General features: G+C 39.3%; 8 protein-coding genes across 16 annotated transcripts; 4 read left to right on the forward strand and 4 right to left on the reverse strand.

The window, feature by feature from the left end:
- Positions 1–5,582: 5,582 nt before the first annotated feature.
- LOC116326501 (leucine-rich repeat neuronal protein 2-like) lies at positions 5,583–15,324 on the forward strand. The gene is made up of 2 exons (XM_031747831.2): positions 5,583–5,911; positions 11,834–15,324. Exon 2 carries the CDS (start codon positions 12,256–12,258, stop codon positions 14,629–14,631), a length of 2,376 nt encoding a protein of 791 aa, XP_031603691.2. The 5' UTR covers positions 5,583–5,911; positions 11,834–12,255; the 3' UTR covers positions 14,632–15,324.
- A 1,168-nt stretch (positions 15,325–16,492) lies between these two features.
- On the reverse strand, positions 16,493–45,318 carry elmo2 (engulfment and cell motility 2). 8 transcript variants are annotated; one of them, XM_039612784.1, is made up of 23 exons: positions 45,224–45,318; positions 40,502–40,571; positions 40,226–40,324; positions 37,936–37,976; positions 37,102–37,174; positions 36,972–37,022; positions 36,200–36,369; positions 35,307–35,406; positions 34,712–34,857; positions 33,058–33,136; positions 30,910–30,945; positions 30,503–30,553; positions 27,271–27,393; positions 26,766–26,885; positions 26,545–26,649; positions 26,345–26,453; positions 26,026–26,162; positions 23,772–23,935; positions 22,457–22,569; positions 22,262–22,369; positions 22,027–22,109; positions 21,837–21,914; positions 16,493–21,051 (listed from the first exon to the last, which is right to left on the reverse strand). In XM_039612784.1, the coding sequence occupies exons 3-23, from the start codon at positions 40,301–40,303 to the stop codon at positions 20,851–20,853; spliced, it is 2,166 nt and encodes a 721-aa protein (XP_039468718.1). In that variant the 5' UTR covers positions 40,304–40,324; positions 40,502–40,571; positions 45,224–45,318; the 3' UTR covers positions 16,493–20,850. The 8 variants fall into 8 exon arrangements, with proteins under 8 accessions (XP_039468718.1, XP_039468716.1, XP_031603671.1 ...); XM_039612782.1 differs by having other exon boundaries at positions 34,706–34,857; XM_031747811.2 differs by lacking the exon at positions 45,224–45,318 and adding an exon at positions 44,129–44,544 and having other exon boundaries at positions 34,706–34,857.
- A 1,248-nt stretch (positions 45,319–46,566) lies between these two features.
- Positions 46,567–59,951, reverse strand: arfgap1 (ADP-ribosylation factor GTPase activating protein 1). Of its 2 annotated transcripts, XM_031747678.2 has the most exons (13): positions 59,748–59,951; positions 56,355–56,425; positions 55,895–56,004; positions 55,419–55,590; positions 55,065–55,165; positions 54,872–54,958; positions 54,568–54,682; positions 54,384–54,440; positions 53,130–53,162; positions 52,208–52,264; positions 50,812–50,871; positions 50,295–50,350; positions 46,567–50,180 (listed from the first exon to the last, which is right to left on the reverse strand). In XM_031747678.2, the coding sequence occupies exons 2-13, from the start codon at positions 56,412–56,414 to the stop codon at positions 49,841–49,843; spliced, it is 1,248 nt and encodes a 415-aa protein (XP_031603538.1). In that variant the 5' UTR covers positions 56,415–56,425; positions 59,748–59,951; the 3' UTR covers positions 46,567–49,840. The 2 variants fall into 2 exon arrangements, with proteins under 2 accessions (XP_031603538.1, XP_031603539.1); XM_031747679.2 differs by lacking the exon at positions 52,208–52,264.
- Positions 59,952–60,478: 527 nt separating this feature from the next.
- LOC116326463 (ammonium transporter Rh type B-like) lies at positions 60,479–61,934 on the forward strand. Its single transcript, XM_031747784.2, has one exon. The coding sequence runs from the start codon at positions 60,498–60,500 to the stop codon at positions 61,932–61,934; it is 1,437 nt and encodes a 478-aa protein (XP_031603644.1). The 5' UTR covers positions 60,479–60,497.
- A 5,925-nt stretch (positions 61,935–67,859) lies between these two features.
- LOC116326492 (signaling threshold-regulating transmembrane adapter 1) lies at positions 67,860–72,531 on the reverse strand. The gene is made up of 6 exons (XM_031747822.2): positions 72,372–72,531; positions 70,167–70,283; positions 69,786–69,819; positions 69,628–69,689; positions 69,451–69,542; positions 67,860–68,668 (listed from the first exon to the last, which is right to left on the reverse strand). Exons 1-6 carry the CDS (start codon positions 72,403–72,405, stop codon positions 68,420–68,422), a joined length of 588 nt encoding a protein of 195 aa, XP_031603682.1. The 5' UTR covers positions 72,406–72,531; the 3' UTR covers positions 67,860–68,419.
- A 3,504-nt stretch (positions 72,532–76,035) lies between these two features.
- Positions 76,036–81,456, forward strand: LOC116326513 (translocon-associated protein subunit alpha-like). The gene is made up of 9 exons (XM_031747846.2): positions 76,036–76,192; positions 77,059–77,177; positions 77,254–77,347; positions 77,521–77,648; positions 79,043–79,177; positions 79,585–79,661; positions 80,089–80,167; positions 80,364–80,457; positions 80,576–81,456. The coding sequence occupies exons 1-9, from the start codon at positions 76,123–76,125 to the stop codon at positions 80,638–80,640; spliced, it is 861 nt and encodes a 286-aa protein (XP_031603706.1). The 5' UTR covers positions 76,036–76,122; the 3' UTR covers positions 80,641–81,456.
- A 1,073-nt stretch (positions 81,457–82,529) lies between these two features.
- LOC116326409 (neuritin-like) lies at positions 82,530–85,171 on the forward strand. The gene is made up of 3 exons (XM_031747671.2): positions 82,530–82,711; positions 83,610–83,763; positions 84,511–85,171. Exons 1-3 carry the CDS (start codon positions 82,660–82,662, stop codon positions 84,737–84,739), a joined length of 435 nt encoding a protein of 144 aa, XP_031603531.1. The 5' UTR covers positions 82,530–82,659; the 3' UTR covers positions 84,740–85,171.
- Positions 85,172–89,860: 4,689 nt separating this feature from the next.
- sys1 (SYS1 golgi trafficking protein) lies at positions 89,861–95,493 on the reverse strand. The gene is made up of 4 exons (XM_031747785.2): positions 95,330–95,493; positions 92,934–93,190; positions 92,772–92,839; positions 89,861–92,499 (listed from the first exon to the last, which is right to left on the reverse strand). Exons 2-4 carry the CDS (start codon positions 93,093–93,095, stop codon positions 92,259–92,261), a joined length of 471 nt encoding a protein of 156 aa, XP_031603645.1. The 5' UTR covers positions 93,096–93,190; positions 95,330–95,493; the 3' UTR covers positions 89,861–92,258.
- Positions 95,494–105,184: the final 9,691 nt, after the last annotated feature.

The following is a 105,184-nucleotide window of genomic DNA, read 5'->3' on the forward strand; positions in this document are numbered from 1 at the left end:
CAATACACACAGCTGCATAAAGCGCACACACATACACAGACGGGCACACAGTGCTAGTTGACAGTAGAGTGACATGTGAAAATAGTGATTAATCCTGGTGATGTTAATGTCGCTGTGCTGCACCTTCTGTTGGAGAGCAAGGGCAGAGATGCTGAGCAGCTCCCATCTTCACTGGGGTTTAAATGAAATAGCTGTTAAGGTTATATTTGTATCTTCATGCCTTTGCAGCAGAGGAACTTATCAGATCATGTGAGCTTCTCAGATATGTGAGAGTGCATATTTAAAGCAGAGGGAACAAATGGCGAGAACATGACTTTTTCTTCTCAGTTTGAGTCTGGATGAATGGGAAAAATGAGCAGCGACCTCCGGGGGATGTAAAAACGGAGCCAGCGTGAAAGCTGCCAAAAACTGCAGTTCTTCTGATGGCCACTTGAGGCTGGCTCCAAAAGCAACTCAGTCCCATGCTAAAATGTGCAGCTTTGCAGTAGAAATAATCACAATTACATCCAGGGGACACATTTTGTGCCTTCTCCTTTTTTACCCTTCTTGTTACTGCTGCAAATGGGATGCTTTTTGTTCAGTTTTTCATAGCTCACCCGTTTACATTTTAGTAAGAGTTAAATACAGGGGCAGGGCCACTTTGAGTGAATGGTGGATGATGGCACAGGAAGCTGTAAACCATAGCTAGTTCAAGGTCAGGCCAATGGACTCAGCCTCTTAACTGCGTCTTTGCTTTTGGTGTCTTCTGGAGTGTTTTTAAGGAAATCTAATAAATAATATGACCTGATGTGTGGTTACATGTCACGCTCAACCAAGAACCATGTTTCTTAAAGCAGTTTATCAGGGCCGCAGCCACCTTTTATTATACAGCGAGTGGTTAAAACTATCAAACGTGTACTAAAGGAAAAAAAAGAAGATGAAAATGTAAATACTGTAAAAAGTGTAAACACTGCTCTCTGTTCAGTTCTCAGAACTGATCTCATTCTCCACCCTCACCGCCTCCCCACCCACATAATTCAGGCTTTTCAACAGCCCGTTGCTATTAGATACTGCTGGGCCTATCACCATGGCAGCAAATGCTCAATAATTTTCCCTCAACTATGTTTCCGTGTGCAAGCTCTCGCACATACACAACCCTCCCACATCACATTTAGCTGTGCAGAAACGTCCTTGAGTTTTTGAGTGTTCCCAGGTCCAGTTGGGGAACAGCCCACCTCCAAACAGAATTCAGATGCTGTGACAGGATCGAGATTATCTGCCGCACATTAGAAGATGACTTGTTTTAAAATCATTTTTCACATGCAGGCTGTTACAGCATGACATAACATGTTGCTGAATTTTTTTGTGCCACCATGCGCCCTGTGCATGTGTGGTTTTTCTGACGAATCGATCTCATTTCTTCCTGAAGTTCACAGAGCGCTTGCTTCTGCTCAGATGTGCTGAGAACAAAGAGCCTGTTTTCTTAAAAATGTAAATGATGTGACTCAGGATTTTGGCTCACTGACAGCTGAAGGCATACAGTACTTTCAAAATATTTGCAAGGTTGTGTCAAAACACTGTCACTACTGCTGCAGCAATGAGCCACATTTGTATATATGCTGCCATACTTCTGTCTTTAGTGTGTGCGTGAGGCAAATATATTAATTTCCCTGCACACATTTACACTTCGTCCTTGCACCTGATCTATCAAAACCATTTTACCTCCAGTGTGCTAATAAGAAACAACTGTAACAACGGACGTGACTTGAATGTCCACATCATGTGTCCATGTCTCAGGAAGCTGATGTCAGCTCAGAGAAGATGAAATGAACAAACAGAGAAAAAGAAAGGTGAAGCAGGGAAAGGAGAATTGGGAGAGTGAGAGGAGAGTTGGTGGTGGTGGTTTGGGGTGGGGGGTTTAGGCAGAGCTGATTTTCTTTCTCCAATAAAAGCGACAACCCCTCCTTGTTGCTATGGCGACCCCCTCTCTCTCCCTTCCTTTCAGCGAGCTACCACTTATCCTTGCTGCCTTTCAGTCAGCAGGGCATGTGGGTGTGCGTGCTTTTGTGTGTTGGCTCTTGAATGAATCAAGCAAATGAAGGGGAGAGCCATTAGAGACCCAAGTCAGACTATGTGACATGCACACACGCATGCATGAATACACACACCTGCGCGCACACACACACACACACACACACACACACACACATGCATGAATACACACGCACACACACATGCATGCATTATTACACATTAGTAATCCATCATTTTGCAAAAAAAAAAGCTTCATACTTGCTGACTTCTCAGTTCTTATCTTTTTCTCACTCTTTTTTGGCACTTTCCTTATCACAGCATATTCTGCAGGAGCGACTCGCTATCATTTACTTTCTTACACAACCATCTGGCTGACTTTCAACCACAACGCACCCACTCAAATTATAATGATAAACACAGCACTATATAAATGTATTTAACTTTGACTTCTTCTTCTTCTTTTTTTTAAACAAGCAAATTATAAGTGATTGGAGGATATCTTCAAATCCAACTTTCATGTCACCACTGGCTGTGTTAAAATGTACTTAGAGGTCTAATATCAGATTACAACACAGAGAAAAGCTTTGTGACTACTGTTCTAATCTTGTTACTCTTCGCTTCCCACCTTTAATAACCTCTCTAAGTGCTAAAATAAAAAATGCATGTCCTCATGTAAGTTTTTAACAGCTCCCAGCAACATTTGACCCAGCGCAGACTCAGGATGTCATGTCACTTTAGACTGTCTGAACTTTTAATATTTAAAGCATGCATCTAAAAACTGATGGATTTTGGTGGTGGTGGTGGTGGTAATTCTTCATTATATTTTCTGTAATATATATATTAAGTAGCTGTGCTATCTAATATATTTCTTGTAATATAATACTGTATATGGGGACTGCTATTAATCTGTGGTCTCCCAAAAGCATGATCTGACAGTAGAAGTAGTCTAAGAATCCACTAATGGATTGCCATAAATATGGATGATCCTTGCAGGATGACATGGGTGTTCTGATCGTGCTGGTGTAATATTTGCATGTATCAGTATTGACTTTTTATTAAGTCGTGCATTTCTATTAGAAGCCACTGTGGTTTGTACTGTGCGTTAACACTAGCTGCTAAAGATATACATTAAAACTGATCTAAGTCACCCTATGTTTGGCTATGTTTTCGGGTTTTTTGTCTCAGTTCTTGAAGAAACTTGTCTTTAGAAGCTAAATGCTGCAACATGTTCACCAGTTAGTCGCTAATTATGTCTGTCTGCTATTTGGTGCTTGTTAGGAAGGAAACTGGGAGCTCTTTTATTTTTTCAGTGAAAACAGCTCCTGACAGAGACAGGAAACAAAGAAAAATAGTCATGGTCTGGAAAGAAATTGAAAAAGAGATGTCAAGAAATGTAATCTGCAAAGCTTCCAGTTTACAAAGTCTAAAATGGTTTGTCCACAATCTGGAAAAAGAGGGGTTTTCTGATTCCCTAGCTTCACTAGGCGACTTTTGTTGTGATTTGGCGCTATATAAATAAAATTGAATTGAATTGAATTGAATTATTCTTAAAAATAGAAAACTCTTGAAATTTAATGTGGAAACATTGTTTGTCTGTGAGCTGGAAACGGGAAATAAGAAGTCTTTTATTGAAAAATGTTTTTGATGACCTATCCATGCACCCTGACCTCCTTGCTGTTTGGACTTGGTGTTTGTCTCACCTCAGTTCTTTAATCATGTCATATTCACCCTAAAAGGTGCCCCATCAAACCCGTTTTACATCATGTGCTGCTTAAATCCCAATTTCAGCTCAAGCGGGCCAGACCAGTTAAGCTAAAGTCCAGTAAACGATTTTTTTAAAAGCACCTCCAAATCTGATTTTACAGAAGGTTTACTAAAATTTGTTTACTTGAATTTCCTGCAGTGCACTTTCAAAAATATGTTTCAGTTTTTTCACATTATGAAGACATGCTGCTGTAGTAACTTAAAGAAACTCATTAGCACGCTCCATTGGGCTTTCACTGTAAGAAATAAAGAAATTAATCCACTAATTAAAAAGTTTTTTATGTCTTTTACTGTTAAATTTAAAAAACTGGAACTTAATTGTTATTTAATGGAATATCAACGCTAAGAAAACAGTTAATTTTCTGGTGTATGACCATGGTTTGTGTCTTAATAAGAAAGATGACAGAAAAACTAAAAAACAAATGGTAAAAATAAAAAATCTGTCCCCTCTCTCTTTGAAATGCTCAAATTTTTTAAAGCCATACCGTGGGCCAGACTGGATTCTCTGACAGGCTGGTTCTGGCTCCTGGGCCTTATGTTTAACACTCCTGCTCTAGACGGTGCAACACATTAATTCTTCAGTGTCATCAGGGGGTGACCTGCCTCACTAAAGTATAGCAACATTTTTGACAGGTACAAGTACACAGTCCAGGTGCTTATAGTGCACAGCATGCATTTATACTTGTCACTCAAAACAGCAAGTGTGTGTATATGAGTTTAGACAAAGCATCTGGCTGGATAATGAAAACTGCTCTCATTTTTAATGTTATAGCTCCTTCCATAATGAAATCTTATACTTAAATGCAGTCCTGTTATGCCTGTGACTGTTTGCTGATACTCACGCGCACCAGTGAAACCACGAATCCTGTTTACAGATTAATCCCAGTTTGACTCCTGAGGATGAGCTTTCACCTTTCCTGTTGTCGCTGGAGCCCGTGTTAATTTAAAATACATATTCTATGCCGAGATGTGATTAGGGACCAATATTAGACTCGCTTAAGTCATGCTGTTTGAGCTGCATACCTCTCTCCTCATCAGCACACTCCATTAATATGAAAGGCAGGTTTTGGTTTTCAAGTCACATTTACTGTCAGCACTCAAATGCATCTCACTGCTGTAACTGAGGGTGCTATATGCAAAAAAAACCCCGCCACTTCAGTCTCTGTCTGCTTTAATTTTACACCATTTATATATGATATACTATACACTGCATGCCTAATTTGTATTGCTGAAGCCTGGAACATGCTACAGAGTAAACATTTATAATCCACCCTCTTTTTTTAGTCTATAGCCATGTCAAGTATTAACATATATTAATATTATACATATATATATATATATATATATATGTTATACTGCAGTAAGTCTGAGAGCCTCTCAGTGTCTGCATCCCTACTGGACTAAATTATTGTTCTTTCAGACATAAATTACCACTGTAGCCACCCCCTGTCAATGTGACATTATACAGAAGCTGTTTACAGAGCCAGTTCAGAATCAGCCGTGTAAAGATCTGATACCAGAGCCATAAACACAGTAAATGATGCTTTTCTTTTCTGTTTGAAGTAAAGATTTGTCCCCCCTGGTGTTTTATAACCTCCTGTGCATGACCTGACATTATAAACAGGTCTTTAATGCACATATGATGGCAGAAAACTAAAATGCCACCAGGGGCCAAAGAAAACTTCTCATCCAGAAAAAAATTACACGTTGTATCGAGCACATGTGGCTTTCTATCAGCTTGTGGAAAGAAAATGAGAACGAGAAAGAGTGAGGCAGGCAACAGAAAGAGAGGTGGAGAAATGAGAGGGGCAGAAGCACTGCTGCAGAACACCTCATCTCCTCTCTAGCTGGAGGGAGAGAGAGCGAGAGAGAGAGAGCGAGAGAGAGAAGAGGAGAAAGGTAGAAAAAGAGAGAGAGACTGAGTCTATGCCAATTTTCTCTTCAGCTCTTGTGATAGAGAGGGAGCTGGGGAAGTGATATTTCAGGAATCTTAAGAGATCAACAAACGTGCGAGAGGGGGAAGGACAGAAAACTCGGCATGTGAAGAATCTGCAGAAACAACGACTGAAAGCGAATGGAGAAGGGAAGAAACGACAGAGAATGAGAGAGAGATGTAGTCTGTGCTTCTGCTGCGGTAAGATAAAATATGCTGGTAGTATTTTCTGAGCAAACTGGACACTGTAGCACTCGCAGAAGCATGTAGTTGCTCTTGCACACATGCAGCTGTGGTGGATGCATGCATATTCACTCTGAATGAAAGCGGGATTGATTCAGTAGTCATGGGAGCAGGTGTGTGTGTGTGTGTGTGTGTGTGTGTGTGTGTGTGTGTGTGTGTGTGTGTGTGTGTGTGTGTGTGTGTGTGTGTGTGTGTGTGTGTGTGTGTGTAATGAAAAAGCTTGAGTGTCTCTGCAGGCAGAGAAGGAAAATAAATGATGAGTTTGTGTATATGGGTGTCTTAGTGCTGGAAGAGATTCAGCTGCAGAGCAATGCATCTGTATGTGTGTGTGTGTGTGTGTGTGTGTGTGTGTGTGTGTGTGTGTGTGTGTGTGTGTGTGTGTTTAAAGTATCTGCATCCAGCACCTCTATCGCTGTCATACCACCCCTCTTTCCTGCTCTCTAAATCCTCTCTGTCTCTATTCCGCCCTGTTGCAGTGTCCCTGTGTCATATCTGCACTCACCAAGCAAGACCTATATGCAAAGACTATTTGACATGAGCATGTGTCTTTTCTTCATACAAATCACTCTTTGTCTTGCAGCTTCATTCAGTCTCTGCCTGGCTTCTCTCAAACTGGAGAGTCCAAAGGAGCCCAAAGGAGAGACATGTTTGACTTTAACTCCTGGAGAAGCTTGAATGTGACTGATCTGATTTATCCCGTCCTTTTAATCCCTATGTTCCTCTCCGTGAAGACTTTCAAAACACTGATTTTTTGACAGTACCCTTAAAAGGAAAGGCAGCCCCTTGTAATTCAGTACCCCACATGCAAAAATTAGTTTTGTGATATGCTAAATTTTAGTCTAGAATACCTCACTTTCTTTCATTGAGTTTGTGTGAACGAGTATGTCTACGCACGTCTGCTTTTACATGTTCTTTTGCTAATTCTGCATTAGATTTAATAAAAGTCTTGTTATTCAGGTAGACAAGTAAGAACTTAATTGCATGCAGATACTTGGGTGCAGAGTTTATTGCCTGTGCATCAAGCACAACAAATACATGTGCTAACACATTTTTCTTCAAAACTGTCGATACAAAACATTTTGTTTGCTTTTTGTGTGTCTGTGCGGGTTTTGTGAGTGCAACCATTTGTAGGAAGAATGGTAATGTGTACCATTAATCTGTTTTGGTGGGACATGGACAGGTGTCATGCCAAGCTCCAAGCACATAAGCTTTATCCAACAATCCTGGAAAATACGCATCATTTTGTATTCTTTGAAGACTGGTATGATTTGAAAGGTAGATTTTGAAAACTGTTGCAATAAAACTCATAAATACATGAATGGACAAATCCATAAGAGCTTCTACTGAGCCTGAGTCAATGCTTTTATTTCTATTAGGAGCACATTTCGTAGAAAGCACTGATACAAAGTAATAACTGCACTGGCATTTAAGTAATGATACAGCCAGAACAGACGACACATCAGACAATGAACTCCAACCCCTTTTTTTTGTTTTTGGCAATGTCTACTCATGACAAATGGTTATTAAAAGTAATCAGTGGGTTTTATTGTTTTGATTTTGCATCCCATCATCCTGAGCCAAGAACATAGTGTGCTCGTAGTCCCAAAAGGCAACCAGTAGCATAAGATATTCTTTGCAGGCGTGGTTAAAGGGAAACTCCTCTGATTTTACAAATCGAAGTGTGTTTACAGGCCTCCAGGTGTTACACACCAGCAGTTTCACACATAAAGTCCAAATAGGCTGTACGCAACCTTTTGTGCATTCAAGAAAAGCCAATCGTGTGTAGCTGGAAGAAAAAGCCTGATCATTATCTTGAAACTAGCAACTCGAAGCTACAATAAATAGCTTTTGCACTTAAATGTTGAAGAAGAAGAAATTATGGATTAAAAGTATGTATCTCTTCATCTGTGGTATTGATTGTGAGCTTTTTTTTCACTGTCCAATTAAACTGGAGGAGCACTACTAATATTCTTTATGAATTAGTAGTGAGACAGCTTATGGTAAGGTGGTGCATGTACACATGTACACAGATTTTAATTAGTGTCAGTGCAGCTTTTTTTTTGCGTTTTGTTTTTATTGCCCTTGTATAGTCAGGATACAGTTATATGTGGGGCTTAAATGTGAATCAGAAGAGTGTACAGACCAATAATGAGCACTAAGAGAGAAAGAGAGAAAGAAATGCCCACAGAATAGCGATGAACTACAGATGAAAAGCTTTTAGCACATATCGGTCCCTTTTGTTTGTTACGATACATGTATTGTGCAAGTCCCCGATAAATAAACAAAAAATAGTGATTAAAAATTATTTATCCATAGTCAGAATTACATGTCCTCACATCACGAGCCCTTTGTATACACCTATCAGCACATTGTTCTGCTCTCCTGAAACTGCCAAAATTGCTATGAGCTTTTGAGAGCAAATGATAAAAAATGGAGGACATCAAAATTAAATGACAAATCCATTATTGAGCAGGTTGCTTGTAAAAAGATGAGAGAGTGGAGATGAAAGCGAATGGCTGATAGAAGCGTAAAAAGAGCCCCGGGAGGTGGGAACTGCTCCCGTGTTGTTAGCGTCTCAGCTCAGACACTGACTTACACTTTGCACCCACAACGATTGTTTCACAAATCTTGCATACATTTCAATAATATGGTGTTTGGATGCTTATAGCTTTCACTGTCGTCGTAACTGCTCTAAACAGAGGCAGATAATTAATTGTATTGCTTGATAGTAATTTGGCCGACAGACATCAGCTGTACATGATCTTCTGTTAAGTCAAGAGACTGAAGCCTGTAGCGGTTTGGATAGGAAAACTCTGCAGCCGTGATGAAGGGGTATAGATTCATCTAAATATAAACAGTTTTTATTATCATGCAGAACAGAAGTTCTTGTGTAGAACACCTTTAAGGCAGACGTAGCAGTGCTTTCATCTTTTTTAAAGTTTACTTTATGTGGCAAAGTTATAATGGCATCGTCTGGGTTTAGACTGGTAATCTGTGAGAATTGCTTCACTTCAGTTTGGCAGTGGATATGAAATCTTCTGGGACAATGAAGGCATGATTGTACGACCAGAACAGGAGAAGAATAGTGCTTTTGTTTTCCCCAGCAGCTATTTGTAATTTTCCCTAGGTAGCTGAAATGGTGGAAGGTGGATAAAATTGTGGAAACTCTGCTCATCAGAAGACAAAGAGCTGAGAGAAATAAGAGAAGGGGAAGAGGGCGAGTGACAGAAACGGAAAGCAAAGCCTTGGACAGGCAATCACTTGACGGATTCACTCTGGGATTTAAGAGGGTTCAACAGTAGTAGTCCAACCTGTTGAATATGTTGTGCTCAATAGGACTTGGAACTAGTGATTGAGCCCACAAACCTATCAGGAAAGTGTTCACCGAGGTCAAGTGAGCTCAGGACAATTTTACCAGAGATTTCGACACAAGTCCCCCCCTGCTGGCCAATAGAAAGATCGCAGGTTCAGGGTACTTTTGCACTGAATGTGTGGTTATCCGTTTCATAAAACACTGGGTAGCCTTTTCTGGAGTACAGTAATTTAGGAGACAGGACTCGACATTCAGCTGATGTTACTTTCACTGGATCAGTAAAAGTAACATCAGTGGCCGACTTAGAGGTCAGTTTTGGTGATGTTGGAGAAAAGGTTATCCAGTGACATCTCAATTCAAAGAACTTACATCAAATCAATTTCTGCTGTGACCACCTCTGCTTTTTCAAAGCGCTCCATCACTCCATGGCGCTGAGATCTGCCACAGGTCTCAACCAGAACTCTCTGACTCTATGTTTGAGGTTCCTGCCATGATGTAGATTAAAGCAATGAATAAAAATCAAACATCTCCCTGATGGTGTTGCAAGCTGGACTAAAACTGCACATTGCCTCATTCCAGTTATTGTTGTCGATATACAGTGTATCCAAAGTAGTCCTCACAACACAGAGTCTACATGGGAGATTTGCAAAAATAAATCAACTATGTGGCTAGCCTTGGCTATTATAACTTAAAGGTTACTCCAGCGGATCCAAAAGAATATTTTGTTCTGGTGAAAATAAAAATGTGAAATACCAGCTAGAGGGCGAAGTACACTGTGACGAGATATGCTTAGATCGGTATATAATATATAATATGCATATAAGAATATGTAGTAGTGTATTGATTAAAATGTTTGTAGCTTCCTACAACAAATCAGTGTAGTTGTTGTCTCTGCTAGAATAATAAATAACTGAACCCATAAAATAAAACACTTTTCCAACAAAGTCCAGAATTCTGTGACTCTGAAGTTTAGTGTCTAAAGGTCAGACTTGTCAAAGTAATTCTGTACATTTAAAATATAAATATAATGACTTTTGCTGGCTATTTTTATGCACACTGAAAGTAATTTTTCTGCGTTTTTTTCATCTATTTGTTTTGGTTTTTTTGTTGTTCTTGCATGTCTGCAGCTTTTTTAAGATTGTTAATATTGTTTGTTTCATGGCGTACAACTGGCTACTTATTTTTACTGGTTCATTTATCACAGTGGGCAGTCACACTGTGTCAGTCAGGCAAAGCTAGTGATTAATGAAGCAATTTAAAGCTTAAGTTTGGGAGCTGATGTAGTCGTCCTCCATCAGTTGTAACAATGTTACCGACAGCAGAAAAATATTTTAGCTATACCTTGTCACCAAGGTTGTTATAAATAGTTAACTAAGGAGATATGAAAAACATTTTACCTGAAATAAAATGTAAAAATACAAAGGAAATTTCCTCGCTCTCAGTTGCTGTCACATTTAACAACACAACCTGCCTGAAGAGGTTTTGTTTATTTACACTCGGGTTGTGTTTGTTTTGCAACATCTGTACCAAACTCCTCAGCTCTTGCCTTTGGCACATATCCTCCACGTTATAATAATTAAAGAGATTAAACCACTAAAACTAATGAAACCTAAAAACACACATATAAACACACATCCACTCTGGAAAGTAATTACATCTAAAGTGAATTAAAAAACAAAAAGGGAAAAGAAATAATAATTCTAATAATATGCATTTGAGCTTATCACTTAGGCCTACAGCTTAGGTCATACTTTGCCTGGTTTAAAAAAATGTCTTTGGTGATTTTCAAATTAAAATCAGATTTCTAGAAGCTGATATTTCTAAGGACAGCACATAATTTTTCCCACCGTAGGGTGCCTGCAGTTTTGGTCAGCTAATTACCGGCATGATGCTCTAAATGTTTGATGTGTTAGTGTGATGATTTTGCACCATGAATACTGAGCAGTAAGTCTCTTTGGTGTGTGTGTGTGTGTGTGTGTGTGTGTGTGTGTGTGTGTGTGTTACATTCACTGAGTCTTTCCCTTTATAATCTTAAGTACAGAACACTGATATGAACATAAAAGAACCTTGGGGTCTTTTTAACTGTTACATAATGAATAACATTTGTGGGACGCTATGCTCTGACGGGCTCTGAATGTGAAGTACCAGTGTGAAATATTTATGTACATGCTACGTGATTTCATCATTCCTGCATATTTAGCCATTCTCCTACCAGCTGAGATACGATTACAACAGAGCACAATCTTCTCCCTGCTTCGTCTCTTAGTTTTTAATCATCATTCTGTCCGTGTCTAACGGTAGAGTCAAGGCTAAATCTCACACTGAAAACAGACATTCTCATCTCAGACTTTTTACCCGTTCTCGTCCATCTTCTTTTCTTTAGCTCTTCCCTATTCTGCTTTTAAACCTCTGCCTGATTCTACCATGACCTTGCTATCACACATGAGCAAAACTGTGCTGTTTTTAAAGTCTCACATGCAGCATTAACAGACTGTACGAAACAGTTTTTATGCTCCCTTTTCTCTGAATCCCCTTTTTCTCTCTTTTGTTCTGTTTCTGACAAACAGAGATCCGCCGCACCCCGAGCTATGAGTCCTCCGCTTGTGGTCAGGATGTGAGACTGATGATGTGAAAGCAAAGGCCGTCATCAAGCTACAGCCGCTGTGCAGTCCCACTTCTACCACTGCAATCAAAGACGCACAATAACACTCTTGTTACAGTAGGGCCTCTGCAAGCTCAGCAATGGGAAGAAACACATTTCAGCTTTTTAATTCTGTGTGAAACCACCGTTGATGTCTGTCAACATTATAGTCCCTCTTTAATTGGGTGCCACTTTGTGAATGATGACACTAAACCATCTGTCTGATATATACAAATAGCTTGCGTGCCTGTTCACACTACAGATTTACAGAAATTGCTGTCCAAATGATTAAATGCACATCTCCATAACAATCTCCTCTCCATCTCGTCTAAATCACCTGTAAGGATTATGAGGCCGGCTTTAGTGCTTCTACAGTCACATTGTCTCTTGTGTGTGTTCGGTGGTATGTGTGTGCCCATTGTTATGGGCTCCCAACCTCCCGCACTACCATGGCATGTCTCCTGTCCCGCGAGGTGCGTGTGTCAGATCAAGCCATGGTTCTCCCCCGATTCTGTTTACCACGAAGCCCCCACTGTGGACTGCAATGATCTGCTGCTGACTAACCTCCCATCACCAATACCCTTGGACACGCACACCTTGCACCTGCAGAGCAATCTCTTGTCAGTTCTGGACACTGCAGTGCTCCATGGACTCCCCAACCTCACCGACCTCGACCTCTCTCAGAACCGCTTCAGTCACGTCAGGACTATAACCGACCGTTTCTCCCTTCCCTCCCTTCTGTCTCTACACCTGGAGGAAAACCATCTCACTCACCTACCTGAGGCTTCTTTTGCATCACTGCCAGCTTTGCAGGAGCTTTTTCTCAGTCACAACTACTTACATTCAATAGCACCTGGGGCCTTCGTTGGTCTGGACTCGCTATTCCGTCTTCATATCAACAACAACAGACTCACCACTGTTAACCCTCAATGGTTCAAGGCTTTGCCTCGCTTGGAGGTTCTCATGCTTGGGGGTAATCCTGTTGAGTCGCTTCCTGAGCGTGGCTTTATTGCCCTGAAATCCCTCCGGAGTCTTGTCCTTGGCGGTATGGGTCTAAAAGGTTTGGCTGAAAAAGCACTAGAAGGCCTGGACAGCCTAGAGAGCCTCTCCTTCTATGATAATCTTCTGACTAAAGTTCCAACTCAGGCCCTCAGGAGAGTACCAGGATTGAAGTTTCTTGACCTCAACAAGAACCGCATCAAACTGATTGGGACAGGAGACTTCCAAGACATGGTTCACCTGAAGGAGCTCGGTTTAAACAACATGGAGGAGCTGGTGTCCATTGATAGGGCCGCCCTGCAGAACCTTCCAGAGCTCACCAAGCTTGAGATCACAAACAACCCGCGTCTGTCCTACATTCATCCACAGGCTTTCCTCAAGCTGAGCAGGCTTGAGAGTCTAATGCTCAACTCCAACTCACTGAGTGCTCTGCACCAGCACATCATGCTCTCCCTGCCAAATCTTCAAGAGGTCAGCTTACACTCCAACCCTCTGCGATGTGACTGCCTGTTTCACTGGGCAGCCAAGGAGGTTTCTCATCCCCGCCTCGAGAAAGACACCGAAGCAGATGCACAAACTCCCCGAGTAGTGCGTTTTATTCAACCCCAGGCGACCTTATGCTCAGAACCTCCAGAACTCAGAGCTCGCAGGGTGAGAGAGGTGTCCTCAGGAGAGATGTCAGCCTTGTGTCTTCCCATGATTCCTGCCAGCTCCCTGCCTTCCTTCGTAGGGGTCCGTGAAGGTGGCAAACTGGTTTTGCACTGTCGAGCTCTTGCAGATCCACAGCCTGAATTGTACTGGGTGACCCCCTCTGGTCTGAAACTTCATCCGGAACCGATGCACGCATCCAAAGCTTCTTCAACTCCTCTCCCCTGCAAGAGCCGGAGGACTTCTGAAGAATTCAACCTCACATCTGAAGCCAATACCCCTCGCCAGCAGAATGAAGACAATATTCCCTGTCAGCTCCTCAAACACTACCGGGTACTGCCGGAAGGAACTCTGGAGATCAGCAAGATCAGCGCCAGAGAGGCAGGAATGTATACATGTGTGGCTGAGAATGCAATAGGAGCAGATACACGCAGCGTTAATGTAGGTGTCCATAACAGAGAAAAGAGAAGAAACCGGGGGGCAGCTGCTAACCTGAAGAAATTTCAATTACTGAGAGCAGATGCCAGGTTCGAGGTGAGAGAGATCAGAGAACATTATGCTATCCTCTCTTGGCAGAGTGGACACAACCTCCCCTCAACCCGCCTGTCCTGGCAAGCCATGTTCTCCAAGGCCCACTCGCCCACATACACCACACGCATCCTTGCTGGTACACAGAGCTTCAACCTGACTCACCTGCAGGCAGGGACATATTACAGAGTCTGTATGCATTTAGGAATCAGTGAGGGCACAAAGCATGCCAGCAGGAGATTAAGAGAGAGCAGAAAGCCTCAGTGCGTTTCATTCAGGACAAAGGATGCCCCTGAACCCCAGCCCAGCCTGCAGCTGAACCCACAGCTGACCTCCACAGCAGTCACACTACTGCTCCTCGCGATCATACTGCTGCTCGCAGGTCAGGGTTGGGACAGTGAGACAGGTGAGGGGACGGGAAAGAACCATAATACCTCCCATCATGACATAAGGGGTTACAAAGCTCTGATCGTCAATCAAAAGGCAAAAGGAAGTGACGACCCTCAGCCAAAGCAGAACGACAAACTGCTACTACATCGGAACTGCTGAGATAATTGTACACACTTAAATGCAGTAACACTGACACACACGCACGCACACAAAATGTCAGATACACACTTTGTTATTAAGAAGAGGGGAGTCATAGATGAAAGCCGTAAAGAGAGAGAGATTTGTATTTATTTTATATACCGTATAAAGTATATATTGACATTGTTTCTGTGTTAAGATGTGTTGTAAATGTCTAACCCCTAACCAGGGAAATAAAACTGGACAATCAAACTCCTGCTGTACAGTGAGTGAGCACAGGAGAAACAAATGAGCCAGAGCTGCCGATGACCACCGGCCCGAAAATAAACAGAGACTGATTCAAGCCAGAGACTTATATTTACCGACGGGAGCAGCTCAGACCTCCAGGGTTTTGTCATGTTTGCCGTCTATGTGTTCCACAGACTGAACCATGAGTTTCTCAAAGCAGATGAAAGTCTGCCTTAAGACTGACACTGAACAAAATCCCTGCTTGTTTGGACTCTGTAAGTCAAAGTGATTGATGTAACAACCCTTCTGCTTAGCTTTCAAAATCTTGGACTGGGTTGTCCATCTTGCAGTACGCTACATGTACAGCATACTCATCCGGATTCCTCACCTAACATCCTACATTCTGCTTCAAAATAAAAGTGATCTGAAAGTGATTGTGTTAAATTCTATTTTGAGCTACACACAATAAAATCTCTTTTCCATTTACTCGGTTTTACTCTTTCTTTCCATTTTCCTGACCTCAAAACAATTTCAAAAATACTGAAAATACACTATTTGATTAGGGCTCGAGGAAATACAGAAAAGTTCCTGGATCAAAATCTTCTTACTGATTCATCTACAGCTACAGCCCCTTCCTCATCTGCATGCAATTATCATTTCTCCACGGTAGAAATAGGTATAATAGCTCAGGATAGATGGAACCTACCAAATTAACACAAGATGCAGTGTGTCCCCTGCTGGATAACAAGTGGAACTGAGCTAGGGTTTGCAGTATCAGTCCCAAAAAGCCAGTCTCATTGTAAAAGTCACAATCCTACATTTACATGTCTGTCCCTAGACTCGGGTTCTCTTTGAGTATTTTAAGTATCCCCTGCTCCAGTGACTCCAGTGTAAGAGACTGGGCTCAGTTGTCAGCAGCATGAATCAGATCAAGTGTTTATCTTGCAAATTTACAGTTACTTCAGTGTGATAAAGTATGAGAAGTCTGCTGATTTTGATTGGATCTTGCAATGAACAGAGTATGTTGTCACTAATTTTTTTACAGCGGAATCCCTGCAGGAATATCTTTGAAGTCAAAGCATCCAATAACTCCACCAATACATTTTCACTGCACGTAATCACATAACCTCACCAAGAGACAAACATCACCAATGAGTTGATGCAAGGTGAGGTGGAAGAGAGAGAGAGTTCACCTGGGGCAACTTTTACAACTTCTAATGACAATGACACCTTTAACTTGGTTTTTCCCCCCTGAGGATGCTGTGTCAAACAATTTGCAGTGACATGTCCTGTTTTATGATAGTAATAACATTGCTTCTCTGACTTGGCGGAGCACCTTTAGGTTTATATAGGTTGGAGTATCTACTGATCATAACTGCTTGTTGTTTCTTAGCTTACTTTGACTGGATGTTGCAGTGAACAAAGAGTTCAAACAAGAAAATCTTTAAAGCTAAAAAAACAAAACAATAAATCAACCAATATCATTTTCCATGAATGTTACAGCCAGTCTTGCATTTTGAGAGATATTAATATGTGAATCTCAGACTACTTTTTATTATATGCTCTAATAAACTGCCCAATATTTTAATTTAGTCATCTTTTATAAGCACATACCCCAGTTTCCCACCTAAAATTAAAAAAAAAAACACTTTAATCAGTAGTTAGTTTGCATTTATTCACACAAAACATAATACATTTCTTCAATAAGGCAACACAATACTGTATATACATACAATGACTTATATGTATACCATGTTTAAAATTTATGTTACTTTGTCATTCTTTACTGTCACTACCAAGTGTAAATAAATAGTTTAGCAAGTCATGTAAAAGAGAGCCAGATGCAAAAACCTCAAAGTCAAACTGTACATCCAAAGCAACGCTCCTTTACTTCCTGTAATATGTTGTCGTTGCCAACCTGTTTGAGCTGATTTCTGAACACAGCTTAATGGTCCATTTACTTTCTGAAATAAAAAAAAGTGTACGGAAGCCCAGAGAGCTCAAAATACTGCAACTTACTTTGGAGCAACTTAGGAAAATATTCATCAAATATTCAAATCTGACAACAGATTTAGCAAAAATAATAAAAATGATAGCAATTATTCATGCATTAGCATACACAGAAGCCGCTGCAAATACAATGAAAATCTTTTTAAGGGTCATTAAATATTGATGAGCATACTGTAGCTTGTTGCTTTTGAAGGTGAAAGATGATGTTAGTGTCATTTAAGTTGTGTCACAGTTTAGTATTCTGTTTATATCCAGGTTTCTCCGTTTATTCTGGCGGCATTTCAGCATATGGTTGTTTTCTCACATTGGTAAATGCTGAAAAATCTTTTAGTAGTTTGCTTGTGTTCTTGTGTTTTTATAAGTTGCCTCGAATTGAACTCTTTGGCTCACCGTAACACTAACCAGTGAAATTAACCCGTTAATCCTTCAGCATCAGTCGAAACCCAACGAACAAAAAACAACAAGAAAAAATCTCAAGCTGACATCATAAGAAGTTGCTGGAGTTGGTGTCCTAAATTATGTGAGGTGCTCTCAGTGTGACGTGAGCATGCTGAATGTACCCCACCCACTGACGTGAAGTGAAAATGCCACTGTTAGTTCCCATTCTCTTCAAGACTCACAAAATCGTACGATCAGTTACAAAAATATAACTCTACTCTGCATTAACAAATGACACAAGTAATTAGTTCTGGTTTAGAAGACGAAGTTTTGAACCAGAAACTATGTGGAAATTAGAAAATGACATCAAGCAACAATACTGTAATTATTACCACTGTGTACAAAGCACACACAATGCTGCATACTTCACTATGATATATGAGCAGTACTAGATGCCACTCTGTTTTAGTCTCCTTCTGTGCATCTGATTGTGTTTTCTATCCTTTTGTTTTTCCTGCTTGCCTTTGCACTACTTGATAAAAAGTTGGAAATCAAAGCTCCAAATGCTGATTAATTCATGACTTATATGTTCACACTTTTTTACAACTCTGTAGGATGAACTTTCCAAATAGTTTAGAAATAGTTCTTAATAACTGTATGTATTTACTGTATTAACAGTATATCAATAAATTATTTATAACAAATTATAATGGAGCTGTAGCTGATTTAAGTCAATATGCAAGTGTTGACTAAAGTCTTTGTCACCAACTAGGAAACTGAAAACATTTTAGCAACACAGTATAACATAAGTGTTAGCTTAGATAATCTGATAGTTTCAATATAATACACACTAAATGTAAACAGTAATTGGAGGATTTATAATCCACTATGTACAATACTGTTTGAAAGTCTTAGAGCACTGATTTTTTTATATCGCAATATGGGAAACAAATGATTTAAAACCTGTGCAAACATACATGGAAATACATCATGTAAGGCAAAAACAGGGTTTGTACAATTCTAACAAGCTTTAAAGTCAATATTTGGTATGATCACCTTTATTCTTCAACACTAGATGAAATCTCTTAGAAATTCTTACTGGTAATTTCTTTAAGTAGTCTTCAGTAATAGTTCTCCAGGCTTCATGAAGGTAATTCAAAGTTCTGGTTGGATGTTGGCTGGTTTTTGCTTCATTATCTTTCACAATGATCCCACAGGGCTTTAGTAATGTTGAGGTCCAGACTCTGGGTAGGCCAATCCATGACTGATAGTGTTTCACAGGGGTTTTTTTCCATCAAAGTTTTTACTGCATTGGCAGTGAGTTTGGGATCAATGTAATAATGAAAAATGAGTCAAATCAGGTACTTTCCAGATGGTAATGCATGGTGGATCAAAATCTGATGGTACTTTTCTCCACTCATGTTTCAGAATGTTTGGATAAGATCCCCAACACCTCACCCATACTCACTGTTGTGTCTTTGTTCTGACCTCAACCATATATAGTGACAAATATTTGAACTACCACTGATTTTCAGTCTGGATTTTCAGTCCAGTTCTTTGGTAATTCGGCATACCTCAACCTTTTCTCAGCTGCCGTTAAGTTGCTATTGAGGCTTCAGTGAACAGTAGATGGATCAATAGATGTGTCCGGTCTTTGCAGGGATGGCTTTTTAAAAAAAAAATCTTTATGTCATAAGGGCATGAGTTTCAGACGCTGTTGATCTGCTGTAGACAGTTTTTGGTTTTTATAGGCCTGCCCCTGCTGTTATCCAGTGTCCTTTTAAGGACGCACACTGTACCATGCTGACATATGCCAATTTTTTGGGCGAATAGCTTTTTGAGAATAAACATGTTTTTGATTTTTTTTTGTTAAGCTGTCTGTTATATGTAGACACAATACTGGTTTATCCCTTGAGTTAGGACTTCGTTTATGTTTATGCGTAAATGATTCAAAAGTTGGTGTTAAGTGGCTTCACAAACAACAAGAAAACATTACTTTGAAAATGTTCAGGTGCAAGAACTGGACTGAAAATTAAAGAAAAGACAAAGATAGAAAGGATGGAGAACTATTGCTCAAGACCAGTTTAAAAATGACTAGCAAGTCTGGGTCCATGGAAACAAAATATATAGAAGTGAGGGATGGCTCAAGACTTTTGCACAGTATTGTAACTATTAACATATGTGGACATGAAATAGCATTAGAAGTGTGTTATACTGTGTCTATAAATAATTATCTGCTTATACAACACTTATGAACTCTTCATATGAGTAGATATAGATATATAAGCATATCTTAGTGTGTTGTAGTGTTTCATTATCAACATTTGAGTGTATGATAAGGCAATGCAGTGACTATGATTGAAAAAAAGTTCACATGATTTATGTCTTTTAATTGTGTTTGATGTCAGGGCTTTGACCCCGAATTTAACGAGCAGCGTGACCTTTAAATATAGAGATTTTGCCCTCAGTCTCTCAACATTAAAAACACACACAGACTTTAAAAATCTGCACACACAGACACACACTTACAGACACCTACATTTGGCAAGAAACACTTAAACGGTTTCATTAATCCTTTATATGGTAGAGTACGCTCACACTGTGTAACAGGCCTATGAAAAGACTGTAGTGGTGTGAAGAAAGAAGCAGCATCAATGCTACTCAGTTAACTGAAGCCGCAACAGATATATGACTGTATCATCATGTGTGGAGCTGAAATGGCTGGTCTAATAATTAATCACCTGACACCCTTAAGAAAAAGAAAATGCTTAAATCTAAATGTTCCAACTTCCCAAATGTAACCACACGTCAGTTTCCTGGTCTTTTATAATCGCATTTTTTAAATTTAGTTACACCTCACCATCCTTTTTAATATTATCATTTGGACTCTGGAAAGCTATAATTCCTACTGATAAACGTTTTGTCCCATGTATGACAAACAAAACAAAGTGAATAAGGGAACATAGTTCCACATTACCTGCTTCTGCTCTATACATCTTACATCTCAAGCTTTCTCACATGTCTAATCCTTTTTAAATTAATCAATTGCATATGAGATATATTAGTATTAATAAGACCACGATGAGGAGCAGGGTGTAGAAGTGATTACACTGTACTGTACATCTGTACACATGGAGGAGCAGGCAGTATCGGAGTGAACACAGTATTTAAAACTGGCTACTTCGTTCTTAGTTGCCATGGAAACGGCAAGTGTCTCATGCTTCAAGTTGGACTAAAATGTAAACATTCATTTGTAGATTTTGATCTTTTCATCTGTGTTCATGTCCACCTTTATATGGCAAACAACAAGAAGAGCAAATCTTCAGTCTGCTTGAAACGCTCCGATAGATGAGATTCTCTCATTTCATCTCTTTCAGCTCTTCCAGGAGAGCATTTCTCTACCAAACCCTGACTTCTGACCTCTCTATCAGGCGATAAAACACATCTTTCCTATCCAGCGTCACAAACAAGTAAAAGCCTCCAAGGTTCTGAAATGTTTAAAAAAAAAAAAAAATTCAAAGTAGCCTTTTCCACATTTTCAGCTAAATTCATCAAAAGCATACTCGTCCTTGACAAACACATGCATGCATTGCAAACACACATACACACACGCACGCACACATCTCAGCTGTAGTTGTAGGTGAAGTTATATGAGCTAGGCTCCTTTGGCACAGGAGGCGGCGCTTCCGGGATCGTGATGTTCTCAAGGTCGAGGAGGCGGAGCTTCATCTCCATGCTGATGAGAGTATCTAGGTCACTGCGTGTCAGGTCACTGCCCATCTCTCTGCCCAGCAGCGCACACAGCCCATCAGTCCAGATACAATACTGCACATATGCACACACACACAGAAACATGAAGGTGAACCACAGCCAGGCCTATATGAGGGAAAATATCCAAGAAGGTTTTTTGTGTGTTTTTTATGTTAGCTGATTTCTGAGAGCAGCTTTTAGACCTTTAGCTGAAGGTTCTACAACAAACACCCGGACCAGGCTCTTAAGCTATTTTTGAAATATTTGATTGTTTTACAATAATAAAAAAAAACAGCATTAACATTTTATCACCTTTTAAAGTCAATATAGAGAATGTATTAGCAAACAGCTGATAGTTTACATAAGTGGCAAACACTGAACAACTTGGACTTCATTTGGAAGTGTTTCCATCCACCTGGCAAATGTAAGTGCAATATTAACTCACATTCTGCTTTTCACCAATTGCCAAGGGAAATATCTGGCTCTTTAGCTGCTGTGTTCACCAGCTGGTTGCTAACTTTATCTGTCTGCCATTTAGTGCTGGGAAGGTAACATACAGCAAATCTGTCAGAGCTTATTCAGCTGCCTGCTGTCGCTGGAAATGAGGATGATGAGAGCTGTGAGACTAAGGCAAATCAGTAGATTTGCTGACTGTAAAACAAAGTAAAGAAGTTAATGATGCTAAAGTGTTCCACAAGGATGTGCAATTTAGGGGGAGTTAAAGCTAATTCTTTCCAAGCCCGCCACACAAATAACCACGTTTTAATAATAGAAATACTAATCAGTGCGGATTTAAGTTTTCACATGTGCCAAACAAAAGGAAGAACAGCTGTCGTGTTATCGTGCACACATGAGCTTACCTCGTATTTGTTGGGTGCAACAAAATTAAGTGTTTCATCGGGATCATAGAGGACAGAGAAGGCCAACTCCAGCACCTCCTGAGGGAATCAGCAGGTCAAACAACTGAGTTTCTACACCGAGCGGCAGCACAGAATTAAAGGGCAGCTATGAGACTAGAATGGCAATTAAAAAGAAAGAAAATGACACTACCTTGTTTTGTTTTAGAGCACTTTTCTCCTTCATATGAGGGCAGTCCTTCCCTGTCACCACAGACTTGATATCGGAGACGGGGACTGGGGAAAAACAGAAGAAACAAACACATAATCATATTCATCTATTAAGGTCAGCCTTGTGACAGACGCGGCGTGCTCTGCTGGTGACAGTGTCATTGTCTGTGTTATGAAAGACTTATTATCAGGCAGATGGAACCACTATAGTGTCTTACTCTTGTCACTGAGTAGCTCAAAAGGCACTTCACCCTGAGGTGACTCATCCAAGTCCCCGTAGTGCAGCACTTTGTGATTCAGAGAGAGTCTGCAGAACCAAAACTTTTCTAGATAAAAGAAGGGGACAAGGTGCATAGTTTACAATCAGCAATCATTCATAAGAGCAAAGCGATTGCTCTGATGCTGTACTGTACCTTGCCTTCGGCGGTTGCCCAGTTTACGGAAGCAGCTTCCCTCGCACAGCCGGTTGAGTCGCTGTTGCTTGATGAGCTCTAAGATCTCGGGCTGAATTCTCTCCCGCAACTCACTGCAGCACAAAAACGCACAGTTCGGATATGATTAAAAACTCCTCAAATGCAAGAGACCACAGCCGAGACACAAGCATCGTGGGAAAGTCCATGCTGTCGTGGGCCCAGTGGCACCTACTGTGACAAACATGGGTTTTAGGATGGAGAATGACTTAAGATCGGACAGTCAGAGCAGTGCAGCTGTATGGGTCATGGGTCACTCTAAAACAGTGATCCAGGCCTTTATCAGAGCTCTGTCAGATTCCTGTAACTCTTTGTACATTGGTGAGTGCTCCCTGTCTCGTTTCAAGCTGGTGCAACTGCTGGCTTTTAACTGGAACACAGAAGAGACAGCACATTACTTCTCTTTTATCTTCACTGCTCTGAGTTCATTTTAAAATGAAGCCTGTGCTTCCTTATTGAAGTTCAATAAGGAAGATCTGTAATCACTCATCTGCCTGCTTTCCTGGGTGTTCAGCTGCTAGTCTGTTCTTCACATCACTACCACTTTCCCACGCTATCAATCTCAATAAAGACACCATTACTGCAGTCCAATCCTCTTCTTGCCTGCCTTCTTTCAGCCAATCAGCCTCCACTCCGTGCGTGGAGGTGTCGAGGGAATAAGCCTTTTGCAGGTGCAGCTCTCAAACTGTGGAGTTTGTTGCCACTACACATCGGACCGCCCTCTTCACTGGCCATTTTTAAATTTGCTGCTAAGACGCACCTCCTCTGCTTGGCTTCGAGCCAATTTTTTTCTTCATTTATTAAATATTTTATTATAATGTATTTTTATTCTTATGTTTAGCACTTCAGACAGTGGTGGCTGTTTTTAAAGTGCTTTATAGACAAAGTTGGCTTGTCAACCAGATAAAGACGAAAGAGTGTTTCCTCTTCTGGGAAACACTATGCGAGTGAAGTTTACTTCCAGCACCCGCCTATTCTTGACCGTCATTTTGATCTCAGCAACAACAATGTAAAGCTTCATGGTCATATCCTTAATGCTATCATGTTGACATGTGTCCTAAAATGTCCAAACATATACACACAACCCAAAGAAACTGCCTTCGCCGTAACTTTGCAGTAACGCCAAGTGCAGCAGGTGTTTCTAGGACCAGACACCACAACAGTCTGACAGATTTGCGAAGCAAAGGGAAAAAAAACATTACAGCCACATTCTCAAGGCTGGCAATGAGAAAGAAAAGTAGTGTGGACACAAACTGACATGATGGGTGGAGACTGGAAATCATCCTGGCTCATTCGTTCTGACTGCCGCAGACGCAGAATCTCTGAATAGTTGAGGCCTCGCAGTTTAGTCTTCAGCTGGTCTATAGACGACGGTTTCATGGCCAGAGCTCTGGTGATCTGCTCACGGACCACCTGCATCACCTGGTGAGGGTTTAACCAAACATACACACAAAAGACGAGTAAGAAAAGATGACACACTCTCCTGAATGCTAACATGGGTACAGTACACTGTAGAGTAGTAACACTGGCTTTTAATGAACCCTCATTCCCCGGAGAAGAAGCTAAAACTGCTGACTGAAATATGTTTAAAAGGTATTAATATTTAAACCACTCTATACGCAAACCAGCTTTGTGTATCCCTGTTCATTTCATTAAATGTCTTTCGAGGTAGTAACTGTCATGCATTATTTAATAAACCGAAAACCTTTCAACTGTTTGCTCCAGTGAGCTGCTCAGTCACACATTGCAGAACACAGCAGCTACAGTAATGTGTGTCAGTGTTACGCCTGATATTCCTCACAGTGATACCTGTCAAACACAGTCTGCTCTGGATGGTGTGTATTTGGTAATGATGAGCACCTACTGTACTCAACATCACTGCACTTGGTATGACATTTGAGGCGATTTGTTAAATCATCATTTTAGTTAGGTTATGTCAGTGTGGTGACTTTTCCATAATTAGCACTTAATTATTTCAGATTACCACTCGAAAATTAGCTAATGAAGGAAAGTGCAGCTGTGGCTCATAGACAAACATTTTTAGCCGACATATTGTACAAAGTAAAGTTCTTGACCTAATGATGCAGAGAAAAAAAACTGAGTTAAGGAACTGCCAAAATGATTGGCCGACAGAGAGGAATTAATGTGTTCTTCTGAAAAAAGAGAACGTCGTCGACCAAAGTCAAAAATATTCACTGTTTGGGTGAATCTGATTACAAAAATCAAAGCACACATTTCTGAACAATTTCTGTTTTTGAGACAAACCAAGTAGTTAGCATCCACACCAACCGCATGGATGAGAGCAGCATCAGCAGCCGAAACCCGTGATCGACTGGTGGCCTGTATGAAAATGACCTGCTCTAACACTTTCCCATCTACCTCTACTGATACTATCAAATGAAGACAAAACACACAGATATTCTGCTTCTTCTTTATTTCCCTCCATTGCTGAGCATTTCCAGCTTGAATGCAGTGCACCAGCACTTTGAAGTGACATTGTTCAAAACACAAACTCACTCAGTAGGGTTGACAACCAACACAATATTAATTGTATTATATAACAAGACTGTGGTCAAGCTACAACATTTTTATTATCGTAGAGAGCAATACAAAAAACACATTAATATTCTTATCTAACAACTTAATTTATTTGAATACGCATGACTGAATTAATCCAGTATTGTAACTTGAAGCTGTGTCGTGTAGAGCAGTGTAGAGTAACAGTGCAGAGCCCAAGGTGCATGATTACAGGTGAGGACGAGAGAGTGTGGAGTTAATCTACTTCAAAGAAAGTTTTACCATGAAAATAATCAGTCTAAAGGGACTGGAAAGAGATCATATTTCTCCCATATTAGTTTGCCTTCATTTTCACATGATCAGATCAAATGATCAGACACCGTAATGTCTTAAAGACTTTACAATAACATATTAGCCAAAAGAAAGCACTCTGCTCTTAGAGCTCAGATTTAGTTGTGTCGCTTTGAGTTTCTAGCAGTAGAATGGGAAAGAAATAGAATGGGAGGCAGAGCCTTCACCTTCACAGTGGAACCAGCTCCCAGTTTGGGCTCAGGGGTCACACACTCTCTCTACTCCACAATATAGATAAATAAAGTTACGTAAATATAATTAAACATGTATTTTAAACTAAACCCAGAGAATTCCATTTCCAATTATTCCCAGGAACTTCAAACAATCCGACTATATTATCTGTGTTTAATTAGTACTATACAAATTAAACACAGTTTAATTACACACAATTAACTATACTAATAGTACTTTTACTTCACAGAGTTAGTATTTTTTAAGGTAGTATTTTGGGTTTGTAATGGCTGTCATATAAGTCATGGCTCTACGAAGAGGCTTGCACCATTGCACCATCCATCTATAAACCAATCAATCAATCACATGGTCTAACATGTGGCAGTATGGTTTATACTATTTCAAATGATATAAAAGCTTGTCTAGGGTGGAAATGTTGACATGTAGATGTGTTGTGTATGTTCATATCTGACCTTGTTGAAGTCCTCAGCTGTGGCTCTCATCTCCTTCCAGGTTTTATTAAGCAGCTGGATGCAGACACAGAAGAACTCCTCCCATGCCCGGTCATGGGTGAAGAACATGGGGTGATAATCGTTGCAGCCCTCATTAGCTACACAAAAGAAAAGATTTCTAAATGAAAAACATGAAGCATGAGACAGACACGCTTCTTCCATCTCACACCATTTTGCAATCGAGGAGTAAGTTCAATATCAAATTTAACAAAAATGTAAAAAAACATTAAGGGATAGAGTGACACTGAAATACAACAGCAACATATGCAAAGCTGCTTACGCAGTTCTCCAACTTGGAGTATCTCGCAGAGCATTCGAGTAAGTTCGATGGCACATCGGCCAAAAGGACACTCGTGTTTATCCTCTCGGCTGCTGTTCTCCAGAACAATCTGTCATGAGTAGGGAAACGTGTTAACGTGTTGTGGAAGACTTTGCTGGCTCTGTAAACTCGGCAAAGTCATGCATGAGACCAGCGCTGACCCTGATGTACGTGTCCTGGTGAACTTTGGCTAGATACAGCATGTTGTCCAGAGCCAGCATCCCTGGTGGCGTCTGGGTAAAGTCCATAGCTGGGTTCACGTGGTTCTGCATTTTAAATAGAGATAATGTGAGTGAAGAGACAGAAAGAATCTCACCAAACTGGATCGATTTCAACCTCCAAATTATTCCAGAAGAAACTGAAATCTCGAGCAGAGACTCACAGTGAAGCCCAGCATCTTATAGTCCTTGGTGTACATGGCCTTTCTTTTCTCTGTGCCAGTGGGGTCGTTTTCTCCATCGAAGGCAATTCTGCGTAGCTCAAAAATGATGTCTCTCTGAGCCTGTGAGAGAAAAACCAACATGTTTGGAGCATATTAGCATAAACAGGAACACACAGCTGCAAAGGACTGAAATGAAAAAGGCAAAAAGGTTAGGTCAATCGGCAGAGAGCGAATGGCTGTAAACAAGCAGTGGGAAAAAAAATACAGGAAAACTTTAATTTTCTGGTGCACTTGTTACACTTAAAGCAGCTCTGACAGTGTAAACGTCACTGGTAGCAGGCTGTCTCTAATTACACTTTTTCAGGATCCAGCTATTTCCATTCAGCTGAACATGTTGCTTCTTTAAACATGCTCCAGACGATTAGATTACTTTACATTCAAATCACACAAACCACTGCATAGCAACATGGAAATAAGCACAAAATTCATTATTCCACTTTTTTACCTGGTCATTAGGATCCATTTTTGTCATCATTCGTTCTTCCAAAAGGTTAAAAGTCAACACCTGCAGCACATATAACTGATGTGCCATTTCTGCTTTGATTGGTCGATTTCCTCTGATGACGTGCTGGAAAAGAGGAGCACAGGGATTTGAGCTGAGCCTTTATGATGGCTGAAAATTTGTGAACAAGCAGCATATAATATGAATCAGTACAAACCAAAGCTACTGATGGAATATAACAAAAAGGACCAAATGAATTGTATTATTTTTCTAATTAGAAGCAAGATAAGCATTTTTCTGACATACACCATGATTACAATTTGTCTGAAATAACAATAAAAAATAAAATAGCACAGACATTTATCTCGTAGATAACCAGGTCACACTAACAGTGCATGAAAGAGCACAATGGTGGAGCTCTAGGACATTTCCTTATTCCAGGAGGCTTGAGTGCAGCACTTCCTAACTTGCAGCCATTTGCAGCCAGTTCAGCCAAATGCCAAAAGGAATCATTTTCAGAGGAGATTTTGTTCCACTTCATAGACTTGGCCCCATATCACATTTGCTGGTTCTGTGTCACAGCCCTGCAAGTGAGTAAAGCTTTCCATTTTCCAAATTGTGACCAGCTCTTTGTTCAAGGGTCGAAACCATCACCAAACGCCAACACAGGAAAGTCTCAAAGGAGGATATCGGCCCAGTTCATTGCAGAGACATTTTTATTAGTGATCATAAATATCTTTTATTTGATCTCTCTTTTACCTGTGACACTCTACCCTCTGTTTATATGAAGCATTCACGATTAATTAACGACTCTGTGGTAGAAGAATTTATGGAATTGTTTGATAACAATTTATCTGAAACAGACGATATAGGTGGCCTCCTTCAACTCGCAAAGTGGCTCCTCTTAAAATCAGGAAAGGCAGCACTGCTAAATGCCCGCGCTGGTTCACAGAAGGTATCCGCAGCTTTAGGCGAATGTGCCGTAAAACTGAGCGCCTGTGGAAAATCACAAAACTTGAGGTTCATAAGCTCCACTTAAAAGAACTATTATCTACCTTTAATGACATGGTGAAAGACTCAAGAGCCACTTATTTCTCCCAACTACTTGCAGTAGGAAAAAGAAATCCTAAAGTTGTCTTTGATACAGTGAGTAGCATCGTCTCCCCCCAATGCCATGTACACCTGTCTTTTCAGATAAGGACTGTAGTGAATTTTTAAAATTTTTTCAAGATAAGATCAGTTGCCTAAGAGGTAACATAACTCCCTTAGGTAACCCCACCAACCATGATCTTCCACACTCCATAATTATGGAATCTTTCCTCCCAGTTTCTTTAAAAGATCTATCGGAAATACTGACCCAATTGAAACCCTCAACGAGTTCAGCTGATGTCTTACCTACTCATTTATTTTGTAAAGTTTTTGATACCATCGGGCCCTCTGTAGTCACGCTGATAAACTGTTCCTTGCTATCTGGCTTTGTCCCCAGGTGCTTTAAACAGGGGGTTAATCAACCTTTGCTGAAAAAGCCTAACCTGGATCCAACACTTCAGTCAAGCTTCAGGCCCATCTCAAAACTTCCTTTTATCTCTAAAATCTTAGAAAAAGTCGTTTGGCTACAAGTAAAGAAAGCGCTGGAGAAGCATAATATTCTTGCTAAATTTCAGTCGGGTTTTAGAAAGTTACACTCTACAGAAACTGCTCTCCTGAAAGTCACAAATGACCTTTTGATGGCTGCAGACAGGGGTGATTGCTCAGTCCTAGTTCTTCTGGACCTTAGCTCAGCCTTTGATACCGTTGACCATCAGATCTTAATCCATCGCTTAAATCTCATGGTAGAGATATCTGGATCTGTCCTAAAGTGGTTCACCTCATTTCTGGAGGATAGAACGCTTTTAGTTTCAGTGGGAAACTTCCGATCAGATGCGGCTAAGTTTCTATGTGGAGTCCCACAAGGTTCGGTTTTAAGCCCCCTGTTATTTTCACTATATATTCTTCCTTTAGGCCGGATCATTAGCGGTTTCAAAAATATTTCCTACCATCTGTATGCAGACGACATCCAATTATACATCTCCTTTAAACCTTGGGAATTAGACAAGCTATCCACTCTTAGGGACTGTCTTAAGGAAATTAATGTTTGGATGTCAAACAACTTTTTGCAGCTGAACGCAGACAAGACTGAGTGCTTAATCCTTGCTCCAGAGAATATCAAGCCCCAAATTAGTCAACATCTGGGTGCCTTTTCATCCTCGATAAAAACTACTGCTCGGAATCTTGGGATAATTTTCGATCAATCTTTGTCTTTTGACGCTCATATTAAATCTGTGACCCGCTCTTGCTTTTTTCATTTAAGAAATATTGCCAAACTCAGGACTATTGTCTCCACAACTGAACTGGAGATGCTTGTCCACACCTTCATTTCCTCCCGGCTAGACTATTGTAATGCACTCTTCTCCTGTGTATCTAAGGCTTCACTGAATCGGCTCCAAGCGGTTCAAAATGCTGCAGCAAGGCTTTTAACCCACAGTTATAAATTTTCCCACATCACTCCTATACTAAAATCCTTGCACTGGCTTCCAGTTGGGTATAGATATAAGTTTAAAATCCTCACCTTTACGTTTATGTCTCTACAAGGTGATGCCCCCACCTATATCACGGAGCTTCTCCAACCCTACTCTCCAAAGCGGACTCTTAGATTCACTGATAGTGGTCTTCTATCTATACCACGGACCCGTTTGAAAACGAAGGGGGATCACGCTTTTCAAACCCTGGCTCCAATACTGTGGAACGGTTTACCCCCCTGCTACGCACCATCGACACTGTGGCTTCTTTTAAAAAACAGCTTAAAACACATCTGTTTAGACAGGCATTTGGGTAATGTTCGTGTGTAATATGTTGTTTTATACTACATTTATACTGTACTATTGCTTTGTTTGATATGCTTTTATACTTCCTTTATATTGCTATATTGTTGTTTGACATGCCTTCATTCCCATGTGAAGCACTTTGTAACAGCTTCTTGTCTTAAAAAGTTCTATATAAATAAATTTTACTTACTTACTTACTTACTTACTAGATGAACGCAAGTATTGTATATCACCAAGGTTTTTGGGAGTTTTATTGGAAGTAGTTCCTGACACTTTCAATGGGAATTGTTTAAAGTACTTGGAAAGCTTAACAGCCATCAAATGAAAGCTCTGCTACGTTTTAGTGTCTGAGTTTCAGACTTGATACTCACATTGAGGATGATGGAGCGCAGGTGTTTCTGAGCCAAAGAGCTTGCCATTTCCTGAGGGTAAAGACACACATTACTCCAATCCACAAAAATCAATTTAGGAAAGATGATTTACTCCAAACTAAAATCGCACCCAATGATAATTTTACTGACATCGACCTACGGATATATGAGAATTTTGAAGAAATAATCTAAAGCTAGATTTTGATCTATGGTTTAAACTATTTGCCTTTCACGCCTTCTGTAAAATATGTCTCACAGTCGGTGACGAGTCTGTCTACTGGTGCAGCAAGCTATGGTTCTGGCTTGATTTGAAAGTTTATGCAGCGGCTTTCCATGACACAGAAAGGATCAGACAGTGAAAGAGAGGTGGAAAAGATGATATGAGCTAAAGAGGGATGTGTACTCACAGTGAGGTGCTGCTCCAGCGGGTTAGTATACTCCTCCTACGGGTTGAAGAGTGGGAGGAGCAGTGTGGGTGTAACAGTAATGGAAATAAAACGTGCACGCACATGGACCATGAGATACATCACCGGCACAGCATGCAACAAAATAAGAACATGAAACAGCATCAAATAAAAATCAGCAGTCACACATCACCTAATGCACCCGACGTAAACTACATTTATAAACCATCACCCACGGCTGGATTTATCAACCCACAGAGTAGCAGGATGATGCTTAGAACTACCATTAAACATGCAAATCACTGAGGCTTACTGGCTGCTCTCATGTGTGTACTGTAAACATGTTAGTCTCTTCTGATTCCTCCCTGCCTCTCTTCTTTTATAAGAAAAAAGAAAAACATCGAGCTGATGTGGAGAGATCTATAAATCTAAAAGTTGAGGTGCTACTTTATGCCTATTTGCTAAATGAGGTGAAAACTGGCATTTAGATCGTAATTACTGTGATGCCACAGTGCGAGCTAAACACAGGATGCATTTCTGCTGTGTTTCTCTAAGTAAAATTGACTCACTTCGCCCTCCAGTGGTCAACAACAGCAACTGGAGATAAATGTCATTAAAAGCCCTGCATACCGTTTACTGTTACGGTAAAAACGAAACTGGTGCATTGCACAGTAAATTAAGGAAAATACTTTATCTTGAGATTAAATATAATTGAGTGTACACTTGAATTTTTTAGAACTTTAAAGCTGAATGAGGACAGATGATTTCAGCACCTTTGCATTTGGGAAATGTTAAGTATAAACCAGGTGTTGCAAATCTGCAGCTGCACAGCCTTAGTAACAATTAAAATAACTAAAACTAAAACTAACTAAAAACGTAATATTAAATGTCATAGATGTCATATTTTGCTGTTGAAAAATCCTTTAAAAAAATGTAAACAGATATCGTCAATTTGTGTAAATGGAGGGTTTGTACTAACAGAGAACAGCAACAAGTAATAATATTTTTTTAGTTTTATGTAAATTCTTTGGCTTAGTTAAAACATTTTAATTGAGAGTTGTAACTCAGAAAGTAAAGCAAGTTGTTTAACTAATTGGAAGGCCGGTGGTGTGATTCCCAGCTCCTCTAGTATGCATCTCAAAGTATCCTTTGCCAACATACTGAACCCCAAATTGCCCTCGATGAATCTAACAGAGTTTGAGTGTGTGACTGTTAGGTTAAAATCATGAATGCGTGTCTGTGAATGCGTGAATGAGGCCTGTAGTTAGAAAGCGTTTTGCTCAAACGGAGTAGAAAAGTTCTATATACTGTAAGTACTACTCCATTTATTATAAGACATTATTTCAAGAAATGTTGTGTTTTCTATGTTACAATACAATTTCTGGCATAAACTGCAAAGTTTACATGGAGAACAATAATTTAGAAAAGCACACAACTACATGTAAGGTGTATTAAACAAGGTTAAACTCTGAAGCATGCTGGAGTTAGGAGAGAGAGGACAGATGGCGCTGACAGGTGGGACAGAAACACTTCCACCTTTGGTATTTGTACATTTATCTGAACAACAAAAATACTCGAGATTCAATTTGTTTTTGTTCGAATCTCCTTAAATCAACTTAAAAACTGAAAATAAAAATAGAAATGTAATGTAATGTGATGTGATATATTACACATGAATAACATCGAGTACAGTCCTTAAATGGAAAGAAGCTGCTTTCTTAAAACTCATTGTTTTCTGTTTTCCGGCTTCTTTTTCTAAAAGACGCAAACAACCATCAGTCACTTGCAGATGGGTGGCCAGTTAACGTCACTGAGCTGCTCTGAAAAAACTGCAGCAAAACAAATGTACAAACCTCAAAGGAAAGTATCTGGAGTGAGTGTGTCATTGCAGTGATGGCTGAATCCACAGCGTGACAGCTGGCAGACAGACGTCTGTTCATGAGATTAGCTTTAATTGGCCTACTGGTGCGCACATTAGAAACCACGGCAAGCCACTGTCTGCAGCTCTCTGACACCACAAATGTTATGAATCAATGTCTATTATGTATAAGTGGATTTCTTTAGGATGAAATATGAAGATTTAATATTAGTATTTCAGTTAGGTCTGTTAGGTCTGTCCTTGTCTCTGTGCTGTTAGTGCAGTGCACCGACCTGCCGTCTGTCCTCTGGTGCCTTCAGGAAGAGAGCATTGATGAGAGCGATGGCGTACGTCTGGATCTCCTGGTTTGACCTGAAGGAATATCCAGCAGCGTAACAACCAGTTAGAAGCAGCATGCTCTGCAAATCTCCACACAGGAACAAAACTACAGGCTAACAGCATAAAAAAATAGTCTAATTACCATCAAAATAAACACCTGGGATGGGTGCAGGATTTTTAGAAGGGTCTTATTTGCATCAGTCTTTAGTTTTTCTATGTGACATTTTTCTAAACTTTACTCCGATAAAAAGACCAAAACCAACTTCGAGTTTATCGTAACAGAAAACGCTTTTTGATCTTATACCTAGTATCATTAGTAAGGCATATATGATGTGGACATGTACATAGGAGGGATAATGGGTATACTGGACCAAGTATGATGACTATGGAGCTGCCAGGCAGGAGGAAAAGAGAAAGAGCACAGAGAAGATTCATGGAAGAAGTGAAGGAGGACATGCAGAGGGTTGGTGTGAGAGAGGAGGATGAGACAGGGGTGACATGGAGGCAGATGATGCGCCCCCTAAAGGCAGTATCCAAAAGAAGAAGATTCATTTTCATCATTTCATAGGGCTCCACTGTTGTTCATAATACAAAATGTATCATCGTTATAACTAGCACAGAGATTTGATTTGATTTTGCGAGTGACTCATATGCAGTCGTGCTGCTGTGAAAACTCACCAGAGCAGGCATGTCAAACTCATTTTACATCGTGGGCCACATACAGCCCACTTTGATCCTAAATGGGCCAGAACAGTGAAATTCCCCATTCTGTCAGTGTAAATAAGTTTATCTACACATTTAATCCCTGAGATATATGTAAGAAACAGAATTAAGACCAAGTATTTGGGGTTAAATTGTGAGAACAGTAATAGTAGCCATGGAGCAGGTTTTTATCAGTAGGAAAAGCTGTAAAACATATGAAAATTTATGCTCTCTTTGCCTTGTTCTTAAGTGAAAGGCCCCATCCAGTGGGCTGAGAGTCTGCATCGGGACAATTCTGGGTCCCGGGCCTTATGTTTGACACTTGTACACTTGAGCAAACAGAGCAGATTAACTACTTAAAGTCACCACTAACATTCACACCTGGCCCGCCTTCATCTGATTATAACGAAACTGGCAGCCTGATACATGCAGTAAAAGTAGTTTCCATCACCACCATGCGTCAGGTTCTTGGTTAGGAGTTCTTTGAGGTTTGGTTAGTTTGGTTGGTTCATGGTGTTTTCAGCATTACTTACCACGTGATTCTTCAGCTGTTTTCCTTCCTCTATGTTCCCAGACACCCCCCTGATTAGTCACCCTGCCCACCCTGTGTATTCAGGTTGTATGCTTTCTCCATGTCCTGTGTTCGACTCCCTTTTTGGGGGTTTTGTGTCCTCCTAACTTGTTGGTTTTGGTCTTTTCATGGGAGCTCTCAGCAACAACAAAAGTCTTATAACAGCATTGCTGTTTGATCGGGATCATTTGTGCACCCATACCCATCCACATAAACAGAAACAAAACTCACAGCAACTTTTTCTATCCAGTCATCCCACACACTTCTACACCCTCCACTTTCCCCCATTTCAGAGTGCAGGAAGCCCCTGTGCGTGTGTGTGTGCTCACACTTGCAGGTGCCCGATGAGTTGTCCCACGGTGATCTCCTGTGCCACCCGATGGTAGAGGCTATGGCTGTTCAGAACCATGCTCTCGAGGATGGCCAAGGAGCGCTGCAGGATGGACACGTCCACCATCGGCTGGTTGACGTAGCCCGCAATCTAAGTGAGCATGGAGAAGACCGGTTAACACAGAGAAACCAATTTTGTTTCTTTCATTTCTTGGTTTATTTGGTTCATTTCAACAAAAATCGAGTAGAATATTTTTTTCCAGTACAAAGAAAACAAAATCAAGAGTTCTGCAAAATTCTCCCAAGTGACTGCCAAGGCTAGGATGAAGTTTTCCAGAGAAAACTATTTACATAAACACAGAATGAGCTCCAAATTATGTGAGTAGTTGCTCAGCAACAGTACCCACACATTTCCGGCATTTGTGTAGAAAAAGAGGTCAAAGAAAAAGTGCAATTAAAGAAAAGTGGAAGGATAAAAAGGCATAAAAATGACCGACCTTGAAGTTTTGTTTTGTTTTCTTAAAGTGGAAAGTTGTACAGTGGTGTTTCACTGAAATGAAAAATGTGTCCTATGAATTGTTCTGTTGTTGGAAGAAGTACCTGCTTGATGAAGGACAATGAGATAAGGTCCCAGGACACAATGCCATGATCCATTAGTTCCAGGAAGGCAGTGAGAGTGAAGGCCAACATTTCACCAAAGCTGAAGGGAGTGAAGTACAGTCAGCGCAGGCCTTTCAGATCACACGTTAACATTTAGATTAACTTTACAGAAATCCTGATACGAGGGCAGACTTTAAAAAGCCAAAACTTATCTTTTTGACTAAGTGGATTTATTTGACCTCCACAAGCAATTCAACTGTAACATATAAATAAAATCACTAAATGAATGTGAACTGAGCTTAAAAATGCAAGTAGTGGATTTGGAAGGAAGCAGCAAAAGTAAAGGAAACTGATGTTCTTTAAAAATTGCTAATAGCCTTAGCAGTTTACAGCACTGCAAGCTTTGCAAATTCAACAAAGACGATACAACAAACAGTCATCGATCACCTCTGTCAGCTGTAAAAAAAACAAAAACATTACAGCTCAGCCTCCTAGAACAGCGGTCCCCAACCTTTTTTGCGCCACGGATCGGTTTATGTCTGACAGTATTTTCACCGACGGGCCTTTAAGGTGTCGCAGATAAATACAACAAAATAAAACCAATACTGGTACCAAAAAAAAGAAGATTTATTCATGACACACGGGAAAAGACCCAGGGAAACAGAGTTCACAAGTACACCTCCTTCACAAGTATCAAGTAGTATAAGTTTTTCAGAAAACTTGACCTCTGACCTTGAGAACAAGGTCAACTATGGTATCAATTTGAAAATCCTACATCGCCTTGTTCTCGAGTCATCGCATTCACAAATGTAGGTGTCCATGCCTCCTGCCCACCTGACGGTTGACAACAAGATCCCAACAGACTTGCATGGCTGAGGGGTAAAAAAACTCACTGAGTGCCGCTCTCCACAAGTCGAGCCAGTGTCCCAATGCCTTCCATATTGATGAATTCTGCAGCAAAGGTTGGATCTGCAGAGAGCTTGGCGAGCTCCTTCAGAGCCTCGAGGCGAGCATCGATGCCATGGGACTGGATCCTCTCCAGGAGCTGGCGAGCAGCACGAGTCTGTCAGAGACAAACACGATCAATCAGTGTCATGATACCTTCATCAGCTTGTCCAGGTCACTGAATTTACTGTAAACATATATGGAGAAACTTATAGCCCATGTGGAATAATACATTTTAATAATTTTCTATTAGCTACAATAGCAAATGTTAATGTGATCTTTTATAAGACCAGTGTCTTATAAACTGCAAGATATATACACTCGCCTTTTTTTAGGTACACCTTGCTTTTATTATATAACTAAAGATCAGCAGTTTCTGAAGTGCTCAAAACAGGCCTGTCGAGCACCAACAACCACGCCTCATCCAAAGTCACTTAAATCATTTTTCTTCCCCATGCTGATGCTTCATTTGAACTTCAGCAGGTCATCTTCACCATGTGTAGACATCTGTGCATGAATGCACAGAGTTGCTGCCATGTGATTGGCTGATTTAATGTTTGTAGTAATGGCTATTATTGTTAACAGTGAGTGCATCTTATAAGACATGCAACACATAAGCATTTAATATATTTTTTTATTTATTTTGTCATACAAGAGAGCACTTCTCCAGCAAATGTATTGCTATGGCACTTTCAAATCAATGCCACATTTTTCACTTACAGGAGAAATTGCTAATCGAAGAATGGTCCCGTTCTTGATGTCGCCACGACTCTGAAAGGATTACAACAGAGTTCAGTATCGATTCATGAAGTCCTCGTCTCAAGGTTAGGAAGAAAACAATGAAGCTCACCTGCTCAGTGATATAAAGCTGAGGACCATCAGCATAACGCAGGGCAAACTGCTCTGAGCCAGACAAAGACCAGCTGGAGAAAAAAGCAGAGAGAAAATGTTTGCTAAAGAATTAATATTCAATATCAGTTTTGAATACTGGGGGAAAAAAAGAAGAAAATTAGTATAACACACTGTAGAAATGTAATGCAATGCAGCATACTCTGGTATGCATGAACAAAAGGTTGCTCGAAGTCAGATTGTTGCCTTCAGCAGTTGTATTTACACGAGCAGCAAACAGAGAGGCTGTGGAGGAGAATCACTCAGTGGGTGTTAACAGTAAAGTGCAAAGAATTTTCTGTTTCAGATGGTAAAGGGAGGCAGTGGGTAGATGGAGCCAGGCTAAGAGCTGGATGGGTGGGATAAAATCTGCAATAGCCATCACTTAGGTGCAAAAAAGTCCAAACACAACAATGGGGGTTAGAAAGAGGTGAGTAGGGTTATGTATGGTGTTACAGCAGTAAGTGTGGTCATCATAAGCATTTTCTCATGTCAGTTTAGCTTTTCCACATAAGACTTTCACGACGCAGATCTAATAGAATGACATTTCTCATCTTTTTTCTGGGCTTTCACTGCTTCTTGCTGTTTAGTTAGTTAACTAATGTGCTCCTTAGATCTACCATTTGATTGAGTTATCTGTAATAAAGCTTTCAGTATTATAATTACATTCTACTAATCACCAAAGTCAAGTTCATTATAGCTAACACTTTAGAAACTAAATAAATCTCAAATATTTTAAGTAATCCTACAGAACATACCTTTGGAAACAATTAAAACATACAGGAGTAATACTTACCCATCACACACTTCCCGAATTATTGAGGACAAAGGTCTTTTCTGCAAAGAGGGGAAAGAAACTCATTACAGACTTGAAAAATTCAACATTAAAGGACTTAAAGGAATCATGAATGATCACTCCTCACATGGCACTACAGGGAGTGCAGAATTATTAGGCAAGTTGTATTTTTGAGGAATAATTTTATTATTGAACAACAACCATGTTCTCAATGAACCCAAAAAACTCATTAATATCAAAGCTGAATGTTTTTGGAAGTAGTTTTTAGTTTGTTTTTAGTTTTAGCTATTTTAGGGGGATATCTGTGTGTGCAGGTGACTATTCCTGTGCATAATTATTAGGCAACTTAAAAAAAAAAACAAATATATACCCATTTCAATTATTTATTTTTACCAGTGAAACCAATATAACATCTCCACATTCACAAATATACATTTCTGACATTCAAAAACAAAACAAAAACAAATCAGCGACCAATATAGCCACCTTTCTTTGCAAGGACACTCAAAAGCCTGCCATCCATGGATTCTGTCAGTGTTTTGATCTGTTCACCATCAACATTGCGTGCAGCAGCAACCACAGCCTCCCAGACACTGTTCAGAGAGGTGTACTGTTTTCCCTCCTTGTAAATCTCACATTTGATGATGGACCACAGGTTCTCAACGGGGTTCAGATCAGGTGAACAAGGAGGCCATGTCATTAGTTTTTCTTCTTTTATACCCTTTCTTGCCAGCCACGCTGTGGAGTACTTGGACGCTGTGTGATGGAGCATTGTCTTGCATGAAAATCATGTTTTTCTTGAAGGATGCAGACTTCTTCCTGTACCACTGCTTGAAGAAGGTGTCTTCCAGAAACTGGCAGTAGGACTGGGAGTTGAGCTTGACTCCATCCTCAACCCGAAAAAGGCCCCACAAGCTCATCTTTGATGATACCAGCCCAAACCAGTACTCCACCTCCACCTTGCTGGCGTCTGAGTCGGACTGGAGCTCTCTGCCCTTACCAATCCAGCCACGGGCCCATCCATCTGGCCCATCAAGACTCACTCTCATTTCATCAGTCCATAAAACCTTAGAAAAATCAGTCTTGAGATATTTCTTGGCCCAGTCTTGATGTTTCAGCTTGTGTGTCTTGTTCAGTGGTGGTCGTCTTTCAGCCTTTCTTACCTTGGCCATGTCTCTGAGTATTGCACACCTTGTGCTTTTGGGCACTCCAGTGATGTTGCAGCTCTGAAATATGGCCAAACTGGTGGCCAGTGGCACCAGTTTGGCAGCTGCACGCTTGACTTTTCTCAGTTCATGGGCAGTTATTTTGCGCCTTGGTTTTTCCACACGCTTCTTGCGACCCTGTTGACTATTTTGAATGAAACGCTTGATTGTTCGATGATCACGCTTCAGAAGCTTTGCAATTTTAAGACTGCTGCATCCCTCTGCAAGATATCTCACTATTTTTGACTTTTCTGAGCCTGTCAAGTCCTTCTTTTGACCCATTTTGCCAAAGGAAAGGAAGTTGCCTAATAATTATGCACACCTGATATAGGGTGTTGATGTCATTAGACCACACCCCTTCTCATTACAGAGATGCACATCACCTAATATGCTTAATTGGTAGTAGGCTTTCGAGCCTATACAGCTTGGAGTAAGACAACATGCATGAAGAGGATGATGTGGACAAAATACTCATTTGCCTAATAATTCTGCACTCCCTGTATCTTTCTTGAAGCTAAAACTAATCTATCAAATCTGCCAGTTGGGGTACTTTCGTATTTTGCATACATGAAATTTTCACATTAAAGCCGCACATAATTTCCGCCCCTTTAATTGTTATTCCCATTCCTGTTATGCATTTTGTTTATTCTTCACTCAACTCTTTACAGCCCACATGTGTTTATACACCTCTCTGCGTTTAATCATTAGTTATTATAAATCTCTGGCTCTCTCCCACAGCGTGTCTTTTGGCCTGTCTTCCTCCCCTCACCTCCCAACCACTCATGACACATGGCCACCCCTCCATGAGCCCAGTTCTGCTGGAAGTTTCTTCCTGTTAAAAAGGATTTTTTCCTTCCCACTATCGCCAAGTGCTTTCTCATAGGGAGTCATCTGATTGTTGGGATTCTCTCTCTGTTACTGTAGGGTTTTTACATTATAACATAAAGAGCCTTGAGGCGACCCATTGTTGTGGCACTACATAAATAAAACTGAACTGAATTGAATAATTCACTGTAATAGCTAGAGGAAGAAAAGTTCTTAGAGGCATCGTGAGGATTTATTTCATTTGTCGTACTCATGCATACCTGGTCCATCTCTATTAGCTGAGCATTGGCACCAGGCCATTCAATAGCCACCTTCACGATGTCAGATGGGGGAGGCATGGCCGTGTTTTAGTTAGCACCCTGTAGAAAAAAAAGGAAAATAAATAACACCAGTCATTCGGAGACTTTCTGAAACACTACATTTAAATGTTACTCTTCAAATAAATGATTAAAAATACAAAGAACTGCCTTATTGAGCTATGTGGCTCAAGAGTCAGACAATGAGAATATTAGTATGAATCTGGGGTTGTACAGCACCTAATTGATAACTGTTGAAAGCGTCAGTCGCTGTCACAGCTCTGCTGCATAAACCCCTTCGTCAGCTCCCCTGTGAACACAGAAAAACACAGCCTGGTCATGCAGGCCCAAAAGCTCAGTTCGCTCAGTCGCCACATTTTCTCTTCAGTGAACTGAATCTGTCAGAGAACAGATCAATAAGCATGACTGTTTCACAAAACCACCCACACAAACACACACACACACAGTCACATAAATATCTTGGCTGGGTCAAGCTTTCTGCCAGCTGAGTCTGGTCTGCTGAATTATGTTGCCCTTGACATATCTGCATATTATTTGCAAAGCATAACCTAATTACCTTCATTTCCAGCTCGCTCTGCACCCTCTATGCAAAAACATTATTACACCAGTAAATTATTGCAGTTTAGTTATTACTGAAAACGTCTCTTTTATTTCCTTTTCACATTTTGCACTTTGGCAATGAAGAAGTAAAGATAAATAGAGCTTGTACGAATCCAAAAACTGTGTGGAAAATGGTTATTAATTAGAACAATATGGGATGTTACCTTCTGGCCATCTGCTCCGTTTGAACTCAAATTCCTTTATAACGCTCACTCTCGTGTAGCCTGCGTGTTTGCAGTAACTCAGTTTTTATAACTGTTCTAACTTTTATTTGCACTCTTGTTTAGTCAGGCCTCACCTTTAACACCTAATTTCAGCAGACCACTGGCTCTTATTAAACATATTTTTCACGATCTGCAACAAAAAAAGCTTGACGATACAAAAGCAGGAAGAGCACAGCAGGGACCAGTCTTTGGCAACACACCGATATCCCCCTCTGCTCAGACACGAGGCGAGCAGGAAAAGCCGTCTGATTGGGAGACAGCTGTAAAGAAAAGAAACACTGCTGTTTCCCAAATGGCTCTTTGCATTCAGGGTGCTTTCAGGATACAAAGCGCTTTGTAAAGCTCAGCTACTCATTTGCAGAGTGAAGCACTGCCCTACTGTTACACGAAAGACAAATCTTTGTGAAACAGACTCAACCAACAACTGTATTCCCTAGAGATTTATCAGCATAGTGATATTTCCAGCACTGCGGCACAGTCTTTCTGAAGAGTTTGAATGTTTGTTCTCTAAATACGTTTGCCTGCCATTTTATATGATCAGTGGATGTGATGTCTGACAGCGTGATCCTTTGATCAGTCACGAAATAAAGCACAGTTTGTTCTTTAGTGTAAGTTCATTCTTTAGAGAATGCAGCATGAGCTGTCAGTATATCATTGCACCGCAGATGCCAGCTTCTCCTGATCAAAGTTGGGATAAAGATTTAAGCTCTTGTACTTTAAATAATTAGCATGCACAAATCCTTTCATCTTTGGACCAGGGGATCACTCAACTGTGATAGTGTCAGAACACAGCTTAACAGACTGATATACAGCATTAAGATTTACATCAAGTAAACAAGTTATCAGTGGAGTCTGAAAATACCACCAAGTGAATTCTGCCTAAAATAAATTTGGATTATGATGAAGAAAGAGGAAAAATTAATAATACATGACAGAATACTGGTTTTGCAAACTGTCCATTATATAATCTCTGATCTCTAATATCTGCTAAAAGGTCTGTTCTCTTACAAAGAAAATATAGTAAAAACATTTTCCACATGTTCTTGTACTGATGTACAGCACTACAATTGGACCGGTGCTCGGGCATACCGGGCATTTTCCCGGTGGGCCGACGCACTTTTGGGATGCGCCGACAGCAGCCCATTTGTTCATTTTTATTACTGACACTGGATCTCCCAGTCAAATCTCTTAACACGACCAGCTCTTCCCCTACAGTCGCTGTGTGCTCACGCAGCTTGTAGAAAAAGTTTTGTGTGGAAGAAGTGGCGATGGTGGAGCTGAGAGAAAACAATAAAAAGAAACTAATAATAGATACAGCAAATTAACTGCTGCTAGCACCAGCTGTGGAGAAGTGAGGAAGAGACAAGGAAGATGAAATTAACGTGGTAAGAAAATACATAGAGGGACATATTTAGAAAGGGAGAGATTCAAGGATTCAGGTAAAATGAATGGCTACTTTGACCATAAGCCACTACTAATAGCTAAAGTGTAGCTTTTAATTATTGTCACATGCTGCAATACGACTGCTTCAATATCCATAATCAAACTTATGGCATCGGCCAGGGACGATTTTTCTTCCCAGTCCAGCCTCCAGCCCTGTTCAGCAATGACATGTGGCTAAATATCTGCACAAACAAAAAGTATCTGTTACTATAAACCAGGGGTCTCAAACTTGCGGCCCGCATATTGATATGATCTATGACCACATCTCAAAAGTGCTCTATTGGACTGAGACTGTGGAGGCTATTTGAGTACAGTGAACTCATTCTCATGTTCAAGAAACCGGTTTCTTGAACTGCTTCCAGTTGATCCTGCTTGAAGCAGTCATCAGTATGTGGATACACTGTGGTGATAAAGTGATGGACATGGTCACCAACAATTCTCAGGTAGGCAAAAAATATCTCCCATTCTATTACACCAGCTTGAACTGTTGATACAAAGCAGGATGGATTCCGGCTTTCATGTTGTTTATGCCATTTCTGACCCTACGACCTGAATGTTGCAACAGAAATTATCAGACCAGGCGATGTTTTTCCCATCTTCAATTGTTCAATTTTCGTGTGAATTGTATCGTTAGTTTTCTGTCCTCAGCTGACTGAAGGGGCACTCAGTGTGGTCTTCTGCTGCCAGAACCCATCTGCTTGAAAGTTTGACATGTTGTGTTGACGTTCAAAGACGTTCTTCTGCATCTTTACTGTACTTTTAACGAGTTGTAATTAAGTTGCTATTACCTTCCTATCAGCTCAAAACAGTCTGGCCATTCTCCTCTCACCTCTAAACTTAATAAGGCATTTTTACCCAGAGAACTGCCATTCTTTGTAAGCCCTAGAGATTTTTGTGTAGGACACTTCCAGTATGTTAGCAATTTCTGAAAGACCAGCCCGTCTGACACCAACAACGCTCAAAGTTGTTCACATGTCAGTCATTCAAGCGAACCAGAGGTGCACAAGAGGTAGGCAGATTGGTCCAAATAGCAATAGTATCAATACCAACACTGGTATTGGTATTGAATTGATAATGACACAATAGCATCAATACTTTGTTTTTATCCTCTATGTTCAGTATTTCACCCACTGAACTGTGTTAAATACATTATTTTGGGGGATTATAAAAGATGTCACAGTTTTTGTGTTGAATGTCACATCTATTTTATTTAGGTCATTTAGACATCAGAAGTTGAACCAAGTCCTTTAGAAACAGACACATTTACATCACAGGTCTTCACAAAAATGAAAATAAAGTGTGTTTTATTTTGTTTACTAATTATTGCAGAAAGTAAAAATCACAGTGATTTAGTGCTGTTTAAAAACTGTTCAGAATTTGCAAACTGATGGTGATTCACCTCATAAGTGATGACACATTGCTCTCCCCTACATAAGCTGCATTTCTAAGTTAAAAGTATCGGTACTGGTGTCGGTAGTACTGGCACTGTATTTACTTGTGATCGATACCATTTACTTTATCCCATAGGACTATGCAGTGACTACACCTGTGTTTCTCCTGCCTCGCCATTTCAAAATACCTGCTGGTGTTGTCCTTTTCTGGTGTCTGTGAACAGGGCAGACATATTGATGAAAAGCGATGGGAACTGTTTTCTCTCCACTTTCTGCGGGCCTGTCATCTGGCTGGTATATGACTGGATTCGCGGCTGCCGCGCGCACTAGGAGCTTTTTATTTGGCTGCACGCGCTGTGATGGTAGCTTAGCAACTACTGCTAAGAAGCTCAAGCCTGAAAAGAAACCCAACAGTGTGGTCGGAGCCTAAATTCAAAAGACTCCCAACTTTTTGTGTCCCCCCCGGCGCCACCAGCTACTTCTCACCGCGACCCGGATGTTTCTGACGCCATTTTACTGTGCTTTTAAATGTGGTTCGGGACTCCCATCCAGGCCGGTGGGCATTAAAAAACGGGTTCACAGATGAAAAACTGAGAAGCGCCTAACTTTGATGACAGCTAGTTGGCTACTTGATCATGCGCAGTGGCGCCCCTTCTGGTTATACGATAGCTGCTGTCTGAGGAGAGAAAACAGCCTTGGTAATTTTTCTTAAAAAATAAAAAAGAATTTAAGGCAAATTTATCTTCTGGCAGCCCAGAGTGCGATGACAGTCATCCTCTGGCATTTAAGAAGGCTGATGTCTTCTTAGCAGCTCATTCTCAGCCATCATTAATACGACCAATCACGCTTGTTTAACCAGAAACTTTGACTTAAAATGGTTAAGGCGTAATTGCTGGTGATCGATTAGTCAGGATCAAAGCTGTGGTTAACAGAAGCCCACCGACTGGTGCATTGAAAGGCTGCATTTGCAACCTTGTGATGTTTAGCGTAATCAATCACAACTCATGATCGTGTCGTTTCTTGAATTAAACAGTGGCTAACGTCTCTTGCTGTTCTCTGCCTCTGATTAATAGCAAACTCACTCGCTATTACAGTGAACACCACCGTTATTCCTCAGCAGGCGGCTAGTGTTATTCAATCATCCAGCCCAGCCTGTCCCCGTCTTCTCCTCCATTGCAGTCAGGATACAGCCCGTCACCCGAGCAGAAGATGCTCACCGGCTTCGCCGGAAGGTTTTAACGAAGGGTACTTATCTGCTAATGTCAGTACTTGGTGCTACTCACCCCGTGTCCTGGCCATCGATGGTGCTCTCGGTATCCCCCTCTGTCCCCAGTGAAATCCTCGTGAAAAGGAGACGCGGTTCCACGCCTTGTAGGCGGGACACCATGTCACCGTCTGCAAATGAGGCAGGCTCCTCATCATTTGTGCACTCTCAATCTGGCATCTCACTTTAACCCATACATACTGTTCATATTTCGCTGTGTGGTCCGGATAGCTACCGAATGGTGAATTACAGATCAATTTAGAAAAGGATAAACGGTCTGGATTTATTAAATACATTATTATTCTTTATTAAATACATTATTAATCTTTAATAATAGTTTCGGAGAGCGGGGAGAATGGATCTGGATTTTTAAGGTTTTAAACCAATTATTCTTGGAGAAGACCATCTGTTTTCACACAACGTCATGCCCTGTTTTACCTAAGACACGGAAAAAACAGCCATAATGATTTAAATGGATTTCATTAAAAGTGAAAATAGGAGGAACTTTTTGGAATTGTTGGGATATTTAGTTTATACAAGCACTACAACCTTTAAATGCCATCCTCACTGCTATATCATCAAATCATTTTTAATTCAACATTAACCCCACACTTGGAAGACAAAAAAAAAAAAAAAATGCCTATTGCAAACTCAATAGCAGTGGTAGGAAAGTGGCAGGATTTGCACATTTCATCACACTCACTGAAGGCACCTCAGATGCTTTAACAATCTTATGACCTCACCAACTCCTTTTTCCATCTGTTTTGACCTTAGCAGTCAGCAGTCAGAGTAAATGTGTCCTAATTTCTTTAAACTATCGGTTTATTTTTACATTGATTTCAGTTATATTGCACGTGCAAATGTAATGTTTGCTTTCATATAGCACTTCTGATCTTACCAGAAAACTTTATACATTCACACATTTACTTCAAGGATTTATACACCTCACCTTCAGCTAATTTAGAATCACAAATTAACCTTAAAATCTGTCTCTGGAGGAATGGAGGAAGCTGGAAGAAGCTGGAAAACCTCAAATAACCCACCTAGGCAAAGGTGAGAACATGCAAACACCACACAGACAAGGAGTTGAACTCTCTTGTTGCAGTCTTTCTACCGGTGTAGAGGAATCCTAGATCTCTGTTCCTCTTGTGTGCCATGTATGTTCACGCTTCTGCTGTTTCACGGTTTTGAATGTCTCCCATGACCGTTCAAAGCACATCTGTGTCTGCAGGAACCTGGACAAATGTGATGGTAACAGATAGTTGTCATGACAGTGCCAAGATCCTCCTTGAACTCTGTTACCACCACTACCTAACTATCCATCTATCCACACAATCAACAGAAGACTGCACCACAAAAGCATTCACAACACATTTTTTTCTTTAATTTTACACAGAAACATGTGTACAGGAGAAATATCCAGAGCCTTGGGGGAGTGGGTACGGTAACACTGGCTCACCTCAGGATGGCTGCTGGTGAAACTTGAAGGGTCAAGCAGACGACTGCACTTAAATTCACTTAGGAAACAACTGAATGTTTTTAGCATCACATAACATCTCATGCATGACATCAATTTCTGACATAATTATTAGTTTAGTCAACAAACACAGACATACCCATTCTCAGGTGATCCACAGGCACAGAAAATGAGCAGAACTGCTGCTCTGGAAAGTTCAGAATTTGATTCACTTTGTGTGGAAAAAAAAATACAATCAGTTCTTTTAAAAAAAAAAAGAAAAAAAAAGAAAAAAAATGATTTTAAGTCATTTAAATGCATTTCAATAACTATCAAATTCTGCTAATCATCCAAAAATCAATTACTAGTAACCCCAGCAAGAGATTCACTAAAAGAAAAACTATGGTATATCAGGACTAAACAGTTTAGATACAATGAGAGCAGATCAAAAAGAATTTATCCATTTACTGGCAGTCAGTTTTACGCCATAATAAAGTTAAAAAAATAATAATAAAACAGTTGACATACTTCAGTAATACAGGGAAAAGTTGAAGGTAACAGTGAATCATTTGACGTTATCTGACATATACACAAGTAAAGTGGCACCAGTATCAACAGAAAGCAAACACAGCTGTTTAAGGCTTTGATCACATGACCAGACATGAACACGACTGCAGAGGTTTAGCAACACAAATCTTCCAGGAGTGATTATTAATATTTTTTTTTCTTTACAGCACCGCATCATCACTGAAAACAGACTGACACTGTAGACTCATATTTGCTGCTTTACTGTTACACTACCAGTGGTGATAAGGTCTATATTAAAACAGTTCTAAATAATGTAGAAAAATAAAATAAAACATGTTCACTAAATTAACCCAGGCAGTAAAGTAAAGCCTTCTTAGAGGTAGGAAAATGGTAATGGAGCATTTATTCTTCAATAATCAATCAGCTAAGCGTTCGTGTCCAATGAGGACTGTCTGCAGGAGTGCACTATTTGCCAATAAAAGCACCAGGAAATTCAAATCAATCACGTTACTTTTGATATTAGCAAAACCTGAAGTTGTAATTGGTTCAGTGACATTAAACTAGTGTTGTATGAGGGGATTTTTGCATCAAAAGCAACAAATTTACAGGGTTACAGGAAATGAAAGGCCACATAAGAAATTAGCTGATGCAAAATTGCTCTATACTTCAACCCAGACACCTTACTAGAGCCCAATTTTACACTGATTACATTCCCGCTTGTAACCATGAACTTTTCAAAAAATGCATTTGCATCTCTGATGAACAATGTGAGCACAGCTGCCATTTAATCTGACCGAGGGATGCACTAGGTTGATTAAATTAATTCATAACAAGCATTTGAGAGCTATGACCATCAAAGCATCCAGCGTATAATGAGCCTCATTAGCATTACCCCACAATTCAGATGTTAATACAGTGTAGAGATATCGGTGACACAGAATCTTCGTAATATAAACAACGACCACGGTGCAATAACACTCGACACAGAGATGCTTCGTATGAGATAACATTTACAATGACCTGTCACCAGCTATGGTCACGAGCTGCTAATAAAACAGTCTAAAAATCCACACTTGTGTCCAATTAATGACACACAACCATCACACCCTTGCATACAGTACACCGAGTATAACCAGCAAAGAGGACCTCTCGTGTGAAATTATCTACAATAAACTGTATATCATCTTTAGACATGACTTATTAAAAATTTCACAATATGTCTCTTGAAAACAAAACTAGAAATCTTTAAATACATTTTATTTTGTTTAATAATATGAGTGATTACTCTTATTTATTCATTCATTAATAAGAGAACTTGATCAAAACACCTGGTCCAACCTGAGCCCGGTCTAAACCACATTGCAAGTGAATGCAGCCAGATCTGATTGCATGAACTCTAATGGGAAAGTTCATTCTGTTTCAAGTCACTTCAAACAGCTCTGAGGTCAGAATGAGAGGAAAACACACAACACAATATTGCAATACCTCCCCACTCCATTCTAGCATTGGCAGGTATTCCGGGCATATTTAATTAGCAGTTTAATTTAAGCAGTGAAGCAAACAAAAAAACAATGTTGCAACATAAAGCAACACTACTTGAAAGGATGTGTAACAAAAAAATAAAAAATGATGTTGGATGTGATTAAAAGAACATTTTAGTGTGAATTGGACCTACAGACAGGTTGTGCTGACTGAAAGTTAACTCATCCAACCAATCAAAGAGCTTAAAAAGCTCACAAATGCATAAGGGGGGTCAAATTCAATGACAATTTGATTTCAAGTTGGATTTACCCTAAAGCAGCTGTTTTAGCAGAATGGCAGTTACTAACTTTTAGACATGCCAAACTTCAAAGCATTCTGTTGCCTTTGCCTATCTGCACTATTGCTGGTGCAGATACATGACAGTGTTGTATCTGCAGGTCTCTAGTGTGAAGATAGAAAGAAAGGGGAAAAAAAACTACTTGCTCATTAAAATAAAAAAAAAGTGTAAAAAGCAATTCATACCATGAAGGAGATTTAGTCTCAACTCATTATACATCAGATCATTTTATTTAAATTGTACATGACCAAAGAGATTTTGATTAATGGTAAACACAGGGTGGAATGAACTTTTTTTGAAACTATTTTTGATCTATTTTACAAAACAGAAATGAAAATGTTTAAGGGGCCAAATTTGATTAAACACAGAACAGAAAGTTGTTAGTGTTTAGATGGTGATACTGTATTTACAAGGGTTCAAATGTACAACATCAGATTTTCTCCTTCATGCTTTGTTTTTTTAATAAGGAAATTAAACCTGCGATCCAGTACGAACACTGGCTTCTTAACCTTTAAGAGTATTATACTTGGGGAGGTCCAGGCAGTACATTATGGTCTGATTTAGCTCAATTCCCTTTAATAAGGACAATTTACAATAATATACAGGACTGATATTCAGTAAAGTAGTATTTTTATGAATAGTCATCTCATGATGAGCTCAACTCATCCCTGGGCTTCATTCTTTTGCTTCTAGGATAATAAATATATTTTAAATGCATTAACAGGATCAAAGCTAATGGAGCTTTCCCTGAAAGTGCCGGTGAGATGAACAGAGAGAGAGGGGAAAAGGCCAGAGTAGGAAAAAAGGTAAGGAGATGTACATTTGTGAGGTCACTACCAGTCTGCGTTCTCCCAGGTTTCCTCAGCAGGTTTCGTGGGACTCTTCTTTGTCTTACCATCCGCATTCTCCCAGTTGTTGTCCCAAGCCTCCCAGCTCTCTTCTGTGCTGTGTTTGTTGTTGGACGCTGCTTCAGAGCCCCAATTGTCCCAACTGTCAGAGCTCTTCTTGGCAGAATTATCTGCAATGGTCCAGCTGTCACTGCTCGGAGATTTCTTAGCCTTTAAGGAGCTGTTGCTGCCAAAGGTCTCCCAGAAGTCTCTTGCGATAGGCTGGCTAGAACTACCCTGATATCCCTCAGTGGCATCCATGTTTTGGTAGCTCTCACCAGCAGACCTGAACATAAAGAAATGCTTTTACAGGCCATAGCTTACAGCATTGCATCACAAAGTGCTTAGGATTCTGAATATGAGACGTTTCATTTATTCTGTATTAAGTTTTTTTTATTACCCATCTTCTTGTTTTCCAGAGAACAGATTAGTCAGCTTTGACCCAGCTCCCTGAACCTAAGGAAGAGATAAACTATTTATGTAGAACATGTTAAAATACCTTATTTTTCATTTATTCAAAGGTCAAAGAATAACCTAATAAAAAATAATAAGTCCTAATAAATCCATTATGATAAATCAGTTTTTAACTACACAATCAAACCGACAACAAATTTAGTTTTAGCAATGCAGTAATATTAAAATGACACAAAAACACATTTTCTAACTCTTTTACATCATGTACTCACCACCACAACAAAATGGCAGCAAGAAAAACAAGAAATTAAATGCAATTAGTATAGTTCAAACTTAACGACACTGCAAAACCAGTCTCCTTGGAGGACTAGAGCGAATAGTGTATTGGGGGGCTCTTCTGCAGTTTTGCATACTGTTTGCAGCAGCAGTGTCAGGGCTGCTGCTCCTCACTTGGGAGACTGGTTTTGCATCAGCACAGTGTGGCAGATGTCTGCCATTCCTACCTTGTTTGCCAGCCCAGTGAAGCTGACTGCCATTTCATCTAGCAATTTGCCATCTTTCACCTGGATGAGCCAAATTATTGTTAAAAACTAATCAAAACAACAGTCTAATGAAATACGCGGTGAAGAGCTCATTTTTGATTGTGGAAAATAAAAATACAGTTTTTATTTTTATTTTTTAAACAGCACAGATGATTTAAAAGAAGAGGAAGACGAAGAAAGACAGTAAAGAGTGTTAAAAAAAAAGCACAAACTACAGATACATCAAATTAATATTGCCAACACTACATTAAAAGACAAAAGCATTTTGTTTCTGTCAGTCTCTATTAGTCACTGGCCCACTCAAAGAGAATAAATCACTACAAAGCATGGTAAAAAGAGGCATCCTTCTTTTTGTAACAGTTATGTTTGAAAAGTCAATAATTAGCCTGCTGATTCTGGAATTTAATTTTAAAAAAGGGAAAAAAAAAAAATTGTTTTCTTTTTTTTTTTTTAAAAGATGACATCCAGGAGCTGCTCACTTGATAGTTAAATCTGCTAAGCAGAAGCACTGTGTCAAAAACACTTACCATTACTGCAAAAATGGTAACATGTGCTCTAATATTACATGATGTCAAAAGAAAGAGAGAAAAAACAACAACAACAACAAAGCTCAGACACACCAAATCCCCAAAGATAATGAGCTGTGGCTTTCAAATGAAGAGCTCCAGGATGCATCACTTCTTGTTTACTGTGAGCAGACAGCCGGTGGTTTTGAGATTGCATTTTGACCTGAATGCAACCAAAACCAGCTCAAGCGTAACAGCACTCAGAAAACAAGCCATGAATTTTCAGGAAGCTTATGGTACTAAATAAATAAATAAATAAATAAATAAATAAATAGTCTGTTGCCTACAGAATCTATGCATGCTGCTGTCTGTTTATAGGGAATTCACTGCGGCTGTCACTGATTCAAGAACATAAAAATGCTTCCAGTAAAGCAACATCAAAACCTAGTAGAATAGTCGTGATGTCATTTTTTGCACTGAAAGCTGGAGACTTTGAACTCAGACGTCACGTGAACAAAGAGTTTGGCTGTTAAAAATGTTTGTGCTATAGGCTTGATCCAGTGACAGTTCACACTGACTCACACACGTTCCCAAATAAACAGTTCACAGCCGTACGCTTCTGCAAATCCCACAGCTGAGTCACTGACTGAGAGAGAGAGAGACAAAGCTTTGTGTTCCCCCTTTCCATCTTTGAAACTACAGGTTTTGTCGTTTAATGTTAGCTGGCATAAAGCAGATAAGCTGGCACAGGCAGGCAGCGGAGAAAATAGCACATTCACATCTGAAGCTGTTTCTTGTCTAAAAGCACTGCATCCCACCACCAAATCAACAACTTCAAACATCAATGTTACCTTTTCTTGAGTAGGTTTGATAACATTCTCATTTAATGTCTGTCCTAACTCTGTGGCCTAGTTGGAAGTCAGAGAGGAGAGTTCACTTGAATGGAACAGTTTAACATTCACAGTACTGCAAGACACTGAGCTGCTTGTTCTGCAGTAGCATGCAGCCTGAGCATTCCCATCCACCATGACACTGAACAAGCACTAGAGGGTGTAATGGTTCAAGACACTGGTAGCATGGCACATCTATAACCCCAAATATTAAGATATTTTTGCTTCTTACTCCGCATGTTAAATTCTACAGAACAGCATCAAGGACTCATGTTTTTTCACAGAAACCAATCAGGTGTTTGCATACCATTGTCCCTCTTCAGCGCTGTTAGCAGTAAACACAAACACTGGCATGCATAAAAAGGATAACCCATAATCAGTGGATGTGAGTGAACAGTACTTCTGTTCATTCCTATTCCATTTGTCCTAAAGGTTATCCATATATTCCAAATTCAAATATGAGAAGAGACAAAATGCCTTGTGTTTAACCAAGCAGAAGCACATGGAGACGACAATTCTGACAACATTTTTTGTTAAAGGTTTCTTTAAAAGTGTTAAAAAAATAACTAAAAAGCAGACAATAATTCTGAAAAAACAAAAAACCAAATGATATAAAAGAAGCACCATGCATCTATAAACTGCTTTACCGGTTCTGGGGGCGCTTTATAGCCCCTTAACTAGATCCACAGAAGGCAAAGAGATAGTAAAGTAGTAACACAGTTATTGCTTGTAGGTTTATATTATTAAAATATTTACAAGCAAATGGCATACACATGCTTATACAGTCAAGAAAGAGGAGACTACTTAATACAGTCTGTAGAAGAGTCAAAAACCTTTATTAACAGGAGAAATAACTGGCTACCCGAGAGTGCGATAGACTTACCTTTAAGGTCGCTTGGTTTGCAAGTTTAGTTGTCTGCATGAGAGGGAAAAAAATAATCACCATTTAAAGTTTTGTTTTTGTTTTTGTTAAATGCACAAGTTAAATGTCCAACATAAATTCTGTGAAAATAAAACATCTTTGTGTGAATCAGATTTATAGTTTTTCTATTTTCAGTTTTTAATTTTTGTGGTATTAGTGTGCAGAGTGTGTTGGCTTGTTTTGGTTTAGTTTTTGAAATGTTTTGTTAGTTGGAAAAATGTTCATTTTTACTCTCGCTAAATTATTATCCTATGGGCTGTATTTGTCAGGGCCAGATTTAAGATGTTCAGAACAGAGGCCTGTACTGCGAAGCAGGTTTTTGTCTTATCCAGGCAAGTTCAGGGTTAACCCTGGGGAAGGGGTTCACTTCTTTCTAGGGTACATCACCATAGTAATTTAGGCTGCAGACCTAACCTGCCTCAGAGCAGGTTATGTTTCAGATTAGAGGTCAACAGGTATGAAATCCTACTGGCCAATCACTTCTCCAGGAAATAGCATCACTAATCCCGGCAGATCCTTTGGACTTCAATGGGCAGACAGTAGGAGGCTCTAAAGTTATAGTTTTTTCTTTTTTTTTGGTTCGTTTATTTGTTTGTTTTTCTCTGACAATTACACATGGGTTTACACAGCTGAAAATGATTAAAACTAAAACTGTCACATGCACATTTAACCATTAATTTAATAGAATAATCTATCAGATTACAATGAGCAGTGTCTTAATGATAAAGTTGTGATACTGATAAGTGTGTTAACTTCTTAGACAGTCAGCATTGTTGATGGCTTTCCTTCAATGCCTTCAAATAGTTTAACCTTCACAGTAATTTTTTTCAGTCTAACCGATCAAAACATTTAAACAAATACACTTTCACACAGTGCTTGTCCTCTTACTTTCACTCAAACCACTGCTTTTTCTGCAAGAGCTGTGTTAATTTCTGCCTCTTCGTGTTTTTCCAGAATTATAGTTTGTCATCCAGCCATGTGTGACCACTTAGCCTGACATCAGCAATCAGGCTAAGACAATCCAGGGTAGAGCCCAGCTATTACAATACAAACACCTCACTTAAAATAGTGTAGACATCTTGCTCTCAATAAGCTTATGCAAAAACGCCTGGTTTTGTTGATTTTGATATCACATCGAGAAAAACAAAATGAATACATTTCCTATTCATTTTATTTTTAAATTGAATGAGTTAACCTTTGTTTGAAGTCACTTACATTATCTTTGGCAATAGAGGCAAACTTGCTAGCTCCAACAGTAAAACTGCTCCAACCCTGGTAAAAAAAAAAAAAAAAAAAAAAAAAAATGTAAAAAGTTAAGTTATAGATATATATTTAAAAAATAAAAATAAAAATACAGTTCAGCGCCCCCCCCCCCAAAAAAGTGTGTGTCTTGACTTACTGAATAAATAGAAGACATGGCATTGTTCAGGAAGTCATCTTCTTTCTTCTCTGGGGTCACTGTGTTGCCAAATCCAACATACCGATTCTCTTGATTCCCACTGTAACCACCTCCACTGAAAAAGCAGGAAAGATTTTTTTTTCTTTTAAATGCACAAATGAAGTTACACCAATAATTACAGGAATGACACTTCATTCTCTGCCAAAGATGTCATTGATATACACTATGTATCTCTGCATAGCAAACAGTCATTTGCTGCCATATTAATGTTTAAAATCTAGTATAGAAAACTTTAAAAACCTACCTCTGATAAGAGTTAACATCATCACTCAGCCAGTCTTCAAAAGCTTTATCGCTGGATTTCGCCGAGTTCTGTCCAGATCCTCCAGAACTAAATTTTAAATTACAGAAATATCAGTTTGCTGTTTTGATGCCTGCTGTTCTGTATCCAGTATTAGACCCAACATTAGTAAGTTTAAAATCTCCTTCATTCATACCGATGAGAGGATGAAAGAGTGCTCTTGGGTTGAGGGGACGTCCAATTTCTTGCAGTCGAGGTCTCAATGGACCACTCCTTTCCCTCCGCTAACGTTGCAACCTGTCAATGCAGTGATGAACAAGGGTGAAGATGTTAGCGCAAACTGGAAAGCATTATATCTAAAGATATCAAGCTAAAAATATACCTCGTTACTGAGGATATACATTTATAATTTAAACCACAATTTCGTTGTACAGGTACAATGACAATAAAGGGCTATTCTATTCTATTCTATCCTGTTCTATCCGGTCCTCTGTGAGTGGGTTAATGGAAGAAAAAACGGAATAATTAAGAACTAATGTGTGCAGCTTACCTTGTCCCTGAAGAGTGCAGCAGCTCTGCTGTTGTATTTCTCCTGCAAAGTCCAGTTGGGATCATAATCATCTTGCAATTCAAGAAACAAGCGGAATTTTCCATTTCCACCTGCTTTCATTTTCTCCAGTTCAATATCTTTCCACTTGTCCATGGTGACCGAGCGCACAAAACTGAGGATGGGGAAGAAAAGATAAAACTGCATATTGTCAGGCTGTAACAATTTCTTTGTGATCATTTGAAGGAATACACAGACTACTCTGGACTGTTCCTTGTAAACAAAGTTCTTCCAATAATGTAACATATTCACAAAACTAATCCATATATAACCTAGACCATTTGATTAAAATGTATTTTTTTAACTTGTTATTTTACTATAGTAAACTTATCTCAAAGTTTAGCATGTCTTTGTAGTTTGCCAAATATCACATGAATGTGACTAAAGTTAAGAGACACCATGACTCATCACATTATTACCTGAGATGTACTCCCAGGCCCCTGTGCTTGCCAGAGCACTCGAGACAAATCCAGATGCCATATGTCACACTAACCCACTGAGGGTTAAAAGCTCCGCACTCAAAACACAGCTGAAAAACAAACAAACAAAAACAAACAAATATAAACAGGTAAAAAAAACAACAACACACTTCATATTCAATGATATACCCTGGAGTTCTTCATTCGACTTTCTCCAGCAAAAAGCCGACTAATGTTCTTACAAACAGACAGAAATAACCTTCTTTAATTAAACTAGAATGTGTGTCCTCTTGTGATTCATTTATTTGGGGCCATTTAGAGGACGATAGTGCGAAAGTGCAACCTCCCAAGGAGCTGCTGTCTTAACTGTAAATTAGAATAAAAACGTTCCGGTGGGCTGAGATTATTTTGGTTAAGAACTGAAGTTAAGCCACATGGATCAGAAGCTTTAAGGACTTACATTATTCTCATCCTGAGTTCTCACTTCCTTCAGAACTCTTCTGGTCCTTGGACTCGCCATGATGACTCACACTGAAACAAAATTGCAGAGGATCATCTTAAGCACAACTATTGGAGCAAAAATACTAATACAAACCCCTGAGAATTAATACTCAACCCAACTTCATGTTGCTAAGCAACTAATTAAAAGCCACCAATACCTGACTTCTGTTTCCCACACTGAAATCACACAGTCTCACTGGAGTATCACTTTATTTTTGTATTCTATTATAGAGGGCAGGTTTAATTTGTGAAAATGAACCAATATATCTAAAGGCTGGACGGCAATCAGAGGAAATGTTTAGATGATGAACTTTAAAAGACCTGAACCTGCTCCACAGGCTGCAGCCATGAAACACACACAGAAAAGCTGAAGTAAAAGGTCAAAATTCAACCAAATATTCATCAAACCACGAGTTACTGCTGACAAACGTTTAAAAAGTTTATATGTAAAAATGTTATAAATGTAACTTTTTAAATGCTTTTTATTCACAGGAAGAATTAATCTAACATTTTATTGTGAATTCAAATTAAAGCATTAATGAATTATCAAATATTCACCTGATTTTCTGCTGCATCTGGCAGTAAGTGTGCGAAATGTGGAAGGCTACTGCAGGTAATTTACCCACACCATTTTAATATCATGAAACCCCTACAGCTTCTTTGTTTTCTTGTTTTTATCATTGACTATGGCACAGAGACAGCATCGAACTAGACCTCTGCCCAACGTGCAACGAGCAGCGATTACAATGATTCTTAAAGCTTCTCTCCACAACCTCAAACAAACTTAATAGATTTATGTAGTAATTACCATCAGTGAACACAAAATGTATTGTTTAAACTGCAGTGCTCAGCCATATCAGGTCATCATTTAACCATTTATAATGACATTCATTGCACTTTGGGTACCTATTTTTAAAGATTAACACTTTCATAAATATTAATGGAATTAGGACAAAGTAAGTGGAAAATTGTTTTTCCAACTGGTTAGTCGACTAATAAAAGTAAAGTATCAGTATTATGACATTTGAGAAGCTGAAACCAGTGGATGTATGCCATTTAGGGTATTCACTCATCCGCCCTCCCGAGATGCTTTAGCCAGAACCAACGGAAATTCCCAACCACTGAATAAATCACTTCAAAACAAGCATATCATCTGTTTTCTTTATCACAAAAATGCATCAATTTCTGTCAGATACAGTAACAAACAAACACCAAATGCCTTTACTGTATGCAGACTAGATATGCCTATGTATTTAATCACACCTTCCCCCAGAGGCCCACTCTGAGAAAGCAGAAAAAAATACAACCCTGCCTTTCTTACCTTGTTACACATTAATAAAGGTCATGAAGATTAATGAGTTGTAAAAATAAAAAAATGCTGACAATTAGTCTGCTTGACTGGCTAATCCATTGCCTATCTAATCTGTTCAATAATAAAAGATGCTGATATTACATAACAGGGTAAACCAGATATCTGAGTTTTACCTGAAGCAACATCTACCAAGTCTGCACATGTTTAGCAAAAAAAAGATATCCTACAAAGTCTGATTATTTTCAAATAACAACTGGCAATGCTTTTGGCTATTCACTGGCTGGCAGACGGCTTGCAAATATCATCTGGTTTCATTAAACAGGATTACTCTGACAACTCATCACATACACTTTGTTCCCATGCTCACTCACTCTATGTAACCCTCCCACCACTTGATTGCCTTATCAGTATGTGTTATCCCCTCACTTCTCCTTATTTTTCCCCCAAACATACACAATGTTAACTGAGATATTCTCATACTCGAGTACTCCTCAAAATTATTATATTCTCTCATAACAAAATACTGTCATACCCAAGTCTTCTGAAAATCCTAAGTCCTTTTAAAAACTGAAATCAGTGTAACATTTTATTTTTAAACATTTCCCTTCATTATAACTATTTTTTCCCTTTTAAACTTTCACCCCTTACTTTAGTGCAGGAAGGTCAAACTTATTTTACACCGTGGGCTGCACACGGCCCACTTCCATCAGTGAAACTTTTCTTTTTGTCATTGTAAAGAATTTTAACTACACATTTAGTCTCTGAGATATGTTAATACATAAAAAAAGAAGCACAAATTCAACAGCATGCCTAAACCTTTCTGCGAGATAAGGAAATGCTGCTGTAGTAAATGAAAATCTGTCAGCAGGACTTTTTGGGCTTAAACTGTGAGAAATAAATTTGGATAATTACAGAAAAAAATTGGTAGCTCCTGCAATTATAGACGTTTCATCAATTAATAGAAAACATGTTACTGATTTCTACTGTAGTCCCATTGTAAGAAGGAAAAACAAAACAAAACACTGAAACATCTATAGAAGACAGTAATAAAATTTAAAAAAAAACAAACAAAAAAAACAGTCACATTTCTGTCACTTAATAGCTTAGGTACACAATGAATAACCATATGGGTGGGCCTTATCAGGAAGAAAAGCTATAAAACTTGGTTCAAGATTTACGCCCTCCTTCACTTGTTCAAATGGTCCAGTGATCCAAATTGGGAGTCTCTGCTGGGTCACTTCTGGCCTCCCAGACCTTATGTTTGCCACCAATGCACTTATTTTACCATGACCTTTACCAAGTCTGAAGTCTGGTTCTTGTGGTGATTTCTGCCACATCTCTAGATTCCAATTTCCTCGTCTTCAGCCCTGGTTAGCTGTGCTTTGTGGGCAGATTGTGGGGCAGTGGTCTCAGTGTAAATAAATGTAGTGTTCCTCGACTGTGTAGCTCCACTCGATGACTTAAATGCCACATTGTTACCGTGCTTGCTTACTGAAAATGGTGGTCTACCCTCCCCTACTTCAGCAGGACCAGATCTTCCACCGTCACTCCAGAACATTTTGCCCTTTCTTTTTCTTTCAGCATTAGTCTCTTTCTGTCAGCATTATGTCTGTGACATTAACATATTCCCCCTCACGCTTGTTTACCTCATCAATATGTGACTTAATTATAAACCATAAACATATGTCATTATACGCTGTTACACTGCTCTCCCTGTAAGGCCTAAAAGCAAACAGCAGTCTAGTTAATAGTCTAATTATGAGTGACATGACAATTAAGTTTTAGCTGAGGTGCAGACGTGTCAAAGCTCTGGGAGACACAAAAACTACCGCCCCCATGCAGCGGCTTTATGTGTGTGTTTCACAGCACAGGTATAAAAGTATACTGATGTGTTTTCCACGTCTTCCTTTGACTAATGATTCACAGCCCGTCTCCAAAAGGAGATGACAGCGATGATAACATTTAAATGAACTGATGTGATTAGCAGCACTGGTAGCGTTAGCTTCACCGGGAGCTAGCGTCTGCTAACTGACCCGTTACCTGTCTGTGACCGACGAAGAAGCGAGGAGCTGTTTCCAGAGTCTACTGATAAACTCCGACCTTTCTCCTGTCGCGGAGGATCAGCAAAAGCTGGTGTATCACAGACTATGTCGGTCAGGGACAAGAGAATTTTTCAAGAGTGCTGATGTTAAACACCGGTAGCCATGTTCCTGTTTGCATACGTTGGCAATGCAATGCATTATGGGAGCGATTCTTCTTCTTCTTTTGCATTTTAATACCGGCTTTAACCTGCTCATTGCTGCTGGTTACTGGACTGGAGTCTATGGGGGTTTGAGGGTTTTTTCTTTTTTAGTCACAATCCTCAACCACGACGACGACGATACAGTTTGTAAATAAATAAATAAGGTCACATTTCAGCACTCTGCTATCATTGTCTGATTTATCAAGCAGCAAACTTAGAAACTCATATTAAAAAAACACTTAAAAACTGCACACCAAATTCTTGAAATCCATCCCAAAATTCAATAAAGACATTTAATACCAATCAGAACTTGCTGCGGAAAACCACAGGGGGAGAGATAAGCTCAGTTGTGAGCAGTGAGGGATTAAAGTACGTTGTTCTCTCGAGTTGTTAAATAACAATCCACTGTTAAATAACTGCATTGCATGTGTTCACTCTCTTTAACCAATGCTTTTATCTGCTCTTATCTGATCTTTAAAAAAAGAGAAAAGTACAAAAGGGGTGTTGCTGCAGCGAGAGGAGTCGCAGTCTGGATACTGAACATCAACATGAAGGACTCAGTGAGTTTGAAAGTGAGCCTGCCAGTGTTTGTGTTAGTGTTTGAGGTGATCATCATAGCTCTTTATGCTGTCTTTGTCACTTATGATGACGATACCAACGCAAAGCTGCAAAACAATGAGACCAGCCCCATGGAGAACTCCCTCTATCGTGACTACCCCTACTTTGCTGATGTGCAGGTGATGATCTTCATAGGCTTCGGTTGCCTGCTGGCTTTTTTCAGATTCTACGGCTTTGGCGGGATGGTCTTCAACTTTCTCACAGCTACATTTGCAATCCAGTGGGCAATCCTGATGCAAGGGTTCTTCCAGTTTTACTATGATGGTAAAATTCACTTGGGGGTGATCAACCTGGTGAATGCAGAGTTTGCCTGTGCTGTGGTGCTCATCTCCTTCGGGGCTGTGCTTGGGAAGACCAGTCCTGTTCAGCTACTGGTCATGGCTTCTCTTGAGATTCCTATATTTGCTGTGACAGAGTGGGCTGTACTCAAATACATTAGGATCAATGATGCAGGCGGCACTATTCTTATCCACATATTTGCCTGCTACTTTGGTCTAGGAGTGACATTTATGCTCTATCGGCCAAGTTTGAATGATGGACATGCTAAAGAGATCACTAGTTATCATTCAGATATCCTGTCTGTAATGGGAACCCTGTTCCTCTGGGTATTCTGGCCTTCATTCAACTCTGCTCTTACATTTAAAGGTGATGATCAGCATAGAGCAATACTCCACACCTTCATAGGTCTCTCCTCATCCACTATCACTGCCTTTGCACTCTCTGCGCTATTCAATAAGAGAGGCAAGCTCACGATGGCTGATATCCAAAATGTGACTCTGGCAGGCGGTGTGACAGTTGGAGCTTCTGTGGACATGATGATTTCACCTGTAGCTGCATACGCACTGGGCGTCATGGGCTGTACTGCCTGTTTCTTTGGTTACAAGTACCTGACCCCATTTATGGCTTATCGCATGAGGATCCAAGACCAGTGTGGTATTCACAACCTCCACGGACTGACTGGCATCATATCAGCCGCAGCAGGGATCTGCGCCATCCTCCTCGCCACTGAGGAAACCTACGGGCCCAGCATGTACCAGATCTTTTCCCACCGTGCTCCACCTGAAGGAGATCCACGGCTGCTAGAACTCCAGAACCTGATTCCTGGACTGAAGCCGGGCTTGGGACGCACTGCACAGGAGCAAGCGCTGTACCAGGTGGCGGCTGTCTTTACCACCATCGGAGCCTCTACAGTTGGCGGTCTGCTCACCGGGCTGGTCATGAAGTTTCCCTCCTTGGCATCTCCATCTGATAAGAACTGCTTCGATGATGAGCTTTTCTTTGAGTTGCCATCAGACTTTTCCAGTGTAGAAGTCCCCTTAACCTATGAGGAGAAAGGGCAAATGAATCCCATGGACACCAAAGTCTGAGCTCTTGTACCTTTATTTTTTTTAACTTTATATATATATATATATATATATATATATATATATATATATATATATATATATATATATATATATGTGTGTGTGTGTGTGTGTGTGTGTGTGTGTGTGTATGTATATATATATATATATAGATATAGATATAGATATATACACATACACATACACATATATATTGTGATTTCTAAATATATTAAAAAGAAATTGTTTGCACACATGGTTCCAGTGTAGCACAAGTGAGACTGATCATTATAGATTTTAAAGTGGTAACATCTACTTACATACCTCTTTGTACTGAACTGTTTCCATAAATCTCACTTAGCATTTTGCATACAAAAAAGCAATGGAAAAGTAACAGGCTGAAATATGAACTTTTTTGCAGTATAATGTATTTAAAATAAACAGTTTAATAAAACATGGTTCATTTTATCATTATTGTTATTTAAAAATGTGTGGAATCCGATTTCTTGCAAAAAGTATATGCTTAAATGCATCATTTGTCAAAATGAAAACTGCAGTTTTAATTTAAACTTTTAATTTTTTTTAATTTATAATTAATGTGTGAAGACATATCAACAATAAGCCAGGGCATATTTGACACACATCGTCCCTTTAGAAATAGATATAAAATAATTTGTTAACTCACTAAAGTGTTACAAATACGACAAGCATAAAATAGAAGCCTAAACATGACATTTTCATAACACGACCATGATAGTGGAATCTGTATTAAAATCTGACATAGTTTTACGGAGTCAGATTGAACTCTAGATTACCTCAAGGATACAAAAGTCCTGTCTATATAACAATCTCACTGTGCTTTACAATCACCAGACCAAAGTATGGCCCATTGTTCAGTCAATGACAACAAGCAACAACACAGTTTTGTATTTCAAAGCCTGAACAGAAGAATTCACCAAACAAATTAGCTTATATGAAAACATAATCTTATATGAAAACATAATCTCCTTTAATGGAAATTCATCATTATCATCAAGGTAACATATCTCATTCAGCATTTTTAACATCATAATCTAATGCTACCTCATCGTTTTACAAATATTTTCAAATTTCATGTGCTTCACATGTTTTGTGATATTTAAAAAATATCAGCTCTACTTTGAAAAACTATTGTCTGGACAAGTGATATAGCCTCTATACAAGCATAAAGAATATATGAGTTTATGTTATCAGCTGGACTTTTGACATCTGGGACTTCTTAATATACATGCATGGTTTATATGCAGGTTTTGTCACACCGTTCCGCAACTTTTTATCTGGGCATCATGGGCCTAAGTTGGAAGTGACCAGTGTAAAATAATATAAATGCTGCATATAAGGTATCATCTCATTCAAGATAAGACAAGATAACTGAGGATGTAAACAAGCACTTCAAACTTGGCTCTACGAGAAGAGAAGATCATAATTTAAAGGTAAAGTGAGTTTCCATGTCCTGCTGTGATTACCTGTATGAATGGGTATGCCACTGTTACAAAGGTTAATTACATCACCAATCTTTTATGAACTGATAGGTTTGACACACTTCTTTATCTAATCATCAACTGTTCTCAAAAGTTGCTATGTGCTCTGATTTTTATCAAGCACACAATGCTGGTGCATGCTTTTATGTTGAGTGGATCACCTTCTTTACGGAAAATTCCTTCTCTTAAAACAATGTATCAGGTTCATATATGATGCAGTAAATGTTTTATATTTTCCCCTGGATTTCTCAAGAGCATTTTATCTTTGAAACCATAAATTCTTTGAGAGAGATTTCACGTCTAACAAATGCGATGGTGTCTGTAAGGCGGAGTTAGTCATATGCTTTGCACCAAATTCAAGAATCTGTTCGCTGACAAGTTTATAATTCTCTTTTTTTTCCAGCTGCTCGCTTTAGAGGTCACCACAGATCATCCCTTGTGGCGTGAATAAGGCATGACGGGACCACAGATTGTAATTATGAGCCGCACATCACACCACAACATGCCTCTCAACCCCTGCTTCCCCATGATTTAACACCGCGGGCGTGATCTGCAGATACCTGCACGGTGTGTCTCTTGTGGAGGCTGCCCAAGTCTCCAGCGGTGATGGCAACGCTGTTCCGGAGGCCGGCCACGCCTCCAGTGGCGACGCTGGTCTGGCAGTCGGCCACCTGGCGAACCGGTGTTCTGACAAACCATCCTACTTTGGCAAAACGTCCTACCGTAAGTAGTTTATGCACATTTCTGCTGTCACAGAGTAATTCCAGCACAAATGTAAGTAGGTATGACGGTTTGCCACTTAATTTTGCCCATCAGAGTATGCTTGTAGCTCATATTCATAAAGCCAGGATGGTTTGCCACTTCAAAGTATGCTTGTAGGTAACATTCACAAAGATAGGATGGTTTGGCACTTAATTTTACCCGTCAGAGTATTTTTCTAGCTAATATTCACAAAGGTAGGACGGTTCGCCACTTAATTTCGTGTTGTGCGCGTGCGCAGAAACAACGGGTAGGATAATGGTTTGTCAGGTAGGATGGATTCCCAGAACACCACCACCCTGCAGGCTCACGGCTGTGCCTGCAGGGTGGTGGTGTTCGGCTGGACCGGCGTCCGTTGTTCTGGGACAGCTCGCGTATAGCTCTCGGCCCCAGGTCGCGCAGGTCCCCCTGACACGGGGACCTCCGTCTCCTCGCACGGCTCCTCCATTGTCTCCGCCTGGAGCAGCTGCTCCACTGCTCCCAGCTGGACAGGACCCTCGTGCACCTCCTCCCTCTCAAGTTGAAGTGGCTCCTCTACCGCTCCCTGCTGGAGCAGCCCCTCATGCAGCGGTTTCTCACCCAGCAGGCACGGACCCTCTCGTACCTCGTCCACCTCCGGCTGGAGCGCCTCCTCCACCGCTCCCAGCTGGAGCAGCCCTTCCCGCAGCGGCTCCTCTACCTCCAGTATGTGTGCGTTGAAGAATATATCTTCATGTCTTTATGTCTTTAAAATATTCCTGTGGTTTTATTTGTGTGCGCTATCTGGCTGTATGGACATACAGTTGGGTGTCATCTGCATACCAGTGAAAAAGCTATGCCTTCTGATGATACTGCCTAAGGGAAGCGTGTATAATGGAAATAGAATTGGTCCCAGCACTGAACCCTGTGGAACTCCATAATTAACGTTGGTGTGAGAAGAGGACTCTCCATTTCCATGAACAAATTGGAGTCTATAAGGTAGATATGATTCAAATCACTGCACCGCCGTACCTGTAATACCTACAGCATGCTCTAATCACTCTAATAGGATAGTATGGTCAACAATACAGTATTGAACGTTGCACTGACGTCGGACAGGACAAGGACTGTCAGAGGCCATTCGTTCATTTGCAACCTTCACTAAAGCTGTTTCTGTGCTGTGATGAGCTCTGAAATCTGACTGAAACTCTTCAAATAATCAATTTTTCTCCAAATGATCTGCTAGCTGTTTAACAACTACTCTTTCAAGTGTTTTTGAGATGAAAGAAGGTTGGAGATTGGCCTGTAATTAGCTAAGACAGCTCAAGAGATGACTTTTTAAGTAATGGTTTAACTATTGCCAGCTTGAAGGCATGAGGTACACAGCAGATTATTAGAGAAAGGTTGATCATATTTCAGATTGAAGCAGTAATTAATGGTAGGGCATCTTTGGGCAATCCTCTGCATTTTTGCATATCGTCCTTTGCTATATCTATTCATCTCTTTTCAGTCTTGCCTCTCCATCTTTGCCTCCAAATCGCTCAACCTCAGTTGTCTCTTTGATGTACTCACTGGCCATTCTGGTCAATCCCAACTGAAATCTTAACACCTTTACCTCCAGCTCTGCTTCATGTTTTTTTGTCAGTGCTCCTGTGTCCAAAAAGTACATCATAGCGGGTCTCACTACCATCTTGTAAACGTTCCTTTTCACACTTGTTGCTATCCTCAAATCGTCCCCTTGTCACGAATCATCCCTGATACTTGTCTCCGCCTAGATTTGTTGATATTCTTGGGATCAACTGTCCATGATCTCACCTTTAACTCAAGAATACCTTGGTATACAGAAGAGTTCATAGTCGACTGGCTGAAAAAACAAGTCAAAATCATCACCACCATCACCAATGTGGTGACAGTTATGTCACGTTCCTGGGTCTGTTGACCCCGCGTTTTAAGTTTTACTTTATTTTGATGTTGATGTTTATGTTTAAGTTGACTAGGTTAGCTAAGTTCATTTGTTTATTAGATTACCCTTGTGTTTACTGCCCCTGTATTTAAGTTTCCCTCACCCTTTATGAGTTTCATGTTTGCGTGTCTTATGTTATCAAGTTTGTGTTGTCATGTCTGCATTCCATCCTGTTTCCTGTTTTATTGTGAAAGTCCTTGTCCTATGTGCAGTGTGTCTAGTTTTTCTTCCCCTTGTCTCGTTAGGTCTGATTTGTCCCAGCTATGTTCCCACCTGTTTCCCAATCCTTCATTATCCTCCTGTGTGTATTTAGTTTGTGTTTTCAGTCTTTGTCAGGTCGTCTTTTGTTCTCGACATGTTTCCATGCCTCCAGGGTTTTCAGCGTTCAGGTTTTTACCACAGTCGAGGTTTTGTTCTTTGTCTTTTGTGTTTAGCGTTTAGCGTTTACTTTCTCCCAGTTCAGTTGTAGTTAGTTTCTTCCCAGTGTGTATCTGCTTTTTTTTTTTTTTTTTTTTTTTTTGGCACCTTTTTATCAGCCTAATTAAACGGCTCGCTTTTTGTTCCTATTAAGTTGGTTTCCACACGTTGGTTTGTCTGCACCTGGGTCCACTACTCGCACTCCACACAGTTTGCCTCTGTACACTGTGACATGTTAGTGGGAGGACTTGGTGTTGACATGCTGTGTTTGGTTTTCTCCAAATGTGGCGCTATGCATTAAGTATCTAACATTGTTCCACAAGTCTTGTGGTTTGTTCAGATGCAGCTTTGCAAAGCAAAGCAACTTGGGTGCTGCATTGTTTTTAGAAACAGGAAGCTTTTTCCTGTAGAGTCTGACATGCAGTTTCTCTGAAGCTCGCACAGTCTGACCTCGATGTGAATTTGATGGGATGTCCACTCCTGGGAAGATTATCACACACCTGAATGTTCCAGACCAGCACATTTTCATAGCATATGTTTTTATAGAGGTAGCCCCACTAGCTGATGGTCAGTGAACACACTGCATTTGATGAGCAGCACTTACTTAAAATAAATAGAAGCACTGAGGCTCACTCTTATGGATGATCATTTTTCAGCTGTACTGCAATTACTATTAGAAACTCTTCTTATCTCAAACATTGATTATTCAAATGGTAAATGCCATAAATAAGGCTGTCCGATAAATGCAAAGTACAGACCTAAGTGACCTTTCATCCAAGAAGTCTAATGTCACAACCAAAGGAGTTTAAAGAAATTAAGTGATGGTAACTGATATTAATTCTTGGTTTACACAAAGTAAAATTTCTTTTGCATGTTATTTCTGTGTTGTTTTTATACTGCTTTAGGTCTTTTCAGTGACCCATTCATTTCACAGGGTTAAACATTGACACAGCAGGAGAAAGTTGTGTTAAGAGAATTCTAACCAAGATAAAAGCAAAGAGAAGAAAAGGGATTTATTACACAGCTAACTGGAAGTCAGCAGTTTTTGACCATGTGAGAAGTATCTGAAAGTATTTTTCCACTCAAACCTGCTAATTATTAAAATGTATTATAGCTACTTTAGAACTAAATGAAAACTAAAAATTAAGGCAATTTGGGAGTGTTTTGCCTAAATTTATAACATATAAAATATTTTATATTGTTATTTCTTTTGCAAAGCATGTTGGTTTTAAATGTGCTATGACTTGAAAAGCAAGTGTCAAAAAACTACTTACTCACTTATTATAAGTGGATTATATTGTTAAGCATACAAAAGCTTGTCTGGAGCACTCGTAGATAATCATTTATTTTATTAGAGCAAATATTACACAATTAATTACTGTGTCATTTTGTAAAAAACAAAAAATAGATATGTTGTACTTAATTAGCTTTCAATGCACCATCAGAAAACAAGTCCACCAAAAAATGTCATTGAAATGTTACATAAAATACACATTTTATATTAAAACTTTCACATTCAGGCAGAGCAGTGATTCTCAAACTGTCAGGGAGTTAAAAGAACATGAATTTTCTTTTCTTTTTAATTTAACAAACGCAAAAAGAGTTTGTGAATGCTATTACTCTGAGCTTTATTTAAGTAAAACTCCACTGGGATCCTGTTTATTATTAATAATTGTTTGAAATTGTGGGTCCCGTCATCTTGTTAGCTTCTGCAAGTGGCTCGTGTCAGAACTAGTTTGAGAGCCGATGAATCAGAAAAGTGCAGCACTCAGCCTACTTCACAACTGCACAGACGCGTTTCCATTTTTCATATAATGACAAACACTGACATCCTGTGGTGACAGATCAGGCCTGAAAAAAACAGCATTTCAGCATCAGCAGCTGTGCACGTCTCAGAGATGGTTGGCATAGCCTTCCTCATTGTCTGCAGAGTCAATGGTTTTTGTTCGCTGAGTTTGCACAGAAGCATATAGATCAGACACGGTGGAGAGTGCGTCCGTGTTACCGTCATCCTCCTTCTCTGACTCCGGTGGCTCCCCTAACTGCATTACATCTGAGTACTGTATCTGCGGACAGCTGTGACCAGCCTGCAGCCTGGGGCCCTTTAAGGTCAGGTTGGCATAGCAGTCGTGGTTTTTAGACTGGAAGAAGAAACAAAAAACAATGTAAACATGATCACACTTCAATGCAATGAACAAGCAAAACTCCCCTTTCTGTCTGTGAAAAGACTTTTAGCTACAAATGTAATGCTTGGGATATTTTAATTTAAGAAAAAGAAGTGCAATTTCAACAATACATCACAATTTTCTTACGTGATAAAGAAACGCTGCTTTAGTAGATGAAAGAAATGTGTTAGCATGACTCTCTGCTTTTAAATGGTAAGAAATACATGTGTACTTTTGCTCTTTTTTTAAATTTGGTTTTGGTTTTGCTGTGGACCTGCTGTAAAAAAACAACATTTCCTTAGTAGATATTTTTAAAAAGGAATTTTTTCATCGTTTAATTATTTATCTATTATTTAATTACCTTAGTTTAATTGGTTTAATATCACTGGCAACAGAGAAGCCTTGATCAGTATGAAAAGCTATAAAACTGAGAGTTAAAAATACAATTAAAAATAAAAACAAACTATGCCCTTCTTCACATTGGGCCAAGGGGCCAGTTTAGAGTCTTTTCTGGGCCAATTCTAGATCCCAGGCCTTATGTTTGACACCCGTCGGTTAGTAGGTCTAGACTGACCTATCCTAGAGGACCACTTTTTATGTTCCTACTATTACCTGATCTAGTATCATACAGCTGTATTTTACTTTTTATGGAGAGATATTGTCATGAAGGTTTAATAACCTGTATGAACAGATAGTGAGCCCAAGGTGAAGCCAGAATAAAAGATCTCAAACCCTCCAAAGAGTTTCAAAGAATCTACCTGTAAGTCTGATCTGACTCTCCGCTGATACTTCCCATTTGAAGAGCTGAGTGATGAGTGAGGGGGATTGTCTTCTGTTAACAAAGTTACGCCTGTGGAGAAATAACATCACGCTGTAATCTGATACAAGTGTACTAAAGCACGTGCACATACATACGCACAAACACTTGCACTTACTTGTTTGCAGGTAGCTTAAGTTTCCATAAATAGGATTTTCTTCCATCTGCCTCAAGCTCTGACTAAAATTGGGAACACAGAGAGGATAACTGTGAGTTCTTCACATGCAGATGCATTTTACTGTAATTTGTTTTAAAAAAAAAAAACACGCTACACACCTTTGTCGTCTTCTCAGTGGACATCTCCATTTTCCTAATACAAGATAAAGATGAATATATTCACAACTGGATTGTTTTTAGGGTTTTTTGTGTTAATTCCCCAAATACTGACTTTAACTAATTTAATTGCATTTGGATTTCTGATGTATTTTTGTTACATGTAAAATGTAAAAATGTTAAATTTAATTAAATCTGGTCAAATCAAATGTATTTGATTGATATGCATTCAGTTTATACAAGCACATTTTTTGAAATAATTGAATATTAGAATAAATAACTCTTTATATATATATTCCAGTTGCATTTTACTCAAACTATTGCATCATGTTTACTGTGAATCTCTTTTTTTTTGAGTGAGGATAATGTAAATAATGTAATTACCTGAGCCACATTTTGATACACAACAAAAAATATTCCATGCCAGTGAGATGATCAGCACTGCACTGAGAACCCCTAAGATCGCTTGCGTTTCCCTAGATAAACCATCCAAATGTGAAGCTAGAAAAAAGAAAAACAAATATGAGTCGCTTTAAATTAATAAATTGTTTGAGCAACACTCACTGACCTCATGTTAATCTCATACACGAAGGCAGAAAACTGCTATGTATCCATCCATCCATCCATCAAATCAAAAGGCAGTTTTTTTACATAGCTGTGTCTTTAATTTTCTGTCCATCCATCCACTGCCTACCATTTACACGTGCTCATTGTAGAGCTCGCAACCAACTTAATACAATGTGTATGAACTGTGGGAAGAAATGGAAGCACTGTGAGAAAACGGCTTAGCTTCACACAGAAATACCCTACTCACAAATTGATATGACTGTGCTTCATCACTGCACCACGCAACACAGAAAGCTAATTTTAGCAATTTGGGACACCTTTTTTTTTCCTTTTTAGTTCACATTTTAAAGAGATATTAAATAAGTGACTACTACTGATAATAACAATATTAATAAATGAAGAATATCCATCCATGCATCATGTAAAGTTTTTAAAATATGAATAAACAAAATAAAAATGCTTTTTTATATCTCTTTAAAAAATGCAGAACTAGAGGTACATGCTTGAAAGTGGATTGTTCAAACAATGCTGAAGGAAATTGGGCAATAAACCAAAATGTGAAAACATGCACGGCATCATAGTCCTTGAGCAATACATCTACACCGGCTCTGAGCAACAGAAAATGTGGTTTTGCTGAGAAACTTGCATGCATGGATGTGTGATACGTGCAATGTTTGCTGCAGGAATACAGACTGAGCAAAAGCATCTTGGGCGCATTTCCAACCCCAGAAACCATTTGCAGTGCTTTTTGATGTACTATGTTTAACATGTTCCTGAAGCCTCATCGATCTCGAGTGAGTTAAAACATTCAGTCAACACACTGTTGGTTTTTGGTTTGCCACTGAATCACATAAAAAGCCTGACTGTAACTGTAACTCTTAACTGTGTAGCTGTGGTGTGCAATATCTCGTATAACTTTCAGCTGAATTTTGCTCATCTTCACTGTCAACGAAGGAGCACTTTAACGTGTTTTGACTCTGCAGTGGTGGAAATGGATCCACATTCTGACAGAGTAATATCTGGTGCATAGGATCTCTGTTACAAAACCTAAATAAATAATTTAGCTTTGGTAATGCATCGCCTCATTAAAATGAGACACATTCTACGATCTTACACAGTATTGCTTTTTGCCTTTGGGCAAACTGCACCGTCCTAATTAAACTGCTGATGCCTCTGAGCGTTTATCACTGTCTGTTTAATCAGAATACTGTGAGTCTATACACAACAGACACTTCACATGGCAGCTGTGAAGGCGTGGGAGAAAGCTGTGTATAAAAGAAACTGACCTTTTAGTAAGCTCAGTTTTGGGGGATTTTCTTTGTTTGTTTTTGGTTACTGTGGTGATCATTTATTTAAAGCACTATTCACTGATTTAAAAACAAAGTTGGAAACATTTTTATCATCCAGCTCCTGCCCCCCTGGCTGAAGTCCTACTGACTCTAATTTTGGATATGTTTCTCTCTCCGGCAGCATCTCAGGCAGGGGTGGGCGGTTAGTTTTCCCAAGGTGCCACATGAGAAACTGCAACTGCTGGGGAACCAACAAGCTGAACAGTTCTGCTCTATATTAATTTCATCTCTTTATAAGCTTATTGGCGTGCCCGGTGTAGTTTAATTCCTGGAATGATCTTTGTCTGGGTTTGTCACATTGTGCCAGGCAGCATACAGTTTATTTTTCAGCACTTTTTTTCTCAAAACATTACAATTGCATCTAGAAAGTACTGAGATTCTGTTAGACTTCTATTAGAGCAATAACAGAAAAGATGGGGAAGTCCCGCAAAAGCTGCTAACTAATCAAAATACAATCTGATATGAAAATCAGCCTTTAACCTTTTTTACTCCCTCTGAAGTCAAACCAGTAAAGCTTAGTTCAATATAAAAGTAGCATAAGAAGTATCATAAGCACTAACACTAACCATCTTTATTTATAAATAATGTAAAGACCTGATCTAACTCTAAGGAAAACTCTCGGCTTACATTACTGTAAAATCTAACAATGTCTGTATCTTCATTCAAGACTTACCTTCCGTAGGGGAGCTGCAAGTTTGATTTGACATGGCAGTGAAGTTTAACCAAGGACAATCCAAACTATACTGTGATAACAAACATCTACTAAATCTTTTACACCTGTACTCTGCTTTTGACAAGCAGCTCTACAGAACCCGCTGCATGCTTGTGCTCACGCAGTAAGATGCGACACCAGCGTGTTTGCTTTTTTTTTTTCTTAAAGGACTGTTACAGGATGTGTGCTTTTGCAGAAAACCACAAACTTTTTTTAGACTACAAGAAAGATCAGGTATCATAGCTGCAAACCTGCCCTTTCAGTGTTAAGGAATACAACATGAACAGTTTTAATCTAAGGGGATATGTCATTTTTACTTTAAATATCCTGAAAAGACATTTAATTGTCTTTGAGGCACTAAATATAATCCTTTAATTATTTTACACAACATCTGGATACTATGTGAAAACATAATAAGAATGAGAGCAAATTCTTCCCGTGGAGATAAAAACATTTCTAGTGGGGACAAATATTTGTAACTACCACAGCACAAACTCTAGTGGTATGATTTTTACACATACATGCATACAGATGAAAGGATCTATGAAAAGCAGTGATTTGTATATAAAAAATAAATAATAATAAAATGAGATTAAAAAAATAAAAATGCTAACTATGACCTTTAAGTTTAAAAAAATCAATAAAAGTGTTTAATAAGTGCAAACGTCTAGGAAATTTAGACGTATGAGGTAACAGATCTCAGTGATGGAACTTGGAAGCATCCTGTCAAAGTAATGGAACAACTCATAAACCAAAATAAATGGTATCTTTGTTGTAATCCTGCAGATCTCTTTATATATCTTTAAAGTCAGTCGTGAGCTGCTGGGTCAAAAATATGCCAGTGGTCATGACAGAAAGTGAGGTTAACCAAATGTTCTGGTAACGGTCTAACACATTCAGCACATGGTGGTGTTCACTGATTTAACTTTTTCATGCTGACCTCTTTACCTGGCAACACACACCTTAAATTAGCAGTTCATATTTCACAGCTGTGACATCAGACAACAGGAATTAGAGCAGCAAGGAGGTGTTAATGGATGTGTTTACAAACTAGAGGCCCAGTTTTTAAATTCACATTCTAGTTTTGGTCACTTTGGGGGTAAAATATGAGTTTTTAGCTCTCTTTGTATCTTATTTTCATATCATCCAGATAAATCTGTTGGTATTTGGCTTCTGTAAGCCTTTTAAATCTCCTGAGTATAAAGCCAGTTTCATCATTAACACCCTCCTGGATTTATCTTCATCTGATGACCGCTACAAAGATTCATATTTGACAGAGAATGATCGCCGTTTAGAAGCACAACCAAATATTCATAACCTGTATGTGAGCATCTCAAACAGTTTGTTCAAATCAATAAAGACGAAGAGCAAATCTCTGTCAGATGTAAGACGAATATTTGCATACATTCTGGGAATTCATTTCACCCGGTTCAGCAATCATTCTTCAGGATTCATTTATAGTGCTGAACTGCAGCTCCTAAATCTTCTGTATACAAACTTGCGGGAGCTGGCAGCCTGCTGATCAGCCCCATCTGTGTCAGCAGGCTGAACACTGGTTCAGGATGAGATGATAAGACTCTCACGGTCCATTTACTGAAGAAAGCGTGGGTTGAACACCCAGACAGCAGTGCAGTCATTTTTTGCCTTCTTCTGTGTATAAAGTGTCACATTTTGAATATTAAATTAAACCAGATGTGGGAAGGATTGTTCCAATCATCTTTTTGGGCATCTGAGTTATTTTGGTTTAAACATTGATTCAAAAGTTACTGGTGCTGACATCTGACATGGATGAAAATTCACTAAAGAGTGGCTCAAGATATTTAGGCTGTCTTAGCTATCCCACACAACACTGGGTGAGTTATTATTCTGCAAGGAGTGTAGGCTATAGGTTAAAGCATGTCCACCTTTATACCACTGCACTCAAGCTGCTATTTAAAGTCATGGATCTGCTCAACCAGGCAAAGCCAAAATGTGAGATCTTTTCATAATTTGTTAAAAGAAATGGTGCAGAAAGAGCTGTTACACTGTTAATTAAATGGACTAACTGAAGCACTGCTCATCACACTGCATGTCTAATATCCTAGCTGTGTTACTCCATCCTGCTTTTTAGTATTCTCCACCTATAGGATCATTCTAATGCTGCAGCGTATTTATTAATAGGAACAAATAAGACGAAGGAAACTAAAACTGACAGTTGTGGGAACGCTTGTGTTATAGTTAGGTACACCGGTCAAAAACACAATAAGCCACATTAACCACAGTGCGTCAGAAACTTTCCATTGTAAACAACTGCGGCGGTTTTCACTTGTATTAAGAGAGTTTTTGAAATACCACCATGCTATCTGCTATGCACACATTAATTTTTTTTATCTTCTGGTTTGTCTATCTTTGGGTACCCTCTTGTCACTCGATGTGGTTTATCAAAGCTAGTCCCAGTGTTAGAAATTGCTGTAGAAATCTGTGTACATGCCTTGTGCAACACTGCTTCCAAAAAAGTTAGGACCCTGCGAAAAATGTAAGTAACAACAGAATGCCAACATCTGCAGGTCTCATGAACGTATATTTTTTTTTTCAAAGGAGAAAACAGAAAACATCAAATGTCTAAACTGAGACAATTTCATGAAAAATATTTTCATTTTGAATTGATGGCAGCAACACATCTCACAAAAGTTAGGACAGGAGCAAGAAAAGGGCGGAAATGTAAATGTCGGGACTAAAGATGGGCAGAGGTTCACCAGTCTGCAGAGAACTGTGTCTACATCAGACAGTTCATCAAGAGATTCACATCAACATGATCAAAAGATTCACAGAATCTGGAGACATCTCTGTGCGCAAGGAACAAGGCTGAAAATCAGTAATGCATATTTCAGCAAGACAATGATAAGCTTTACATTTACATTTTACACAGGGTCACAACTGATAGATAGATAGATAGATAGATAGATAGATAGATAGATAGATAGATAGATAGATAGATAGATAGATAGATAGATAGATAGATAGATAGATAGATAGATAGATAGATGTGTAAAACAGAAAAAGAAAAAAACACTGGACACAGTTTCCAGCCTCATGTGCAACACAGACGTGTCACAGTGTAGCCTGAAAATGCTTTTGTATTGAACTGATTTGCAAAGTTGTGACCAGTCTCTTAGACTCCTAATTAAGAGTCATAAATCCTACTTAAAGTAATAATACCAGAGTCTCACCATCATAGAGTTGAAGTTGAAGTACTCTGTATGAAGAGTGGCCCTTTTCACTGTCATATACATTGAGCTTTTGGATTATATTTAGCCTTAATGTGAATCAAGGGATTTTAATGCCTCGCCCACCTCCATTCGTGTGCCCCTGGCCCTTCATAAAAACATGGTGATTCAACTTAATATTCCTGTTATTAACTTTTTAGGTGCTGGTGCAAAATAAAAGCCCTGAAAACAAACAGCTGTTAAACACAGTCTACTTCACATCCACATCTAGCCCAACGACTGTGTTAAAGATGGACGACGTGGCTCCACTTCATCCACGCTACAAAGTTTGTTTGTTTTTTGGTTCCCTCTAGGTGGCGATAATGCACCACTAAGCTCTACGCAGGCGCCATGAAATATGGCGAAGAAGAAGAAGAATTCCTCTTATCCCGCCCCCTCCTCGGCTTCTCTCCTCTACTCCTTAAACTGCTGATGTGGTACTAACTTCAGCCTCCACCTCTGCAAACATGTTCAACTTCACATCAAAACTTTTGCTGCTTTTTCTCCTGGCCTTCCCCTGCGGTCTGATATCAGTTGGTAAGCATTTATTTGTGTATTTATTTCAGTTGAAAGCAGGCAGATAAATTTGTAGCCTCACTCCGTTGCTGGTCGGAAGTTTTTCGCCTAACATATTGACGTGGCACAGTCACAGGGCGATCCGACAGCTTTCTCCACAGCTGGGTCAGCTACTAACGTGAATATAAGGAACGTTTTATCTTTAAACATCTGGAGATATAAAATAGTCTGTCGCTTTTGTTGTGAATTAAAGAAAAAGCCGTCCTTTTCTTCGTAAAAAGAACTACATACACGTCACGCAAAGTTTAATTTCCCTTTAGAGCCACAGAGGGACTTTTTAATACAAATGTATGAAGTCGCCGAGGATGTAAGAACAGCTGGAGGCTCCCTCTCTTTTCTGGGACACGTCACCATAGATAAGATGTTCGTACTGTTCGGCTCTGCTGGTTTCTGCCCTGCTGACACACATTCAAGTGTCTTTGCTCCTGTTTCATTGAAATTGGAGGCAAGGTTGTCAGATTTATTACAACCATACGACCATTACAATCACTTTTTGTATGATTTTTCCTTTCTTGAGTGTATATTATAAATTTCACCCACATTCCCATTGCTTTTCTTCTTTAAATAACCATCTATCACTTCATCACGTGACGTGATACAGACATAATTTGACAAAAATTGCTATGAAATAAATAAATACTGTCTGTGTGAAGATGATTGCCAAATGCAGGACTTTCTTATCTGTTTTACATGCTGAATTAATCAAATATTACAAGCTCAGATTGTCATAAACTTAATATGAAAACTCCCAAAACATTTTTCCAGTGTGTTAACCAGCATCATCCCCCTCATTCATTCATGTTTTCACTGTGGCTTCTGACTCGCAGGCCACGTTTACGCCGACTCAGACTCGGCCGAGGACATTGTCGAGGACTCGGATGCTGCAGTAGATGAAGAGGAAGATGATGAAGACGTGCTTGTTGAAGAGGATCAGATCCAAACCTCGGTATGTACAGTGATGGCGCAGCACGATTAGGCATACTAGTGGTGATTTTACAATGTAAAGTTTTGCCTGTCGTCAGGATGGCGACGAAGATGACTCTGACGAAGCGGCGGACAAACTTTTAGCTTCTCACCCTGATGCCGACACGACAATCATCTTCACCACAGGAGAAGGTTGGTCTCGCTGTTTTTGTTAATAATTGCTAGTAAACTAAAGCACGAAGCTTAATTGGTTGTTTCATGGTGTGGTGCAGAAGCCAGTTTTGTGGCTGTGTTAAACACGTGGTATCTGCACATTTGTGTGTTTACTTTTATTCAATATTTACTTCTGTTCATGAAACTTTTAGAGTTTCCTGCCAATGAAATTGTGCGGTTCCTGGTGGGTTTCTCCAACAAGGGTAGTCAGGAGTTCACCGTTCAGTCCCTGGAGGCCTCCTTCCGTTATCCCCAGGACTTCCAGTTCTTCATCCAGAATGTAAGTGACACAATGTGCTGAATATCCTGCTGTAAAATTTCTTCAGGTCAAGTTCATAACTAAAGAGATTTAGCTATGAAATTGAATTTAAGATGTTATTGACTACCTTTAAGGCCGCTCATGGTCTACATCTTCCACCTCTACCACATGCACTGGTATATAAAATTTGCGAGGTGAGCACATATGAGCGCTGCATAACTATGGAACAACCTGGTCGGCGTTGTCGGTCATTTTTTAAGTCATGCCTTTAAACATACTTTTACAGCAAGACTTTCCCTGAGTTTATATCAGATTTTAGGTTTCTTTGAATTCTGTTTTTATTTCCTATGTTCATTACTTCTGTTTTATTCTGTTGAATGTTGAGAAATGCTGAAAATATATATAAACACTCTCTATTCCTTTCATGTCTTAATGGAAAAATAAGGTAAAAAAATGTTTAGGGTGGGATTGTACATCCATCCTTTCTTCCATTTATCCAGTTCAGGATCGGTAGGCGCTGGAGTCTGTCCAGGCTACCACAGAGCGACAGACTGTTGACCTCCTGGGCCGGTCGCCAGTCTGTTGCAGGGCTAAAACACGCAGACAACCATTCACGCTCGCATTCACACCTATGGGCAATTTATAATCCCCAGTTAACCAAACCCCACTAACTCCGACATGTCTTTGGACTGTGGGAGGAGGCCATAGATGAGATGTTCGTACTGTTTGGCTCTGCTGGTTTCTGCCCTGCTGACACACATTCAAGTGTCTTTGCTCCTCTGCTACTCTGAGAAAACCCACAAAGACTCGGGGAAGAACATCTGAACTCCACACTGAATTGTGTAACAGAACAACTCAAATATCTGAATGATGCAGAAACATTAAAGTAAAAAGATGTTTATTATATTTGTGCACATGCTCTCTTCATTTCCCAATTCTGAGAATAGCAAAGGCTACTTTGTTTAGCTTGAATGAAATCTCAGAAGTGGCTGTTGCTTCAAAGCAAGAGGGTTCCAGGTTCCCGGAGCTTTTCTTGTGGCGTTTACATGTTCTCCCTAGGTTCTCTCTGGGTACCCCAGCTTTGTCCAAAGATGTTGATGTTAGGTTAAATGAGGAAACCAAACTGGCCGTAGGCGAGAACATGGACGTGAATGCTTGTCTGTGTTACTGTGTTGGCTCTGCGACAGACTGGTGACCTGTGCAGGGCGAACTCCGCCTCTCACTCTGACAGCTGGGTAGGCTCCAGCCTGTTCACCACCTTGTATTAGATAAGCTGTTAAAACGATGAATGAAATCTCAGATATACTTTTGCTGTCTGACCTTTCACTTAATTCCATAAATACTAGTGAAGAAACATTTTGTAGCTCATGTCATAGCTCAGGAAAGCGATTGCTTAGTGTTTTGTGTGTTTATAGTTCACAGCTTTGCCCCTGAACACTGTCGTCAAGCCACAAGCTCAGGCCTCCTTCGAGTACTCCTTCATCCCAGCACAGCCAATGGCCGGTCGCCCGTTTGGACTTGTAATCCTGCTCAACTATCAAGACACTGAGGTAAAATCAGTGTTATTGTTTTAAAAGTTTATTTTTTTTAAAATTGTTTTTATTGAGAGAAGGTGGAAGGGGGGAGAATGTGAAGATATCAGGCAGTAACTGTCAGGAATATTTTTCACAGCACACCTAATGATTATTCATGATTCATGAATATTGAAAGCCTTGAAGAAATCTTCATCAGCACTACATTTTGTTAGCAACTATTTTTTTCTCTTTTTTCTCACATAATTTGGATTCCCAGGAGGGTCCTTACTGTCATCATTTCCCCCTGCTGAGCTTTGACTGCTTCTTTTCTGCACTATTAACAAATGCTGAGTCATTTTAATGACAAGTTTTAAAGAGAAGCTCCTAAATTCTTTTTTTCCTGTTTGTCTTTTGACTTATCTTTTGTAAAAAAATAAATTTAGGGCAGCGTGTTCCAAACTGCCGTTTACAACCAGACTGTCACCATCACTGAACGAGAAGAGGGACTGGATGGAGAAACGTAAGCTTTTCTGTTTTTTATAGTGTAAAGGCAAAATAGTGTCTTTTTAATTCCACTGGAGAAAACAAAAAAAATTGGAAATGTACAAAATTGTATTTGTCACGTCGTTTTGGCACATCCGGCTCTCTAAGGCTTCACATAAGCAGCTCTCCCAGAAGATTGCACTACATGTACAAACCTGTAAAAGGAGGTGTGAAACTGTCACAAAGAGACTCGCAGCCAGGATTGTGCTGCTGGTGCAAGACGCGCAAACTGTTGGCAGAAATATTAGTCGAGCTGAAGACAGCGTATTCCTTCTGGAAAAAAAGTCTAACATAAAATTTGCAATCGAGGTTGATAAACGGAGGAATCTGACTTCTTCTTCTTTCATTTTTTTTTTTTGTGCTCTTGTGTAATTGTAACTTGGAGTTCTTGCTTTTATTTGCAGAATGTTTATGTACGTGTTCCTGGCGGGACTGGTATCCCTGCTGCTCTTCGGGATGTACCAGGTCCTGGACTCGAGGACGGTATGTGCTCGTCATCCCTGGCTCTTCTGTTTTTATCTAGGGATATTTTGTCTGCACATGAGATGAGATGAGGCACATCTTTGTAAATCGCTGTAAATGTGAAGAAGTGTTTCTGGTAAAGTCAGCATGATGGTGAATAAATTGGATTTAACATGACATAATGTGGTCTTTCTACCTTTGTGTGTGTGTTCTGCAGAAAAAGAGGCTTTCTGTGAAAATAGAAAAGGGCACTGCTGGAATAAATGATGTGGACATCAGCTGGATTCCTCAGGAGACTCTTAATGTCATGAGTAAGTTCATTTTGCCCAGCTGTTATGATTACACTGCTCCACTCACCCTCTGTTTTGTTCTGTTTTCTTACTTTGATGGTGATTTATGAGTATTTAATCTTTACTTCCTGTGTTGCAGACAAGGCTTCCCCTAAAGCATCGCCCCGGAAACGAACCAAGAGGGCGGCTGGGACAGACCAGTAAACGCGCCGTCTTCCTTTTGTCGTTATAATCTTGATCAAACTTTCAGAACACCTCATAACAATAACTCAGTTCATATTTACAAGGAATGAGCATATCTGGAATTCAGTTTTTGAAGCAGATTTTTTCTATGTTTGAGAATCGGAGATTGATACAGTCTCAAGGTATTGCATGCTGAGAGGATCCTGGGTTCCTGTGCTCTCATTGGACCGTGACCAAACACTAAGGAGACTGAACTGTGGTTCATTTTAAAGGGACTTTTGTATCTGTGTGTGTGTATGTGTGTGTGTGAGAGAGAGAGAGAGATGTAATGGGAAAAATAAGACAATCAGTAATTAAGATTATAAGGGCTGGCTTGAACTGCCTTCTTGAAGAGGGTTACATTTGAGTTTATTGCCACCCCTCTTTTTTTTTTTTTTTTTTTTTTTCCCAATACCTGTTTTTTCTGGATTTTACGACTTCAGACCATTCGTGTTTTATTTGTATAATGAAAATATCCCAGTCTTCTCTATCATCAAACCCTTCTCTGCCTTATCTGGTCTCTTGCAAAAAATGCAGTTGATGGGGTTTTGTTTAATTACCACATGACTCACACATAACATCCATGATTTTATTTTTTTTAAGTGGTACAGTGGCAGCTGCAAGTACAAATGTCGAAACCATGTATCTCAGTGTCTCTGCAAGTCAGTTTTGCCGCCTTACTCCTGAGCAGAGCATTTCAGAGCCTTCAGTCGGTGTTAGTGATGCGGTCTTTCAGGTTGTATGTCAGTATTTGTGATGCAACGCCTTCTGAAAAACAATAAAAGGCTAAACAAAGTATTTTTCTTCTCTTGTCTACGTTATCTTTATTGTTATTTGTTTTATTTATTTCTGCTTTCTCTGTATTTCCTGACTGCATGTGCTTTTCTGGAGTAAAGTTATTGTAATCTACTGTACACAATCACATTCATTTTCACTAGCCACAGCCAGACCCGATTAACCTCCTAAGACCCGAACTCTTTCATGGCATGCATTTTTAATTTCTCTTTGCTATTTGGGCTGATTGGGACCTGATGAATGTAAAAACAAAGAATTATCTTTTTAGCTGATGTAGTTTGTGAGAAGAGGATATCAGGCACTTGTAGAGGCTCTGGAACTCCAGTGAACCACAGTGGGAGCCATTATCCACAAATGGAGTAAACTTGGGAAGGGAATTAATCTTCCCAGAAGTTACTCCAGGGGTACATCATTGACTCATCCAGAAGAACCCAGAACATCTGAAGACCTCCATGCCTCACTTGGCTCAGTTAAGTTCAGAGTTCATGATTCAACAGTGAGAAAGAGATTAGGCAAAAGTGGCATCCATGGGAGCGCTTCAAGGAGAAAACCACTGCTAACCAAAAAGAACACAAAGACTCGTCTCACATTTACCAAAGAGCATCTTGATGAGCATTTTGCATTTACTCAGATTATCTTTGTGTAATATTAACATTTGTTTGATCGTGAAAGTGTGCAGAAATCTGCAAAAAGAAAGGAAAAATCAGCAAGAAGACAAATGCTACACGTTTCCACAACACTTCCACATTTTCCCTGTGGAACAAAGTAAATATTTATTTTCCCAACAATCAGTATAAAATGAAACAGGCTAACCTCAGATATGTTCAGATATGTGATTGAGGATATGTAAAAGCTGAGATCCTGTGATGACATCCTGTGTGAGGTGTCTAACAAAAGCATAAAAGCACCGGGTGATGAAGCGGGGCCGTGGTTCCTGCTCGGGGAGGTGAGAACTGTCCGGTGCTGAAGGGGGGAAGATGAGCTCAGCGCGCGCCGGGGGGCAGGTAACGTCAGCAGTCGGCCGGAGCAAGGAAAGACTGTGAATACACACCTACCAAGTGTTTATCGGCGCTCAATCACTGATACACACCGACTCACATTAATGATGGGCAGCTAATCACCTCCGTGTGACTCAGAGCCGCTTTATTTTTATTCCGGCGCCTCAGCAGCATCCCGCGCCCTCCGCTCGGCTTGAAATGGGATGATATGGGATTTTTCATGTCGACGAAGATCGGATGGATTGTTGCCTTTGCCACCGGTACGGTATCTAAATCTCAGTCGCTTGATGGTGGGAGCCTGTTGGGATGGTTTGGCACAGAAAGCTGTCTTTTTTAAAATCTTCCTGCAGCAGAATGTAGGTGCTGTGACCGTAAGCTTATTTATCTCCATCAGTGTTGCATGATGGTTATCAGACCTGTACCACTGCCAACTGCTTGTAGCGACGGTAGATAGCCTACTGGGTGTTGTATCTATACTTAGTGTGCAAGCTTTCTTACATGAAACGCTTACCTAAAGACAAAAACTCACGGAATGGTTTCTTCTTCTTCTTTTCACTCAATTGTCACTTTTACTACAAACAGAAATATGCACTTTATAATCAGTACAGTTTATTATTGACAAAGCGACATTGGGCTGCAGTGGTCAGGACTGTTTTCTTCCTCCACATTACATCTGTCTAAAGCAGTTGCTCCAAAACTGTGGGGCTGGACGACCAGGAAGAGCATGAGCCGAATGAATGTGATCTTTTGGTAGGCAAAATAAACAAAAGAGTTTTCTGATGCTGACCTTTATTTAACTTGGATCCCCTTTATTTCACTCTTAATTATTGATAAGCAATGTGGAGTGTGGGGTGGGGGGTTTTCAGCTTCTGAAGTGAAAGTTTGACAACCTGTCACAAATGTCAAATTATCAAATTAAATAAGAGTAATACTATTTATTATGATAAATGTAATAGAGAGGTCTTTGCTTAAAGGTTGTATATTCGTAAGTGAAGTCTGAAAGTAGTCTGAAATCTTAAGCCAGACACTTAGCGAGAAAGAAATTTGATTTATGTGCAGTGGATGCTGATTTGTCTCTCATGGCTATTTGTAGCTCGTCAGTGGACAAAGCATCACAAAAGTGGTAAAGAAAGCTGTCTCCTGTATCTGTTTTTTCAGTATTCCTGTCCTTAGCGGTGCCAGGAGACTCTGTCGATGTGAAGTGTGAGAACATTTATAAGGACTTCTCCGAATGTGTCCTGGAGCTGGGAGAGAGCATGGACAACTACCAGGAGAACGTGACCAGTGAGAGGGGAGTGGCAGCTGTGTGCAGGTGATAATTACTTTACCGGCGAGTGCACGAGCAGCAACGAGACATTCCCTGTACAGTTTTGTGAGCTTGAGCTCTCATCACTCTTTGTGAGTAGAGCTTTCATGTGCACTAAGATCCAAATGATAACCCCAGCAGAGAGAACAAGAAATGCAGAGAGAAACCAGCTTTCATGGGTAGATTAAGAAACCCATTGGTGCACAAAATTGTTTTTCAGTTCAATTAGGATCAAATAAGGCGTAATTGAGAGCAATAATATAGACAGATACAGCATGAAATATTCATCTCATAACAAAATACTGGAGAGAAAGGGAGCAGATGCCACAATCCCAGAGAAGAGGAGACTAGAGAAATGAATGGTGCTGAGACACTGAGCCATTGTGCTAAATAATTTATGACCTCGCTGCAGCAGTAATGAAATTCGGGGGAAGTTCTTTGTCACTGTTACTGCATGCACTCCACAACCCCAACACAGTGCACTGAAGACAAAGATTTACACTTAATCCTTTGGTTGAAAATTGCCCACTTGCAATATCATCTGTGATATTGTTTCACTCTCTCATACAGTTGCCATGGTAATTAAAGCACAGCTTGACTTACTTGCATCCTTCGTAGCCGTCTGAGTGATGGATTTTTGGCAAGCGAATTAATCGGGCACAGCCAGTGCATGTCTGCATGCTGTTGTGGGGATGACTTCCGAGTGAAATGTCAGACACAGCACTGATCTGATGATCCTTTTATTTGCCACAGCCACTGGGAAGCTTTCCACACTTGTGCCCTCACGGCGCTGTCCGACTGTCAGGAGGAAGTCAGCTCCATCTGGGAGAATCTGAGGCAGGACTCCAGGAAGATACGCTTCCAGGGAAGTCTGTTTGATCTGTGCAGTCCCAGCTCCTCTCCCAGTCTAAGTTCACCTAGCGCTGTCCTCATCTTGCCGCTGATCCTGGCCTTGACTGGGCCCGGCTGGGCTTCTGCATAGATGGAGCAGGGGTTGGGTGAGGAGGACGTTGTATTCGCTGTGCTTCGGTCCTCCAGAGTTTAAACTTAAAGCCAAGGATTTAAGAGCACAAATGTTTCAAAGGATTATTTTGACCTAGAGTCGCTGATGTCTGCGATGAATGAGGTTTGAAATTCTCTCAAATACTCCAGCTTTGGGTGGAGTGGCAGAAAGAATCGCATTGTAAACAGATTAAAAGCACACACTCTCGTGGATTTCACATACAATTTGGTCAGCTCGTTCTACTATCAGACACCTGTGGCTCTGGGTTACTAACACTGTACAAGGAGCAGGCACATTGCCGCATATATCTGTACAATGTCGTGCAGTCAAACACAGCTTGCAATATAGTTTACCTGTGTGAAAATATTTCGTCCAATTTTTGTAGTTTTTAAACCCAAATAACTTTTTATTCCTCGCTCACATTTTTGTATATAAGATAGTTATTGCATCCATGGTGTGTTTTGCGTAAAGTCTGATTTCATCATGGTCCTTAAAGGAAAAGTTTGATTTTACAACAAGTAAATTAAAAAACTGACACCACTTTAAGATCTCACCAGTAAATATGAAAGGCATAGCAACCAGTTTTAGCTTAGCTTGTCATTAAATATATATTTTTTTCTTCACTTTTGTATAATTTGAAGAAATGATTTATAAAATGTTTGTGAGTGATCTGTGCTGGCAGTTCTGCCCCACCCTCTTATTTCCAGTTTTTAAGCTAACCAGCTGCTGCTTGTAGTACAGAAAATGGGGCTGTCAGACTACTACAATGCCAGTCTGCCTCTTTAATTATGAGCTACAGCATAAACCTTATGACCTCCACTGAGTTTGTATAAACACAGCTTTGCTCTGTGAAAACACTAAAGAGACACGTCATGAAGAATAACATCTTACCGAGCTTTTAAGTTCCTTACAAACTTGGTACGAAAACCAAGGAAATTATTGGTTGGTTGGTTGTCCTCTGTTGTAACAATGCTTCTTGGTAATAAATATTACAGTGCTGGAAAGCCTGTTTATTTCTCCTTAAATGCTTCCACATTTGTAAGGAAAACACATTTTTGAGTTGAGCAGCAGAGTTGAGTATGTGGGTTACACCCATGAAAACCTTGCCAAATCTTCAGCTTATTCTGCTACTGACTCTTGTCTGAAGAAACAAAGTATATTGGCAATTTAACAATGACAAAACAAATTTGACAAGTTTTTCATGGGTGCAGCCCTCATACTCAGATTTATTGCCGAGACGTATTGTTACAACATAGAAATTATCAACCAAATGCAAATTTGGTCGATAATTTTAAAAGTCGATAACTTTTTTGTTTATTTGAGGTTGTTACCGATCAAACAAAGAACCAAATCAGACTCGACACGACTAAACAACATTTGTATGCACTATAGAGGTGAATTCACCCTTTAACTTGTTTTGAAGTGTAGAAAATGTTGTAGTAAAGTGACAATCAAGCAGTTCGTACACAACTTTGGATTCCCTTTCTCCTTATTAGGCTTCAGCCCATCATGGCTGATGTTGCATAGCTGCTATAAAGACACCAAAAATAGGGGATGTCTATTGCACATGATCCATGCTTTAGTTAAACCAACCATTGTGTAAAAACAAAATTTTCATTTTCGTGACTTTCAGTTGCATTCTGTGAGAAAATGCTCACTTGCTAACTTGTTAACATTGTATTAGTAACCTTGTGCATTGAAGTAGTCTGCGTACTCCAGTAGATGACAGAATACACGTGGATGGCTTTTCAAAGACAAATCTGCCATAAAGTTCTACTGATTACATCATTAATATGTGTTTGATATATCAAACAATGTACTCCTCTTCTAATTTTTTTTTTTTATCTGTTAAGTCAAATTGTGAGAATAATAACAAACTTCAGAAACAGGAAGATTAATGTGCACTGAAATGTGTTTGAGTGCTGCAGTTTGTAGCAATATAACTTGCATCTATTTAGCACAAAAGTCTATGAGATGTCATAAGTAGTAATTGTCTTTTGTGATTAATATTTTGGTGAATTTGTCATGAAAAAAAAAAACGGTTTTTATTCTTAAAACAGCATCAAGCCCTTTGGTTCTGAGTAAATTCAAATGGTGGAGAAATAGTGTTTATCTTTTGTTTGTTTTGCCCAAACTGTGTCCATATATACATATTTGCTTTAAAACTGATCCTAACAAAATTTCAAAAGTTGGATCATTCAGTCATTTATGTTATCACAAGTGCATGGTGATTTTTGTGACAGTGCTTCAGAAAAATGGACAGTTTGTTAATTTTACCTCGGAGATGGCGTACAGTGGTCTTGATCTGTGCATGAAGTTTCGCTAGCTCCTCAGTGTGCCTGCATCCTTTGTTATGCAGATGTATTATCCTCACCCCCGTACCTACCTAAACTCCATCAGCATGTTTGCTCTGTTTCTATTTCTTTCATCTTTCAAAGTGCAATCCCTTTTCCAAAAAAGGTGGGAAGAGCCAAATAAAACAGAATGCTTGGATTTGGAAATCATGTAAACCCTATATTTAAAATAAATATAACACACAATACTAAATATAATGAGATGGATAGTGACAAATGTTACTGTGTTGATGACAGCAGCACATCTCAAAAGCACTTGAGATAAAAGCATGTTCATCACTTCTTGAAACAACACTCCACCAGCATTTAGGAACTGAGAAGACCAGATGTAGTTCTGAAATCATTTTTTCCCAATTTATGCTCATTAAGCTGCTCAACAGTTCAGTTGTTCTCTGCAGAAGATGCCACCATACGTTGTTTTAAAGCCTATTTAACATTAATGATGCCTTCACATACACTGGATGGACAAAAGTATTGGGCTGCCTACACGTTACACCTACAGGAGCTGCTCGATCATGGAAAGTCGTGCCATGAAGCTCCTGGTGGACAGTTTTTGTGCTGATGTTAATGCAAGAGGAGGCTTTCTGCAGTTACTAAGACAGCAGAGCGTTGGCAGCTTTTACGCACTATGCACCTCAGCGCTCGCCAGCTCTGCTCTGTAACTTTATGTGACCACTCTTTGGCTGAGTTGTTGTGGTTCCTAAACGCTTCCACTTTGCAATAATACCACTAAGTCCTGATTTAGACTTCTGCAGGGAATCTTTGTAGAGCCTACAACGTAACTTACGTAAGTGGCTGATGTCGTTTGTGCTTGTGCTGGTGCATTATGTGTGGTCATGTCCCAGTGTTTTATATGCGGTGCCAGGTGATAGGAATAAATAAACTGCAGGGATTTTTTTCCTCCTCTTATTTAAGTCAGTTCTTTTGAGGGTGCAAACATATTTGTTCCTCTGGGGGGGAATAGCTTAAGCAATTTTCCTCCAGTAATTTGCTGACATTTAGGAGTCTTCATATTGATATGATCATTTTTCCTTTTAATGAGGCAATGATTGTTATTCTCACACTGATAAATTCAAAAGGAAAAATCAACAGGACTGAACAGATCAGTCACAATAGTTGACATGTAGTTGAATCAGGTTATGGCTCAGGGTTTAAGGGGGGTTTGTGGTTGCAACAATTACAGCATAGATCAAAAAGCATAAACCCCAAGTAACAACTAATGTTGTAACGACGACATCCTACTACAGGGCAGCACTTAAATTCAGTGAGTTCTTGAGAAAAACCCATTCTTTCACAAGAAGACTGCAGGTGTGGCTACGTGCTTGATTTGATACACCTAAATTCAAACATTAAGAGGTGTGGCCTAATACTTTTGTCCTGTATAGTATATCTGCAATTTACCATGCCATGCATACTAATGCTTCCCATATCATGGTTGCTAGTATGTAGGTGGTAAGATTTAATAGTTTATGCAACTACCAGAGAAGACAACATGTCAGGATGTTTCTTTATTTTTGTTTGTTTTCATTTATTCTTATGGATGACAAGACAAACCTGTTCTCTGACAGTGGTCCTGAGTCATTACAGTGACCTTCACAACATAATCATGTCTATTTCTAACGCAGTGCTACGTGAGGCCCTGAAGGGCACACCTTCAACATTAGCTTTTAGCCGTTTCACTTGCATACAGAGATGTCTTTGGATTTTCTCTGAACCTTTTAGTGATATTATCCACCATCCTTACTTCTGACGTAGTTTTCTGAGACGCTTTCTTTACTAACAGTCATTTTACTCGCCTGCCCAGTAGTTCAACAGCATCATCTTCGAAATGAGAACACATTTAAAAATAACAAAGTTAAAGAATGTTTACTTTGGACCACTTTCATGAATTACGGGGTTTACATTTTTTGCAAAACAATGCACTCTGTTTTTATTGATATTTTGCCTAATGCCACAGCTTTTTTAGAAAGAGGTTTGTACTGCTGTTACGTCATCCACTGTGTACCTGACGGTAACAATACAAAAAAAAAAAAGTTGTGATGTCCTCAAAGCATGAGCAATACAATAGTCACTTCTTAAGAGGGGACTTTTTTCCCTGCTGTTGAACAAAGCATGATGATACCATAGTAATCCTAATAATGACAGCTCAAACATGGAAAGAACTCCTGAATGTAAAACTAAGTTCAGTATCCATGTGAGGGTTTGGTTTTTTTCAGTTTAATACACAATTTACAAGACTGTATAAAGCAATATATGGAAAAGTAATGTGTTTATAATAATAAAGCACAATGTTTAAAACCTAAGTGTGCGCTCACTGGCTTCAGGAGAGTAACAGCACTAAGATGGAAACTGGTGGTACATTTACTGATTGCAGCCAATCCTTTTTAACCCATCTATTACAGTTTCTGTTTTTAGTCATCCCGGGAGCAAAGTGAGGGTAAGGACGACTGCAACCAGCGTTTTCCAACTCGTTAGTGCTCTCCCATCTGCTGCTTTCCACCTGGACACTTCCTGCAGCGAGGGATCAAGGCCCAGGGCAGAAAACGTTTGGAGAAGTAAAGACATGCATGTGGCAATTCCTTCATTAGAGAAGCCATGTTTGATGTCTGAAGCACGACGGCCAATGTTTGTTTTTGCTTTTTTTTCCCCCACCTGCAGTTTCCTCTCCAAGACTTTAACCTTTTAATATAATCAACATGAGCTGTGCAGACATTTAAATCTTCAGAAAGGAGAAATACGCACACCGTGTCTGTGATTTTTTTCTCCCCAAGGAATTTAATGATGTGAACAGATCCATCCAGAGTTCATATATTGAATTACATTACCAAAAAAAAAGTATAAGATACAAAAGGTGATGTGAACATTTTCAGAGGTTCCACTGCTAGATAATAAAATAGCAGCTTAGAAAGAGTAGTCACGAGTTTGTACAAAGTAAAAATAAAGTAATTTGTGGAGATTTTGGGAAACAGTTGTTCAACTTTTTGTAAGAGTCGGCTCACTATATAGAGCAGGGGTGTAAAACATAAGGCCCAGGAACCAGACTCGGTCGGGTCGGGTGAAGACCCCAATCCGGCCGATTGGATGGCTTTGAAAGTGGAGGAGAACATAAATGTTAAACTTTTTACAGTTTTTTTTTCTCCACAAGTTTTACATCTTTTCCAACTGATAAGACCTCCCCCGCTGCCATTCACAATACACCAAAGTAATTAAGTTACAGATTCCTGTATTTTACACATTTACTTCTTACAGTGAAGCCCAACAGACTGTGCTGACAGGTTTTCTTTCATTTACTACAGTGTTGCATTTCTTTATCATGTAAAAAACCAAGTCATACTGTTAAAATTGCACTTTTGTCTTACATTAAGATGAAATGTGTACACTGACAGAAACTGGAGTTTCACTTGTTCGGCCCACATAAGATCAAAGTGGACTGTAAGTCTGACATCTCTGCTGTGGAGTAAATATGAAGCTACTGCTTAAATGGGAGGAGGGGTAGAAATCCTGACTCTTTTCACTTCTTGCTTACTAGCAACTCAGGCAAGACCTCCCTCATTATAATATTATACATATTTAAGACAACAAGTCATCGATATACCACGCTAATTACCTTGAGAGGTGATGGATTACATTCTTTGGACAGGCTAGCTTTTTCTGTTCCTACTCAAAGCAGCTTGAATGGGAGCTGCTTTCCAATTTGAGGCTGCACCTTCCAATATCGCCCCCTGCATTATAATTATAAACTCATTTCACACCTTAGGAAAACGTGACTGCAAAACAAGACACTGCATCATCCGCCCTATCAAAGCTGCAAAGGTTTGAAACTGACAGTCTAAAGAAGAGCATCTCGAGCGTGTGTAACATGAGCTGTAACACATTAAAGATAAAAAGTCAATTCTGTTAAGAGTTTAAAAGCCACCAGCGAAATGAGAAGTCTGACACTGCTCCAAAAGGAAAAAGAAAAAGACATCAGAGCTGCACATTTTAGGACTTTCCCCATCACATCCTCCCTGAACAGCAATTTTTCAGAAACACAGACAAAGCCAGCTGTCAGAACGCAGCTGGTGGCTGACAAACTGTCTCCGAAGTGGCCAAACGGTTTGCATAATACATCATGACATAAAGAGACAGAACCTAAAACTGCTTGCTGTGCAAAATGTGGTACAGACTCAAAAAGAAAAGCATTTAACAAGGATTAGGAGGCTGAATGTAGGAAACATCAAATTGAGCCTGTTTTTTATTACTTTGGACCACTTATTGAGCCCCAATTATGACGCATACAAATCTTTCCTATATTTGGATTTACATGATGACCTACTGATTAGCATACAGTGCTTAACAAATTTATTAGACCACCAGTGTAAGATTTTTTATCTTTCTGTAATGGTTAATCCACCAGTATGTGCAGCTGAAACGATATTTTTAGTGCAAAAATATAATTATTGTTATCATCAATTAATTTTCAAATTTACAGTTTTACCAAAAACCTTTTTTTTTTGTAGTTGACAGTTTTTGACAGATTTTCGACAGATTTCTAAAATAATTGTCTTTGTGACAGATGATCTAATAAATCTGCTAAGCACTGTACCTTTTTGTTGTCTAAAAACACATTTCTCCCCATATTTAACTTTTAAAAGCAGCTTTAAGAAGGAGTAACTAAAACTTTGATGTGAAATTTGCACACTGGCATCTTTAAAGTGCTGTTAGGACAGAGCTTTTTAATTTGCGTATGTGTATGTCTGCCAAATTTAACAACAATCAGAAAAAAATGTCTTAAAATTAGGGAATGAAAATACAGAATTTCAACATAAAAACGTACTTAAAAAAAACAAAAAAACATTTGTAGTCATTTAGTTTAGAGGAGGATGTAAACTGGCATGTGCTTTCAAAAGACTTAAAACAGGTGTCTTAATATGCTACAAATTTGCACTGTCCAATATTTAATGTGCAGCTATGAATAAATAGATCAGGTCCTCTGGGTGAACCACTTGATGGAAACAGACAAAGCACAAAAATCCAACATGCGTGCTGACAGAGGTTCATGTTCTCTCTCTTTTCCAAGAGTGGAGGGTGGGAAAAAAAACCTCCTCAGTGAGTCCCTCAAGGATTACCCCTTCATATGCTTTCAGCCAGTCACCAAAGAAAATTCACAGGTTAGATTTCGGTCCAGTGTTGACTGGAATTGCCCTGAGCTCAGTCCGCATGCACAGGTACTCTCCAATTACAGCCATCAACGCCATGCAGGCTATGTTGACGAGCCACCAGGACAAGGCAGCTGGAAGATGAGCGTTATATATCCAGCAGCCGATCATGTGGAAAAAGTGCACGGTAACTGTGAAGTCCAGGCACTGTTTCCCTCGGCGGATGAAGAACCACAGACCGAGGGCGCTGCAGGAACAGTGACACAGAAAAGATGCCAAAGTTTGAGTATCACCGTGCATTAAATGTCCACCACTTTCTATGTAAATATTTAAAATTTTCAACCTTTACACTTAAGGAAACGTGTAACTGCACAGGTGTAAATAAGGTGTAAACACCCCTTTTAAAGTGCACCCCTTTGAATGCCTCATGGGATGCGTGAAAAACAGGATGCTGTTTAGCTGTCACACAAATCTCATCCATTTATGATGTACAGAAAAATGACTGATGATATTTCTCACCAGGTAAGAGAATTCAAGATGAATGCCATCATTGAGAGCCTGCCTTGCACGGTTGCAAAACCGAGAGCCTACCAAAGCAGAGAAAACATTTAAATACCGTTTTAAGAGAGCGAATATGCGACACAAAAATACATAAACACGCACGTATATCTTAAAACTTACTTGATAGCTGAAGATCTGGTCAAGTGACCGACTAGTCTGCACAAGGCTGTCCACTCCAGCTAACCACAGGCCCAAAAAGCTGTAGTAGATGCACTGCATCAGCACGATCTGGCACACGATGAGGACCGGGTCCCAGATGTAGCTACGGAAATGAGTGGCCATAGCTGGCTGACGTTTCACGTACAGACACAAAGGATGTTAACAACTGCTAACGACTGTTACCTGCTGGCCCATCAGATGTGACTTTTGGGTGTGATCTAAAAAAATAAAATAAACATAAAAATAAAAATAAAAAATCTGAAACACAGAAAGTTACATTGGAAAAAAAGGATTAGATTAGTATGAAGCTTGGTTTTAAATCCTGCTCTAATATCTTTATTAGACAGAAATAGGGAAGATTATAGCTACAGCCAGCTGCTTTGCACTTAAGTACAAAATATACAGATGTCCGGAACAAAGTGTTTAGTACACTTCGGGCACTTAACACGGTTAGTCCGGTTGACTTAAGCTTTTGCAAAAGTCAATCTAGGTAAACTATGTGCTTGCATTCATAGTTCCTGTACAACTGGGGGGTAAAAATTCAGGAGATGAGATGAAATGTGTGAGGAGTAAAGTGTAAAAGTTTATGTTGTTATCGGTTTACACAACAGAGGATAAAACAGCCCTCATGACCTTTGCACCCACATCAGCAGCAGCTAATAATCACTACAAACAGGTCAGCAGATGACTACAGTCTTGTCTTTTATCTTTGTGTATGTGTAAGCATTTAATTCAATCTCAATTCACCGTAGATCTTCTGCTTGACCAGCTCATATTTGCCTAAAAATGTTATGGTCCAAAGCTTGGACATATATAATGGTTGCTATAAAAATTGGGCCTCATATACCAAATACTCTTCTAGATATTTTTTTGTTTTTTCCATACATTAAGAAATGAGGAAATATTTGAACGTGAAAAACCATTGAAGATAAACCCCTGAGCTTTGTACTAGTAAACCAGGATCTGTAATTTGAGAGAGATACCTCAAAAAATGTCTGAGTATTGGCTAGTTCAGAAAGAAAGAAAGACAAAAAAAACCCATCAAGCAGCCCTATTAAGTTGCACATTTGAGCAAAAGCTTTACATTGCAAAAGACAATTAGTGATCATTTGTGAACTGATTGAATTGAATTGAAGATCATGTCCAAAAGAATGCTAAATTAATGCCATTTTCATCCAATATCCGTGCTGGATTACGCAAATATGATAAGTTTTATCACAAAAACAGTCTATTCCGAACAAAACACACTTCTAAAGTTTCCAGATGGCTTTCTAAATATAACAGAGATAATAATTGTGTTCAATATAAGAAATATTTCATTTTCAAGACCCACTTAGTAAGCACGCACAATGCAGCAGTCTTTAAACTTTACCTGAACTATTAACACGCTAAGAGGCATTAAAAACTCAACAAGCAGTGATGTAAAAAATAACAATAATAAAATAAAAATATCCGGATAAAGCGGATGAGGATGGATGGATGGATGGAAAATAAAAATAAATCATATGTTAAATAAATACAAAAAAAACAATTCAAAGTAATAAGAAAGGGGGGATTATTGATCCATTTCACTAGAGCAGCCTTGCAAGGCCAGGATGTGATGCACACAAGACCTTACCCCTAACCCGAATCCCGGGATAACACTTGATATATGAGGGTAAAATTTCATAGCAATCATTACATGTGTCCAAACTTTGGACTATAAAAAGTTCTGGTAAATCGGGCACGGTCGAGCAGAAAATGTTGAACAAAGCTGATGATGTGAGATGGAGTGACACACCAAGTCACATTTAGCAATTTTAATGGCATGACCACTAATGCCTTTATGAATTAATCCAATAATATATCCAACTTGTCTTCAGGTGAACACACCAATGCTGACATTTCTGACCTGAAACATCCACAACAGCATCGAGGCTTTAATGAAGACATCCGCTTCTCCTTTACCTCGGATCTCAGTTAAATCACACCCATAATATCCTTCTTTAAATAAACACCGAGGTAGCTCAGTAACAATCGGGGTTGTAATGTTATGGTGATGTTAGGTTAGGTTAGGTTAGATTAGGTGAACACAGAGAAACCCGATAGCACAGGTAGCTTAGCCGTCGACCAACACATACTCGCAGATTAGCAAAAGCCAATGTAATATCATGTGATCGCTCACAGGCGGGAGCCTAAATGGCTCAAATCCATTTATTTATATTGAGCTCAACTAAACATAAAAACGAAGGTTAAGTCGCGAAGGCTTTTATTACCCAGCCTAAAACCTGTAAACTGTAAACATTACAGAGGGTGAGTCGGCGGTAAGTTAAAGCTTCAGCGTGTTTGAAGGACAGCGGTCTGGAAGTGATACGGACCTGCCCGCGGGTCAGAAAGTCTTAAGGATGCTGGATCAACAATAATCCCTCTGGCTCTTCAAAGTTCCCCAAATTCTGTCGTTACTTAACCGGGCCTCATCGTACACTACAGTGGACTAGCAAAACCCTGTTAACAACACGGAAGTCACAGCAGTTTGCCCGGAAAGAAAACTTCATGACCAACTAGTCACTGCCAAAGTAAAATACTTCCGTTCTATTCCTGAAAACACATGTACTGTCACTCCTGTGACATTAATTATTTGCCAACAGTGTGTAATAAAAATGTCTCATGATTCATCAAAAAGAAACGTCTATAATTGTTTTGTTCATAATAGTTTAGTTTTTATTTCGGAAAATTTCTTTTAATGAACTACATTTATTTTGAAAATCTACCGAGTTAAAACTTCCAAACAGTTGTAAAAATGTATGAATTTTACTTTTTGCATATCTAAATCGATAAAGAAATAAAATAATAAACGTTTAAATAATAATTAATAAGAAGCTGTTAAAATATCCAGACAGACAAAGGAGGAAGAAAATATTAACATGTTTGGGGGGGGGGTTATTGTTTTTTTCCCCCTCCTTTCCTTTTTGTTTTAAATCTTTTTAATATTAATATTAAAAATTACTACCTTATCGTGGTGGAGGGGTTTGTGTCTTCCATGGCAAACTGGGTCTTCCATGGCAAACTGGTCCTGGTTTGGGTTGCCAACTTTTTAATTATCAAATAAGGGACACTCTTGCGTGCCAGAAGCACAATGCACAATCAGCTGGGCATAGTGTAAATATGCACTATATGTGACATTAGATGTAACGATCAATATACATAACATTTAAAGTAGAATAAGGGATGAACCAATTTTGCTGATTATACGGGATGTCCCTGCTAAAACGGGACAGTTGCCAACCCTAGTCCTTGGTCAGGGACCAGACAAAGAGCATTTTAAAAACACCTATGAGTAGAAGTTCTAGAAAACAGCTCATCCTGCCTGGGATAGGGTTACCAGGGCCCTTCCCTGGTGCGGGGAGACTGCCCAAGGGTGAGCCCTTGGTGGCCAGTCGTTAATCCATGGCTCCACAGACACCTCCCTGAGGGAATTGGGCTGCATTTCCTGTGTCTGCTGCGTTTGCTATGTTGATTAATTCAGGATGTGTATTTATTTGACCAGTTATTTGTCTGCTTTGCTAATCCAGCCAGAGGTAAAGCTCTGTTTAAACCTAGGGTCTCCCATTGGATTGTGGAGGCCATCTCCCTGGCTTACAGCACCAAAAGTCTGAAGACGAGCAGGGACAAGTTGTCCATCACCGAGGATGAGGTCACTGAGGCAGTTAAGCAATTCCCTGGTGGCTGTCTGGTGACAGACGGATTGGTTCTGTGGCTGCAGTGATGCGGATGCTGTACCGGTCCGTTGTGGTGAAGAGAGAGCTGAGCTTAAAAGCAAAGCTCTCAATTTACCGGTTGATCTATGTCCCTACTCTTATCTATGGTCACAAGCTTTGGGTAGTGAAAGAATGAGAAAGAATGAGATTGCAGATACAAGCAGCGGAAATGAGCTTCCTCCGAAGGGTGGCTGATCTCTCCCTTTAAGATAGGTTGAGGAGTCTGGCCATTCGGGAAGGGCTCAGGGTAGAGCGACTACTCTTCCACATCAAAAAAAGCCAGTTGAGGTGGTTCAGGCATCTGGCAAGGATGCCTCCTGGGTGAGGTGTTCTGTACATGTCCCACAGGGAGGAGGCCCTGGGGCAGAACTAGGACACGCCAGAGAGATTATATCTCTCAGCTGGCCTGGGAATGCCATGGTGTTCCCCCGAATAAGCTGGAGGAGGTAGCCTTCCCTGCTTTGGCTGCTGCCCCCCTGATTTGGCCCTGGATAAGGGGAAGAAGATGGATGGATAGATGGAGATGGGGGGGTTGTTTAAAAATCTGCCCAGGGTCTACAGATTAAAACCTATGGCTAAATCTAGTACATTTAAAGTTGTATTGTGTATATTTACAGATGTTTATTAATGTACACCATCCCTGTTAAAAAATAAACAAAACACTAATAATCAATAAATATATATCGCTTCAGTAAAATGCAGTGGCTTTAAAATAATGGATATTGCTCAGAAATACTGTATTTCACTAATAATAAAGTTTTCTTATTTAAAATAGGAGGAAAAAATAGAGAGAAAAATGTGGAATATGGATAATTCAGTCTGGTATCAAGTAAAAAAAAGTTTCAGACAAGAAGCGAGAAATTAGGTGATTGTTTCTTATTTAGCCATATTATTTATTTAATATCTTTTAAAGTCTTTTTTCTGGAACTTATCAGGCTATAAGAGGATTTATTTTATTCTGGTTGGGGTCAAGTATATAGAACCACTTTCAGGGTTGCTGATGTGTGAAGCTTTTGGGAGGTGAGTTCTGAGTTTTAAAAAGGAGTGACTTCGTGATTAATGATTTTAAAAAGAAAACATTATACAACCCATGGTGACCGGTGTTGTGCCAAAAAGTGATTGCCTGCCAAAAACTGATTTCCAATGTTTCTGTGTATTTTTTATGTGTAATATCTTTATGTATGTTGGTAAATAGACTTCGGTGAACAAGGTTTACAAAGGGGTTATATATAGAATTAAAAAATTATCTGTTTTTCAAGTGTCTTTATAACTGTGTTATTGTACTTACATTATAACCAATCCGGTCCTTTATCTCCTCAGCCAATCAACACTATCAGTAAATCAGAGAAGAGAGATCAGCTTAAAGAGCATTTCAAAATGACAGCAAACGGATGATGGATGTATTCTTACACTGGGAGTGCTTGTAACACAGGAAAAACTAAAGCAGATGCATTAAGAAAGCATCTGTGAATTTGCTAGAATTTGACCACTGACTAAACACTATTTCTGATTAAATATATGATCTACGATGTGTAAAGCTTCTCTTTCACTTCTAAGTCTGTTAACAACTTGTTAAATGTGTATTCTGTTGAGATTTAGCTATGTAATCTTTACTGATGGCTACAATATCAAGCCATGTTTACTTTTAGTTGACATATCTGAAAAGAAGGTGGGAAAAAAGTTGTTTATTCCCACCTCTTCTCCACATATTATTTATCCAGCTTCCTTATGAATATAAACCTCAGTAACAACAATTAACATATTTTTAATTAAACAATATACTTATTGGAGATGTGCAAAGCAGCCGGTATTTGTATCTGTATTTGTATTTGTTGAGGAGGGAAAAGTATTTGTAATTGTATTTGAGTAAAATTTAAAATAGGCGTTGCTGTTGCTGTGGGGAGCAACCCGTGTCAGTCACCTCTTTAACATGTTACTCACTCATCCGGTCATGCTCTGCGGTCCTATATGGAAACTCAGCTTTTTATATAAAGTTTTCCCTTGTTCCCGAATACAAATATTTTTTAAAGTATTGATTCGAAATAATTATTCGTAAAAAATTTAGATTCGGCTCCACCCCTAAAACTTATATTTATTTATTTAGTCAATCAGATGTTTACAAATATAATTCTTTTAATTTTAGTCCAATTCAAGGACAATTTGATTTTTATGAAGCAAAATATAAAATAATTTTTCAGTCAATTTAAAACATCCCTGTGATGTCTTGACTTTTTTATTAATACATTTTTTTTATTAATACAGCATGGTTGTATTTTATCAAATTACTGATTTAAGTCTTAATAATTCAACCACATTTTATTTTGTGTATTTAATTATACTTGTCTATAGAATTTGAGATGTATTCTGTGCCAGTGATGTTAATCTGTTTGATCTGAAGCCATTATGACTGTTGGCGAGGATATTCTTAAAAATTTGAAGCAGTGGTACTGACAGTGATTGATGGAGAATCACATGAAATAATTAATTAGAAAAATGTAATCAGTGTAGAAAACTGGTTTTACAAACATGACTTTAAAGCTCATGTGTATGTTGCAATATTATTTTGCTAAAAGTCAAGCAACACAAAAATGTCATTATAATCTCAAGGTGATTTATCGTTTTTTAATTAACTTTTCAAATGAATGTAGACTTTATAATAGCACTATAATAAATAGTGTGGAATAGGAAGTGCAATAATTGCAATAAAAATAGAGTAAAAGCAGAAAGCAACATAACATGGAACTACTTAGAGTATGAGTACATTAAACCTGCCGAAAGTAAATGGCAAGGTTCTTATATAAGATTTTTCTACCCTACCTGAGGTCTCAAAGTGCTTTATACAACCTGCCTCATTCACAGAAGTCCTTTTTTCTACTTAAGTGTTTTCTATCTAATATTCAGTGAATTGAAGAAATTAATTAATGTTGCATAAAAGTTAGTAAATTGTTATTTTCATTACTATGTATGTCACGGTGTGCAGTGTGCAGGCAGGAGAAGAGGACCCAAACGCTGGACTCAAAGGCAAAAGGTGAGCTCAAAAATACTGTTTTATTGATGTCAAATATGATGCTCAGAAGTGATACACAAACAGAACAAAACTAAACTGGAGTAAACTCAGAACGCACAGGGAAAGACAGCATAAGTGGGAAACCAACATTAACAACTCGACGCTGAACACAGGACTGCATGCTTCGGAGTCCTCCAAATGCGGTCAACAAATGCGCCCTTCATTTCCCGAGATTTGAAGGATGGGTCCGGTGTAGAGTTCGTGACCCAATCTATCACACAATACATAGTGCTGTAGTGGGTGTGGATATTTTTCTCAGAACAAAAAAAACGGCGGATGGCTGAAGCGGGGTGGACGAAGAGTAAACTTTTAAAAGTAAGTATTGAATAATATGTCACTTATTTATGTGCAAATGTTTAATAATGAAGAACATTAAAACATTATTGGCCACATGTCGGCAAAGTTATGTGACATTAGTGATGTTTGTACTTTCAGCGGTTACTTGGTTATAAAGCCTTTACTTTAAAATATACGCCGTTCAGTAGTCAACCTTAATCTTACAGAGAATGTGATGATTTTATGGATAATTAAAGTCAGTCATATATCCACAAACACAACAAGCTGAAAGTCAGTGATGCTGCTCGGTTTGCAGTCCTGAATATCACGGCACAAGCAGGATTCACTGCACTGTTAATGTTAGCTATGTTATATTGCTGCCTCTGTTCGGTGGTGTCGAGCCAAACGGACTTTAACGTGTGTTTGAACGAGCTGACGGTTCACTCGTTAAGCTGAAAGAAAGATGCTTTAATCACAGGAGTCACACATGTGTCCACTGTACCATCTGGGAACTCTTGGTGTTTAGCACTCGTAATAACACAAACACTAAATCCTCCTTCTCTTGTGCTGTTTTGTAGCAGTGTATACACCTGAGACTGTCACCTGTCTGTCTGTCCTGCACTCTCTCTCTGTTTCTTTCTCTCTGATTGTGGAATAAAAGTATGAACATGTATTTATAAGTTACACTTGTGTTTGAATCCTGCAGCTTATCACACATTTGATTTCAATGTGTGACAACTGCAAGTGTCCAGAGTGAGGACAGACTGAGGGACCCACTGCTGCACATCATCTGTGAGGCTTTGCACCCCTGATGATCCACCAGGACAAACTCAGCAGTGTGTGAGGAAGAGGAGGAGGAAGAGCCAGCAGCAGCTGACAGATGGAGAGAATAGACAGACTGTTCCCTGTTTGTGAAGGACTGCTAGGAAAGTTTAACATAACTAATTGTCTGTCCTGAATCAGTCTTATTAGGTAATGTTCAAATAATGTTATCATCCCAGTGTTTTCAGTGTGGGAGAAAGTACTCAGGGCCTTCAAGTTACACACTATGAAAGGCAGCAACAAGTTTCATATTCAGAAACCTAAAGTATGTATCAGCAGCAGAATGGAGCTAAAAATAAACATTTGTTTCAGTTCTATGAAGCTTTGAGTATTTGTGATTAGTAGCACTGCTGTGTTTGTTGCATCATATTGCTGTAATTGTTTATATGCTTTATATATTCTGAGGTAAGTTGATCTATAGTGTTACATCATATTCTATAAGGATGTTATGTGTTTGTATACTTTCTGCCCAGTTTGACCCATTTAGCAGAAGTCAGCCTGTTTAAGGCTCTGATATCTATTCTGTATGACTTAAAGCAGTTATGACATGGTCTGATTTTATCACCCAATAAAGGAATATTTCATATATCAGTCTGATCTTCATTCTATCAGAAACAGTTATCACAGCTCGTACATTTGCTTTTTACACATATATATAAGCATTGAGCCAAATTTAGTAATGCCAACATACTGAAGGAACAACATTTGTCTCTTATATATAATACATCTATATATACACTGTCAGAGATACTTGTCTTTGAGTGAAGATTTAAGGTGATAGGAAATATAAATAACTGCAACTTGAATCTTTACTGAAGCTCAGTATTTGACACAGAGTTCACTCACATGAATTTCACTCACATGTGCTGTACCAGTGTACCTGCACATGTGATGTGACAATAAAAGTGATTTGATTTTAAAAGTGAACTCCATAGTTCTTGATTCTATGGAGATTAACAGTAATCCAGAAATTTACAAAGTTGTCCCTGGGCCATCGTGTTAATGTTGTCCCTGGGACATCATGTTAATGTTGTCCCTGGGACATCGTGTTAATGTTGTCCCTGGGACATCGTGTAAATGTCGTCCCTGGAACATCATGTTAATGTTGTCCCTGGGCCATCGTGTTAATGTTGTCCCTGGGCCATCGTGTTAATGTTGTCCCTGGGACATCGTGTAAATGTTGTCCCTGGAACACCGTGTAAATGTTGTCCCTGGAACACCGTGTAAATGTTGTCCCTGGAACACCGTGTAAATGTTGTCCCTGGAACACCGTGTCCCTGGGAGACCGTGTAAATGTTGTCCCTGGGACACCGTGTAAATGTCGTCCCTGGAACACCGTGTAAATGTTGTCCCTGGAACACCGTGTCCCTGGGACACCGTGTAAATGTTGTCCCTGGGACACCGTGTAAATGTCGTCCCTGGGACATTGTGTTAAAGTTGCCAGAGACATACCATATGAAAGTTTAGGCATTTCTTTTAGCCCCTGTTTGTTTTATATTATACATATATTGTTTTAATATTATATTTAATATTTACATTGTATTGCGAAAAAACCCAAAACAAGTTAAAATGAATTAATGATTATTGACTAATTAAACCTTTGTTATTTTTCCACCAGAAATGGACGATATAATTAGAAGAAGTGTCCTGAATGACGAAAAAAAAAAGAACTGGAAAAGATACACAACTTTGTGTGCATGTGTCACAATGCCAGGAGGACCCATTTAGTGTTGTGTTAGAAAAATTGAACTCATTAACCCTTCATGGACATTATAAATGTTTAAATGTGGCCTCAGGTAAAGACAGGAAGAGAGACTATTACAAATTCAACTGCATCAGAGCTGGAAAAAAAAGTCGGAACAGCTACAAAGCAGTGGGCTGTAAGGCCTATGTTTCATTTAAAGTACTCAAATGTTGGAAAGACCACACAGTCATCGTGCAGCGTACATATGATAAGCATGATGGGCATGATTCTTCGGACCCAAAAGACGCACATTTCAACAATATTTCCAGTGATTTGAGGAGGAAGATTGAGGAACTGCTTTCCCTTGGAACTAAGCCAGCCATCATACTAACCGAATGTCATAAATGGGCCAAAGAACATGGACACAGAGATCTTCACAACAGAGAGCATTTTGTCACACCACGTGACATTGACAGTGTTAGAACCTGCATGATGAGGAAGAAGCACTTTAACTGTGGAGACAGTCAAAGTGTACATACCTTACTTAATGGAAAACATCAAGAACATGTTCTCTTCTATCAACCATACACATCTGACCAAGAACTAATGATTGTTTTGCAGACACCTGTAATGAAATCAAACATGGAGAACTCTGCAAAACAGTTAGTATTTGTTGACACCACACACTGTGTTAACCAGTATTCATTTCCCTTATTCACACTTGTTGTAAGAGATGATCATGGGCGTGGAGTCCCTGTGGCCTATGCTATTGTCAGCAACGAAAGTCAGAAAACCCTGGAAACTGTTCTTGGAATAGTTTGTGAGCATTTCCCAACTTCACCGAGGTAAATATCACATTGACAGCTATTAATTTTGAAATAATTCCTTTTCAAAAAAGTTATAATATGCCAGAATCTAATGCTATAGCTGCAGCATGGGCTGCAAAAAACCTTCCTTTCTAGTTGTTAAAGTTATTCCTTCAGGCTGTATGCAGTATTTTATATATCTACTTGAGAGTTGAAATGTTTAATTTGGCATTGAAGTGGTGCTTTGAGATAGCAAAAACATTTTCATACTGTTTAATCTCATTTAGTGTTTTCTTTTTTTCTGTAGAGCATTTATGGTTGACAAAGACTTTGCGGAAATAAATGCTTTGCAGAAGGTTTTTCCAGAGTCAGCTATCCTTCTATGCTGGTACCATGTCTTGCAGGTAAACCACATTGTTTTCTTTTCACGTTGTCTAAGATGCACCTGAAACACATTTTTACAACAGGGTCCTGTTGTTATGATTTGCCTCATTGTGATATTCACCTACTCAGGTTAATGAATATAAAGGGATAAAATGTTGAGTGACTATGTCCATCCATTTAAGACCACAGTGCACTCATCTTCTGGTGGCTGCTTCCCAAAGCTCTTTTTGACATTTAAAAATATGTTTGTCTGGTTGATTTCTGTAATGCACAGTTCCTCTTGTCCAGTGAGTGACAAAGTTATTTTTGGACGTCAGCTTTCTTTTATGCTTTTTGTACAGCTGCTCCTCTGTCTCTCCAGATTAACTTTTTTTCTCTTACATTAACAGGCTGTTAATTGATGGCTTTCAAAATCAGAGTCCGGGGTCCATGGGCTTTCTAACACCCAAAAGAGAAATGAAATCATTTCTTTGTTTTGTAAGCTGAAAGCTTGCACATCTGTAAGTGTAATTTGTCTATTTCACATTTTGATTTCTTGATTGCACCAAGAGCATAATAACTTTCAGTTGCTAAAAAAAGTTACAGAGAGATACAAAATAGATTTTTGAAATGATTTTGAAAACTGGCTTCTTATCTTGCTTATCAAAACAAGTACTTAAGCTGTGCAGACCATCATTGTGTCGCCCACAGTGCAGTAGAACTTGTGAGTGGGATTCTTTCACAGACAGATGCTGAAACCAAATATGCTTATAGGTTTAGTGTTCCTTCTTATCCATTGTAAGGGAAGAAATAATTGCTTCTTAATACAAAAACACGACATATTATTAATAACTTAAAATTCTTAACGTTATTCAATAAAAGGAAAAGGGCTTCAATACATAATATTAAAGATTTCAATAGGTCTGTTAAATGGATTGAAATATATTCTGTTGCATCCAATTCTCTTAGGAGGAAGACTTTAAAGCCACATCAGCAGAGTTTTGCCAGACATTTAAGCAATAACCTTTGGTGTGCCAGTATTTTCAGAAGCACTGGGAAGGCATTGGCCACATGTGGTGTGACTACGGCCGTCACTTCAGTCACGCTCGTTCTGAAACAAACAATGTGACTGAAAGGTATGATTTATTATTTTGACCTTATTCAATTTTATTGCTGAAAAAAAAGATATTATGCATTAATCCAAGAGGCTAAACTAAGTAGGTTCTTTGTGTCATTGCCAGAACAGCTTTTAGGCGAATCCTTTAAATTCTAGCAGTGTTTTTTATGTTCTCACAACAAAAAACAGAGTAGGTGGATTTGCCTAAACCAGCTAAACCGGCACAGAGCATTCCTTTATAAAAGACATGTGTGCAATAGGTATTCAAAAATTTTTTTAATAATACACTCTTGATTTAAACTTTAAATTCCTTCAATTACAGTTACTAATCATTTCAAAT

The sequence above is a fragment of the Oreochromis aureus genome, linkage group 5 (genome assembly GCF_013358895.1).
Source record: "Oreochromis aureus strain Israel breed Guangdong linkage group 5, ZZ_aureus, whole genome shotgun sequence".
Taxonomy (NCBI): Eukaryota; Metazoa; Chordata; class Actinopteri; order Cichliformes; family Cichlidae; genus Oreochromis; species Oreochromis aureus.

Excerpts from the sequence above, each read along its gene's own strand:
- LOC116326463 (XM_031747784.2), top strand. The coding sequence starts at position 60,498 with ATGAAGGACTCAGTGAGTTTGAAAGTGAGCCTGCCAGTGTTTGTGTTA.
- arfgap1 (XM_031747678.2), bottom strand. The coding sequence starts at position 56,414 with ATGGCGAGTCCAAGGACCAGAAGAGTTCTGAAGGAAGTGAGAACTCAG. Across the intron at positions 54,683-54,871 it reads GATGTTAACTCTTATCAGAG|TGGAGGTGGTTACAGTGGGA; the intron begins GTAGGTTTTTAA and ends CTGCTTTTTCAG. Across the intron at positions 54,441-54,567 it reads CCATGTCTTCTATTTATTCA|GGTTGGAGCAGTTTTACTGT; the intron begins GTAAGTCAAGAC and ends TTTTTTTACCAG.
- LOC116326492 (XM_031747822.2), bottom strand. The coding sequence starts at position 72,405 with ATGTCAAATCAAACTTGCAGCTCCCCTACGGAAG. Across the intron at positions 70,284-72,371 it reads TTGCAGCTCCCCTACGGAAG|CTTCACATTTGGATGGTTTA; the intron begins GTAAGTCTTGAA and ends TCTTTTTTCTAG. Across the intron at positions 69,820-70,166 it reads TGTATCAAAATGTGGCTCAG|GAAAATGGAGATGTCCACTG; the intron begins GTAATTACATTA and ends ATCTTGTATTAG.
- sys1 (XM_031747785.2), bottom strand. The coding sequence starts at position 93,095 with ATGGCCACTCATTTCCGTAGCTACATCTGGGACCCGGTCCTCATCGTG. Across the intron at positions 92,840-92,933 it reads ACCAGATCTTCAGCTATCAA|GCTCTCGGTTTTGCAACCGT; the intron begins GTAAGTTTTAAG and ends CTGCTTTGGTAG. Across the intron at positions 92,500-92,771 it reads ATCTTGAATTCTCTTACCTG|CGCCCTCGGTCTGTGGTTCT; the intron begins GTGAGAAATATC and ends CTGTTCCTGCAG.
- LOC116326513 (XM_031747846.2), top strand. The coding sequence starts at position 76,123 with ATGTTCAACTTCACATCAAAACTTTTGCTGCTTTTTCTCCTGGCCTTC. Across the intron at positions 77,178-77,253 it reads AGGATCAGATCCAAACCTCG|GATGGCGACGAAGATGACTC; the intron begins GTATGTACAGTG and ends GCCTGTCGTCAG. Across the intron at positions 79,178-79,584 it reads TCAACTATCAAGACACTGAG|GGCAGCGTGTTCCAAACTGC; the intron begins GTAAAATCAGTG and ends AAATAAATTTAG.
- LOC116326501 (XM_031747831.2), top strand. The coding sequence starts at position 12,256 with ATGAGGCCGGCTTTAGTGCTTCTACAGTCACATTGTCTCTTGTGTGTG.
- elmo2 (XM_039612782.1), bottom strand. The coding sequence starts at position 40,303 with ATGCCTCCCCCATCTGACATCGTGAAGGTGGCTATTGAATGGCCTGGT. Across the intron at positions 30,946-33,057 it reads CACCAGAGGACAGACGGCAG|GAGGAGTATACTAACCCGCT; the intron begins GTCGGTGCACTG and ends TTCAACCCGTAG. Across the intron at positions 26,886-27,270 it reads AAATGGATCCTAATGACCAG|GCTCAGAGAGACATCATTTT; the intron begins GTAAAAAAGTGG and ends TTTCTCTCACAG.
- LOC116326409 (XM_031747671.2), top strand. The coding sequence starts at position 82,660 with ATGGGATTTTTCATGTCGACGAAGATCGGATGGATTGTTGCCTTTGCC. Across the intron at positions 82,712-83,609 it reads GATTGTTGCCTTTGCCACCG|TATTCCTGTCCTTAGCGGTG; the intron begins GTACGGTATCTA and ends CTGTTTTTTCAG. Across the intron at positions 83,764-84,510 it reads GGAGTGGCAGCTGTGTGCAG|CCACTGGGAAGCTTTCCACA; the intron begins GTGATAATTACT and ends TATTTGCCACAG.